The sequence below is a fragment of the Phycodurus eques genome, chromosome 9 (genome assembly GCF_024500275.1).
Source record: "Phycodurus eques isolate BA_2022a chromosome 9, UOR_Pequ_1.1, whole genome shotgun sequence".
Lineage (NCBI taxonomy): Eukaryota > Metazoa > Chordata > Actinopteri > Syngnathiformes > Syngnathidae > Phycodurus > Phycodurus eques.
Genome location: NC_084533.1, coordinates 22,319,523 through 22,463,701, shown reverse-complemented (window position 1 = coordinate 22,463,701; position 144,179 = coordinate 22,319,523). Strand labels below are relative to the sequence as shown.

Below are 144,179 nucleotides of genomic sequence, written 5' to 3'. Positions count from 1 at the left end.
TCTCACAACACACCGGTTGGAAATCGCTGGTTTATTAAGCTTAACGATGGAAGAAAATCATAAATCGTTAGTCAAATAGCATAGTTGCCGAAGTCATATTTGAATGTTTTTGCAAGACAAAAACAAGAAAGACATTTTTTCTCGCATGTATATTGGTATTTTGCATTGATTTGTTAACAGGAACTTAAAAATGACTTGAGCAATTATGCTATTCGACTGACTATTTTTTAACAAGCGAATTTAAGAAATACAAATTTGTTCTCGTAATGTTAAACTTTTCATTCTTAAAAAAAATTACTATATTCTTGAAAATAATGCTTTTTGTTCTCGAAAAAAAACTTTGTCTTTGTCTTTATTCCTGTAATAATACATCTTTTGGTTTGAAAAATGACTTCATTCATTTGGGGATGTCAGATTAATTTGTTTTGACACTTCAAAATCTTATCAGTTTTTAATTGACTCCACCATAAAGTAGGGAGCATGAATTGGGTTATTATGTTTGTTTTTATGATCCCCATACTGTATGTAGTTATATACTTTTTAAAATGATACAACACAATCATTTATTGCAAATGATCTTGCACCCCACCCCAAGCTACAGCTCGCAACCCCTCGGACCGAAGATTGAGAACCACTGTCCAAAGCGACCAGAAGTACGAGTGGGCCAGTGAGAGTGAGTGGCTCCATTTGTGAGATGAGTGTGACTTGTGAGGGTCCACTGAAAGATGACTTTATGACAGAGAGGGGACAGTGTCAGGGCTAAAAAAGGAGGAGGAGGTGCCGGTGGTGGTGGCGGTAGTGGTGCGGGTGAGCTGTCAGCTCTGAGGGGGCTGCGTGGAGGAGCCAGCGGGAGGCCAGCTTGGCCCCTAGGATGCCTCGTCACCACGGCAAAGCCCTGGAATGCGGCGGCACACAATAAGCTCCCGGGGCTCAGAGGGCACTCCGATTTGATAACCACATTAAAGTCGCGGCAACATCTGCTGGGGTGCAGGAGAAAGGCGTAGTGGCAGGCTTTAACCCCCCGAAACTGGGATCATTAACCCTCAGCCCTGTGAGAGAAGGAGGACAACAGCTCTCTTATTTGTCAGCCGACCCGCACAGGCCTGCGGGGGCTAATATTTTACTAAAAACAGCGTGAGAAGAGAAGCCTCCTTTACACTTTACATACACACATTAGCGGCAAAGCACAGTGTTAAATGCATGTTGAAACTCGCAACGTAAACATTAGCATAGCCCAGTAAGCAGACCCGCTCTGTGACTCTGGCCTATGAGTTATAAGATACAATGGTACCTCCACTTAAGAGTGACCCAATTTATGAGTTTTTCAAGATACCAGCTCATCGCTTGGCTGATTTTTTTGCTTTGACTTGCAAGCATAAATTTGAGATACGAGTGCTATATGGTGGCAGCTAACCTCAAAACGGGCAGCAGTTTGGCAGATAGTGAACAGTTCTTCAAAAAAGGAGGCTTCAATCTGTTTATTGCCACTCCCTGGTGAAGGTTACTGTCAAACTAATCATGAAACAAAGACAATTACACATTGTATTTTTAAAACAACCACATTGCCTTTGTAAAGTTTGCCAGCTTCCTGCGAACAACACCACAGACGGGCTAACTGAACAAGCATCGATGTCACGGTTTTATAAGCCTTTAGCAATGAATATTTGATCACAAACAGTGCAGCAACATATGCAGAAACTGTATATCAATACTCACAGGCATATATTTTTTATCCTCTGCAAAAAAATAATATTACTGCAGCTTACTAAACAGTTGTGACCGTCTTCTTTGTGTCTAGCAGTATGTATCTATTATACTCCCCCCTGATGGACAATCTGCAGCACACCAGAGGGAGCCGCACAGTAAAACAAAGGACACCTGACATCAAAAACTAAGTGAAACAAGTGGGTTTTGAGTGTTGCTTGAAAGTGTCCAGGGATGGGGCATATCGGATGCCTGAGGAGGGGAGAGAGTACCAGAAGGTGGGGGTTCCAACGCTGGAGGCAATGACCCCATAGGTCCACAGGCGGGTACAGGGTATGGAGAGGAGACCAGAGTTGGAAGATGGGGTGTATGTGTGAAGGAGGTCTGATAGGTACTGGGGGGCAAGTGCATGGAGGGATTTATATTGTAGGTAAGCAGAAGGATTTTGTTGGTGATACGGGACTTGACTGGGAGCCAGTGGAGATGGATGAGTGTGGGAGTGATGCCAGGGCTTGGTGCGGGTGAGGAACCCTAGCGGCTGAAATCTGGCCATACTGGAGACTGTCTAGGGTCAAGAGTCTGGAGATATTTTTGATTTGGATAAAAGGCAGATTTGGTGATGGATTTGATGTGGGAGGGAAAGGAGAGAGTAGAGTCCATGATGACACTCAGGTTTTGGACTTTGGAGGATTGAGAGAGATGGAACAGCCATCTTTGTGAAGGAGGAGATCTCCAACCTTCCAGAACAGTGCTGTACGAGCCACAGCCATGAGCTCAGTCTAGTTGCTGTTGAATTAAAGAAACTTTGATGACATCCAGGTTTTTATTTCACAGAGGCAGTTGACAAGGGACTCGGGGGGGGGGGGGGGGGGAATGTAGGTAGATGGTTTGTGGTGGCGAGGTATTGCTGAGTGTCAGCAGCATACCAGTTGAAGTTGGGGCCATGGTAGCGGATAAGTCGTCCAGGTGGGAGCATATAAACAGGGAGGAGGAAGGGTCCAAGCACAGAGCCTTGGAGGACACCATGGTGTACTGGGGCAGGAGTGGAGGTGTAGCCATCGATGGAGACAAACTGTTGCCAGTGGGAGAGGTAGGATGTGAACCAGGAGAGAGTCGGGCAGCGGCTTTGTATGTTTTAACATGGTCCTTGAAGGCCTCAAAATGCATAGTGAGGCCGGTTGTTGACCCTTGACGTTGGTGGGACCATGAAAACGTAGCTTAATGTCACAAAACAGCAATAAAGCCTTCCCTAAATTTATGTGGACAGACACTACTTTTGCCCACTTCAACCTCCAAAAATATCAGGTCGATCGGCCCAGGTATTTTGGATATTATGAACGTCAAACATCAAGATTTTTCCCCTCGTATAGCAAAAGCGCAACATTGTTTAATATCACAAAACTGCGAGCAATCGTCACTAATATTTATATAGACATCTCTACCTATGCCCACTACATCCGAAAATTTTATAATTTGGGTTGTATGGAGGTTAAAGCGTTTTCCTCATTAAAGGACTGTTTTGGTGTTCGCGTTACGCCGGCAGAGCATGGAGCACACACACATAATATAAATTATATATTTATTTAAAAAATATATATATCTGTGATTGGCTGGCGACCAGTTCAGGGTGTACCTTCCCGCCCAGAGATAGCTGGGATAGGTTCCAGCACGCCTGCGACGCCAGTGAGTGTAAGCGGTACAGAAAATGGATGGATAAATAGATATATACTGTATATAGGCCTATATCAGTGACCTCCAGGTGAATTGGCTGTCACGTTGTCTGGAGATGTCTCCAGGACATATTGCTGGTGAGAGCGCAAGCAATATTTTGGTCTACCGGGTCTCGGAGTCGCCACGACTGATCAGTCTCGGCATTCTCGGGAGTACTTACATGGTTCTGTTGCATTACGAGTGTTTGACAAGTCTCAAGTTGCCAAATATGGTTCCTGCGTAGAAAGGAGAAATCACCTTTTGCATGCGTGTGTGTTGTATGGTGGTTGTGTTGTCTTCTGACTTGTTAATGCGTGATGAAGGATGGAGAAATAACAGGTGTCCCTTGACAAAGAGACACGTTTCAGGCTTCCAGGATGTTCTGGTGCATCGTGGGTCAGCGCCAAGCCTCATCCACCTCCACTGGTTTCAAAGCGGAGGCCACCTCTCTGTAATGAATAATTAGGGAAACAAAGGCTCAGAGGGAGTGAGTGGCTGAGGGAGGAGGCAGGGATGAAGGAGAGGATGTGGAGGGCCTAATGCGGCTATAACAGATGTGGCGAGGAGATGAGGTTTTTTTGCCCACCCCCCATCTCCCCCCCACCATGCGTCATAGAAAACATCATCCGAAATGTATTCCCTGGAGATGAGGGCCTGCAGGAGGTGCCCCCCAATGCACAAGGTCCTCAAGTGCCTCCACACAAGTAATCCCATTCACTGCAGCTCATTACATGGGCAATTAAGTGCTGGGGTGGAGGTGGGTGGTTTGGCAGGGTGGGGTGGGGGGGCTATGGCTAAGGAGTGTGTGCATGTAAGTATATGGTGGGAGGTATAGCGCAGGCCTATCATTCAGCAGTGATGGAGGTAACCAAGAACAAATACTTCTATACTGTACTTAAGTAGATTTTTAGGTATCTGCACTTTACTTGAGTATTTATTTTTCTGATGACTTTTTACATTTACTCTCTGTATTTGAAAACATAATATGTCTGTACTTTTTACTTATTTCTTGGTACTTTTTTAAAAAACCTTTGCGGATGACAAGGTCAACTGCAATTGAGATTTTGATTGATTGATTGAGATCATGGAGACGGAAAAAAACAGGGACAACAGCGACATGGAGGAACTTGAACCAGGGAGCATAAACGACGATGACGACACAGATTTGCAGACAATTGTTTGACTTTGTTGGCTACAAGAATGATTTTTGGCAAATGTGTTGTCTTTTGCCACCTTAGGAGTAACTGACTGAACTGTCGCACAGAGTGCGGGTTCGGCAACTCGTTTTTATGCATGGCAGACTGTCGGCCACTAGTTTTGCTGCCATTCAAAATTGTAATCACTGGTAAACGATATCGCAACATCGCAGATATACCATGATAGATATACCATTTCCTAGTGTTAAATTATTTTAATGTTTTTTTTTCATCATGCCAAGTTAGCAAAATGGCTATAGTATATAATTGACAGTAAAAATTGATCTTTGCTTTTTACATTTCAGCGTTTCTACTTTTTTACTTTAGTTGTTCCTACGACTTTCGGCTTGTCTCATTTTACTTACGTAAAGGAGTTAAATCAGTATTTATACTTCTACCAGTCTTACTGATTTCTTTTTACATAGGTAATTGTACTTCTATTTGAGCACAAAGTATAAGTACCTTTGCCACCTCTGTCATTGAGTCACATTTTAAGTATAGAAACCCTCACCGATTCCAATTCTGCTTCGGCCGCTCCAGCAGCTCGTCAAGCAGGCAGCCCCCCACCTCGGCTCCTTCACCTGGGCCGGGTCTCTATGGACACCTGCCTCTCCTTAATGAAGATCCATGGCTTCATTTCCATTTCTGGAGTCATATCAGAGACGACCGAGCACAAAACAGGCCTGTTTCGGAGGAGGCCGGGAGAGCCGGATAGAATGACACGGCTAAGTGCTGTGGAAGAGCGGGGCAGCTGCGGAGCCTGAAAAATAGGATTTGGTCGGGGGCTTCTGAAGTGGGGGGCTCGGATGGAGAGGACTTGATGTTTGGATTGGCCACAATGGCGGCCGTGTGCTTCCTCGGTAGCTCCTTGGCACTAATGAGGCTTTCTGCAAGGGCCTGAGGAGAACGTTGGAGGACACCTCACACACACACAGAAGCAAGCAAGCCTCACTCCTGCCCTTATGTGGACAACAACAGCCATGCCATCCCTTAACCATATTATACAGCACAGACAATGTGGCACACTCACACACCAGCGCAGATGTTCAGGCTCACACAGCCTCATCTCGACCAGGGCTTCTCAAACTGTTTCCATCCAGGGGAGACATTTTTCCGATAGCTCATAACGCTAATGTAAATTAAACATAACTACTGTGGTTACCACTAAAGTATTTATTAAGTATTCAATATTTACTCAAAAAATATATATATTTTCAAAAAGACAAGAAGGCAAACACAAAATGATCACAGTCCAAAATTCTAAATTAAAAGCAACAAAGAAATTCAAAGAAACAAAAAAAAACCTCACTACTAAAAGAAACATGACGGGACTACGGAAACATGAAATATGACAACAATGCACCAACAGAGACAAACAAAATAACGAGACATCGAGGCACACCTGGACAAGACACGAGCGGCTGGAGGGAGGTGATTGCTAGACACAAGAGACAGGTTTGATGAGAACAGGTGGAAAATAAAACTTAGAGTGCACGACAAACCATCGACATTGACAAAGGACACTGGGAAAAACATGACAGGACATTAAACAAAAACTAAATCTAATCCAAATAAAGTCAACAAAAACATGGCACATGGCACTTTAATAAGACGCGTTTTATTCAAATTAAACTTAATTACCATTTGCATCCATAAGTGCCATATTAAAAAGTTGTTACGATAAGAGGAAAAAAAGGCCAGAATATTATGAGAAAAAAAGGTTGTAATCTTTACAAGAATAAAGACATATGTCGTCGGTCTAAATTAAGAATTGTAATGTTTCTACAATAGAGTAATATTTTTCCAAGCCTAACCCTGGCTTCAACCCACAATTTGAAACCCTCATCCTGGCTGGGAACTCTATTTTGAAACCCTATTTGTGACTTAAAACCCAACTTTGAAACTCTAACCCTTGTTCGAAACCTAACCCCTAGAAAGTCTCGACAGTCCCGAACTCTAGAAGGGTTAGGATTTCAAGCCTAAAATCTTAACCCTATTTTGAAACCCTGACCGTCTTGAAAGCATAATTTGAAACCCTACCCTTTGTTTGGTAGGTTGGAAACCTAACCCAGGCTTGAAAACCTAACTTGAAACTCAACTCTGTCTTTGAAACCATAACACTGTCCCACAAACCTCCACCCTTCACATCTCTAATTATGAAAATATGTCAACTCCCAGCCCACAAACAAACGTCCAAAATACCCCCGCTCCATCCAGTTAGCCTTGTGTGTGCAGGTGGCGAATGTGCGTGCGTGTCTGTATGCGTGTCTTTCAATACAGTGGTCGAGACTGCGCTTGTTAACACGTTCTAGCTCACCGACTCTTCTCAGCACCACCCTGGGGGAGGTAAGTTTTGTGTGTTTGTGTGTGTGTGTGTGTGTGTGTGTGTGTGTGTGTGTGTGTGTGTGTGTGTGTGTGTGTGTGGAACCAGGTGAGGAGGAGTTGGAGGAGGAGGAAAAACAAACACGGTAACACCTTGGACATATCTTGTGACCAACCTGAAATGAACTCTTTTTTTTTTTTTTACACTTGGAAATATCCATAAATTTAAAAGAAAGATATGTTTGTATACTGAAGTGTTTCCAAGGTCTTGACATGTGTTTGAGGCAGTCATAAATTGTGAAGAAGAGTCCCCAAATTAAACAAATAATAATAATTAAGCCACACTTGTCTAAATCAGTGTTCCCCAGGGTCTTGACATGTGTTCAGCCCTAACTGAGTCAAGGAACAATTGGAAAAAATCTCACGTCACACCACCAAACACAAAAATCTATCTACTGAAATGGCCTCGTCGAAATTGACTCACAAATTTACTTCGTGTAAAATGAGGCCATGTTTATTCAAACACTTTTCTTTTTCTGTTGTTTGAATGGCAACAGGTGGATCTACAGGTTGATTGTACCTTCTGCCATCTGTAGTGGAAGAGCGTTTCCTTATTCTACCTTTCAATATTGCTGGCCTAGATAGATGAAAAAAGGTATACTATTTGTAGTAAATAAATGATCATCTTTGGACTAATTATGTGAATCTGGATGTGATGATATCTCAGAGCACACTACTGTGCAGCACAGTGGTTGGGAATCATTGCTGTTTGGTTGGTTTGGTTCCCAAACGTAGCTCAAACTACTAAACCCCAGTTTGACAACCACTGCTCAAAAAACAAACAAACAAAAAAACGGACCTGCTTGTGCGTAGGGGTGGAGTCTGAGGATGTTAGGTGGTTTGGTGTAAAGGGGAGGCGGGGGGTGTCATCTAGGTGTGCACGGTGTCATTTTGCGGGCCCCTCTGCACTCACCTGGAACTGAGCACTTCCCCTCCCCGAGTCTTATCAGTTCCCAGAGGAAATGCCTGATCCAGGTAAACACGACCCTTTGACCCCCGTCGGCCATCCACCCTCAACACGTCTCCGATCCGGAGCCCATCTCGTTGCAAAGTTGGAGATTAGCTCTGCCTTGCGCCTCTATGTTCCAAATGGAGGCACTGGTTGGGGCACGGTCACCGTCCGGACACTCTGACACAACACCGCGGCCGACGGTCCAACCTACTTCGATTTTGCAAACCTCCTCCTCCTGGTGCTGTCTGCATCTCTCTGTCTCAAATGTAATCTTATCAGGTGTAACCAAATATCTCCCCTTATCCAGCGAGGTGTCTCCGGGCCTGTTTGCATTGTCTCACTGAGTGATTTATTTGCGCCAACGGAGGATAAATGACACCACGACGATCTTCATATTTTTGGGAAATATGATGAGGTTTTCAAAGAGATTGCATTAAGGAATGATTGTTGTTAAAATTGACTTTTAATGACTTTCAGGACGATTAATAATCGACACAGTGTCGGCAATGCTTGATTTATTTTTAATGGCTTGCTCAATGAAAAATGACATCATTCAGGGCCAAATGTCCCCAAGCCCCGTATATTGATACATTTTCATACGGCTTTAAAATGCACACAGGCCTCATTAATGGTTGCCCAGAGTGACTTATGAGAAACATCCCATAATGTCAACAATAAGAATGACGACCCTGGCTTGAAACTCTACTTTGAGACCTTAACCCTAGTTTGGAACTATAACCCAGGCATTAAACACCGTCCAAGGCTTGAAACCCTCATTTGAAATACTAACTCTGGTTTAAATCCTAACCCCAATTTGAAACCTTAACCCAGACCTGAAACCCTGTTTTTAAATCTTAACTGTGTCTTAAAAGCAATGAATCTGTACTGTGCAACCATAACCCAGACTTGAAATCCTAGCTTTAGACCATATTACTATTTAAAACCCTAACCCTTGTTGAAAACCTTTACCCTGTCCCACAACCGTCAGAGCTCTAATTGCTGAAGTGATGTGACTTGCATTCCCGCTGCCAGTGTGACCCCATAAGTGGGTGAAAGTAGGCGGGGATGGCGGTTGGGTGCTCATTCCCGGAAAGAAGAGCGTCACCCAGGGGACATCTGGCCTTGTTAGAAAGAGGCAAAATTCCCACAACCCACACATGTCTGCCGCCAAGAACTGAGGAGCACAGGAGGGATGCAGCAGGCCCTCCCCCACCCCTCGGTACCCCCACAGGGTCCGGGTTACTCTACAACCCTCGTGCGTACATCCAAGCACAAGCCGTCCCCGATTCCCCTCTCCTTCCTCGAACAGTCACCTGAGCCGCTCAGGTTGAAGCAAGGAAACACACAAAAAAAAGATGTAAAATCAAGTTAAAGTAAAACAAATCAGTAGTCAAAATCAGATTAAATGAAAAGATCAAACAGTAAAATGACAAAACATACAAAATCAAAGCAAAATGGTGAGAACAAGAAATACTGTTTTTGATTTCTGAAAAAAAAATACAAGTAAAAAATCTGCATTGAGCAAAAGCAGTTTATAGGCCAGCTTTAAATGTCCTGACAATTTAATTTCAGGTGTTCAGGAAGTGAGAAGCATAGAAACACAATGCTGCTTCACTTTGTTTGCTTCTGGAAACCCTCCATAATCCTTGCGCCCGACAAGCAGCGATATAGAGTTTCCCACCATGACAGTGATCTACGCCAACCCCGAAGCCCCTCCCGGCCGTCTCTGGTGAAGTTTGGCACTAGGAATGGTGATTTCCGACTGATAAGCCGCCCCTCCCCTCGACGGCACTGAGGGGGGAAATCGGAGAGGACAAGACATCCTGTGTGACGCACCTGAAGAAACGCCTCATCGGCCTGAAACAAAGAGCGCACTTTTAAAAAAAAAAAAAAAAAAAAAAAAAGAAAAAAAAAAAAAAAACGCTCTGTCGGGACATCTGCGCGTATCGGAATACGGGATGCCATGCGACTGCCGTACATGGATATGGATGCTGTGCGCTGACAAGCTAACCCTACCTTCAGGTCACAGCTTCACTTAATAGAAAAAGTCTACACATCCCTGTTGAAGGTTTTTGTGTAAAAAAAAAAAAAAAAAAAAAAAAAAAAAAAAAATGAATAAAATTGGGCAAATATAAATCTTTTCTAGAGGGGAAGTAAAAATCAAATGAAAATAATGTGGTTGCAAAAGTGTGCACACCCTCTCAAACTCATATTAAATGTGAGTCAGCACATGCCTGCCACCATCATTTAAAGTGCCTCAGATTAACCCCAAATAAAGTTCAGGTGTTCTAGTAGGCTTTGCTCAACCTTTTTTTTTTTTTTTCTAGCAGAACTATAAATGTTTTGTGCTAACACTGACTGCTATTTTGAACTGTTCATAATTCCCTCCACCTTGACTAAGGCCTCAGTTTGAGCTGAAGAAAAACAGCCCCAAAATATCATGCTGTCACCACCATCTTTCACTCTAGGTATGGTGTTCTTTTGGTGATGAGCAATGCTGTGTTTGCGCCAAACATACCTTTTAAAATTATGGCCAAAACGTCCAACCTTGGTTTCACTGGACCACAATAACATCACCCAAAACGTGGGAAAATGTTTAAACGCAAACAGCTTCAACGGATTCAGACGCAATTAAAGGGGATATTAACTACTCACAAAAACTTCAGGATAAGGGGCTTTTGAGTGAAATTTCAGAATGAACCTAAAATGCACTATAATCTTTATACATGTAGACTTAATTGGACCTTCTGTACACTTTTGAATGCATATCTCCACCTGTTCAGTGTTTCAGTACTTTTTACAAATGTTGTTCAAACAAAAATGGCAGAAAAATATTGTATATTCAGATCAAGAAAAACATTACAAGACCACTCCAAAATGATCAATTTCTCTGATTTTCTTATTTACTGGCATATGTTTGAGTAAAAATAAAATGTTTGTTTTATTCTATAAACTAAAATCTATCAAACTAAACTTTCAAATGTCACAGACGAATATTGACATTTAAAGCATTAGTTCTCAACTATTGTCACCATGGGACCTGTGTTTTCCTATTGCCGCTTAGTTGTGACCCACTTTTACAGAAGTGAAAAACAAAAAAAATAACGCATTGTTCAAGAATAGCCTTTGAAAACATGTATATCATGTTTTGAAACATAACTACACGTTTAGATGTTCCAAGTGCCTTCCAACGCACCTTATTAAGAAACTGAGGATGCACATGACAACTGCATGTACAAAAATGAACATTTTGGCACCTCTTCTTTTTTGGAAAGTGCAACATCAATAGTTTGTCTTCTTTTTAGGAAATGAAGGATGCGGACCAAAGAAGCCGTAACAGTCTTAATTATTATACTATAAAAACACCAACGGCATCAATTATGTGAGAGATTGTTAAAATGACTTTTGGTCTGTTTTAATAATTGCAACAGGTGGATACACGTTACTTGCGGCTTTTATGATCACAATAGTGTGCTTTCATGGAAAACATGAAATTGGCTGGGTGACCCCAGACCTTTGAACGGTAGTCTCATATGAACCAGCGCTATCATCCTCCATAAATGTATTTCTCGGCAACAGCAATTACATTGATGAGCTTATCACGTTCTCTATGTGCCGAAAGCCAAACATTACACTTTTGCTCTCCATCAGTGACGAGACCCCTGCCTGCCTCTCCTCCTCCCCATCATTAGCGGGCAATAGCGCTTCATTAGAGATAAGCGGGACAATGGCTGGGGTGAAGGTCTGGATCACGCTGGCGTCTTATCTCTCGCCTCATCTGCAGCCCGTGGTGTCTCTGTCAGAGGATGTTGTTTAAGACCAAGTCAAACACTCAAACATCCTGTGGCATCACTCTGGCCTACACATGCACACATACACACACACACACACAAACTGACATACACAAACACCTACACACAGCACTTCCTTACAGCACTTCACACTTGGCTGGTGAATGTCCACTGTAGCATGAAGATGTTTGATCTCACGTAACAAAGATGGAAGTAAGTCACATATCGTCGCTGTCTGACGGAATCCTCGCATCTCCAAAACCATTACCTTTTAGGAAGTATAAAAAAGAAAAGAAAAAAAAAACAGCATATGTTTTGAGTTATAGGCTAAAGCACCCCACGACCCTAACAAGGATAAGCGGTGTTGAAAATGAATGGATGGATGGATGCGTTGAGTTATTAAACATTGTCTTGTTCTTTTGTTGGTAGTTGGTATTATGCCTATACATTGCTACTTTAAACTGTTGTCTACCAACATTAACACAACAGTCCTCCAAAATCGTGTTCAGTGACATTTTTATAACTTGAAATTACACTGACATTGATTAGAATAGTACGGACACAGATGTAGCTGCTGCCATTAATGTTCATCAAAGTCTGCAGTCGCATTGAGACTTTTAACACAAGAAAATACTTCAATAGTTAACAAAACCTAACAGCTGTGGTGACATACGTCTTCCTTAACTCCGTTCTCAAGGTTTAAGCGCTCTGAGCGATGAGATTGATACAATGCAAAAATCGAACAGGTGATTAGGATGCCTAAAAGGCGGAAAGGAATCTGCACACTAATGTATCTAACCTAACTATTTTCACTTGCTCTTGTCCATCGAGGATTTCTTCCCTGTTGTGACTTTCAATCTTGAGGAGACACAATGCTGCGAAGGCTCCTGCGGAGTGAAGAAGAGGTCGGCACGAGACTTTTCTGAATCCATATAGTTGAGAGATTTGCTCTATCGCTATTTTTAACAGTTTTGATTGGCTAATAATTTGTAAAAATAACAAACAAGTAGTATCAAGTTTGTACAAAAAAAAAAGATATTGACGGAATGTCCATAAGAAGTTTGCAACACAAGTCATACAACCTTCCTCTGCTTTGTCTGTTTAAGGTTAGTAATACATTTGAAACACTAACCATTGTTTGAAACCCAAACCCTGCCTTGAAACCCAATTTTGACACCCTAACCCTGGTTTGAAACCTTCTTTTGAAACCCTAACTCTTTCTTGAAACACTACTTTGAAACAATAACCCTGGCTAGAAACCCTCATTTGAAACTCTACTTTTAAACTGTAACCCTCATTTGAAGCCCTAAATTCAAACCCTACTGGAACAATAACCCTGGATTAAAACCCTATTTGAAACCCAAAACCAGGCTTGAAACCCTAAGACTGACCTGAAATCCAACTTTGAAACAATAAGAATGCAACAAAAACTAAATAAATAAACTATTTATATTATTATTTATGTATGTATTTATTTATTTAAATTCAGTAAAAACTGCGTTGTGCAAAGTTTTGGGATGTGCTATTCTTCGATCAACTTCCACAAGGATGAGTCGCACGCACGCACACACACACACACACACACACACACACACAACTGCCCTCCACGCTGGGAAGGAAGCCAAAGTGCAGGCAGGTTAATATCGGGCAGCACTCGACAACAATGGCGCGTTATGAGGTGCTGCGGTAGTAATGAGGTCTTTGTTGGGACGTTAGTGCGCGGCCACATCACATCGTTACTCATCCTGGGAGACCGCTGGCCCGTCGGCATGGCAACCGGGCACTTGACTGAGGCCACGAGCAAGACCTGAATCTCAATGCCCTGGCCAACACACACACACGCACGCAAAGAATTTGTGTGGTGAAGAAAAGATTTTACGAGTAAATACTCCATAAGCAGAGGTGGAAAAAGTACTCATACGCTGTACTTCAGAAGTACACATACCTGGGTACAAAAAAAAAAAAAAGACCGGTAATTACTGATTCGACTGAACTCATAATAATACCAACACTAATTCATGCTGTTATTTGATTTTCTTTGTCACCAGTAGTTTGTTATCAGTCCGTTCCTTTGTACTTTGTATATTACTACTACCTCTACTACTTCAACTACTTATTTTGGTACTTAAGTTACTGTAGAAATGTATAGATTCTGCAAGTAAAAATTATTTTAAAACATTCAGTTATGTACGAAGCACATTTTAATAACTTGAAACAAGGGAAATAAATATTTTTGATTTGTTCAAACCACGAGCTAGCTAGCGTTGGCACAAGCGTTATTGCTAACAAAACGATTTGTTCTCATAGTTTCGCTTTACGTAAAAGTAAAAAGTTGTCAGAAAAATAAATAAGTACTGATACATGAAAAATCTACTTGGGTACAGTAACTAAGTATTTGTCATTCCCACCACTGTCCATTAGGTACTCAGCTCCACTATGAAACAGATACTGTATATTCAAATTTCATCTGAATCAACTTCACTTAATCTTCTATTTAAAAAAATACTAATTTTTTAAATGACAAACTTCTTTTCTCAAAATATTTTGAGAAAATATTTATTTTCTCAAAATATAGTTTTAGTTGTATTTTTTGTTCCAATCTTCTTCTTTTTTTTGCTATTTTTCTGTTAAGTTTACTTTTCACATTTTAATTAAATAATTCATTTCAATTTGAAACGCTGTATAAATACTTAATTTTTTTTCTTGGAAAAACAGACAACCTCAAATAAATGACTTTCTCAAAACAAGATCAGACTATACTTTTTTCCCAAAGACTATATTATCAGACTATATTTTTCTCCCAAAATAAAACTCCCAATAATAATCAGACTTTTTTATGAGACTATTTCTCCCCCCAAAAATTAACTTTTTTCTTGGGGAGAAAAAAAGTCAGACAACTTTTCATCACAAAACAAAAACTTTTTTCTTTTTCAAACAAACTTTTTGGAGCGGATTCTCATCAAACAAATGGGACATTAATTTGAATCCCTTCAGTTTTCCAAGTTGGTACGTTCCGTATGGATGTGCGCGCACGCACACACACACACAGATGCACACACAGATGCACACGCATGTCTATCCATATGAGTGGACAGTGTAGGTATGCAGTGGTGTGAGAGTCATCCTGCAGGTTGCTGGGTGTGTTGGGTCAGCGCCGAGCGGTCAGCAGCTGCTGTCTGGCCGAGGTCCCACAGTTCCCAGGCTGGGGTGGGTGGCGGTGGTGGCAGTGGGGTGTAATAGTGGAGCAGGGGTGCTAGCGGTGGTGGGGGCGGTGGTGGCGATCCGGATTGACAAGCCCGTAATAAAATCAGGCGCCCTGGACGGGTTGTGTGCGGACCATTGTTCCCCCGGTAAGGCCCGCGGCTGCTGTTTACTTTCTCCCATATGCATTATTCAACGGCACAGGAGCTCCAGGAGGAAGGGGGTGGGCGAGGGGGGTGCTGGATGCTCAGGGGCCCATTCAGGGATCCTCTTGCCCTTGTTTTGTTTTGCTAATTTTCAATTAAAATAACCCATAGCTGGCCACTGCCTTTGCTGAGCCAGGAAGGGGACAGAGAAAACGAGAGAGAGAGAGAGAGCGAGAGAGAGGCTGAGAGTGAAACTATGAGAGGGGATGTTTAGATAGATAGATAGATAGATAGATAGATAGAACGTAATATATAGTGGAGCCTTGGTTTTCGTGATAATCCGTTGCAGAAAGTCTGACTAAAACCGAATTGTACGAAATACAAAGCCATTATTCACACAGGAAATAATGTACTTTGTAAATCTAATCAATCCGATCCAGACACACTAAAAATATGAACAAACAATATATTTCATACTTGACATACAAAAACAGTGTGAAATGAATGTAAATGACTGTAGACGAATGTGCATCAATTCCAGGAATTGAATGGCTAAGTCACGCATTTTTTGTTATTGTTCTTGTTTTTGTTGTTGTTGTTTGTTTGTTCTTTGTACGACAAGCGTGCTGATGTATAAAAAGCGGGACAAACTTTGAACAAAAAAAAATAAAAATTCTCCAAAACCGAATTTTACGAAGACTAGGGCATAAAATGACAAAAAAGGAAAAAAAGAAGAAAAAAGATAAGTAACAAGAGGCAACTAATGAAGTTGAATAAATAAATAAATACATTGATAAATACATACATACATATTCCTTTTTTTTTTATTATTTAATAGTGGTTGTTCCAATAAAGCGGAACGATTATATGCCCGTGGGTAATGTTGCATCGCAATCATTCTTGTACAGTTTGGTGCTCCATGCGTATTAAAGTACCAGCTGTTTGAAGGTTTATACTGTAATTACCGTAACATCAATGCTTATTTCAGTTAGCCTATAGATGGCGTTTCGCATTGTATGATAGCATTAAGCTAGCAGACTTTTATTATTATATGGTTTGGTTGAATACATAGGCGGTGTTTCAATATACAGTAGTTTCAAAATTCTCTCTTGTTTTATGTCAGTACAGTTAAACTGGGAGTGACAAGTTTAAAGTTTAAATGTGTTTAAAATGTCTGGGAGGGGTAAAACTATATGTATTAAATAAATATATATGTTTGTATTTTATAGAGTCTCTATCACGAGTGAGTCTGGAACGCATCCCCGGCAATAATTTGGGGTTGACTGTACTGCATTTTGAGATTTCATTCCACAAGTGTGCCGTGATTTCTCTTAGCAGCCTTTGAGGTGGCAACAGGAGGATTCCCATATGTCGGGAGAAAGTGCGAACAAATCCCCAAAGACAATGGCTAGCTCCCATAACGACTCCCAGAGGTCATTAAATTGAGGGCCAAACTAATCAATAAGTCCAGTGAGGTCTTTTCTCCTTTGAGGCGCCTCTTTCTCACAGGAGGGGGCCCAGCTAGCGAGGTGCAGGGGACAGATGCGGCCACGGCAATTGTGGCGCAACGGTGTGGGGGGGGTTAAAGATTCACCACACATCTGTCACGCGAGGCCGGGCGGCGAGTCGCGGCCTTCCCCCGCTGACAGTCTGCCGGCCCGTCCGACGCCGTGTCATCTACCTGCGGCTCTGCTATAGGCTTCACCATCTGCCTGCACTTCCCTGTTAAACGTCTCCCTGACGCCAACGGTTACACACTGGACACTTCATTAGGTACACGTGCAAAATCTCATGAGAGATCAGTAGTGGGGGGTATTGAACTACAAATACATCAATAGTGTATTCAAGTCGTTTTTTTTTAAGATATTTGTAGTTTTTGACTACCTTTTTGGTTTTACTTCCTACATTTGGTTGAGGGTTAGGGTTGGCGTTTCAAGCCAGGTTTAGGGGTTCAGATTAAGGGTTTGGATTCGGGTTGCAAATGAAGATTAGCGTTTCAAACAAGAGTTTAAAGTCAACGGTAGTGTTTCAAACAAAGTGTAGCGTTTCAAACTAGCGTTTCAAGTCAAGGTTAGGGTTTCAAACAAGTATTTGCAGATAAGTAGATATATGATGTGCCCAGGAGAGCAGGTGGAAAGGCAGCAAGGCTAGAAGTTTAGGGGCAGAGTTCAAATTATTTTGCCATGGTGTAGATGGGAAGAGAAATGCAGAAGGGGTTATTTTAAAGGAAGAGTTAGTTAAGAATGCCATGGTGGGGAAAAGAGTGTCAGAATGAGTGATGAGGCTGAAACTGAAATAGAGCAGGTTACTTCTCACAGGTAGGATGTGACCTAGAGGTGAAAGAGAAATTCTGGAAGGAGCTTGATGAAGTTGTTCAGAGCATCCCAGGCAGAGAGAGAGTCGTGATTGGTGCTGATTGTAATGGACGTTGCTGAAGGAAAGAGGGATGATGAAGAAGTGATGGGTAAGTTTGGCATCAAGGAAAGGAATTTGGAGGGACGGATGGTGGTGGAGTTTGCAGTAAGGATGGAAATGGCTGCAGCGAACACGTTCTTCCAGAAGAGGCAGGAACATAGGGTGACCTACAAGAGCGGAGGTAGAAGTACGCAGGTGGATTACATTTTGTGCAGATGATGTGATCTGAAGGAAGTTGCTGACTGTAAGGTAGTTAGTTGTAGGGGAGTAGTAGAGTGTAGCTAGGCTGAGGGGACCAACGAGAGGAGACAAGAATACACGGACATCTGACGTAGGGCAAAGGTAGAGGTGGCAAAAGCCAAATGAGGCATATGATGATATGAATGCAAGGTTGGATTGTAAAGAAGGGGAGAAAAATCTATACAACTTGGCCAGAGAGGGATAGAGATGGGAATGATGTGCAGCAGGTTAGGGTGATTAAGGATAGAGATGTAATTGTGTTGAGTGGTGCCAGTAGTGTGCTGGATAGATGAAAATAATATTTTGAGGAGTTGATGAATGAGTAAAAGGAGAGTGAGGGAGGTGGCACGGTGGGCGACGGGTTAGAGCGTCAGCCTCACAGTTCTGAGGCCCCGTGTTCAATCCCTGGCCCCGCCTGTGTGGAGTTTGCATGTTCTCCCCGTGCCTGCGTGGGTTTTCTCCGGGTACTCCGGTTTCCTCCCACACCCCCCCAAAAAAACATGCATTAATTGGAGACTCTAAATTGCCCGTAGGTGTGAATGTGAGTACGGATGGTTGTTTGTTTCTATGTGCCCTGCGATTGGCTGGCAACCAGTTCAGGGTGTACCCCGCCTCCTGCCCGATGACAGCCGGGATAGGCTCCAGCACGCCCGCGACCCTAGTGAGGAGAAGCGGCTCAGAAAATGGATGAATGGATGGAGAGTGAGGGAAGAGTGGAAGTGTGTTGAACCACAAAATAGCAGTGACTCGTAAGGGGGAAGTAAGAAAGGAACTACAAAGGATGAATGTATATATATATATATATATATATATATATATATATATAATTTTTAATATGATGTTTTTAAAGGTAATTTATATATATTGTATGTTCTAATCATGTATTTCTTTAATTTCATAAAAAATAAAAATGTTTCATTCATTGATTTAATTTTGATTTTACTTTTAATTTAAATAATTTTAAGATTTAACTTTCTAATTATTTATTAATTTATATTTTTGTGTTATTTTATGTTTATTTATGTATTCATTTTGCTTTGTGTCCATCACCCAGCTACAGGTGGGATGGGTCAGAGTCTTTTCCATGTCTTTGTTCTATACCTGTATAGTACTGTACTGTTGATGCTCAACAACAACAACAAAAACTAGAAGTGCAGAGTGGTGTAGTGGACGCGCCCCGTTAGCGTTGGTGCCCGCTGAGTGTCGGCGTGAATGCGGTGGAGGGCCTCTTGGCTTGGCTGGACGCGCTCGGCTCCCCCCGCTGGGTGCAGGTGAGCGCTCAATGCGGCTGTCAGCACCTGCTCTCTTTGTTTCCTTCTGGATGCTTTTATAGTGTGAGGCGGGGTGGGCTGCTGGTGGCGGGGATGGGGGTCGGGGGGAGTCCCTCTCAATGTATGTGGCTGTCATGGCCCTCCTAAGGCCCAGTAAAGCTGCTTGGTCGTTTTGCCGAGGACCCCGGTAGTCACACAGACCACTGATGCACATTATGGACGTGCATCCACATACATCCATGGTGCAAGACGTACATACATACTGTGTTGTTACAGGCCAATTAAAAGAAGGCTCATTTTGCATTTCTTTTATTGCAAATAATATGATTAAAAACCCATAAATAAAGTTAAGAAATAAAGTGTAATCAAACCCAAAATACAAAACCACGAGTGACTTTTGCAACGCCCTGTTTTAATGTGAACTTCAACCTATACATCTCAATTGAAAAAAAGCAATCTTTTAGATAGGGAAAGTAAAAACGGGTGAAAATGTGGCTGCACAAGTGTGCACAGCCTCTTATAACTGAGGGCTCACATTCACGCTCATGTTAAACGGGAGTCAGCACACACATGCCACCATTTAAACTGTTTTAATCGTTAAAGTTCAGATGTTCTAGTAGGCTTTTTTTGTCGTCACATCTGACAGCACAAGCCATTGTTAGTACAGTGCTTCCACAGTATCAGCGGGATCTCACTGTTCAAAGATTATAGTCACGGGAAAGGTAGAAAATAATGTTTTAAATTGCATTAATGGTGATTGATTGATTGATTTATTGATTGATTGATTGTTTTAGCCAAACTCATGTGAGGACTAAAATGATACGCCGGGCTGCAGTTCTTGTTCACAAACAACAAGGCGCTAAGAAGACCAAGCAGTTTCACGTCAGTGGGAGGTCAGCGGCGGTCTAGAAATAAACTGCACACATCAATGTTTAATTCATACGATTTTCCTGGATATGAAATCTCGGTGATAAGACTCAAGCAAATTAAGGCGGTGAAAGGAGAAGCACAAGCAGAAAACGGCTCTTTGAGCGGGAGCATCTTAGAAAGCAATTACCGGACAAGAAATAGATCATTATTTTTTTCTTAGAGGGTTAGGTTGTGGATGGAGGGGGAGGAAGTAGAAGAGGGGGGCAAACGTACTTGCTAAAAGGGGGGGAGGCTTTTCTAGATTGAGGAGGGAGGGCACAATAAAGACATAATCATCTCGGCTCAACTTTTTCCTATCCAACTTTCAGATTTTAATTTGCCATCTGTGAAGTGCTACCTAATTTATTTTCGCCTCGTCCCCTCAATGCTCCATTGTTGGCGGCGCTAAGATTCGGAGCTTCCTCTCTTAGCTCACCTCGGCGTGAAATTGGTTTAATGAAGCTGAAAGGTATGGCGCTCTCACAACACTGTGGATTCCAGTGACACTGCTTGATCCACTCACTCACACTCACACACACACACACACACACACACACACACAGCTCCCTGCACAGTCGCACCACCAAGATGAAAATTTATAACACATCCCACAAAAGATCCCTATCGCACACACAATCAAAAGCATCATGCATATTCAGTGGGTGAACCCACACAGATCGGTTTGAGGGACATCAAATTATCCGACATGTTCGCAACCACAATTTAGTGGAATATTATACTGAAAGGCAGAACAGATTCGCTCACTTAAACTTGCATAGGCTCCGCTATATAGGGCAGCAGAACCATGTGACTCCTCACAACCAATCAACATAAAAGGTGACGTTAAATATGAAAAAAAAGAAGAGTGAAGTATATCGGTGTATAATTAACTAGTGTTCAGAATTTGGGGTAATTTTAAAGAAAATAACTTGTTCTTTTTTTCAATGAAGATAACAAACTAATCAGAAATATAGTGTAGATGTTAATGCGGTAAGAAAAAATAAAGTGCAATTAGTATTTCGTACCTTAGCTTTGGGCCCATTTAAAAAAAAATATATTTTTAAAGTTTAAAAAGTGTGTTTTTATAAATTTATCGCACTAAAAGTCACTTTAAACTGCATACATTTCTTGAAGTCTCGGCGCCCTTTGCACAATGGACTATTGTTCTATTAGTCATTTCAAACTGCTCTAATTGCTAAAGGACTCTGCATCTTTTTGCACAATCGTCAACAACAACAACAACAACAACAACAAAAATTGTACCGGCATTACCAGATTACTAGCAACCTTTTATTGCTCAGTGACAGTTTTTTTCAATGTCTCAAAAGTATTCTCTGTCAATTTCTCCAAAATATTGCTCACACATCTGACTCCATCTGTGTTAGCGAGCACCTCTCCTTTGTCTGTCATATTAAGATGCTGATTAGACAGAATGATTGTTACACCTCTCCAAGGTGCCAAATGTCATCTCATTTGAGAATTTGCCTATTCAAGTCAGTTACGACAACAAACTGCCCTCAGGTTGAGAAACTGATGAGTGGCCTTTTATTGTGGGCAGCCTGAGGCACACCTGTGCAATTATCAAGCTGTCTAATTAGCATCTTGATATGCCACACCTGTGATGTGGCTGGTTGGAATTATCTCAGCAAAAGGGAAGCACTCACTAACAGATTTAAACAGAAGTGTCAACGATATTTGAGAGCTATTTTGTTTGTTCTTTTGTGTACATAGAAAGTCTCAGATCTGTCGGTTCAGCTCATGAAAAATGAGGGGAAAATATTTTATTTTTGTGTATTTTTGTTCAGTGTATCGCTTTCCTTCTTCGTTAAACTTTGTCATTAATACATAACATTATAACTTTTTTTAAATTTCTTTTTGTAACATTATGACTTTTTTTCTTGAAAATAGTCACGTTTGTAGTTCCTGTGGTATTTAGGGGTACATGTGGTAATTGTGTTAAATTGGCATGAGAATTCTGAGAGAAAAAAAATCACCAAGCTGTGCCTGGACGTAAAAAGTTTGAGAACCCCTGTCCTAAATGGTTTTAAAGATTTCATTTTTAGGGTCATATTTCTATAGTGGTTTGAAGTGATAATGGGGTTACATTAATCAAAGTTCAACCGTTTGTGGGTGTGTTTTAGCACCTCTTCCAATATGACCCTGTGAAAGGTGTTCTCTTGTTACCTGTCCCGCTGGGTGCGGCTTCTAATTGGAACGGGCAGGAAGTCCTGTGGGATTATTGTGTGTATGCATTCCATTAATATGATCCCACTACAGTCCGCGGTCATATCGCTTACGTCTTCTCGTCCCCCTTTTAGGACAATCGCGTGGAAATGCATCCGCAACCCAATAGCCTGACCTGTTCCAGGCGTTTCTTGTTGGAGGCCCAGTTTGGAACTGGCTTTACTTGAAGAAAAGAGAAGTCACGCTAACAGAATACAGTCAAAACACTTTCTCGGGTATAGTTAAAACTTCACGATCTTGCTTTATTGCTGATTTTTCTGTTCAACATATGATCTTGGGGGTGGTTGAATTCGGTGTACAATGTGTTTAAAAAAAAGTGTTTTTATAAGTTTAAATGTGTCTAAAGCACGTGGGAGGGGTATTTTAAGGCTAAGCAGGTACACAATGGCTTCTTTGCACTGTAATGAAACGCACATTAGCTTCAACTGTGTCTGCTGTTGCTCCAAGAGAACAACGAAAGCACTTTCACCGCTACAGTATCCACCAGAGTGCACCGCTTGTCTGTTTGTCTTTCAAATGCTACTGTGGCTCACGCCTGCCACAACTTTCCACTCAGGAATGTAGAGGTCATCAATAAAAACTTCCACCCTTCTGATCAAAGTCAGTAAAGACCGGAATAACAGATGCCGCTAAAAGATTATCGTGAATGATTATTCTGTCGTAAGAGGTGTCTTAAGAGTGATTCTTCCTCCCTGATTTGATCTGAAAACAGTTGGGTGACGACAACTGTTAAACAGGGTACACACATATCAAGAATTTGGAAAAATGTGAGCATTTTTCACCCCTTCCAATCAAAGTCAACAAGGGCCCGATTATCGGCGGTCTCGAAAAGAATATCCTGAGCAATCATCCTTTGGTGTGGGGTGTGTTAAGAGTATTTTTTTTCCTCCCAGATCTTGAGGACGCAACATACTATATGAGCTGTTTTTTACCTTTGTTTCTCCCTCCCATTTAAAAATCAATTCCAGCAGGATACACACATACTGACAATCGGGCCAAATTTGAGCATTTTCCATCCCTTCTCATTAAAGTCAGCAAAGGCCAGATGATGTTTTAATTGTACTAATTAATTATTGTTCTAATTATTGGATGTCTCTAAAAGATTATCCTGAGTGATTATCCTTGTGGTGTGGGGTGATTTAAGAGTAATCTTTCCTTCCAAATCTCGAGTACACCGTCCACTATGAGATGTTTTTTTTTTTTCTTGTATGGGGTCGCTCGCATTTTATAATCATTTATAGAGTGGTACACACACTGACAATCGGTGCAAATTTTGAGCATTTTCCATGGTTGGTCATTTTGAATATAATACACACAGGCACTAAGCACACATTTGAATTATCTTTTACACACTTCCTGACAATTAAGCCAAAGTTGAGCATTTTCCCACCTACCGATCAAAGTCCTGAAAGGCCCAATTACTGTAGGTCTTTAAAAGATTACCCTGTAGTGTAAAGTGTGCTGAGAGTATTTTTTATTTATTTTCAGAACTCGCACCATAAGATATTTTTTTAATTTTTTTCCTGTGTTGAGTATAACTCATTTTAAAAATAATTGCAGGTGTTAAAAATCAGCATGTGTGTAGAGTACCCTACTTAACGGCAACGACCAAACTGATCAGCCAACGGGAGGAGACGCTGCAGCACTTGCGGGCTCAAACAGGCCGCGGTGCAATGATTCACTTGGACGGCCGAGCCAAAGTGATTCCAAAGTGATTCCACCTGCCTGTCAGCACATTCTAGGCGTGTACACGTCGCGGCACGTGTTTGTTTTGGCTTGTTTCCGCTATTCCTGCAGCACAATCATTACCAGAACTCTGTGTAATTAGATCATCAACACACAGCTAAAATGAATTAGGTCAAAACACATGGGAAAGTGTGAAGAGTCTGTTCGCTTGACTTGAACACAGTACCGCCACTAAGCCACTAGTGGGGGCTAGTAAACAGATGACGCCACTCCCTCCCTTGCAGGCTTGGAATAAAAAATAAAAAATAAAAAAAGAGTTGTTTGCACAGTGCAAGGAACCAACAGTGATTTTTTTTTTTTTTTGAAAGGTTTGTTTAGGGACACAGGTTAAGACACCAAGACCCAGGTAGACAAACAAGCAATGAGGGGCTTGGTGTTAAGTTACACACATGTAGACTGAGATGATGAGTGGTCTGGAAACCTTTTTTTCACTATTATACGTACTGCTTTTTAAACTATAAATATGCTAGTAACATACAATTTTAATAAGACCTAAGGCTTATACAGGAAATAATAAGAACATGTTGTACCTAAGTAGTATTTATAAAGGGATTTTGAAACATTGGCATGTTTAAGATACTGTATATATATGTATATTTTTACATACAATTTTATGTACTTTTGTGTTGTGCTTTTCCACCTTGAGATACAACATGTGACTATCCAAAAGTAAATGGTAACTGTTTTTGTACATTGTACTTCTAAAATTAGAATATACTTATTCATTATTCATAAAAAGTATGTACTGTATACTGTAATCTTTGTGCACTGAAGAGCGTAATTATAGTTGAAACCAGAAGTTTACACACATTACATTATATAATACGTATATCTATGTATATATGTATATATAATATAGATACGTTTTTCCTCACTGTCTGACATGAAATCAGACTAAACCTTTCCTGTTTTAGGTCAATTAGGATTACCGAAATTATTTCTATTCGCTAAATGCCAGAATAATAAGAGAAGGATTTTTGGGGGGCAATTTCAATTACTTTTTTCAGAGTCAGAAGTTTACATACAGTAAGATTACTATGCCTTTAAACTGTGATGAGGATGATGTAATTTCTTTGGGAACTTCTAAAAGGTTTATTGACATTTGAGTTAATTAGAGACACACCTGTGGATGTATTTGAAGGCACACCTGAAACATACTGCTTCTTTGGGTAACATCATGAGAAATTCAAAAGAAATCAGCCAAAATATTAGAATATAATTGTGGACTTGCACAAGTGTGGTTCATCCTTGGGTGCAATTTCCAGATGCCTGAAGTTGCCCTGTTCATCTGGTCGAACAATTATATGCAAGTTTAAACACCATGGGAATGTCCAACCATCATACCACTCAGGAAAAATACAAACTCTGTGTCCAAGAGATGAACGTGCTTTGGTCCAAAATATGTCTATCAACCCAAGAACAAACACAATAGAGCTCGTGAAGAGGCCGGCCGAAGCTGATAAGAGTGTGTCATTATCTACAATGAAACGAGTATTGTACCGACATGGGCTGAAAAGCCCATTTGCCGGGAAGAAACCATTACTCCAAAAGAAAAATCCCAAACATAGATTACAGTTTGTTCAATAACACAGGGGAAATGACCTTAATTTTTGGTGACAGGTCCTGTGGTCCGACGAAACTAGAATTGAACTGTTTGGCCATAATGATCGTTACGTTTGGAAGAAAAACAGGGAACCTTGCAAGCCTGAGAACCAGGGGCGTCGAACAGGGGGAAAAGAGGGACAACAGTCCCAGGACACTGAGCATTTGGGGGCCCCCAGGCTGTCTGGCAGGCCCACCGTTGACAAAATCTTTTGGGAGGCGGTCCTCTATGAAGGTGCTGTATGGGTGCCCAGGATCGGGTGCTACGCCATCCACACCATCCCAACTTTGAAATACGGGTGTGGCAGCATCATGTTGTGGGGTTGTTTTGCTACAGGAGGGACTGGTGCACTTACACAATACAGTAGATGGCATCATGAGGAAAGAACATTATGTGGAAATATGGAAGCACCATCTTAAGACATCAGCATGGAGGTTAAAGTGTAAATAGTGTAAATAGGTCTTCCAAATGGACAATGTTCTGAAGCATCCTAACTCTTAAGTCAGGTCTGTACCTAATACTCGTGCTACACTTTCCAAAATAAAGACATTTCCAAGTGACCCCAAACTTTGAGTGGTAATGTATTTACTACTGTATATACTTTATATTTTTGTGACAATTTAGTTTAGTGGTGTGTTGTAGGATTTTTTGAATGTAAAATATGTGCCCTGATATGAAAAACAAACTTGAGAAACTGTGCTCGATTTATATCATGTCAAGGCTGACCTTTGTCATCTGTGAGTTTGACAGAGAACTTGGCAAGAACATCAGAACGTTACAGAGCACACAGTACTGTACTGTAGTTTTCCTGGTATGCCGCCTATCTACTACTTGATGCTCCACCAAGTATTTGCGCTGACAACAACACTGCAGTAAGCAGCCAGTTGCCAGGTGTGTCTCATGAGGAACTACAGGCAAAAAGTCATGCGTCAACAGTGAAAACGAAAGGTCCACCTCAGCCAATGTCAGCAGCACCATGGATTTCACACGCATTACTGGCAGGCAAAATAAGCAACGTAGTTTACAGTTGAGAGGCAGTCTTTTGTTTTCGGTAGAATATGTCCGACATCCAACCATCTAAGAGTGGTTGCCAGTAAACTAAGTAAACTAACCCCAATAAAGCAGTAGTATTTCCACTTTGGACGGACACTGAGAGCAAATTAGAGCGTGACAATCAGAGGCTAATGTTAGCTGCCTGATCATCGTCAAGCCCCCGCCTCCCTTCCCCAATCCCCATCACCGAATTTTCTTAAAACTTGGGAGGTATGATTAAAACCATGGCATTTCATCAGTTATATTGTGCTTTGACATTTGTACTGAAATAACCTTTTAAAAAAAGAAATTTCCAATCTTTCCCAAACCTGTCTCTCCTGGGAGCAATGTGTACATCACAGGTGTCAAACTCAAGGCCTGGGTGCCAGATCTTCCCTGCCACATCATTTTAAAACACATCAATCAAAACTTTACAGTAACATGACCAATAGCTGAACAAACTATTATCCTTGACTTCTGATTTCAAAACTTATTATCCATCAATTTGTTGTGTATATGAAATAATATGACGAGGCGATGAAACATTTCTATGGTTTCCCCGTCATAACGGCCCTCTGAGGGAAAGTGTAGCATCAGTGTGGCCCGTGACAAAAATAAGTTTGATGCCCCTGTACGTAGTCAGTCCATAGCTACGAATAAATCGGGTGGAACAAAACATTTAGCATTTTTGCAAGGTGGCTTATTCTCAGACAGTATTTATTTAATTAAAGCAACCTTATTAATGAACTTGCACAGTGAAATGTCTTTTATTCTAGATATTTATGATGTCGTTTTTTATAACTGACATGGAAATAAAAGAAAAGCTATTTAAAACTTTACAAAAGCCCCCTTGGGCTTGGGGCCTTGATACACAATTCCAAATTCGATGCCCTCGGGTAGACGTGCACAATCTAATGAGTTCTATGTCAATCACTGCCTTACATTCACCGAGATCAACCTCACTTTTGATTGACACTGTCAGAGAGGAATCACTCAATGTCACAGCGTGCCTATTATTGTGGTTTTTAATAATGATCAAGATTAGACTGTCTATAAATAGTGAGGATTTGTTTCTTTTTCACAGCAGTTGTGTGCACGTCACACACGGCACTGTGTTCGCAGTCCACTACCTAGAGGTGTTGCTGTCTTTCTGGGTGACAGTAACAGCACTTTAAGCCTGGAAATCTTCCCCCTAACCATCTTCCTCTCCTCTAATTCCTCATTATCTCACGGCAGGTCGTCTCATGAGACATTTCCAGGGCCTGCGGGGCTATTTGGGAGGATGAGTGCGAGGCCTGGCTGTGCATGGCGGCCGAGGACTGCGCTAGGTGACTCCAGGCAAGCGCAGCCAGCTAACATCATCATCGTTATATGTTTGCGTGCTGTTTTTATAGAACAAAGTATCGTGGTACCCCGACTTACGAAATACAAACAGTTGTCCGGACGATTTTTTTTTACTTTGACTTGCGTGCAGAAATTTGAGATGCGAGCGCTGCATGGTAGCAGTGAACTCAACTCACAACAAGCAGCAGTTTGGCAGATCGTGAACATCCATAACATCCATCCATTTTCTGAGCCGCTCCTCCTCACTAGGGTCGCGGGCGTGTTGGAGCCTATCCCAGCTATCATTGGGCAGGAGGCGGGGTACACCCTGAACTGGTTGCCAGCCAATCGCAGGGCACATACAAACAAACAACCATTCGCACATTCACATGAACATGCAAACTCCACACAGGCGGGGCCGGGGATTGAACCCCGGTCCTCAGAACTGTGAGGCAGACGCTCTAACCCGTCGTCCACCGTGCCGCACAGCTAGTGAACAATTCCACTCCCAGTTGAAGTTTACTGCACTGTCAAAATAAGCATAAGACAAAGAGAATTACACGTTATGTATTGAAAACAACCACATAGCTTTGTTTTAGAAAATTCTGTTTAGCTTAATGCTAACAAACGAGGATCTTTTTTTTTTTTACTATTTTTGCGTGTCTGGAACGGATTAATTTGGATTTGCATTATTTATCATGGAAATATTGCTTTGGTTTTTGTATTATTATATATTATTATTATTATTATTATTATTATATATTATATATATGTATATATATATATATATATATATATATATATATATATATATATATATATGGATATATATGTGTGGAGTTTGCATGTTCTCCACGTGCCTGCATGGGTTTTCTCCGGGCACTCCGGTTTCCTCCCACATCCCAAAAACATGCATTAATTGGAGACTTTAAATTATATATATATATATATATATATATATATATATATATATATATATATATATATATATATATATATATATATATATATATTAATATATATATATAATAATAATATATATATATATATATATATATATATATATATATATATATATACCACTGTGGGCGCGATGGAGGCGTGGAAGTCGGAGTTGTTGTCGGCAGCCAGAGCAGACTGCACTTCCGTAGCTCCTCAATGAGAGTCGACTTTTAACTCCGTAAAAGTAGTTGTGCCTGTGTCAAGCAGCAACCTACGACTGTATCTGTATCAGATTGGTCCGTGAGCGTTAACTGTTCCGATATATAAGTTGGACTCCTGATATAGTGTTGTTTCGATCAAAAGAACAAATCTTTTCAGTAAACGTAACGAACTGAATTAGTTTATGAAATGATTTTGTTCTTTGAGCTCTGCCGCCGTTAGGCAGCCCGCTCGGACCGGAAACCGAATTGTTTGCGCCGGCTGGGCCCGAAAACGGAAACGTTCTGTGCAGTCTCGACGTGTCAATTGAGACGCGCAGCTGTTGCGGAGGAGACGATCCGGTCAATTTTCAAAATAAAACACATTGGCACGCGAATTGCAAAAAAAATCACACAAGGTGGTTTTGTGGCTAGCTCAAATGGATGAAGAGGATGAAAAACTTAAGAAGGTGCAGATACGATCAGGTGTGACATATCTCTGATGAGGGACGGTGATACATTATAAAACCTTCAAACGACCGAGGAGTGATCTGTGTTGTGAATTCCTGGTGAGAAACACACTGCACACGCTCAGGTGTGACTCACATGAAAACAAGCGCAGCCTCAAGGGCAGCCCAGTCACGCACATTTAACAAACCTTTTTGATTACCAACCTCCCTGACGTTGACAGGCGCCTAGTGACAGTTGGGATTTAAAAATATAACCAAGCAACGAACTGACAAGGGAGGCCCCACATGTTGGTTTACACACTGGACAAGTATGTACCGTGCAATCACCAAACATGCTGGAAGCTTGCAATAATTATTCGGCGCCGTACCTTCGAGTACATAGGCGGTTACGCCTTTAAAGGAGATTTAGTGCTGTGATTCCCAACCACTGATGTCTTGATTCTAGTATCGGCTCCAACTAATATATCATTGTTCCTCTATCTATGCCAGCGACATACAGCGACAGGCAGAAGAATGAAATACTCTTCCACTAGATGGCACAAGTTCCAATGAACTTGTGCATTCACTTGTTGCTATTCGTACAACAGAATAATAGCTTTGTGTTCAACTGAGCAACTACATTTGTGAGTAAATTGCATTGAGATCATCATTATTTCAGTGTATATTGTGTTTACATTACTTCATTTTACTGCTCCATATTTCCTCTTCCTTAGCTGAGCTGTTGTAGCAGGCCGCCAACTCACGGGTGCCTCTCCTATATCCCCAAGAGCTTCCCAAACACTGTGCCAGTGGAAATTATCCAATTTTAATTAAATGGTCGTCCAAATTATTACTTCTACAAATAATGCATCCATCTATGCTGGTGATGTACAGTGACAGGCAGAACATTTAAATAGTCTTCAAATAGAAAGTGAAATGAAATAATAATATTGCTTTGGTGTTGAGTGCTTATCAAATGTTCCACATTTCCTGTTTTAAGCCACGTCTTTACACCATATCACGAGAAGACAGATGTGTAGGTAGAACACTCAAGAGTCCAGTTGGGGAGAAGTGGGAAGGGTTGGGTGCAGCAAACCCTTTTTGACGCAATGAGGAGGCTGGTTGCTGTATTTGTCTTGTTATAATATTACCTTATGACCAAGTACTGTGGTTTTAAAGTATTCTTGGTTGTTGAAAAACAACATTCAGTAGAAAAATCTCTTAGATTTTAGGGGTGATGGGATTCATTACGCCCCCCCACCCCCTCTCCAAAAAAAGGCCTATGGGAATCACTGTACACTAGTCCTGAGATTTCCTTCACCTGACTTCATTTTCCATCCCAGGTGCACGGGCGACGGTGGGTGTGGCCGGGCCTTTGAGAATCCATGCACAGTAGGTGTGCTCCCCAGTCTTTAAAAATAGCACAGGGGGACTTGCATGTCACCGGCAGATAAGTGACAAGTCGTCCGCGTGCGTGCCTGTTTGTTTACAATGTGTTTATGTCAGGGAGGACCGTGTGAACGTCGCCTGATTGTGTCAAACGCTGACGCATGGCAGGAGTGTGTGACAGCTCCGTGATCCGAGACGGAGACACACACAGTCGAGCCATGACAAGAATGTGCGCCGTCGTGGGAGTCGAAAAGCTGCATGCAGGCTCGTACTCTGCATGGAAATAGCCTGATGTTTTTTTTTTAAATTTATTTATAGAAATGTACAGTACAGAATTGCACACCTTCATACCAACCACCTGCATAATGCAGATGTTTATCATCAAATGTTGCAACAATGCTACAGTAACGTCTCTCTGACTCAACTGACTTTGATTTAGAAGATTTCGAAGGCAGGCTTAGTTATGGCCGCGCTTATTGTTTTCCATTTACTATGTAGTAGTAGAGGTATTTTTTTACCCCTCCCACACGCTTTAAACACATTCAAATTTGTTTTTTTGTTTGTTTGTTTTTTTTCAGTTCTGGTTCTCACTGTCAATGAATGGGGCGCAATCATATAATATCACTTTGAGGAAAGGCAAAACAAGCGTTCTTTGTTTTTCAAAATGTTTATTAGTCACTACCAGTTTAAGTTTACTGTAAAATTGACACATAAATCAAGAGAATAAAACGTTGTCTATTTAAACAACAAAATGCTCAACCAAATGATAAAAAAAATGTCCATACATTTTTTAACCTTTCTTTTTTATTGAAACAAAAATCAAATACGTGAATAATGGGGATTAAAATAGATACTTTTCCAGTTAGGATTTCTTTCTAAATTTAGATTTGAAAAGTGGGTATAATTTAACATTCTTAAATTCCGGTGTTAGTTCATTCCATAATTGAGATCCGTTTATTAAAATGCTGTGCAGTTGCTCTGACGTGTTTGTTTTGGTATTGGTTGAGTTGACTGGTAGAATAATTGAAATTTTTATCTGAAAGTGTTGAATATTCAATATTCTCGGGTATTTCATGATATCAGTTGGCAACAAATGAAATGGTTTATTTTTTTGTAGGGCAGGGCTTAATTTCCTAAACTGTGCTTCTGTCCTTTCAGTTTAACGTGTAAATATATATTTAGAAATCTCCCTTCGTTACTTGGTTGAAATAAATATTATTACTTACTTGCTTACAATAAATAATACGGAACGCCATAGACGGGCTAACAGAGATGAGCAGAGGTGTTATTATAAAACTTCAAACAACTGTTACTATTAACACACATTCAAACAGGGCATACAACCTTATTCACACTCACAGACCTCCGCCAAGGCCATCCATCCATCCATCCATCCATTTTCTTTAGCACTTGTCCTTATTGGGGTCCCAGGGGAGCTGGGGCTGAATTTGGGCGTGAGACAGGCTACACCCTGGATTTGGTCACCACTCAGATTCCATTTTTGTTTCATCAAATCCCTCAATTTGCAAGTTTATGATTTAATGGCTTCTTCCATGCCCCTTGTGTCACTTGCCTGTTTGGCAATTGCCTGCCTTCATAGACAAAACGCAATGCAATGTTCAAAACAGTCATCATTCAAATCAATCATCAAACCTCAAGAAGAATTCCCATCCAAAATTGATTAGGTGCTTATTTCTTGATGACAAACAAACATAATTTTTTTTTTTACAGTAGTACCTAACTAGTAACCACAACTGCTGTGGTTTGTGCCTTAACATTTTTACAACAATGTAGGGCTTAGAATGAGCAACTATTTCCTTGTGCTCTAAAATAATAATAAAAAGTGACAAAACTAATAGCGGGTCAAAGAACAAGACTAGCGTTTCAAGAGGTTTGCATAGTTCACGCTCGACAGTGCAGAACATTAAGAAATATATCAAGCAATACGAGGTGTTGCACGGAAAGGCAAGGAAGGTTCTAGAGGTAGAACACAAGTGATCAATACTGACTTATAAATACGCAAACGCATTAGAAATAGAGTATGCTGCATTTATATTGTCTTTAAAGAAAGGCAGGTCATTTTCTTCACTTGGCTGTATATGCTTGCAAATAAAATAGAAAGAAACTCGTGTGTGTGTGTGTGTGCGCGCGCGCACGCGTGTGCTTGCGTGCGTGCGTGTGTGTGTGTCAGCCATGTCTGCAGGGTGAGGTGGCGGCCAATGATTTGGCAGCAGGTCTGGCACGTCTTTCAGGCCCAAACCTGCAGAGAGGGAAAGAAAGGAGGAACAGAGTCATCATATAGTAGGCCTGAGTCTGGCTGCACTCGTGCCATACGTTTCACTTTATTTCACCTCGCCATCCCATAAATACCCCTCAAAAAAAACAAAAAATGAGCAGCAACATCAGTTATTTGTATTTATGTCACAAGACAAACATTCATAGCAGCTGCATTTCACAACAAATTCAAACGCTATCAGAGAACAGAATGTGCAACTTGTTCAGGAAAGGTCAGTTAATATGTTATACTCTAAATTTAGGTGATTAAAATGTATTTTTTTTTTTTTTCTATTTGAAATAATAAAAAAAACATATGCGTTTAAAAAAAACTATAATTTTGAGTGCGGCAACTTACGAGCTTTTATTTTGCCTTGTGTCGTGAGCTAAAGTTTTAAGTGATGTTAAAAAATTTTTTTAAAAAGTGCACGCATCAGTTGCCGATTCGCTTTCAAATGTTTATTGGATAAAAGTTTAAAAGTTTTGTAAAACAAAAGTTATGTAAGGTATTACTGTACATTTCAATATGAAGGAGTGTAGTAAAATAAGCCATAAAAAGCCAATCCGTGTATATACTGAAATAATGATGATCTTAAATATTCTTCCAGTAGATGACAGAAGGTACAAGTATCCGGTGTATACAGAACGGAACAGCTTTGTGTTCAACTAAACAGACCAAGATTTCGCACTAAATAAGTACATTCAAAAGAGATCATCCTTATTTCAGTGTAAGGAATGTTCCAAATTTTGTTGTTGTAACTCAGTCAGACTAGTTTTAAATTTCTTTTTCCAACTTTAAATCCGATAATTCACAAATCAAACTACTCCAAATATGTATGTGTATGTAAAAAAATATACAATTTCTGAAGGATTTAAATGGTAAAATCCAATTTTAGAAAGCAGGGACAGGCAACAAATGCTATTTTCCCAGTGTTCAAGGTAGTTTAAATGAATCTTAAATTGTATTTATTAAATATACTGTACAAGCAGATCAATGTACTGATTTTAGTGCAATACACAGGACTTTGCCTAGTTGCACAAAGTATTTTACAGTTTATTTTATCATGCCTGGGGATGCAAATTGCACCAATTTATCTGAATAGCACGTGTATACTTTTTGTCGCATTCCTTTTTGGGGTTTGTGATGTGAGATTTTTCTCAGCTAAAATATGTGCCTTGTCTCAGTTAAGGTTGGGAAACAGTGTACTTGTACACTGTGCCGCCTGTTAGCAGTAGTTAATAATATTAATAATACTAATCATAATAATAGTTTGTCTTAGATCATCGCAATTGCGTCACTCTCCTCAAGAATGTGTGGGAAGTGTCGCGGTAAACAGTTTTCCCATCACAATTTTCAAGTTGATTAAAAGCTCTTGCCCAGGACAAGTGGTCCACGTCAGCACGGGAACTCCTCATTCATCGAGACGCTTTACTCGTCTCCGTTGCACGCTACATTTTCCAAATTAGCTCAAATCTCAGCCTGCAGATGAAAGGATTTCCTGTATTGCATCCATATATGCCAATAGTATAATACCTCCCACTGATGTTGGTGCACTTTTAAAGGGCGTATGCGTCTCCCCAGGCGTGCAATCACTTCAACTACTGTAACTACGGCACAATGGTGACATTAAGGAGTGTATCAACTGCGTAACCTCAAAGGAAATCTCCATTCAGGCGGCCATAATAGAACGTCTCATGCGGGCCGTGTTGCGCCGATAGAAAGGACGGATTAGCGAGGAGGAACAGGTGAAGTCCTATGGATACGTGCGTTTGCTCAGCTGTGCATTATTCTGTACGCCGCCGCACCCAAGTAACCAAGGCCGGGAGTATATCGCTCCATTCGGCTGTTTGCGCAGGTGAGAGGACCACAGTCCAATAGGTGTGGGACTTGAAAGTCCGGTTTGCCTGGCTGGTGGAAGCTGATCACCTGAGCACTGTAGATGGATGGATGGATGGAGGATTGGGTGGGTGGATGGGGGCCTAAGAGCAGCGGTGGGTGGGTGCATGTTGAGGGGTGGGAGGATTTTTCCAGCCGTCCCTTTTGTCTGGAGAGACAGACAGCAAACACGCTAACATACAGAAACTGAGGCGTCCTGTCAGTGAGCGATGCACTCAAAAGATCATTCATCATAATAGCCTGTTAGCTAAGTGAAAGGGGGGCAGAGTTGTGAGACAACTCTGGATGTAAAGTATCCGCTATGTGCAAGCTTGTGGATAGTATGAATAAGTATATTTACTTATTTCGTCATTAAAATAGAATGACACTCGTTAGAAATCCTATTTTGAACTAGCACGAAATCTGTAGGCCCTGGAAAGTGAATTCAGAGATGTATTTCTAAATACATTATACACGTTTGAAGATAATTGCTGTAAACACGCAAAGACTGAGGACTACCTAACTCACGAACAATCAAAGCGGCTCCTCTCATTCCCTTTAAATGTGGCGCAATGACAGTCTTTATGGAGACATCTCTTTGTAGACGAGGACAATGTGTAATCGCAGCGATCCATGTGTGAATGGAGTATTGTCACTGCTCTTGGCACGGTGTCTTTTAGTACATGGAAGAAAGTGGTGAGTCAGAAAGTCCACATATATTTCAGAGATCATTTTCACACTTTCAGGGACTCCAAAGCTCTCTCCCTGACATGTAATTGATGCCCCCTCACCCCACATAACTTGCTTTTATTCCGGAAGAGTGAGGAGGGCGGAACAGCCAGCGTGTGGACCGGGGCTTGGCACTGGCATGGACGCTTTAGAGTGCCTCGTTGTCAAAGTGGAGACAAGACCCGGTGTGCTATAAGCAGATATATGTTCGCTGGTCAAACATTTGTTATGTGTAGGCATAAGAAAGATGCTAGATGACGTAGCTGTGGTCTCTGTAGTCTCTCTGACGTAGCTGTGGTCTCTCGCATTCAGTGGGCACGCCCACTGCATTTGAGAGCAGAGACGAGGGCTTCATTTTTCACAATTTTGAAGCCTCATTTTACATTTGGCAGGGTTGTTACCAACACTCTTCTCAGTGATGTGTCACATTTATAAGACAGATTTATTTTCACTTTATCAGAATTTTAAATATGCGACAGAGCACTAAAACTAGAACATACGTTTAGGTACTTTAGGTGTGAGGGGGCTTAAGCACGCCACGGATCGCTGAGTGTGAGTAAATGAATTCATAAATTACGAAAATGAGGGGAAAAAGGGAGGACGAAGAAGTATGGTTAAAAAAAAGAAGATTTGTACCTTGATCAGTAATCCAATCAAAACTCAGCGTGTTCTCTTTCGACCTACAAAGTGTCCTGTGGGGAAAGTAGTTTTTGCGTAATCTTATTCATGTACGAGACAACAAACGTCAGATACACAAAGATTTGCTGGGGCAAGACACAAAGCCATCCCATAGAACCCATGGCCAGGTGCGACATAACAGGAAAGTGTCGGGTAATTGTAGGGAGGAAGGTGGAGAAGCACGGGAGTGGTAAAAGTGAGATGAGCTGCGGTTTTCTCCTATCGGGCCAAAAGTTCAAAGTGAGGCATGACAAACAGGTAACCTTAGACGCCATGTGCAACTCCTCTCACGTGTTACGGTCATTGTCTTCAGCTGGGCCGAAGCTCGTATTTCTGGAGCGCGCCGTGCTTCCTGGGATAACCACCCACCCCCGCCCCTTCTTCACCTTGGACCCTCAACCCCTCCCCTGCTTAAAGTAAACACGGCAATACAATAGGTGCGAGCGCACAGACATAAAATGTCAATATGTGAGCATTAGATAAACAACTCAAGCACAAGCCGACCTGAAATCACATGCACGTCTAGTGATTACTGACCTAAAGAATGGACATAAAGCAGTTAAAAACACATTTGTTTATATATATATATATATATATATATATATATATATATATATATATACAGGGTGATTGAAAAGTAACTCCCTATTTTAAAATACTTATAATTTATTCATATGTTCTAATATTTTTCTCAATTTATTTTGTGTATGAGTGGCCAGCCAGACGTCCTGACTTAATTAACACCCTGCAATTTTTTTTCTGTGGGGTTGGTTAAAGGAGGAAGTCTATTCTACCAAACCAACGACTTTGGAAGAACTTGAAGGGCGAATACGAGAAGTTATGTCTTCCATCCCACAAGAGTTCCTTGTGAAATCAATTAATGCGGTTCTCAGGCGGCTTGAGAAACTGTTGGCTAATGCTGGCACCCATATCGAATTTTCAATAAAACTCCATGCAATACACTTTCTTCTCATTTTCATTTCTTGTAAGAATTATAGTTCAGAAATAAATTATTTAAGTATTTAAAAATCGGGAGTTACTTTTCAATCACATATATATATATATATATATATATATATATAGCCGGCGAGGTGGCCGACTGGTTAGAGCGTCAGCTTCACAGTTCTGAGGACCGAACTGTGCCCCGCCTGTGTGGAGTTTGCATGAATTGGAGATTCTAAATTGCCCGTAAGTGCGAATGGTTGTTTGATTGTATGTGCCCTGCGATTGGCTGGCAACCAGTTCAGGGTGTACCCCGCCTCCTGCCCGATGATCGCTGGGATAGGCTCAGCCCGCCCGCGACCCTAGTGAGGAGAAGCGGTTCAGAAAATGGATGGATATATATATATATATATATATATATATATATATATAGATAGATAGATATATAGATAGATATTTTATTTTATTTTATTATTTTTTTACACAACACCCACACTTTTCCAGCTTTTTAAAAATTGAAATCTATGCAGTTCAATTTCTCATTATAGCCTGAAATGAAAGCACAGACGGAATATACTACTCAAGGTAAATAAATAAATAAAAATAAAATTAAAATAAAAAACTGCCACATTGGGCAAATAGAACAGCTGACCACACTTGTGTCATTATCTCTAAAATGGAAATCTCATATTCGTCTGAAAGTTATTCCCAACTCTGTTGTGGACAGTCCCATAACTGTAGCTATTAATTGGACTTGAAGTACTTGACTTTCAATTTAAAGAAAAGAAAGTGAAAAAATTGGCATGTTCTACAACCTTTGACCAGTAACACTACCGGTCAAAAGTTTTAGAATGCGCCAATTTTTTTTTTTTTTTCATTTAGTTTAAGTTTTTTTATTATTAATATAATATGTAGGATTTCAAGCTATTCATGAGACTTGAACTACTTGACTTTCAATTTTAAAAAGAAACACTGGGAAAAAAAACACCTATCCATTGAAAAACCTCCTTGACGAACATATACGGCAGTGGCAGTAAATGGTTGGATTCCAGTTGACGAATATAAACGGCAATGACAGTGAATGAGATAAGAACTAGAATGACAATAAGGAGAATGCAGACCTCCACCAAAGTCGAAAAATGCCTCGTAAAGTTGAGATTTTAGGTCACTGCGTCACCCTTTCCACAAAGTTTCGTAGAAAATGGTTACATAGCTTTAGCGTAATCCTTCAACTGAAGAAGAGACAAGAACGATGAGTGATTGGTGGGTGGTGAGAAAGCATGCATTTGTGAATAAGTCCAATCCCACTAGTGGTAGGTGGCATGGTACTGTATGTAGACTACTCAACGCTTGTCCTGAAATGTGACATAATGCTATAAAACTGGACAGACGAGTTGTCAGCATGATTGTCTCATTACACTCATGTCAAGAGTTACTCAGTCAAGCAAGGACACAAGATTTGACAGATGACATGTACACCGGAGGCAATATACTGCACCTCCCTCTCTACCTGTACATGCCTCGCTCTACATCTCTATCTCTCTAGCACTCTGTTAGCATCACTGTTTGTTTGTATACCTCTTTCAACACGTGTTACTTGTCCCATTACCGCACATCCATCCTTACATTCATTTTCTAGCCCTGGGCCTCATTAGGGTTGCCAGTGAGCTGGAGCCTATCAGGGAACACCCTGAACTGGACGCCAGCCAATTGCAGGTCACATATGGACGAAAGCCATGCAGCCTAGTGCACTGTAATGAAACTAAAAATTGTTCTCAAACTAAACCGGGGAAGCTTTCTTTAATATATATATATATATATATATATATATATATATATATATATATATATATATATATATATATATATATATATATTTATATTTATATAAGCTTTATATATATATAGGCGGCACGGTGGACGACTGGTTAGAGCGTCAGCCTCACAGTTCTGAGGACCGGGTTCAATCCCCAGCCCCGCCTGTGTGGAGTTTGCATGTTCTCCGCGTGCCTGCTTGGGTTTTCTCCGGGCACTCCGGTTTCCTCCCATATCCCAAAAACATGCAGGGTAGGTTAATTGACAACTCTAAATTGCCCGTAGGTGTGAATGTAAGTGCGAATGGTTGTTTGTTTTGTATGTGCCCTGCGATTGCCTGGGAACCAGTTCAGGGTTTACCCCGCCTCTTGCCCGATGATAGCTGGGATAGGCTCCAGTGCGACCGTAGTGTCTCAAATTTACGTGGTTGTTTTAAATACACAATGTGTAATTCTCTGTTTTAGATTTACTTTGATCTTGAACTTCAACTGAGAGTTGGCAATAAACAACCGGAAGCTTCTTTTTTTAAATAATTGCTCACTATCGATACCTTGACCTACGAGTGCCCAAACTTAAGTGTTTTAGTTCCAAGCTGTCAGTTGCTCGATTTTTTTCCTTTGTGTTGCAAGCCAAAATTGCATCTATGAGCAAGCTTCAGATACACCAACACTGAAGTAAAGTGAAAAAAAAGTAGAGCAACAGTCATCGGTGTACTTTTAGCCATTTATGGAACTAGACAAACAGTTAAACACACAAATACAAAGTGAAAACACTCGCAAGGAGCATGGAGTATATGCTAACACTGAACTAACAACTTACAATAAAGTGCTATTTCCCTTTATTAAAATAATTGTAACAAACAAAAAAATGGGGAAAATTGATTTTATATATGAATCAATACAATTAGAAGCTTGGTCACGGAATGAATTAAACTCAAATAACAGATGTAACTTTTCCATAAATGTTCAGCCACTATTTCTTGTCTTTTTTTTTATTATTATTTTGTTTTTTGTTTTTTTTTGTTACTAACACCGCTGCATTACTTTTCCGGTGAAATCCAAAAGAATCCATGATTACTTATTACTCATCATATCAAAGTTCACTTTTGGATCAAGTCAAGTTCTGCTTTGCATCTGTGAGCCCCTCCAGAGCCCCCGGGGTGCCACGCAGATGTGTGAATGCTAACACGGCCCAATCCGTATGCCACAGAGAAAAAACAATCCATGCTAATCTGCAGCCACAGACAGGAGTCCAGTTAGGCCAATCAGCGGAGGAATCATCAGGAACGGCGGGGGCTCACGGAAGCCCAGATCGGGGCGCCTGATTGCAGCATGGGTGATTTGCAGCTACAGAACAATGATGGCTGCCCAGCTTAACGCTGAAGGAGGCTGGACCACAAACTCACCTGGCCTCTTGTGTAAAGTCAATGAAAGTGATACAAGTGTACAAGTAGACTACCAGAAAATAACTTTGATAGAAGTAAAAGTCAGCTTGAGTAAATGTCTTAAAGTATCTGCCAGTTGCTGTACCTACACATAACTACATGTTTGAGCCGTGAAAATATATCCGATTAAAGCCTCTGGCGGGCACGCCCCGCTGCAACATATGTATGACGTTTGTACAAGGAAGTTTGCTATGGTTAGGTTTAGGGTTAGGGGGATTCATATTAACGCTGCCACACTTAAGTCGCATACTTCTTTTCCTGTCTGGAAGCAGTAGGACGCTTTCTACTGGGATACAGCAGTCAGTAATATTGGAGCAGCCTGCCTAGAACACAAATGGGATTCCTAATCACGCATCTTTTCCATGCCGTAACAACAAGGCGGTTATAAGCGGTTACGGCAGCCCGAGGCCTCTGTCCACACACTAGCTAGTAAATCTGACTTTTTTTCCCCTCTCGCTCTTACACCTTCTCTCCATGACGTAATCGTTCTCATGGCCGACAACGAAGCGCTCTAAATCAGTCACGCCAGCGTACTATCAGAAGGGAGGTTTAGGCGTGTAGGCATAGCTAGCGAGCTTACTGCATGTCACAATTGGGCTGGATAACCACTGATGCGAAAAAGGCGCTCAAGTTCTTGTATAGTGGGGGACGGACGACTCATGCCGGACACTCACGTGCGTCGCTAGGCACCGTTTTAGCTATGCCCGAATCTTTTGGCCCGTAAGAGGTCGCCACACCATGTCAATCTTTTCCATGGAAGCCTATCTTCTGCATCCTCCTTTCTAACACCAACTGCCCTCGTGTCTTCCCTCACTACATCATCCTTATACCAATGTACTCTCGCTCTTTCCTCTGGACGTGTCCAAAACGTCGACGTCTGCTCTCTCTAACTTTGTCACCAAAACCATCGGAGCATCTGATGAGCTCATTTCTAATCCTATCCATCCTGCTCACTCCTAGACAGAACTTCGTCTTCATTTCCGCCACCTCCAGCTCTGCTTCCTGTTGTCTCTTCAGTGCCGCTGTCTCAAATCTGTACATCATGGCTGACATCACCACTGTCTTATAAACTTTGTCCTTCATTCTAGCAGACTTTTCTCCCACATAACACGTGATACTTTGCAAGACTGCAGACCAAACGTGCCTAAAAAATTTTGACTTTGTTTCATTCTAAAGGTAACGGGTCTCATTCTCAAAGGTAAGAGGGAAGTGAAGGGGTGTTGGGTCTGAGCCTGCCAGGTTTTCACCTAAACATGCCCTCAAGGCTTGCATTTGACCCTCCGCATCTCAACCAAAACAACACAGCAAGCCACTTCCTATGAACTGGGCCCTAGATAAAACGGGAAGCTACCTTGCGCCCCGCAGCAGGATATGTTAATTCCATGGGAAAGCCTGAGGTTTGCATGCATGGAAGGGGTAGAGGGGGGAAGTTCAGATGTTAAGTGTGCATAGGAGGGGCGAGTGGGAGGGAAGAAGTGGGGTCCACCGTCAGGAGTTTTCTTTAAAGCGTCTCACCTTTGATCTGCAGAGTCATCGTTTGACCAAAGAGATGGAAGCCCAAAGATTGAAAAAGTTCACTTCAAAGTGACCTTCAAAGGTTTCGGAGGAAGTGAGCAAAAGTTGACAAGCACCTGAATCTAAGGCTGGATTTACATTGCAGGTCCAAGTGCTCAATTCCCATTTAAGGCATACAGTATATCAGATATTTTTTTTACTGTCTGTTTGTTATAGTCTGTTTTTTTTTTTTGTACTCTACTCGATGTGGATACAGCGTAATTAAGACGAGAGAAGAAGCAGATAAGGTCCCCTACTAGGCATATACAGTATACATCGGAGTAATTTGGGTGTTTCAATATACAATGTTTAATTATCTTTTATTGTATGTGATGCTGCTCCATAGGCGTTAAAGTAGAAGTTAGTTCTTTAAACATTTATCATTACTGTAATGATGATCCTAATTCCCATTAGCCCATCTATGGCATTTTAAATGATATGTTAGCATTAAACTAGCTTTTGACTTTAGCGTTCCAGACTTTTGCGGTTTGATTGAACGTTTTGTTGTTCAAACATACAATTCTCGTTTTTAATGTGTCAGATTTCAGGTAAACTTCAACTGAGAGTGACAAATAAACAGCTTATTTGGAGAACTGCAAGCCAGAGAGTGAGATCAAAGGAATACAATACATACAGCGCTTTTATCGCAACAACAAAATAACAATGGTGGACCATATTGTTTGAGTGTTTGTGCTTGCAAAGTGTACATTAACATTTAGGAGTCCAGTGGAGCCACATTGTTTACATACATCACATTCCACTCAGGGTTTTAGATAAGATCCTTGAGGAAAAGCCGCTGTTGCACATGTGTGTGAATTTGCCAACTACCTCTGTGGCAAGCACCTTTCAGGATTTGTCATGGTTTCGGGAGGTCTAAGTGATCACGTGACTGTTCACGTGAAACTTTTGAAAATCCAAAGATACCTGTTGTTACAAGGTCAACATTGTCATGAAAATATAACTGTAAAAATAAAAACTGTGAAGTTCTGGATAAACAGCATCCGTTTTCAAAAGGCAGACTAAGTCACGCACTGGTCACCAGTGAATATAGCAAGGCAACTGGAACGAGCGCATCGAAGATTTTGAAAACCCTCCTTTTGATGATGGATGATGGATATTGATACATACTGTATATATAGAAATGGCTCATTGCCTCATCTTCTAAGCCCTATGATGTGCCGATATCATTTCATAAACTAATTACAATGGTTTGGCAAGTATTTTAAAGTGCCAGAGCCCTTCAACGGGAAGGTTGCTCATCCTGCATGCGTGTGGAAAAGTAACGCCATTGAGAAAGCGGGAATTCAGGTGGTGTGTGTGTGTGTGTGTGTTTTGTCAAGAGGCAGCGCCCTGGCCCTGGCTGTGTCTCTCTCGCCGCGGGTCGTGTGTGGGAGTGAAGCGGCGCGCTTTGACGTACGATCCTACATGCTCACAACATTGCTCTCAGCGTACACAACAGGCAGGTGTGTACATGCACATGTGCAACCCCCTCACCTCTACCACTACTTAACTTAGAAGATAGAAGCACCTTTTATTTTTATTTTTTTAACCCACCCAGTTTCATTGATTGTTCAGACAATTAATAATAACACGTTTTGTTTCAGATTTGGGTTTGGCATGTAAGGACTACATTTATACTAGTTGACAGAGTTGAGAGTCCAACATCTTCTTTTCTTTTTGAACTAATAGTTACCTTGTCATTTCATTGTGACATTGACATTTTGCACATATCTGTAGTCTCAATATTACTCTACAGTTAACCGCTGTTTATCGTGGGGAATAATTTCCAGATTCACCTGTGATAAATGAAAATATTTAAATATTTCAAGTATTTCTAAGTGCTTGATCTCAGTCTTTCGATTTCAAGAACTGGAAGACTATCATATAACATCACATTGAAGAAATGAAAAGAAGACTCTCGCGAGAGAGTTCTCCAAATAAGAATCAAAGTGTGCTAGCTTCAAGCTGTTTATTTGTCACTCCCAGTCGAAGTTGGAAAAATTCTGAGAAAAACTACATGCTTGAGTATTGCTGTATGCTCTTTTTGTAAGTGTTGCTGCTCCATGGGTGTTCTAAATAAAGTTGAGTCCAGGTGAGTAAAGTTGCAGTTGTTTGAAGGTTTGTACTTAACATCAATGCTAATTTCCATTAGCCGTCTATAGCACTTTGCGTTATATGTTAGCAATAAGCTAGCTGACTTTATTATTGTTATTACCTGGTTTGGTTTGGCGAGTGTGTATTGTTGTATGCTCTGTTCGTGTGTTTTAAAGTAGCAGCTGTTTGAAGGCTTACAATTACCATAACATCTATGCTAACTTGCTTTAGCCTGTCTATGGAGTTTCACAGTATATGTTAGCGCGTCTTCCTTTTGTTTTCTCAAAGTGATGTTATATTTCTTGACAGGGAAAGAGCGAAACCAGCAGGCACAAAGGAATACTAAAGAAAGTGATTTAAAAAGTTTAAGTGTGTTTTAATAACTCTAAATGTGTTTCAAGCATGTCGGAGGCGTCAAACTATTTTTTATTCATTTATATATTTATATGTGGTTGGGTCTTGAATGTATCCCCAACGATAAACGGGGATTCACTTTATAAACTAAATTTACTTACATATACTCACTATTTGTGTTCATATTAAAACACCACTGGGTTTGAATGTGTGAATGCATTTTGAATATTTTTGACTGAATAATTTTACCCCCAAAATATGAAGGAATTACACTTTGTTGTGTAAACAAGTGAACAAGCTTTGCCATCGGTGGCTACTGATGGGCTTCCTGTCAGACCCCAAGAGTGGAAACTCATAATAGAGAATCTTCATCCTCTTTTTTGGCACCGTCAGGCGAAACGACCTCCATCATCCGACGTACAGTACCCAGAAAGAGGCTGCGGGGGGAAGATGAGGACAAGAAGGCGGCGGGGGGGGATTGATGGAAGGGTTTTAGGGTGCCTCAAGTTTTTGGGGCTGAGTGCGTCTATTTAGCCCCCAGCAGATTGCCCATCTCTCCTTCCCCTTCCCCTCTGCCTACCACCCTTCTCCTCCCACTGGCTTTTGTGTGCCCTGAGTCCACTCCTCCCCCTTTTGTCACCCGGGCATTCCGCTTTGGTTAGCACGCACAATGGGCGCTCAGTGCTTGCTCTCCTGACACTGCATTCTGCATGTGCACCAGGGGAGTGGGCATGGGAGGGGGAGGGATATTGGAAAGAGGGGTGGGTGGCAGGGTGGGGGTGGGCGCCGGGGGGCGGGGGGGTTAAAGGATGACAGCAACTCACCCCATGTGACCAAAATGCCAACCATCAACTCCCGCCTTTGGTCTTTTTTTTTTTTTTTTTTTTTTCAAAGGAGTCGTAACTCGCACCGCAAGGCTCCAGATGGGCACTAAAAAGCAGTGCCCGCTTGGCACAGCTCAGTCCAAACAAGCAAACAGGTGTCTCTCACGCTTCCTTTGCCCAATTGGTGTGACGACGTGTGTGTGTGTGTGTGTGTGTGTGTGTGTGTGTGTGTGTGTGTGTATGTGCGCACGTGCGTGCGTGCGTGCGTGAGTGTGTGCGTGTTCCCTTCATCTCTGCTTGCCACACAGACAGAGCAGAATTTTAAGGCCTGGGCTTCAGAGATATATATATTTTTTTTGATTGGGTTCCCCCCACCCAACATAAAAAAAATTGTGGCAAGTCTTTGACATGTTCATTAAAATCTGGATGCCCTGTTGGCGATGTTATGATAGAGGTGTGACATGTCCAGGCTCATACAGATGATTCCGTTCTCTATGGATTGACACAACAAATACATGTTTTGTTATGTTAGTTATTGCGGTTAGAATTTGCAGTGGCGTAGAACTGCACCACATCAACCTAAATGGAGTGCAGTCCTAGTCCTAAGATTCTGGGTTCCAATCTTTTTTCTTCTTTCTTTTTTTTAAATATATATTTTAAAATATTTTGATATATATATATTTTATAAATGTCTTTTAAATTTGACACACCACAGAGAAGAGTGTTGCTGACAACCCTGCCAAATTTGAATGATTAAAAAAAATCGCCAAGAATATAAAATGAGGCTTAAAAATCATGAAAAATCACGTTATTTTCTCTGCTCTCAAATGCTGAAACCACGCCCCGCTCAACTATAAACTGTCAATCAAATACCTTTACGATGACCTGGAAAAATAGATGCTACTTCATCTAGCATCTTTCTAATGTTTGCACATAATTACATGTTTTAGTCATGAGGATGCATTTCCGGAGTGTAAGCATACCTAGCTTGGTAAATGCAGGTCTCAATTGTGCCAGATAACCACTGATGCGAAAAAAGTCGGGCAAGTTATTACATGAAGAGGGAGGGGCGCTTAATACCACAGCCCAAGTACATCACTGGACCCTGTTTTAGCCACGGCCCACCCTCCACCACCCCGCCAAAAAAAAAAACAAGAAATTGAAATGGTGAAAAACAGCTGACCGCTATCTCCAGAATTGAGTACTATATAGTTGTCAGTCTTCACACATGCTTTCAGCAATTATCTTCAAACACTGTATTTAGAAACAAATATCTGAATTCAGCCTAGAGGGCCTTTAAAACTTACATATTGGGTTTATGGGTATTGTTATATATGTTAATGTTAATTGTCCATAGGTGGTGGTGTTTTTCACCCATTGACAGTGCTCTGATTTTCATGCTGGTTACACCTCTAACTCGTCTTCAGGCAAATCCCAAATCTGCAGCTGACTGTAGACAGTTATTGTCCACATTTATTGTTTATTGTTTGAATGATGGCAGCACATCACATTTTTACAAAATTTAATCATTTTTTGAAAATTTTACAGCTTGAAGCAAGCACGCTTAGCCTCCTATGTGGAGAACTAGGCAAGCAAGAGAGTCTTCGCTTACTCAAAGTGATCCATCCATCCATTTTCTGAGCCGCTTCTCCTCACTAGGGTCGCGGGCGTGCTGGAGCCTATACCAGCTGTCATCGGGCAGGAGGCGGGGTACACCATGAACTGGTTGCCAGCCAATCGCAGGCTTACTCAAAGTGATGTTATATTAAATTTTGTCCCGTTCATTGGATCCATTTCCTAAATTGTATGTAAAGGGTTCAACAGACAGCAAGATGTATTCCACAATGTAAGCTTTTATTAAAATCTCAAGGCAATAACACTCCCGCTGTGCTCGGCAACGCTCAGGCAACATCAACGTAACGCATCCTGCCAGGTCAGATGTTCAAAATAAAAGCATGCAGTATAATAACACAGCTTCCCCAAACTCTCTTTGTCCACATGGTGGCTTATTTTCACAGTCGCACTCAATAAAAAAGCACAAAATAGTTTAAGTGTGACTACTAAACAAGCCTCGGTAAACAGTTCACTGTAAACAGGTCTTGTATAGATTCTCTTTAAATTGTGCACCTGTACCTAAAGTTGGGACTTGAAAGTAACCCCCCCCCCCCCTTCCTCCCCCAGAGAAGCCCATTAGTGACAGCAGACATGTTGTCGTGTCAACTGAGTGACGTTCAGGTGCACAAGGTTGACCGCAGAGGAGCAGAATGTGTAATGCGAAGTGACGTTTAATTCCTACTTTTTGGTTAGCAGATTGCACAAGGATAGGCGGGTCATGCATGGGTGGGGTATAGTGGTGAAGGGAGGGGGGATCGGGGTGGGGGGGTTAGTTTGGGTTTCAAAGCCCCTGCTTGTTCGGCCATATTTCACACTACAGTGACATCTTAAAGCCTATACAGGCCTGGTTGCTTGGCCCTGTCTTTCACCTTCTCAGAAAAAAAGGGGAATTGGGTTGTGAGGGAGGTTGGGGCGGGGGCACTAAAATATATGCAAATGGTCCCCCAGAGGGGATACGAATTTTATGAGTTTAGAATTTAGTTCAGCCAACCTGAATAATCAAATGTGGGAAGAACCCCCCCCCCTCCCCCCCCCGAGTCCATAGCTCACCTCAGACCTCATCTCCAATCCTCACATATGAGGAACCCAGTAGGTCCGTCCAAACTAGGTGGACGAGGAACAGGAGGAGGAGGGGTGTGAAGGAAAGGCAGAAGAAGGCTCTGCGTACCTGATCAGGCCCAAGCGCCGGCTTCCTGATTACGCCGCTATTTTCCCAGCAGGCCGCCCACGCCGTGAATATGGAGTACTGGACGATCCCCAACGGCGCTCGCTCTCATCTAACAGCCGAATTAGGTCGCTTTTAGAGTGATTTCATCTGCCTTCGGTGTCTAGACCCTAAAAAAGCCTGCCAGTGAGTCGTGGCTTTTTTTTTTTTTTTTTTTTTTGGTCCCGTCCTCCGCGACCATTTACAATGTGGGGGGTCTGGCATGCAGCGGCTGAAAGAGAAAAGTTCTACATGACTGAACATAACATTACAACAGGTGGTGAATTAAACACGGACTGTATAGAATATGGCCTTTTTACATCACTGGGTCACGATAGTTTTGATGGGTTTAGTGCTCATGTGTGCGCCGTCTCCATTAGTATATGTCTGTGTGGAATAGTGTCTAAAAAATTTTTACATTTTTATATAGACAGGTCCCTTTCATGTCTATTCAAAAGCAACCAGGCTTGTTGTTTAAATGACTGACAGACTTGATTCAAACACTAAAGAATCGTGTTGGACATTAAAAAATAAAAAAAGTGGAAATAATCCCATTATAGCAATCTGAGTAATCCCACAATATGTGGATATACATTTTTTATTTTGAGATATATTTCTTTAGAAGGCCTCAGTATTGTATCTCTTTTTGCAGATGATGTGGTTCTGTTGGTTTCATCAAGCCGTGACCTCCAACTCTCATTGGAGCAGTTCGCAGCCGAGTGTGAAGCAGCTGGGATGAGAATCAGCACCTCCAAATCTGAGACCATGGTCCTCAGTCGGAAAAGGGTGGCGTGCCCTCTCCAAGTCGGGGATGAGATCCTGCCCCAAGTGAAGGAGTTCAAGTATCTTGGGGTCTTGTTCACGAGTGAGGGAAGAAGTCGAAAGGCGAAGCTCTCGATTTACCGGTCGATCTACGTTCCTACCCTCACCTATGGTCACGAGCTGTGGGTCGTGACCGAAAGAACGAGATCCCGGATACAAGCGGCCGAAATGAGTTTCCTCCGCAGGGTGTCCGGGCTCTCCCTTAGAGATAGGGTGAGAAGCTCGGTTATCCGGGAGGATCTCATAGTAGAGCCGTTGCTCCTTCACATCGAGAGGAGCCAGATGAGCAGGCTGGGGCATCTGATTCGGATGCCTCCCGGACGCCTGCCCGGTGAGGTGTTCCGGGCACGTCCCACCGGGAGGAGACCCCGGGGACGACCCAGGACACGCTGGAGAGACTACGTCTCTCGTCTGGCCTGGGAATGCCTCGGGATCCCCCCGGAAGAGATGGATGAAGTGGCTGGGGAAAGGGAAGTCTGGGCGTCCCTGCTAAAGCTACTGCCCCTGCGACCCGACTTCGGATAAGCGGTAGAAAATGGATGGATGGATGGATGGATTTCTTTAGAAGGCAATGATTGGAATACTTAGAAAGTGAAAACAAAAAACAAAACAAAAAAATAGCCCTGTAATTTTTGTAGCACAGTAAGAATTTTGTTTTTGACTTAATGAATTTTTTAAAATGTTATCCATCATTATTCAATTAATAACAATAAATATAATAAATTATTGGTTGAATAAATACATAAATAAATAATCATAATTATATACAAATAAACAACGTGGAACAAATATTTAATAAACAACAACAATAATACAATAAAAAGAAAATATAATCCACAATAAAAAGTAAAAATAATAAAACAAATTTCATTATATTCATTATATTACAATAATTCAAGCTGTTCTGTTGTTATTGTGTGGATGCTGAAGCGCATGTTTTCTATGAGAAAATTCACATATCAATGGTAGAATTTCTCAACTTGACTTCTCATTCTTCACCTCAAAATGTACAACATTCCAAAAATTCCCTTTTTTTAAACAATTCTTATTTTCCATGAGAAAATTAGCCGATAAACAGAGGAAAAATAGCAATATTCAACGTTTCTCAACCAATTCGAATTAGCATACAGTAATCCCTCGTTTATCGCTGGGGTTAGGTTCGCAATAGGTAAAATCCCCAAATTAGTGACCACCGTTTTTTTTATTATTATTCATAAATATAGCAGAAACTCAATTAAACGGACCCAGATTTAACAGACTTCGGATTTAATGGACAGAAAATAGTGTTCAGCTGGTACTCTAAATTCCCCCTCCCATGCACCACCAAGGTAAATTTGAATAAACATTGAAACATTTTAAAGCTTTTTGATATTCATTTTGAATGCTACTGGGTGTTTTTAAACCACAAAAAAAGTTCTTCAATTTAATGGATTATTAGGCCCATTAGTCCGTTAAATCGAGGTTCCACTGTATTTTAAAGCTGTATTAACCTCCCAAGGCTCTTTTTAATTTTCCCAACACAACTATTAACCTCTACCATACTCTTATAAACACTTTCTATACACTTAAACACCTTTTAAATTCTTAAACATACAGTAACAAATAGTATTACTTTACACTACGTACATTTTATTCCTTGTAATATATGTTTTAATTTTTCTTTTTTTTTAGTTTTAATGTTTTTGGCAAGGAAATGTTTATTTTGCGGGGAAAAATGTACACTCGAAATCCTGCGATAAGCCAAATTATGCATGTTATGAATGTGAAAAAGAACTCTGCAATTCACTGAATCCGTAAGTTGAAGGTGAAGTGTGATGTACAGTACTGAGGGAACACTGTACCTCCAAATTTTCAGTGAGAAGATTTTCAAATGAATTGAGAAAGTTTATTAATTATGTGCCTCAATCCTTTACTCTAGTGTTCTACAGTGGATTTCCTACATTTCAAATTCTTTTTAGGGCATTTCAGCTCCCTTTCTTTAGCAACTACACCTTCTAGTGACCATTAGCATCCTTTGCTAATTGTCTGGAATAACTCACATAGCGCAAAAAAACTGCAGTTGGAGTAACAGGTTCAGCTCATCATAGGGGAAACGCCCCCACGATATGAACGGGATTCATCTCTAAATACAAGTGAAGTAAATGAAGTTTCCCAAAGCTTTTTGATGGGTTTCCAAGACATATTGGCTATGCCTGTGTGACCAGCATGGGAGTAAGTGCAGCAACGACTTCCAATTAGATCATATGTGGGATCAAGTTGATGCACCATGACACCAACCCAAACAAGGTGTAGATCCCCACGCAAATCTGCTTAAAATCGATTACCCCCTGCCCCCCTCCCTCCTCGTGTCAAATGGCGTTAGGTCGCACCCGTCGCGTTGAAACATGGCATAGCGCCATATCCAACACATGGTTTGGACCTGTTGCTTTTGTGTTTCCAGTGCTATTTAATGACCCTGCCTCCCCCTCCCTAACACACACACACACACACACACACACACATACACGTACACACCACCTCCACTCCCCTCTCCCGCTCCCACCTCACTCACACACACTTTTACTCCATCCTCCAGTAGGCAAATCCTTCAGCTTTATTGCCCGGACTCAAGGGCTGCAGGTGCACAGACCACAAAGGGGAGAGAAGGGTTTTGGAGGGGTGTGTGTGTGGGGGGGGTGACTGGGGGGTTGGGGGGTGGGGGGTTGCTGGGAGTAGAGAATGGTTAGTCGGCAGATAAGAGAGGAAGGAACAGAGACCCCCGCCCAACACACGACCACCCTCCCACTCTGATTTAGCTTCTTCACCCACCCATCTCTTCCCGTGCCCTGCATCCCCATCCTCCATGTTGCTATGGAAAGCTGTTGGAGCATTCATTCCATATCTTTACTACTACTATAAAGGTCCATGTACCAGTACGCTCTTTGTACTCACTAGTAGGACAAATATGGCATACTAGTAGGATAACTACATGCTAGTGGTGAGGCAAAACTGTGCATGAGATGACACCTGCATGCTACTAGTACTGATAGTGAAATGATAACATTCTCCTCGTTGAAGTGTAGTGCTTATCTACTAATACGTGTAGTGGGCAGATGTCAACTGGTGCTAGTAACATGAAGTTGTCCTACGTGTATGTCAGAGTTCTACTAAAAAGCGAAGACAAAGATTGTACTAGTACATGAATATGGATATCAAGGATATTGAACACAGTTGGAAGACAAAGTATGCAAACTCTTTGGAATTTCCTAAACTTCTGCATAAATTGGTCATAAAATGTTGTATGATCTTTATCTTAATCACAAGAATAAATAGTCTGATTAAACTAATACAACACAAACGATTATGTTTTCATATTTTAATGGAAAATAATGTAAATATTTACACGACAACAGGGGGAAGTAAGTGAACTTCTAGGCTATAGATTTTCAGAGAGCAGTCAGACGTGAGCCAACCTGGAGTCCAATCAATGAGTCAAGATTGGCAGTGTGGCTAAAGCTGCTCAGACACCATTTTAGAATTGTCTCATGTCAAGAAGCATTGCCCGATGTTCAACATGCCTGCACCTACAGTGAAGGTTTGGTTGAGGTTATTGATTTTATTGAATTGACAATAAGTAATATAAAAACATAGAATTGTTTACGTAGTCTTAACTTAAGCAGACTTGTTTATTCTTGTCATTTAGATGAGGATCAGAGTACATTTTATGACCAATTTATGCAGAAATCTAAGAAACTCCAAAGTGTTCGCATCCTCCAACTGTAAATCTTTGAACATCCTTTCGTTAGTAGTACCAGTAAAGGTTATACTGTCACTAGTAGTACTACTAGTGCACAGTTTGGCCTAACTAATAACATGTTGTCGTCCTACAAGTATGCCAAAGTTGTCTACTATTGAAGACTAAGAGCCTACTCGTGTATGTCAAGCTACCTGTTACATGTCACATGCCAACTAGTTGGGCTTAGAAGTGTTCCTAGTGCCCCATAGTAATTTACTAGCAAGCCTAAAATGCATTGTTGTAGGCCACAAGTGGCACTAATAGTAGTGTAAACATTTTCCTAGTAAGAGACAGTTGATCTGCTAGTGCACTGAAATGTCTTACACGTGAGGACAAAGAGTGTACCAGCACTTGCACCTTCAGCCGGATATCAAAGTTATTGACTAAATGCTCAAATGGGTTCGCACCACTGCGAGAGGTTGCACCTGGCATGACCAGGCCTGTGTGTGTGCGTGTAGCAGAGTGGCCACTCGCTTTTCTTCTGAGCCAGTAGAGGAGCATTAATGTGGGTACAGCTGTGCCCACTGAGGCTAGGACTACCTCACCGGCCCCTCATCAACATCCCACCACCGTTGGCCCCCACCATCCACAAACACTCATGAGCTATACACTGACTGATCGGCGATTCAAACGGTCTTTGAAAACACCAAAAAGTTGGTTACTGACTACCACTAAACACCTTGTTGACAATTGCTCTAAACTATGTACACCGTGCCATTGAGTTGAATTGAGGAAGTCCTGGGGCTTCTAGGCTATATATACGGTCTCACTACTTATCTGATAGTGTCAATCAAAAGTGATGTGCAGATGTACCTAAAGTTACGGTCGGTATTCCTCACTTTCATGTGGTATCGTTTAAAAAAGTGCATACCTACATATGAGGACGACACGCCAGTAAAACAAAGATGAAAAGATTAAAATTATTCCTCCCTACCTTAGCTTTGAGCCAATTAGAAACTTTGATATGATTGTACCTCCCTTGTTAAAATAGAATATAATACAGTATGAGAAAATGCCTTTCCACTCTACATTCCCTTCGACTTTTTGGTAGTCTCACAATAGAATAGAATAGAATAATTCTAATAAAGGGCTGTGAAATATCCAGGGTAAGTTTGCGTCTTCCACTTCCACTTCCAATTTCAAAGCACTTCAAACTTTATTTTTCACTTGCAGGACTGCCCCAAATTCTCCATGGTAAAAAGGATCAAAGGTAAAAAAAATACAAATAAAAAATAGGGCATTCCCCTCCACTTTTCCACCTGTTGCCAACTGCACAACAAATCTTAGTAGATCACACGCAACACGCCCACTTATAGCTCGCACCGTCTTTTAGAGTAACAGAAATTACCGCCCGCTTATTTGGTTGTTGGTAAATCAGGCCCAACGAGGTGTGGACTCTTGAAGTTCACACGGCGTCCGGAAGCCAAGGGAGCAGAGCGAGGAGACACCCAGCTCCTTCTACCCAGACCAAACCACGTGACTGAGACCCAGTATTGCAACGCAGCAGACGGCAGGAGCTCTCACCACCATCACTGGCACATGACATTGAATAAACAGGCCACGCTACCTATGTTACTGGATCTGCGACGTCTAGATCTAGAACACACCCACAGGGACAGGATTAACAGGCTGCTCCAGAACACGAGGACATCCGAAACACTGTGGAACCGTACCTGCACGCTCACTCTACTTATCTTCGGCCCTAATCCTTGCTCTCTTCCACCGTCTGCTCCCGCAAGTCCAGAACAAAAGCACCACTTTGGCATAAAACAGGGTGGCGTGGTGTCAAATTCATTTTAATCACAGACCACATTGTAGTTATGGTTTCGCTCAGAGGGCCTCGTCAATATCATGGAAATGTATAATCATCTAATCATATTATTACGTATAAATAATTGCACAAACGCTAGCTACATCTCCAAATGCAAGTTAAAACTTTAAATTTAAGCTACAGAGGAGACAGAGTTTGGATCGATTATTAAAGATGGACATAAATTTACGTCAAAAATGTTGTTGTTTTTTATGACTGATTCATGCATAACTCACTGACCCCCCCAAACCCCCGACCCACCCCCGCCACTCACCCCTACCACTGCTCTCCCCACTTCTTTCCTCTGCCCGAGCTATTAAATCACCATCTTGACCCCGCAACCCCAGGCCGCAACCATAAAGAGCCCCCCTGTGGTCAGCGAGGCCTGATTGTAACATTTGAATATGAAACAGGGGCCTGGAAACATCACCCCCACCCACCCACCACCACCTCTGCTCCGGGACACACGAGCACCCCCTCTTACGGACCCGACTCGGCGGACCAAGCTTCCATCCGGCATCCTAGGAGTTACTTGGACTTGAGAAGGCGCGAGAGGGCCGAAGCCGATCTGTGAGGGTGTGTGCCGAAGGGGGGTTTTGGGGGTAGGGGGGGTGCCGAGCGGGGTGGTGGTGATGGGGGCGTGCAGAGGAGAAAGAGAGGGCAGACATTTGAATAAGACAAGAAGCAATCGGTGTTTGCATGATAAAGGAGGCCGGCATCTCCCCCTGATTGGTGTCACGGTGCGGCACTAAAGCCACGCAGCCCCCCCTTAATCCCTCCCACCGCCCATCTACCCCCCGGGGAGGACCGATGTGCGGGCCGACGACATGTTTATGCGGCCAAGGTGTGACGTTAGGGAGGGGCCGCGTCGTCGTCGTCGTCGTCAAGTTTCGGGTTAACAACTTTGTGCGCATTATTCTGACGAGACATTTCAAATTTTAAGTTAAGATCAACGCATTCCACTTTGCCGAGTGTCTCCAACAAAGGGGGTGCATCAAGAAACCATTTCAATGTGTTACATGTTATTCTGACATTTTAATCCTACTCGGGTGAATTAAAGGCAAGGTAGGGTATGAATAAAGACTTTAAAAATTATTTAAATCACAATAAGTGGACTGAGTAAAATGTTTTTTTTAAAAAATATTATTATTTTTATTTTGAAAATCAAACATTTTGATTTTTGTGGATTTTCACCAGTGTGGGTTTGTTAATGTGCAACGTTTAGACAACAATTGACCGAGAATTTTCTTTGTATAATGGGTAACTGTTTTTTTTTTTTTTTTTTTTACATTTTGGTGAGAATTGTTGGCATCCTTAAAATTGCAGTCCAAACACCGTGTAAAGTAAATTCCGAGATTTGTTTCTAAATACCCGTTTTAAGATTGTAATAATAATAATTGCTGATTACGTTGCTGTGCAAAGACTGCAAACTATGTAGTACTGAATTGTAGAGATAGCTTTAAACTGTTTTCCACCAATTTAGCGTCCCTGAATTTTTTGGGCAGTAGCTAAAACGAGGACCAGTGACACACTTGGGCGTCCAACATGAGTTGCTCCTCCTTCACTATCTAAAAACTTGAGCGCTCTCATTCACATCAGCAGTTATTCCGTGTAATTGCGGAGTGCAGATAGCTAGCTAGCGATGCCGACACCCTGAGTGATTTTTAAAATATAATTTGGATGATTATAACTTACAGCTCACGAAAACCCAAATTCAGGATCTGAACTATTAAATAAGAAACCATCAATACATAACTTATTGTTATGTTACATGACATCACGTCACGTCAAGTCACGTCACGTCACGCAACTTCATGTTAAGTTCCATTACATTATGTTCTGTTGTTTTGTTTTATATTATCCCCTAATGGGACATTAATATAGAAATTATGTACATCACGCTACGTTACGTTACGTTACGCTACGTTACGTGACGTCACATCACACTATGTCACATTACGTTATGTTGATTTGTTTTATTTCATCCCTTAATGGGGCTTTAACATTAAGATTCTGTCCATCACGCTACGATACGTTACGTCATGTTATGTTACGTCACGTCGCGTCACATAACGTTACATTATGTTACATCATGACGTTAAATCACGTTACATTGTTTTGTTTCATCCCTCAATGGGAAGTTAATTTAGAAATTATGTAGGAATTGGTCTTCTGAAGGTGTCTATTGAATTTCGCTTTTGAAGAATCAAACTACTGAAATGAATGTACTTTTCTACCATATTCTAATTGATTGCGATGCATCTGTATATGGTGACATGAGTATAAAGGAAACAAACTGTGCGGATTACATTGGATCTGAACTTTGATTGCAAATTTCAACGAAACATGGAAAATGCAGTTTAATGTGTTGAGACACTTTTGTCCCTGCCAAGTTTCATCGGAGGTTTTTTTTATTTTTTATTTGATTTTTTTTTTTTTCACGTTGGGGTAATCTAGACCCTAACGTGTCGCCTCGTTCGTCGACTCGTCGTTACAAGCCATCTCATTATTCACCTGAGGCGTGAAGTCCAGCACCCTCTCAGGTGGCCTCCTCCTTACCCGGCCGACCCCCCTGGCACCAACGCGGCCCACGCAGGCCCTCTTCACGGCGCTGGACGAGAACAATGACAGAGCAGAAGATGAGAGGGGATCATGAGTAGGCAAATCCGAGGGGGCTGTGAGGGGGATTTCACAGCTCGATAAATTTGGACAATTTGTTGACAATCCCCTTTATTATGAGTCCCGCGAGAGCTGGCATAAATATTGATGATTTTGCGAAGTAAGCCGAGGCTAAGTCATGCTGCTTAGCCAAAACTTTTTGAGTCCAGGGGAGATATTTTTCCAAGGACCCGCTTATAATCCTAATGCCAATTACACGTAACCATGGGCATAATAATACAATCATAGGAATTAAAAAGTTTCCTATTAAAAAATATATATATATCCAATAATAAAATCATATATTTCTTTTCAAGACAAAAATATTGTAATGTGAGATAAAGTCAGAAAGGAGTAGGGATTTTTTGTATTTTAACCACAGTGGTATAATTTATTCCAGAATAAAATCGTGATATTATGATATTAAAGTAAAACTTCAACGAGGGATGAAAATAATGTTTTACCGTGTGAATTTTGAAAATACAACAAATATGACTCCTATTTTTAAAGGAGAATTTAAGTTGTCACATTATGAGAATAATTTTATTTTTGAAATGTATTTGTCATATTATTACAACTATCTTTGAATAGACACCTTCATTCTCTTAAAAAAATTTCAAGAAAAAATTCATAATTTTATAAGAATAGGGCTGTATTATTCCAAGATGAAGTTGTAATATCATGATATTAAAGTCAAAGTTTAACGAGGGAAGGAAATCATGTTTTAGCAAGTGAATTTTAAAAATATGGCAAAACATATGACTCCTAATTTTTACAGAATAAAGGCATAATATTGTGATCGTTTCAGTTTTGAAATCCATTTGTTATAACATGACTTTCTTCCCTCGTTAAATTTTAATGAGCATAATATTATGAGTATATCTTGGAAAACACACCTATATTCTTTAAAAAAAAATAGGAGTCATATTTTTTTTAAGGAAAAAGTACTAATATTTACAAGAACAAAACAAGAACAATGTAAGGATGAAAATCTTACGAGAAAAAAGTTTTTTTTTACATAGAACATTAAAGTCAAAGTTTAACCACAGAAGAAAGTCATTTTTTTAGCCCGTGAAAAAATCTTTATTCTTTTATTTTGGAAAAGATGCCTTTATTTTTTAAATAAAGGGATTGTATTCTTGAAATAATACGCTTATAAGGATAAGAGTCGTTGGTTTATTATGTTTGCTTTATTGCTGCACTGGTCCCCATGTAAGTATTTTAAAATGATACCACATAATAATTTGTTGCCAATAATTTTGTGGGGACCCCAAGTTACGGCCTGCTGACCACAGAGGAACATGGCACCCAAGTTTGAGACCCATTGTTAGCCCATCTATGGCTTTTTGCATTATATTTTAGTATTCACCTTGTGGACTTTTGTTATTATATTGTTTGGTTAAACATGTTGGTGTTTTAGACAATGTTTAGTTCTCTTTTGTTTTATGGATCAGTTTTATGGTAAATTCAAACTGGGAGTGACAAGTAAACAGCTTGAAGCGAGCAAGCAAGCTTTGCCTCAAATTTGTAACATTGTGCGAAAGTCTTCTTTTCATTTCCTCAAACGTGATTTTATATGATAGTCTGCTATTTGTTGACAGCTCAAGAGTTAAATGAGGCACTGAGGAATACTTTTAGTAAGTTTCGATTTGTTTGACGTGTGTGGGAGGGGCAAAATGATATTTCAAAAAAAATTCTCCTACGATCGCTCTTGATCACAGGTTTTCACATATCGTGAGTGGGTCTGGAATGTATCCCTTCGCTTCGCTTTATTGTATGTGTATATCCGTACATGTTAAGCTGGTGCAGAAGCCTCTGGAGGCTCCTCAGGCTAGCGCTGGCGGCCCTGCGGGACACACCTCCAAGAGAGATGGCCCGACTAACTCTACATGGCAACTAATCAATAAGTGACACAGTCAGTCAGCAGCTGAGTGTGTTCAACACTCCCCAAAAAATCCCCACCTCCACCCCGAAAAAGGTTCCCAGAGTTACACTCGACTACACATTATAAACCTCACGCACTTGCAAACATAAGGACCACTTGCACAATCTAATGCAAGCCAATAAAAAAGATGATGAAGCTCCGTTTTTATGTCAGAGAGCTATTAATTTAACGATATGTGTATTATTGTGGCTGTAATTTGCATCCCACTGAGACCTCCGTCCACTATTTGGATGGATGACATTCAAATTCACAGTACGTACTTACAGTAAATCTTAACACGGGCCAGAAAATTGCATTCCCTTCTTTATTTCGGACTTATTTTGTTGTTGTTCAAAAGACAGTTAACTGCAATTTGAGCTAAATGTATTATTACCACTTTTACGGTACAAGTACAGCATCATAAATAATTGGAGGATAACTAATCAGAATCAGAATCAGAATCATCTTTATTTGCCAAGTATGTCCAAAACACACAAGGAATTTGTCTCCGGTAGTTGGAGCCGCTCTAGTACAACAAACAGTCAATTTACAGAACACTTTGGGGACATCAAGACATTGACAAAAAACAATTGTGCAAAAAGATGCAGAGTCCTCTAGCACTTAGAGCAGTTCGAACGACTAATATTGCAATAGTCCGGTGCAATGACCATTGTGCAAAGGGTGCTGAGACTTCAAGGAGTGTATGCGGTTTAAAGTGACGAGTAGTGCGATCATCTGGGACAATGATGGCTGTGCAAATGTTACAGATACTCCTCAATCAGTGTGCAAATGGAGCAGATGCTACTCTGGCATGAGTGGCCAGTATATGCAAATAGTGCAGCATGGCGAGACAACTACAGTGAGTGCACAAGTAATACATAATTGGCCCCACAGAAATGTGACAACGAACTCAAGTCAAAAAATTGCCAGCTTGTTGTAATGGAATTATAGGTTAGGTGTTTAAGAAGTTGATCGCAAGAGGGAAGAAGCTGTTGGAATGTCTACTAGTTCTAGTTTGCGTTGACCTTTTGGGACCTTTTGTAGTGGATCTTAGCGTAGACAGTACATATATATATATATTTTTTTTTTTCCCACATCATGTATGAATGACAGCCGTCTATCTGTGTTAAAATTCAAATGTGACTTATGCCTGATGTAAACACACTTACTAATGGGCAACAGTAAATTGGGCCTAAACGGACCCCAGCAAAACATACGTGTTTGAGTGAGTGAGTGAGTGAGTGAGTGAGTGCACGCATGTGTGCGTGTGTGCGTGTGCCATGAGAAGGTGCACGACCACTTTCCACCTGACAATAGCCATATGATCAGAGGGCTTCTGCCATTGTGTGTCTGTCAATCCGGATTCCCTCTCACTGTCCTCGACAAACACTAATCAATAGCTGTGGCCTAGATGAAAGGCCTAATCTTCCCTCTCATCCCCCCGGACCCTGGCATTGTCTTGGAGCCGGGCCGCCACTCAGCGCACTGTCCCAAGGCGTACATGCTCGTGTGCGCACATACACACTTGGCCCCATTTCTTGCCGGTTTCCGAGACGGGTCGCAAGTGGGGTCAGAAGAAGTCGGGTTCAAGACGAGGCTGCATGCTCCAGTGTTCCTAGACAAAGTTAATGTGCGACACAGAAAGGGGCCATCTGCGGCAGACGCACTTTTACACACTCAATTCTCCTCAATGTAATGCGAGAATTGCCGTTTGTGCCTAATTGCACTTACGGGTTCATCGGAAAGCGTTCTCTCGGTCCACTTGTGCCGATGTGTTGTGCCTTAACGCTTTAAGGCAATACCCATGCAAATACGCTTATTTTTCAAAACTAAATCGAACTGATTACTGAGCCAGATTTGAGCATTTTCCTCCATTTCTGATCAAAGTGAGCAAAGATCAGTGTGGGGTATGTTGAGAATGACGCCCCCCCCCCAAACTGCTCAGAAAACGATACACACATACCAGTAATTCAGGTGTATTCAAGCATTTTTCTTCCTTTCCAAACAAACTGAGCAAAGGCCTGATTATCGTTTGTCTTTAAATGATTCACTGGGGATCACAATTTTTGTTGAGTTAGGTCTGACAGCTGTTTTTAACAATTTTCTGGGCGCAGAATCCAAAACTAATCTCAGTTTTTTTTCTATCATGTCAAGTTTTTCACCAACGTGAAGTGGAACAAAAGAAATATATACCTATGTAAATAAAACACGAAGATGGAAGAGTTACAAACTTCCATCCATCCATTTTCTGAGCCGCTTCTCCTCACTAGGGTCGCGGGCGTGCTGGAGCCTATCCCAGCTGTCATCGGGCAGGAGGCGGGGTACACCCTGAACTGGTTGCCAGCCAATCGCAGGGCACATACAAACAGACAACCATTCGCACTCACATGCACACCTACGGCCAATTTAGAATCTCCAATTTAATGCATGTTTTTTGGGATGTGGGAGGAAACCGGAGTGCCCGGAGAAAACCCACGCAGGCACGGGGAGAACATGCAAACTCCACACAGGCGGGGCTGGAGATTGAACCCGGCTCCTCAGAACTGTGAGGCTGACGCTCTAACCAGTCGGCCACCGTGCCGCGTTACAAACTTTGAAAAATTAAAAATAAAACGAATTGAACTTACAACGGTGTGCCCATGGTTACAAGGTTAAGAGAAAAGCCAGCAAAATTTCGACTATGCTAGCTTTCTGTGTGCAGATGTTGATAGTACTGACCTATTGGGAGTTGCGCACACCTCTCTCTCAATTGTCACTGCACAAACAAGTTGCCACGTAGCTGTAGATGAGTCCAATCGTAATCAGCTGGCAAGTCTTACTACAGCCAACCAGTGGAAGTTTGCTTATCTGGAAGGTAAGCTGTGGAGAAAAACCTTGACGTGCTAGAAAACGGACTGCAATTTTGAAATGAGCATGCCAATTTCAGTTTTAATCAGCATATAAATCTAACTCGACAGAAATCTTTTTTTTTTCAAATTGTTCCCCAGTGTTATTTCGAGTGAATATCCTGTGTTGTTGGGTGTAAAAAGAGTGTTTTTTCCATTCCTGATCTGCTTGGAAAATAGTTGTGGCCAACATACATTAAGCTTGGTTAACACGTACTAATAATCGGGCCAAATTTCAGCGTTTATCCCCGTTTACAATCAAATTCATTGAAGGCCAGGACATTATTAGACGTCTCTAAAAGATCATCCTGTGCAACGATATTTTAGGTGTCTTCAGAGTGATTTTTTTTTTTGCATACTGATCTGCTCGGAAAACTGTCAAGGCCGACAAACATGAAGCAGGTTACACACATAACGTCAATCGGGCCTAATTTAAGCATTTTTCCTCCATTGTGTTCAAAGTCAGCAGATGCCTAATTATCAGATGAAATATTATTCTGAGCAAATATCCTGTGGTGTGGGGTGTGGTCAGAGAGATTTCTTCTTCATACATGAATTCAAAAGATACATATTTATACAAAGAGCGAATTTGTCCAAGTATTTTTATTTTTTTTTTACCTCTTTTAATGATTATTTCTTAACATTTTGCAGTATTGTTTTATTCAAAGTTTTTTTTTTTTAGGTCACTAACGTTTTGGAAAAGTCGAGCAAAGTTTTGGCTTGTCTCTTTTGTCCCTTGCACTGCATGTGCCGTTATCTCCCTATGTGAGCTTTATATTCTTGTGCGATGTTTAAGTGCAGCTGCATTTCAGTATACACACACACAAACACACACACAAGCACACACATGAGTGGCCTTTTACTTTTACATGAGTGGCCTTTTACTCAGTTCGCAATAAGACATTTACCAGAATTAACTTTCTGGTTTCTGATTGGCTGAAATCCAGAGGTAGCAACTATTGTTTTGCCATGTGTTCTTGCAAAAGTAATTTTTTTCTCAAAATCATTTTATTTACTTTGGAGAGTCGCAAAAAAAATACCTGTATACTGTACGTGTAGTTCTAAAAGGCCTTGGACAAAACATCAAACGTCTGTCCGACGTTGTTCTGCAAAGAACAAGAAAAAAAGCAGAACAAAACGTTACCCGCTTTGCTCTTAGCTGTTTGTGTGATTAGCATGGTCTTTGTTTGCCTAGGGACAAAAGAGGCACCAAGCCTTATTACGTTCATATTAGGCAGTTCTCGTACGCTTCTGGCACAGAGTAAACACAGCTTCACAGGCAGACATGTTAATGGATGACCTAACCACTGAGGTCAGGATCAGACCGAATGTTGACATTGTATTGTACAGAGGCTCTGCCACAGCTAAAGCATACATAGCCATTTTTAACATCTTAATTGATTTTTCAAATGAGAGCAATTCCACACATGATGAAAGGGGGGGAAAATGGGCATAAATGTCCTTACTGCTCCAGATAACCAACGCAGCACACCACACACATATAACGATATCGCCACAGACAATCACTATGTCCACCCCCTGTGCCTGTCTCACGATTGCCAGAGCCAACCGTTTTCTGAGGGGATCAGCGAGCCAAAATCCCTCTGAACACACCCCACATCATAGGATAGTCAGCAGAATCACGAAGGAAAAATTACTCTTTAGATAGCCTCACCACAAGATAATCGCTCTGGATTATCATTTAGTGATAGCAGAAAATCAGCCTTTGCTGACTTTGATCGCAGGGTGAGAACATTTTCAAATTCTGTTCCATTATTATTATGTGTGAACCCCACTAAATGATTGGATCAGGGAGGAACAATACTGTAACTGTTAAAACACCACACACCACAAGAAGATCAGGGAGGAAGAAAATCACTCTTAACAGTTAACACACCCCACACCACAGGATAATCCACCCGGATACATTTTTAGACATCTGAGAATCGGGCCTTTGCTTACTTTGTTATGAAAGGGGGAAAAAAAAAAAGATCAAGTTTTGCTTGATTATTGGTATGCATAGACCCGACTCAATGGTTGTTGGCCATTGTTGGAGTCAAGCAGATCAGGCAGGAAATTTCACATCACAGTATAATCACTCAGAATGATCTCTCAGTGACTGCCGATAATCAGCCCTCGTTTGACTTTGATCGGAATAGGTGACAAATGTTTGGCCCGATTATCGGTATGTGTGGAAGAAACCTTGCTTAACGTTTGTCAGACTTGACTTTTTCCAAGCAGAACTGAAAAAAACTAAATTCTTAACCACCCCACACCGCAGTATAATTGCTCAAGATAATCTTTTAAAGACACCCAATAATCGGGGCTGGGCTGACCTTAATCGCAAGGGGTGAAAAATGCTCCGCCTAATGATTGGTATGGGTGTACTCCGCTTAACTCAGAGAATTTTGGTGTTTCTGAAGCAAGTGCTTATACAGTATACTGTATGTGTATCCAAAGCTACAAAAAAAATGCTCAGTAGGTTTGTTTTAAAAAACTCATTTCAAGTTTCTCATTTCAAACTAGCACGTCCGAGAGCTGGAAGGTTTGGTTTCTGGGAGGTCCTGGGTTGAGCTTGTTTTCTTCCCAGCGACAAACAAGCAAAGAAATTGGCGGCTGGGCGGATGCGTCTTCTCAAGCGGCGGCGCGCTGGCCTTTGAAGCGCTTCCCACTTGGCATTCCTGCCGGTTGTGTCAGGCACGACGATTCGACCACAGCTATCATTAATGAGACGTGGCGCAACAGAGAAAAAGACCATGGGTGTTCACTGTGGCAGTCGAACTTGAGAGAGAACAAAAAAAAAAAACTGGTATGAAGATGGCTCGATGCAATTTGCTTCTTGGGAGCGCCTGTTTGTAGAGGACGCCTCTCAGTGGGTCAGCCCGAATGTCCTGACCCCAGGAGGATTTGATGCCATTTTCCCACGCAGGGAGTCGACCTGAGAGGAGCTTGTTAACAACATCTGCCCCAGTTCAGGGAGATTAACCCCCACCCTAACCCCCGCACGCACACACATACACACACACACACACACACACACACACACTGCTCACTGCTCACTGCTGTCAATCTTAGTACCACGCAAGTACTACTACTCAGGGCCAGGCCAGGGGCTGAGCTGGACAGGCCGCTCCAGGCCCCTCCGGGCTGGACTCCGAGGGCCCTCCTGGAGATCCCAGCCACAGCAGATCGATATCGTGGCTGTGTTCAGACACATTCACTCATTCCCGAATCACTCCACAGTGAACCCCCGTTTATCACGGAGCGTCCGTTCCAGACGATAAAACAGATTTTTATTTTATTTATTTTACAGTTTTACTCCTCCCAAACCCTTTAAACCTATTAAAACACGCTTAAACAAGCAAGGGAAAACGTGGCCGCCGTCTTTGTGGAATGTTCTAAAAAATGGAAATTCGATGAGCACTTCAAACGCCTCTAAAGTCCTCCTTAAGAAATCAATTCAAGAAAAAACAATGGCTGACTGAAGAACATTATTCGTGAGTACTTCTCACGAATAATGTTCCGTTTGCGCTATTGAAATCAAGCATTTTTAGGACGAGTGACGCAGTTGGAAACGTCACAGTAATTTTCAGGGATCAGCTTGGAGAACACTTAACGGTGGATATTTTTGAATGAAACTTGTCAGCTGATCGGGGAAGGGGGTTCCCCAAGTTGTAGATGAAACGGAAGTATCGATTGTAGCTGTAGCCAAGTTTGTCTTCATTAGGCCTTGCTGCATCAACTGATGAAGCCTGAAAGCGAAACGTCTTCTAAGACAACCAGAACAGTTCTGTTAGGATTGATTCAATGCTCTGAGAATGAAATGAGCTGGATGAATGAGATATAATAATCAAAAATGCTGCATCTTATCACATTTGCTTTCACAACAAAAATTACATTTCCGGGTATGACGCGAGATCCAATCAGCCGTATATAAATATATATTTTGTTTTACAAAGATTCTTAACTAAACTTATCATTTCATATGTAACTGTGGCTGAAAGGCGAAGTGTGGAGAGTGCATAAATGGGGCATTCATTGCTTATATTCTCTCAAAAATCGACACTTCGTTATTTCTCGTCTTTGTATGATTATACGTCATGTTGGCGAGGGCAAGCCGTTTCTTGCTTGACAATTGCACTCTGTTGTTTGTGGTTCAATAAAAAATAAAATAAAATAGGACAGTAGTATATGTTGCGCATCAAAACAATGTACTGTATCCCAATTTAAAAAAAAAAAAAAAAATATATATATATATATATATATATATATATATATATATATATATATATATATATATATATATATATATATATATATATATTATATATATATATATATATATATATATATATATATATAGGGGTCGCACTGTTTCTATTGCAGTGAGTTGGTATGTGCGAGGGTCAATCACCTGGTGTGCAGGTGTGAATCGCCGACAGTATTTTATTTTTTTTCGCGATTTTTGGTTTCAGTCACCCGGTGTGCGGCGGGCATTAGGGAGACAAATAAAACAAAAACTTCTTCCTTCTTCTTTTCGCTATAATTACGCTGCATCTACATGTAGTATAGCTCAGTGCTGCCCGACATGTTGAGGCAGAACGTGGTAGTACACTGAAGGCACACAACTCTAAATTCGGACTTGCCTGTATAAAGGCATATAAAACATCCCTTAAAAATGTGCGCTATCGTGGGATTTCACTGGGATAACAACATATTCGAACAGCACTACAAAATGGTAAAGTCGCTCTGTAGTAGATAGGGAGTGATTCCAAACACAGAAAGTCTGATTCCCCAAATGCAATCAGACATTCTTCTGCAGGAGCAGGAGATCCCACGTGAGAGATTACGCAAAGGAGGGCGTACATGTCGCAAAAGGCGTGTCCCTGCGGCGGAGAGCGGCCCGGCCGGTCGAGCAGGCGGGTTTTGTGATGTCATCAGACCAAGTCGTCACTCCGCCAGCCGCCATTCTCTAATGACTTTTTCCACTCGTCACTGTGACACAGATGAGGAAGATGCTCTCCCATGAAGAAGAAGAAGTAGGCGTCGGGGCATGTCGTGACATATTACGAGGAGGAGCTGGAGCGCGGCACAGGCGCACGCATGTAGGCCAGTGGTTCTCAAACCTTGGTCCCACGACATCACGGGGGTCACAGGGATGTAGTTTGGGGCCCATAAAATAAAATAAAAATATCTACATTCAGGCGGCACGGTGGACGACTGGTTAGAGTGTCTGTCTTACCGTTCTGCCGAGTAGGCTACAACAGATTCAATCCCCGGCCCCGCCTGTGTGGAGTTTGCATGTTCTCCCCGTGCCTGCGTGGGTTTTCTCCGGGTACTCCGGTTTCCTCCCACATCCCAAAAACATGCATCGTAGGTTAATTGAAGATTCTAAATTGCCCGTAGGTGTGAATGTGAGTGCGAATGGTTGTTTGTTTATATGTGCCCTGCGATTGGCTGGCAGCCAGTTCAGCGTGTACCCCGCCTCCTGCCCGATGATAGCTGGGATAGGCTCCAACTCTTCCGTGACCCTTGTGAGGATAAGCGGCTCAGAAAATGGATGGATGGATGGATAGCTACATTTATTATTTTAAAATTGGTATCTAAAAAGTGCATACCTACATATGGGGACCGAACATGATAGATGAACAGTGTTGAGGAGTAACTAAATGGTAACTAATTACATGTAACAAGATTACATAATTGAAATACAAAATGTATGTAATTCAAGTTCATTACATTACTGGGAGAAAATGTGTAATTAAATTACAGTTTCTTATGGAAATTTCCATGACGGCAATTTTAGTTACTTTGGAAAAATAGCTGCAAAAGCTCAGATCACTTCCTCCTTCTAAAGCCAACTCTTGTGAATGGCTCTCTCTGGTCATGTGCTATTGTGATATAGTCTCAAACATGACATATTTTTCTAAATATTACCTCAAAGCTAGTGTTATTTATTTACTTAGTAATTTAGTTACTTTAGTCAACTCAAATTACAACTTTATCTTCGAAAAACACGATTTTATTCTGATAAGATAACGTTTGAGCCAAACAAAATACATCGTTGTTCTTGTAAAGATTAGGATTTTTTTTTTTTTTTCAAAAAACAAATATGACTTCTGTTCTTTAGAGAATAAAAGCATCTCTTTCGAATAAAAAGGCATAAAAATTGCGAGACGGAAGCTGTATTTTTGAAAAATCCGCTTTTTTCCCTTCTTGAACTGACTTTGGCTCTGTGTTAGAAAAACACAACTTTATTCTCGTAACGTTACGACTTTTTATTCCAACAAAATACATCTTCGTTCTTCTAGATTCTTCTAGTTCTTCTAGAATGCTTTTTCTGGATGGACTCTTTTTTCCTTGAAATATTAGAACTACTATGATTGACAGAATAAAGTTGGTTTTACAGAATAAAAGGTGCAACATCACAAAAATATAATTGTATTTTTGAAATTCACTTGTTAAAATATGGCTTTTTTTCCCTTGTTAAATTTTGACTTTAATATTATAATATTAGGACTTAATCTTGGAAAATGACAACATTATTCTCGTACTATGACAACTTTTTATCCAGAACAAACACTTCCTTGTTCTCCTAAAGAATATGATTTTTTGCCCTTGAAAAAACATGACTCCTATTTTTCAGAGAATAAAGTTGCTTTTCCAGAGTAAAAGGTGCAATATTACGAGAATAAAATTGCATTTCTGAAATTGACTTGTTAAAATCTGACTTTCTTCCCCTGTTTAAACTTTGTCTTTGTAATTATAATGTTATCGCTTTACCTTGCTAAAATACGATTTTATTCTCATAAGGCTCTTCTTGCAAAGATTATGAATTTAATTTCTTGGAAAATATAGCACTTTTTTCCACACCATTCCGATTTTTTTTTTCAGTAAAAAAACAAATGTTTTATCATAAATTTGCGACTGCTTTCCTCAAAAATAGCAAACTTTTTGAAGCCTGCGGTATTCAAGGGTACACACGATCGTTTTGTTTAATTGCCGTTAGGATCGTGAGGAGATCCTTCAAAAACCTCTCCCGTTTGAGGTCTCCCTGGACCCCCAAAAGTTTGAGAACCCCTTGCATGCAGACGATAGAGTGCAAAAGAGGTAATCTGCTGAACCCATGATGTGCAGGTCTATAATTAGGTTAGTTTTGGGAGAGAGGGGGTTAAAACAACAGGGCCTGTGAGGTCATAGGGAGATGGAAGTGGGATATGCCTGCACTTGCTGAGTGGGCACCCAGAGAGAGCAAGAGATCAAGAGAGAGAGAGCGAGAGGGATGGCGAGGGAAAGAGAGAGAGAGGCCCTCTGGGTACTCACTAGGGTGACGGCAAAAAAAAAGGAGGAGGGGGCGGGGTGGGGGCCCCAACTTGGACGGCCTCATTACCAGAACGTTCCGTCGACAGCTAGGTCCCGTCCCTTCCCATCCGGCCACACTCCCACACGCACGTTTTTTTCACACATTTTATCTCCCAGAAAACACAAATTATAATTACAAATAATGATACAAAATTAGTCATTATTGCCTCCGCCAGGTTAAAAGTTCCCATCGGCCTTCCTTTTCATGAAGTGTTTTTGTTACTGTTTGGAACCTGGCATGACTCAAAAAAATGCTGTTGAGTTGTGGCTCTGGGGTGGACAGGTTTATTGGTTTTGATATGGATACAAGCTGATCAAGATCTTTGACTTCTTTCTTCTTCTTTTTTTTTTTTTTTTTGCAAACGTCGACATATCTCTAAAAGTTGTGAATTGGGATTGGAATAACGTTTAGTGTGTAGCTCGGACCTGACTACAGATAGGAACGCCGTAATCCGACATGAGAATTCTGGAGCGCATCCAAATTGCAGAGGCTTGATGTGTACTGTGGGAGTTTGTTAGTTCACAACTTCCTGTCTACAGTTTTGGGCGTTTTGTAATAAGCAGCCAAGCCTTTAAAGTAAAAGCAGAATCGGATCCATATAATGTCAAACCAGATTTCATTCGAATGCTGTTTAACTGTTTCGAGACCAACAGGTTCGTGATTCTGCAGGACCCTGTGCAAATGTGGTGGAAACATAGATAGTTCTCTCAGCTGCTTCAAAACTACGCCCCTAACGGTCATCAAAGGTTGAATCAAGGCAACTGGACTGCTCTTGTTTGTTGAAGATGTTTAACCTTTAGTCCGAAAGGCTTCTTCAGTTCTAGATTTTAAGTCTAGAGTCCCTCCATTTATGCCTCGGTGGCGGTGTTTAGAAACGGTTTCGAGTTTAACATCGATGTCTTCTATAACACCCATTTCAAATCAGTGGTCCTCCTTGTCCAGAAAAACAATATTAGCCTATTGTTGACCATCCCTTGGGAAAACATCCATTCAGACATAAATAGAGGGACTCCACACCGAAAAATAAGAACTGAAGAAGCCTTTTGGATTAAAGGTGAAACGTCTTCAACAAACAAGAACAGTACACTTGCCTTGATTCAACCTTTGCGGATTATCGTGACCTGGATGACACACGATCTACACAGACGTGTTTCCACTATCCCGTAAAAATACACAACTGCATGACAAAGACTCTTACTGTTTTGACATTCCCTTTTTGAGACTCCCAGTGCATGTTTCTGCGGCAACCAAATGTGGTGGGAACACAGACAGTTCTCCAGACTGTTTCAAGCTCCCTTAAACTTTGTTACCACTACTCAATAAAAATACACACATTTATGGCATGTACAGTTTCAACATTCCCACAGTTTGTCTTGAATTAGCACACTTGTGAATCTAAAGTCCACTTTAGTAGATATGAAGTCGGTGTGCACAAACTTTGTAGCACCTGCACAAAAGAATGAAATCATTTCATTTTTATTTTGAGTCACTTTAGGAAAGGTCATCGAATTTCAGATTGAAAGACATTTGTGACAATGCCAAAACAGGTCGAATTGGACCTGAACAGTTTGCAAGCCAAAATGTGACATTAGGGGCCAAAATGCCCATGTATGAATTTAGGTTCGTTTTGATGATAATTACACATGATTAGATAAAAACCACACCTCAAACATTAACACTCATTACGACGAGGAGCAAAGGAGGAGGCAATCTGCTTAATTACTTACAGGGGGAAAAAATTTAAAACATCATAGTCATAGAGTGTGATTAGGTGACGGGTGGCTGCTGGCACACCGGAGTGACTTAAGACTCCGGCCAGTGAATGCAGGGAGGTCCGGATAATCTTTCCCCTCCACAAAGGTGCGCGGGGGCTAATCCAGGCTGCTGTGCTCAGCTTGTGGATCAAGTCCTCCCATAAAGGAGAGTGTGGGAAGGCCAGCGGGAACGCCACCGCATGCTCCCAAAAACCTCTTTGGTGGCCGCAGCTCATTTCTGCCAAAATACACGGCAACAGCAGGCCGCCTCGTCGGCATTAACGCTACACTACGCTCATGTTTGGGACTGGAGATGCCACAGATTTTCAGCGAACGACCTGAACAGTGCACATACGCAGAAAAGCAGAGCAGTCTACAACAAATTACATATTCAGTCGGTTTGAGAAATGCTACGTTAGATGTGTCAATTGTTGCTTTTAAGAGCAACTTTTAACGGCATCTGCCGTCTTTTACTATAGATGTTCAATCACTAGCAGCATAATTGTGTCATTTTTTTTTTTTTTTACGTTTTGAGGAAAAAAGACAACAAATTCAACAAACAAGAAGCATCCAGTTCTGTTGATTCATCCTTTGCAAATCACCATGAACTGGATGACTAAGAATAATAACAATAATAATTTCTGTAGGATGCTTTTTTTTAAATTATTAATATTGTGAAAATAGGCTAAAAATGACTTGGGCAATCATGCTATCGGGCTAATATGTAAGATATGACTTTTGTATAGAGTTAGAGTAGTTGTGTGCATGGGCCAAATTGCGGTGCTAAGACCTCTAATAACCAACAAGGTTAGATCCTTGTATAATTACCATACACTAATTTCAAATTTAAGAAGCTTGTAAAATGTGCCAGTGTTACTATGTCACATTCAAATGTCTCGTGTCTTTATTGATAAACGTCAATATCGTTCTGAAAGAGTCTATCGTACTAAGGAAAGCGTTTGGCTATTAGTGAAATGAATGATGTAAAGCAATGAAAAGATGTTAGTGACAGGACAATAAAATGTGTCCACCCGGTCAACAAATCAGTATAAAAAGCAAGAGACTGAAAATGTTTTATACAAATTTATTCAGCATTTAAGAATAGCAGAGGCTCTTAAAATATGTAGAAACGTCAGTTTAAATTAAAAAAAAAAAACTTTTTTACTTCAAATGAGTGAAGTTGACACTGCCCAAAAAAAAAAAAAAAAACAACACAAACTAAAAACCATCACAGAAAATTACAAAACAAAAACAAATGTGAACACATTTTTCACTTGACAAAACATTGGGATCACAGGCTAAGAAAAGAGGGAGGGGGTAACTATAAATAAAAACTTGCGCTTGCGACCAGCACAGTCTTAAGATTTCATTCCAACCTAAAAGAAAAAAAAAACAAAACAGGTGATGAGAGGAAAGAAAAGGAAAAGGTCTACAAGTTTGGACAGCTGACATTCTACAAATTAAGTGTAAACTTTTTTTTTCTGAAATAAACCAGCCTCTCCACGAGGCCACTTGCCTTTTCACACACAGGTGAAAATGCGGCATTATTTAATACATAGAAGTCCAATTTTTCTACATCACTTTGATTGCTTATATCGTTGTGATCATAAAAACTGCCTTTTTTTAAAATCTTTTTTTTTCTTTCTGCAATGCAATTTCCTCTGGCGGACTTAATGGTCTCAGTCTCAGTCCAAAACAGCACAACAAGAACATAAAAATATTGCGTGTGTGAAAATCGTTTCTTTTGCAAGGGTGTCAAACTCATTTTTTGTTACAAGCCACATAAATGTATTATTACCTATTTTTTTCCATGAACAAATCAAATTTGAAATGAGAAGTCATAGAAAATAGCTGTGGGCAAATATTTAAGGATTGTTCGATTTATACAAGGTATTTGGGGTGGGGGGGGGTAATAAACGCTTGTCAACTTTTTAAAAAAATGCCATTCATGAATTAGACACTTTATTTGCTTTAGTGGGCCGGATGTGGCCCCCAGGCCTCGAGTTTGACACAGTCGCTTTCCAGCAAGCAAAAAGTTCAAGTATGCAAGTACTTTTTTTTGTTGTTGCTGTTGTTTTTTTTCCTTTTGAATTGTTAAGTCTTCTTTTGTGCGCGCGTTTCGGCGCGTGAGCTCTCGCTCAGATGTGGGTGAGAGGCAGGGTCCCGTTGACACCCGTCCCCGCGCTCTGGTAGTGGGGGTGCACGCTGTGTAACCGGCTGCCCTGCAGGGCCGAGTGCTCCGCGCTGTCCCCGCCGGGCGGCAGGTACATGCTGATCATGTCCCTCAGGTCCCCCAAGCAGGCCCGCTGGGAGTGCGACGTGATGGCCGGGGGCGGCGAGCTGGGCTCGCTCTTGCACATAGAGCCCAGGCCCACCATGGCCGGGTTGGGGTTGGCTCCGGCCCCGCCGGCGCTCACCACGGCGGCCTGCTGCGAGCCGTAAGCCGCCGCCGCTGCCGCCGCCGCCGCCCCCGGGGACATGCTGTAGGTGGAGGCCGCGTTCATGTAGCTCTGCGCCGTGGTCATCATGGGGTACTGGAGCGAGGCCATCTCGTAGCGGTGCATCTGCTGGATCTGCGGGCCGCTCATGCCGTGGTGCTGCGGGTAGGCCAGCTGCTCCTGCATCAGCGAGTAGGCGCTGTTGCTCCAGCCGTTCATGTGCGCCGCGTAGCCGTCCATCCTCTGGCCCACCTGCACCGGGTTGGCTACCGCGGGGCCGCCCGGGGCCAGGAGCCCGCCGGGTAACGAGTACTTGTCTTTCTTCAGCAGGGTCTTGGTCTTCCTGCGCGGCCGGTACTTGTAGTCCGGGTGCTCCTTCATGTGCATGGCCCGCAGCCGCTTGGCCTCGTCGATGAACGGCCGCTTCTCGGCGTCCGTCAGCAGCTTCCAGTCGGCGCCGAGTCGCTTGCTGATCTCCGAGTTGTGCATCTTGGGGTTCTCCTGAGCCATTTTGCGCCGCTGGCCGCGGGACCACACCATGAAGGCGTTCATGGGCCGCTTGACGCGCTCCGGGTCGCCGACGCCGCCGCCGCCGCCACCGCCCTTGGAGCCCGGAGCCGATCCCGAGTTGGGCTGAGGAGGCAGCGGGGACTTGATCTCGGTCTCCATCATGTTATACATAGCTAACCCGGACGGCTGCGCTCTCTTGCCACAAAACAAAAACAAAATAAAAACAAACAAAACAAAAAAGTTCGGTAAAAAGCACCTCGAGTCAAAGACAAACTTTAGACTCCGAAAAGAAGCCGAAACTTGGAGGAAAAAGCTCGGCGCGCAGGTGCTCCTCGGCTCTCGACACAAGTCTGGAAACTTGTTCAACCAAGCCCCGCGCGGGCGTTATTAGGCCCGGCGGGGCCCGTGTGATGGAGTGGAGGGCGACCAATCAGAGCCAGCCTCCCCAACGGCCGACCAGCCAATCGGAGAGCGAGCCGGGTTGCGCCTGTGTTGTCGGCTCCCAAAAAAAAAAAAAGAAAAAGTTGAAAACTATACATATATATATATATATATATATATATATATATATATATATATATATAATTTTGCTACAATTCGTTTAATGAGATTTTTTAAAATTATTATTCTTTAAAATACTGACAACACAAGTCCCAATTTCCAAATATAAATATTGTCATTTATAGCATTTATATGCAAAAAAAAAGAGAGAGAAATACATAGGGGGGTCTCTTAATTTTATTTTCCAGAACTCAATATCACTGCAAAATGGTATATATATATATATATGGGGGTGGGATATATATATATATATATATATATATATATATATATATATCCCACCCCCAAAAATTGCCAGCTGTAATTCAATGTTGTCGTCAAAATATAATATACATCACAATATATTGCAGACTGATTATCACAATACACTTTTCACCATTTATTTTAATTATATTAAAAGTAGTTGTAATAATAGCTAAGTTGTTTCATCAATGCAATGTTGCGATTCGCATTTTGTGCAGCCACATATATCTCAGGGTTCCTTTTACCATTTTGAACCACAAACTAAAATTTACATTATTAATCATAAGAATATTTCTTGAATGATTGAATTCTGTCTGTCTATCTATCTGTTTTTAGATCAGGTGTTGCCTTCAGGGACTGTCTGAAATGACAGCTTTGGTCGCAGAACTGAGCGAAAAACAACTAGTGTAGCCTGTGGTTAAATATGACCTAAATCCAGATTAAAACAGACGGCTTCCTGTGCATCTTGCGAAAATTTGTAGTACATCAACGACCTCTTGTGGAGAGTGGCGGACATCTCATACATACTCCCAGATCATGTGCGCGATATGTGGCCCTCCCCTTTCCAAATATCTCCACTCGGTTCCCGTGTGTGTGTGTGTGTGTGTGTGTGTGTGTGTGTTAATGGTTATTAAAATGACGAGACGACATTAACATGTGTCTGCTTTCCCCCAAAAAACGAGCTGAAACCCCAAAGCATTCACACCTGCTAATGGGCCCCTGGGAATCGACCATCGAGAGAGAGAGAGAGAGAGATAGAGAGAGCGAGAGAGAGAGAGTGAGAGAGCCATTAACACCTGAGGAGTCATGGGAAAGATTCTGATTCAGATTCGTTTCCCCCAAAAAATATTGGAATATTTGAGTTAAACAGTCAGAGTTTGCACGACTGGAACTATATTCACAATACTGTTTTGTACGTTGTATATTTACTTATATTTAAGTGCAACATGGAGTATGTGCATGACAATGCAATTGCTGAACACACCCAAAAAAAAAAAGTTGTATTTAGTTGCAAAAAAAAAAAAGCTCTCTATTGTAAAATACATGTACTATTTCTTCAATTAAAACACTATTTGTTCACAAAACGTTACAATGTTCTATGTAAATGTAAAACACATGCAATAAAACATTACAATAGTGTGCCATAAAAATTGCATTTTGAACCCAGAACTGGAATATTTATGTATTGATGACAAAAAAAAATGTCACGAAAGAAATTGGCCAACAAGTGGTAGTTTCTCACAGAAATGCAATTTTGTTTTTTAAATTTAAAACAATGTGTTCACAAAACGCTATAGGATATCGAAATAAAACCACTTGGTCTTGAAATGTTAGTTTTCCATGAGGCGTGGACACAAAAGTGCGATTGTGCACGCAAATGTATTTGGTTGATGACAACAAGTTGTGTTTTGGCACACAAATGGATACTTTGCCCAACCACATATTGTCACCAACGGGGTAGCTTCCCACACAATTTTCAATTCACACACTATATTGGTTAAAAAATTAAAAAAGAAAAGTTACAATAGGCGATAAAAATGGGGTTTCCCGTTAAAACACACTCAAAGATTTTATTATGCCATAAAAACATATTTGGACCTAAAAATTATAGTCCGTCATAAAACATTTTTTTCGATTCAAACACTATTTGTTAAAGGTTCTTCTTGTGGGGAATCTGACCACAACTCGATACACCTCAATATCACCAACAGGCCACTGGTGGAACAGCAGGCAGCCATTAAAGTAAATTTGGTCTGAAGATGCAGTAGAGATTACAGTCAAATAAAAAATTAAGATTTTTTTATGTCTATTTATCGTTTTTCTTATTGTGTCTTATGTTGGATTTTCATCTGCGTTTTTTTTTTTCGAGTTGATTCGAGCGATTCTGGGTGTTTAAAACTTCAATAAAACCAAATGAAAATGAAACATTATTTTGACCATGTGATTTAGTATTGAAACTTCATTCATAAATAAATAGATATTGCGAAATATTACAGCATTTCCTGACCATAACAACGGAACGTTACCTCCTCGTTTATTTAAGGCAGTTCTTTAGAAAGTGTGGTATCCGTAGTTGTACGCAGGCTCCCTCTAGTGGTATGCAAAAGAACCACTCCAGTTCAATTGTATTTAACTTTTATTGCAGACGGCCGCATTACTGATGAACTTTTGCACTTTCATCTTTGAAACGGTTTGTTTTTAAACATCTATTTAGGTAACATTATTTTTGTGAAATTCTTTTAATTAAAGTATTTTATTTAAGTACCTTTTTTTTTTTTTAGTTTTTTCCTGTGGCTTACAATAATAATAATAATAGTAATAAAATATATTTTGGGGGAATAAAAAAAAAAGCACTTGATTTGTAAAGGGTGAAATCATGCTTATGGGTTGTAAAACCGGAGAAATATCACAAAAATGACCCCTCGGTGGGGATAAAGCAACAAGTTTAATTTCCCTGGTCAATGGCGCTTGACAAATACGACGAGGGCAATCAAAGTGTATAAGCGGCAATTAGCGGCCATTGCACGTCATTCTCACGCCGCCGGTTATTTGTTGATCTCAATACTGATCCGCTTGTAATCTTCTTATGGAAATTGCATAAAGACGAGCGGAGAGAGCCAAGAGAGAGAAAAAGAGAGAGAGAGAGAGAGAGAGAGAGAGAGAGAGAAAACACCCAGGAGTAACCCGGGGTTTGGGTAATGAGGGGCCTCTGAGCGGCTAATTTCCTAATTAAGGGATGCAGGACCACCAGCACAGTGGGGCTCGGTCTCACGCGCACGCGCACCCGGAGGGCACCGCAGTTACGCTCGGGGGTCCTGCATGGTGGCAGCAGTCGAATTTCGGCCGAAATGGACGAAAAACGTGCACAACTGTGTGTGTGTGTGGGGGGGGGTGGATACGCACATTAAAACATTTTTTAAAAAAAGATGTAACTGTTGAATGTGGTCTAAATATGGATCAAAACGTTAGCTGAGTTCGTTTTTAGAGGCAAATAAACGCCATTGAAACGGAGGACGAAAGGGCTCCGTAATCCCACAATTGAGGAAGCGTTCAGTTTGGCTCAAAAGAGTCCTTTCACCCACGCATGAATGCACGCAGCAAACTCAACTGCTCAATTAACATTACATATGTCACATATTTGTCTGTTATTTATTTTATTTTATTTTTAAATCTCAAGTTCGCTTGCTAAAATAAAAGAACAATTTAAATATGGTCATTGTGTTTACATGCTCTTCTGGTGATGCAAAGTGCTTATATCTTGTTCTCATTTTAGTTGTAGTTTTAATAGGAAAAATATATAGATTTTTAAAACACCTCTAACTTTTATTTATTTAGGGCAGATTTTCATCACACTTTCAGCTGAAGAAAACAAAAAACATCAAATAATAAATAATAATGATGCTGATTCTATCTTTTTGATTATAGGTAGGTGGTATTAGGCATGTTAAAATGATGCTTATAATCTCATTTTCTCTTGTGTCATTGCAACTCGTTTTATTTTTTTAACAGAAATATAATTTCATTGTAAAACAATTCTATTGTTTTATGATGATTATTATGTTTTAATTGGTGCTATACATTGCTTTCATTTTATTTACCTTGTCATAGTTATGTACGTTTTTTGTAGATTTTTATGTATTTGTTTTACGTATGTCTTTTATTTATTTATTTAGATTTTTGGGAGGGGAGACAGCTTTATTCTCAATTACACCTCGTTTAATAAATAAAACATTTACATAATCGTAATAATTATGTTGGTCATTATCTTTTAATCAGGGGCTGAATCTTACATTGCTGTCATTTTATTTAAAATGTGATTTTCATGTACAGTATCGTTTTAAACATCCTGAATTTTCTTTGTCGATTTATTTTAGGCCATACATATTACAATTTCTCTTGGTTTAATAAAGGAAACATTTAAATAATCCTAATAATTATGTTTATCTTTTTTATCAGGCGCTGAGGCTTACATTACTCTCATTTGAGTTTTTTTGTTTTTTTGTTTTTTTGTTTATATCAGTGCGGTGAGGGCATGTGGACCTTTTGCAAGAAAACGTAATTAAGCAATAACGACATTTCAATGACAGCGGAACAGTGGGCCAACAATGAAATCTGTCTCATTAAGATTTGCATGATTTTTTTTCTCTCCCCCTTTTCGGGAAGGAGCAAGAGATGCAAATGAAGTTGCAGTTTAGGCACGCTCTGCTGTTCCCTTTGTGCGCTTGTGAATGCTCGGGGAGAAAAGTGGTCGCAGTTCAAGGCTGCAGGTAAAATTATATTTACGGCTCATTTCGTGCAAGAAAAGCGACGCCATTATCACCTCTTTATTTCACTAAGCGGCTGTGCGGTGTCGCTCGTGTTAATTTGATTTATTCATTTATTACATGAAGCCACAAACGTTGCTATACAGACCCCCCCCCCCCCCCTCCTCCTCAGGCCCCCCAAAAATAAAATACGTGAGAAAAATGGGTGAATAACGTGTGTGTCTCCCATACACGTACGTAATCGATCCATGTTATTATTGACTGCTGCACTAAAATGATGACGTAGATAACAGAAAACACATTTGAATTTAGAGTTAAGCTTAGTATCTATTTTAGATGCACAAGTAAAATCCTGTTTGCCACCAAAATAATGCAAAATCCAAAATGAATAATCATTCGTACAAATCCAAATGTGTGTTTTTTAACATAGGAGTAGTGTTAAATTAATTTAGTGATTTTTCTTATTTTGCCAAAAAAAAAAAAAAACTATAGTATTGGTGAACCTAATTAGGAAATATCCCATAAATGTACAGTGAAATCTACAATAGTTTTCCAGCAACAACACTGCAAAATCTATATTATTATAAATTTACATTAATCCAAGTGTCTTTCAATATAGGTGCTGTAAGTAATAAATCAGTTTCTCAATTATAATTTTTATTTTGCAAAAAAAAACACAAAAAAAAACTAAACAACAACACTATACTAGTGCACACCCATTGGCCACTTCATTAGGAACGCTTGCACATTTAATGATATAACATTTAAATGACATCATGTGTATTATTGCGATTGCAGTCTGTCTACAGTGTACAACAGCACTGCATCATATCGAAAGATGTTTCTAATATTTTGGTGGTCTTTTTTCAAGCTGCACGAGAGGGGCAAAATATCACAAGCAGTACTGTGCGCAGGAGTTGTACCTAATGTTGTGGCCAGTGTTCGTCAAAGTCAATTGTGAAGGTAGAGGTGAAGATTCACTCTTGGTGGAGTTTGAGTGGAGTGTTTCTACCGATTACAGGGCAGCGACACTCGTAGTAGCAGTCGAGCATCAAACCCGAGCCTCTCTTTCCTCCCCTGAAGTCGTTTGACTATTTATCCGATATCCCACTAGTGCGCTGAATTGTGAATGAAAAGTAGAGTGCTGCGAATAAATGCTGGAACGGTTTTCCGTAAAGCCGTTGGAGTATTCGGTGGATATCCTTCATGTTCAGCTACTAGTGTGCTTTTTGTCCTCACTAAGGGGAGAACTTTGGCATACTAGCAGGACAACTACATGCTACTAGCGAGGCACAACTGCGCACTAGTTGACAACTGCATGAGTCAGTCAATATCGAACTAGTTCACTTTGGGCAGGCAATGAAACATTCCTAGTAAACTATTTTGTTGCAGTGTGCAGAAATGTCATAAAATGTAGTAGTGGAAGGCAGTCAATGAAAAATGTTACTAGTAAGACACAGTCATTGTATTAGTGTGCTAAATTGTTTGACTATTGAGGACAAAGAGCTTACAAGTACATCGATTTTTAGATGGAAATTAAGGATCTCAAATAAATGCTTAAAGAGCTTTAAGGAAGGCTGCTTAAGCATATATTCGATCCCTCTGATAAGGAGGCCACTAGTGCGTGACACATGCCTCGTACTTGGGCTTAGGAGTGTTACTCCTGTAGGACAGTGGTTTAACCAGTGAGGTTTGTAGTAGTTACTAGTAAGCTTAAAAAATGTGCTAGGAGGCCAAATGTGACTCTAGTAGTGGGAAAAAAAGATTACTACAAGAGACAGTCGTTCTACTAGCGCGCTAAATTGTCTTACTAGTACAGTATATGAAATAAATGCTTAATCTCATAACTAGGGCTGGGGGAAAAAATTGGAGTAAATCGACTAAGTGGACTTCAAAAATAGATAGATGCAGAATTTCTGACTCGGCCCCCCAAAAACAAAGAAGAAGAAGAAGAAAAAAAAGTTTCAGCCGGAACCATGTTCACGGCAACGGAATCAGTGTTTCACAAGAGCATTTATCGTAGACGTACACAGTAATGGAACACTGATAAACTTTGCCATAAATGACAGACGAGAGTCTGTAAGTGATTTTTAAGACGATATTAGATTTGTAATGTGCATATAACATGATGTATGAGTGAGCTGAATAATGGTAATCGCTAACGCGCTAATGCTAATCGCAAATGCTAACCACAAATGCAAACCGTTTTTATTTTTTTCTGTCTCAAATTCTGTACCCAGTTTATACCATACACTCAGTACCAACATATGCAGTTCAAGGATGGAAGTCCAGCCCTCTTAAATGTGAATAAAATGCATGTTATTAGTGAAAAAAAATTAAGAAATAAAGAGTTTATTTGGGCGTGGGCACCGATTACTTGACCCGGGGATCATCTGTAGGATAATCAATTCTAAAAAGACTCGATCATGACAGCCCTACTCATAACACCCCGATCATCAACAGAAATACCTAACAAGAGGAGTAGTAAGACCTCAACCGATAATAAACGACTTATTTGTGCACTGCGCTCATTGTCTAATGAGGCTAAAAAGCACACGAAAGGACATCAGCGCGGCATTTCTTCATGATTATTTTTGCTCCTCGAGGTCCTTTCCGAGACAATTCACTGGGGCCAGATTAGGCGAAAGGCTCCCATTCAAACATTTGCTATATGACGCGTTAAATGGACAAATAAAATACTGAAATTGCACGAACCACTGTGGATTCGGTGGCGATTAAGCAGAAATTGTCTCGGGATGTGCCTTTGCTTCTGAGTCACTGAGTAGTATTCTTGTTTATCACAGGGACATTTGTCTTTGTGCAAGGAGGTGGGACGATTCCCAATTCCACTGTAAGCGGGGGGGCTTCTAAAGTCAAACGCAAGACTTCCGTAAATATTTGACAAGCCCTGGCGTCAAGGATTAACTCGTGTTTTGCTTTTTCTTTGGATTTTTATTCAAAAAGAAGATGCGGCTTCAAGTAAGAGAAGACATACACTAGCTGTAACAGTGGGAATCTTGAAACTGTTACTGCTCATGGTGGGGGGGGGGGGGGGTCGAAACAGTGTCAGGAACTGTCTGGGGTTCCACCACATTTGCACAGGATATGTGTGATCGGGTAAAGCCTAATGATAAGATTCAGAGAACGTGGAGAAATCTCTCAGCAAGGCTGAAAACCAACAATGAATACCCATGACGTTCGATCTCTCAGGCGGCACTGCATTAAAAACTGGCACCATTGTGTAGATGATATTGCCACGTGGGTTCAGGAACACTTCAGAAAACCATTGTCAGTTAATACAGTTCGTCACTACATCTACAAATGCAAGCTAATTAAAACTCTACCATGCACAGCGAAAGCTATATTTTAACGACACCCAGAAATGCGGCCGGCTGCCTTCTCTGGGCCCCGAGCTCATCTGGGATGGAAATTGGAATAAAAAAATTGAAATAAAGATGGTCTAAAGCCACCACAGAAAGGGAGAGAAAATGATGGTAATAGTAACTCTATTACGTCATATGAGAAAAATAACCTAAACAAAAAAACAAATGGGAGGTTGGCAATCATGTTTAAACTCTACAAGCTAATCTCACATTTTGAGTTAACTTCTGAGCTTCTTTTCATTTTGACGAATGCATCCTGATAGGTGCCATTTGTTTTCCACAAGCACAACTAGCACCAGATGGAATCTGAATTTTAAAAAAAAGAAAAAACAAAAAGGCGAGCATCCACAGGATTAAAAGTGAATGCATGCAAGCAGCTCCCAGTGAATGACACTATCAAGCACCTCTTGACGACAATCAGTTTAAAAACCATTACGGGCTAATTATGCCGCTCATTATTTCCTGTGTATCTTTTGAATCGTTGCCATGTTCACTTTCTCCCTAAAAACAAAAGGAACTTTCTGAGGTTTTTTTTTTTCCTTCTTGTTTGGAAGAAAGTGCCGAGTTGTCACTTTCTGCTGTGGCCACAAGCAAAGCAGCCCTTCTTTTGTTTTAACCCATAATTGAGATCCTACTAATCTAGCCTCGTTTATTAAAAAAAAAAAAAAAAAAAAAGCAGACTCTTTGTCAAATTCATTAGTTTAAGATAATATTGTCAAAATGCACAATTAATGTCCAGTGCAACTTTAATTCATTAATTACCAATTTTTTTGGGAGCATGATTAATGCCACTTGGTCATTATCTGCACTCTCTTCTAAAATGATGATGTGATGTTTTCCACTCGGATTGCCTTGGCTTTTTGGGGAACTCCAAACGGACTTAGCTTGTTAATTAGAAGGGGTAATTTATTAAAACCATCAAATAAGGAAACAAACAAGCTTAATAAATCACATTGCGCCATGATGTGGAATAGAGCTGTGATTTAAGGGGGAAATGACAAACGTCTGTTGCATGCCAGCTTGGCTCTTGATAAAGCAGATAGCGCTCATCCATTTGGTTCCCAGTCAAGGTCTCATTAAAAGGGAGGCCTAATTTAATTAAGAGTTAGCCATCGCCCTCTAAATATATTAATTACCTTGAGCGTGGTGAGATGAGCGGGCCGATTATGGCACATTTCATTAGAGCTTAGAGACTTGTGGGAGGGAGAGGCAGGAGGTGGGCTGTGTTGACAGCATAATGGATGGCCCCGGAGGAAATTGGTCACCTTGCGCCGGGTTAAGCCGCGAGAGGTGAGCTGGAGGACAACACAGGTGGGTGAGGAGCTCCCGGACGTTAGACTAGGACTTCAAGCTTTACAGTAGAGTGACACACACTAACCCCCCCCCCCTCCCCCCTCCCACACGCACACACACTATAATGCAGATTCTTAAGTGATCCATTAATTTTTTTTAGGGATGTCCAGATCACATTTTTAAGCACCTGAGTCCAAGACGCTTGTTTCTGACGATACCGAGTCGGGATGCGATACAACGGCAATGCATTAAAGGTCCCGTATTTTGCCAAACCAACGTGCTCTAGTATTTGAGATGTACAACCCCAATTCCAATGAAGTTGGGACGTTGTGTTAAACATAAATAAAAACAGAATACAATGATTTGTAAATCATGTTCAACCTATATTTAATTGAATACATTACAAACACAAGATATTTAATGGTCAAACTGATAAACTTTATTGTTTTTAGCAAATAATCATTAACTTAGAATTTTATGGTTGCAACATGTTACAAAAAAGCTGGGACAGATGGCAAAAAAAGACTGAGCAAGTTGAGGAATGCTCATCAAACACCTGTTTGGAACATCCCCCAGGTGAACAGGCTAATTGGGAACAAGTGGTTGCCATGATTGGGTATAAAAGGAGCTTCCCTGAATTGCTCAGTCATTCACAAGCAAAAATGGGGCGAGGTTCACCTCTTTGTGAACAAGTGCGTGACAAAATAGTCGAACGGTTTAAGGACAATGTTCCTCAACATACAATTGAAAGGAATTTAGGAATTTCATCATCTACGGTCCATAATATCATCAAAAGGTTCAGAAAATCTGGAGAAATCACTGCATGTAAGAGGCAAGGCCGAAAACCAACATTGAACGCCCGTGACCTTCGATCCCTCAGGCGGCACAGCATCAAAAACCGACGTCAATGTGTAAAGGATATCACCACATGGGCTCAGGAACACTTCAGAAAACCAATGTCAGTAAATACAGTTCGGCGCTACATCCGTAAGTGCACCTTGAAACTCTACTATGCAAAGCAAAAGCCATTTATCAACAACACCCAGAAACGCCGCCTGGGTCTCTGGGCCAGAGCTCATCTAAGATGGACTGATGCAAAGTGGAAAAGTGGTCTGTGGTCCGACGAGTCCACATTTCAAATTGTTTTTGGAAATTGTGGACGTCGTGTCCTCCAGGCCAAAGAGTAAAAGAACCATCCGGACTGTTATGGATGCAAAGTTCAAAAGCCAGCATCTGTGATGGTATGGGGCTGTGTTAGTGCCAATGGTATGGGAAACCTACACCATTGTGAAGGCACCATTAATGCTGAAAGGTAAATACAGGTTTTGGAGAAACATATGCTGCCATCCAAGCAACGCCTTTTTCATGGACGCCCCCGTCTTATTTCAGCAAGACAATGCTAAACCACATTCTGCACGTGTTACAACAGCATGGCTTCGTAGTACAAGAGTGCGGGTACTAGACTGGCCTGCCTGCAGTCCAGACATGTCGCCCATTGAAAATGTGTGGCGCATTATGAAGCGACAACGGAGACCCCGGACTGTTGAAGAGCTGAAACTGTACATCAAGCAAGAATGGGAAAGAAGTCCACCTACAAAGCTTCAACAATTAGCGTCCTCAGTTCCCAAACGTTTATTGAATGTTGTTACACAGTGGTAAACATGACCGTGTCCCAGCTTTTTTGGAACGTGTTGCAGCCATAAAATTCTAAGTTAATGATTATTTGCTAAAAAACAATCAAACATGAACATGATTTGCAAATCATTGGATTCTGTTTTTATTTATGTTTAACACAACGTCCCAACTGGGGTTATAACATTGTCTCTGTGGTACCTCACATGTGAAATATGAATTAAAATTGTCCACTCATTCCTGAGTTCCAGACGTTTCTCTGCCCTGACGCCTATCTACGTCACTAGCGAAGATCTCCGTCTTCCCTTTTATATTCCCGAGCCAGCGCTATCAACATAACAAACACGTGTGCTCTCACAAGTGGGTCTTGGATACGGAGGCAACCAATAGGAGGAAGGGGGCGGTCTTAGCCAAATATGGACAAAGCGGATACAAAACTGTGTCAAACAGAAGTAACTGTCAGAGGGGCCTTTTCTCGACACTTGTATTACAAAACCACGGTGTTTCTTTAAAATGAAATTGACACTTTTAGACTAAGTCCATGTTAGAGAGTCACTCTATGGAGGGCTAAATAGGCAAAAGATGGGACCTTTAAGAATAAAATGAGAGGACATCTAAATTTTCTCAACTGTTTATTTGAATAAAGGTATCCCAACATACCTTTTCATGTGGCTATAAGTCTTGTGCAGCATTACTTCAAACCAGGTAAACAAATAAAATAATTTCAAAGCATAGCAGTGGTGCAGGCGGCACAGGTGGCCGACTGGTTAGAGCGTCAGCCTCACAGTTCTGAGGACCCGGGTTCAATCCCCGGCCCCGACTATGTGGAGTTTGCATGTTCTCCCCGTGCCTGCGTGGGTTTTCTCCGGGCACTCCGGTTTCCTCCCACATCCCAAAAACATGCATTAATTGGAGAATCTAAATTGCCCGTAGGTGTGACTGTGAGTGCGAATGTTTGTTTGTATGTGCCCTGCGATTGGCTGGCAACCAGTTCAGGGTGTACCCCGCCTCCTGCCCGATGACAGCTGGGATAGGCTCCAGCACGCCCGCGACCCTAGTGAGGAGAAGCGGCTCAGAAAATGGATGGATGGATGGAACAGTGGTGCAGCCAGTGTGGTAGCACCAAATTATGGGCCCCCATACATAAGCTTCCAAAAACCGATGGATAACTGTTCAACATCCATACTTTCAGAGCCAAAGGCAGAACTACGGCATCCATCACGTAGCTGCAGCATGCTGATGATAACATCCCGGTGGCCAATTAAGAGACCTCAAGTGCAATCTTGAGACCCTTGCCAAGGCATATAAGCAGCCTTGGTCGGCCCCACAAAATAGAAAAAGACCCAGATCCTCTACCAGCCACCGCCCAACATAAGCACCACTGCTTCATCCCCAACTACCTGAATTGACAACACCAGACTGGAAAATATGGACCACTTCACATACCTTGGCAGCCTCTTCCAAAGCCACCATCGATGAGGAAATACACCAATGTCTCATCTGCACTAAAGATTCAAGATTCAGAAGAAGGATTGTTTTAAAACTGCGACCTCCAGACCAGAACAAAAATTCTGGTCTTCAAAGCGGTGGTGCTACCCATCCGACTAGTCCTGGACCACGTGCACCAGGCAGCTGAAAGTACTAGAAACATACCATCAGTGGTGCCTCATGAAAATCTTCAAACTCACAAACATCAGCATCTTGGAGGAGGCCAACAGTTTCCACCATCACTGCGATCACGCAAATCCAGCTCAAATGGCGGCTTGTCTTTCGCCTACCAAAACAGGTCCTGTATGCTCAGCTCCATGCAGGACAGCATGCCCAAGGAGGCCGAAAGAAACAGTACAAGGACAACGTCCAAGTAAATTTTAAACTGCCACGTAGACCCTGAAACCTGAGAGGCCAGAGCAGCCAACAGAGCGACATAGAAATAGCTTGTCCGAGAGGGGGCTGCACAATTTCATATCAAACACAGCTGCAGAATAAAGCGCATTTCCCCAGAAAAGGTCAAATCCACGACCCCTACCAAAGTATGCGGCTCCTAGATCAGCTTTTACGCCTGCCTGAAGACCCACAAGGACCAAGAAGGAGGACAGTCATACCTGTCTCCGAATGACCGACGATGATGACGGTGCGTGTGCGAGACAAAGGAGAAAAATTGTTTTTGTATGTAAAAATGTTCCTGCTTTGCATTAACTGACATTCAGCATCAAGTCATAGCAGCATGTAACAATAACATTTCGTAGAAATATCAATCTATACTGTATATAATAATATTGACATAAATAAATAAAAACATTAATAATATTCTTTACAATTATTTAAGGATGACCTACCGTATGGCGTTCTCATGTGGTCGAACACATTTGAGCACTGTATAGATTATTATAAATTAACATGAAGAATCTCAATTATCATCATATTCAGTGCAAACCACAACAAACATTCATTCATTATCTACATCTGTGTTACTGTAAAAGCTTTTATAAACTATTTGATTTGTGTTGATCGATATGCTCCAACCAGTGCTTTAAATTGGCTTCTTTATCTTATTTGTGTACATTTTGATAGTGACTCTTTAGACCGGAAGTGTATCATTAAAATCTTTTGTTTTCGTATATAGTTCAACTGATTTTTCCACGAACTAACAATTGTCATCAATAGTGTTTCCTCCCATGTAACCCAGCAATGCAAAAAAGACAGAGCTCCTCCGCACTGACTCCCCTAAATGCTCCCTCCCTCTTTTCTTCTCCTCCCCCTCTGGCTAGAAAAGTAAGAGCACTCACCAAGCAGCGACTGGTTGCACGATGGCTGCCTTTCCTATTGTTAGGACACACTTTCCAGGACAGGAAGAAAAAGTGGCGACATCCACAATCTGTGAGGCCAGGCCAGGCCAGGCCCGACCGGGCGAACGACCGGGCAGACGGCCGGGCCTGCGGGTAGAAAAAGAGACGAGTCGGCCGGTCCCGCACTACCGTGCAGCTGAGCCCTCGCCGCAGCTCTGTGAGCCATTTCATTCAGTCAAGATTGCTTCATACAAAAGTTGACAATGCACCAGTCAAGGCCATTGTTGATATTCAACATTTTTTAAATAGCTGAGCAGAATAGACAACATGGCAGCCTGCAAAACTTGGCCGGGGAAAGTGACCCGGAGCTTCCCAGAGGCTTTGCCACGGCGTGTGTGAGCAAGAGCCCTATTGTGTTACCCCCCCCCCCCAAAAAAAAAAACCAATTTAATAAATAAATAATGCATGAAAGCATTTAAAAAACAAAGCAATCTGCATATGTGTATGGCAAGCCGATTGAGCATTTATTCAATATCCTTGATATTCAGCTTAAGGTCCATGTACTAGTATGCTCTTTGTCTTCACAAGTAAGAAAATTCAGCGCACCAGTAGAATAATTGTCTTAAAGGTGACTACTACTACTTCCCACTACTGGTGCCACTTTTGGGGTACTAGTATGTAATTAAACCTTATTAGTAAACCTACTGTGCTACACTCCACTGCAAAATAAAGTACTTAAAGGACTGATGGCATCGAGATGGCCTATATTTCACTAACAAGTTCTCTTTATGTATTTTTTGCTCAAGAAAATGAAGCGGCAGTCATTTTCAGCAAATAACGCAGACATCGCCGGACGCTAGCCGTGCCCATCAAAGGCCGACGCCACCACTGTACAAAAAGCCTTTAGCGTCACAAAATCAAACGCCCGTGTCACATCACCTTCCCAAACTCTTTTTCAAAGATGAACGATGTAATCAATACAACAGTGAGCTGAAAAAACATGTGAATATGGATGCAATTGAATCTTATCGCACTTACCTCATGTGCTGCCTTCCTTGTGCAACAAAGCATTACAGCGATCAAGTTTAATAAACAAGACTGCTCAACTGTATATAACTTCACTATTTTCACTCATTACTGTTTTGTCTAAAGAAAACATTCAGACTTTCAATCGAGGTGACAATTACGTCACAGAACAAGTACTAATAAGGAAATGAGCTCGTCTTCTGCTGCTGACGTCAACAGGCTCACTATGAACAAACTATACAAACTATACAAACGTTTGTACATAAATGGGTGTATTCAGTCGATAGATTATTCAACATAAACAAACCACGGTCACGTGAGGCTCATCAATCGTATTCGTTTGCACACAAAACTAAATAATATGCGAGCATAAACTGGCGTGGCATCATTCACGGGCAAAACAAAGCGCAGTAGCACTTTACACAAACAGTATAAGTTATTAAATGCATATGTCTATAGTGGCATATTGCGACTTCCAGAGTATATTCTTCTTTTCATACGTTGCTACAAAAACCCAAATAAAAAGCAACAATCCTTTGATGCTTGATGAAGCAACCGCTCGCATGATGTCATACAAAGGCCGTTCAAGCGCTCATGTTTTGTGTGACTTTCGTATAAAACTTTGGGTCAAATTCCAGATCTTTGAAAAATTGTCTATTCACGACAGGAATGTAATCTTCACACAAAGTCTACTAAATTCTCCCTTGGGCTTATTAGAATGACCAACCTAACAAACCTCACAAAATTACAGACTATGTCTATGCGTGCCCGAAAAGGGCCACGAACAAGCTGAAAGGGTCGTAAAATCAAACATGGTCTGTGGGAATGAAAGAATTTTATGAATGAGTGGTGTGCGCTAGCCACAGGAATGCGTGTCGGCCAGCCGTCTGGCCATCTGTTTTGCTCACATTGCACGTGAAGATGATCCCGCTAATGGGGTTGTCTTTCTGTCATTATGCAGCTGACAACCAGTGCAGATTGATATGGACATTTAAGAACATTGTGAGATGAATACTTACTAAGATTTATATACTTTTGATTTTCAAGACGATCTGAATGGATATTTAAGGAGATTTATATGGACAGCGCGACGTTCGTGCCTATATGTGCATATGTGCATGTGTGTGTGTGGGTGTGAGTGAGAGAGAGAAAGAGAGAGAGAGAGAGAGAGAGAGAAAGAGAAAGAGAGCGAGAGAGAGACAGACATTATGTGTGTGCGTGTGTTGTGTACGTGTGTCTGTGTTTTTTGTGTGTGTGAGAGAGAGAGAATATGTGTAGGAAAGAGAGTAGGTGTGAGAGCGCGAGTGTGTGTGTACTGTCTACGTGTGTGTCTGCATGTGAGAGAGAGAGAATATGTGTGAATGTGTGTGTGTGAGAGAGAGCAAGATACATTAGGTGTGAGTGTGTAAGTGTGAGAGAGATTATGTGTGAGAGCAAGAGGGTGTGAGTTTGTGTGCGTGTGTGTGAGAAAGAGATTGTGTGTGTGTGTGTGTGTGTGTGTGTTTGTGTGCATGCATGTGTGTAAGAGAGCATTTCAGTTGTGTATGAGAGTGAAAAAAAATATTGATGAATGTGAGAATGTTTTAGTAGTGTAAATGGAGGAAAAAATATTTAGCATTTCAGAAGATTGTCTCATAAGTAGTATGAGAGTGTTTCAGGAGTGTGCATGAGACCAAGGGACTACTTGTGAGTTGAACACTCGCAGGTTTGGGCACTCGTAAGTCAAGGTACCACTTATCATCTGGATGACTGTAAAATTACTAGTGCGTCATGTCGGCGCAATTTTTAATAAAGCCCCAGCCTGCTGGTTAACGTTGAAACACGAAGCAAACAAAGTGCATATTCCTCGACTGGCCGGCTTGTCGCAACAGGAGACAACGAGGCAGGCCTGAAGTCGGAGATGTGTAATTATGCGGATCGGGCAGAAATTACAGCTGTGGGAAGGAAGGCCGGCCCGGCATAATCTTATAGGTGTGTCAGCACTTGGCTGAGAGACAGGAGAGGGGACTGAGGGGTGCGGGTGGGGGACCTGTGGCGTTCTTCCTGGAAACCCAACATCGGTGCCACCCATCGCACACTATTAGCTGCCATCAAAGCTCTAATTTTACTCTAGCATTACACACCGCCGCCTGCACCCCCCACGCACGCCCCCTCCCTCCCACCTTGTACTTCCATCCCTCCTTCCTGGTGTAGCCTAGTGGGAAAATGACATTCAATCCAGCGTATTCAGGCCAAATTGGCAAACGACAGCTCTTTGCCTCTCGGATTTCAGGAAGGAAAAAGGTGCTTTCGCCCTTCTTGAACATCACTCACTGCGAGCATTTACATGATCAAGAGTCCTGTAATTTAGACCGGGGTCACCAACCTTTTGGAAAGTCAGACCTACTTCTTGGGTACCGATTAATGCGAAGGGCTACCGATTTGATCAAAACTTTTTAAAATAACATATTTGCTCAAGGTCTCTTCAAATATGTAAATAAATAATAAATAAATAAGAAGTAAATAATAAATACCTAAATAATTAATTACATAACAATTTCCAATGATGTCCCCTTATAAACTTTTCTGTGACTCTACTAGTCTCTGTCGCAACCAAAAGGTTAACGTTATTTTGACTGTGTACTCTACTTTCAACAGGAATGTAGAATGTTTATACATATTTATTTGTATTTACTGTCTTTATATTTGCTTTAATTTTGCTTTGTTTTACTCTGCTTTCCTCAGCCAAGTCAGTGTTGCAAATGAGAATCTACTGTATTCCCAATTTCCTTACCTGGATAAATAAAGGTTAAAAAAATTTTTTTTGCCACACACCGCCGATCGGGAAGAGACCGGGCGCAGTTAACCAGTTTTTGTTAACCAGCCGCCCAATTTGAATGCTACTCTTACCCCTAGAGTATTTAGGGGTAACACACCACATTTTTCAGATTTATACTGGCTTTAAACTGTAAATTATTTTCATGCCCCTTCACAATTATGTGTTACTTTGGGGTTTGTAAGGTCAAAAAATATGAAAAAAGGGATATGATTTATCTTTCAAGGTAGTGTAATTCAGTGCAAATAGCAATATGACCCCCCCCCCCCCACACACACACACACACACACGCACACACACACAATCCCCAGCTCCTTACAAAAATGTTAATTAATGTTACATTCTTCTGGGGGAGCTGAGCGCCTACTCCACGCCGGCCTAATGAGTGGGAGACAGGTACGTCTTCTCCCAGGGTTGGTTAATAAGCGCCACGCAGTGGGCACATCTTTTTTAAAAAAAAAAAAAAAAAAAAAGTGTGGGGGTGGGCTTGAGGGGGTGCTTCCTGTGGCCTAATCTGAAGAGACCCCCCTCAGAACACTCACAATGGGCCGGAGAGCTCATGAAAAGGTTTGTGCCTGAAACGTGCTCATTTAAAAGAACAGAAAAACGGCTTAGTTGTATGCCTGCATGGCCACCAAGGAGGCTTGCTGCTCAGGTTTTCATTAACAACCTTGAGATGTAAACTTGGGGGCTGAATAGGCCTACTGCACCCACAAGAATATATCTCATCAAAAGTTGTTCTTTTAAATAGGTGGAAAGTGCAATTTCTGTGGAAATTGCGTGTGGATGTTAAAGAGCTGAGGCTGGACTGAAAATGCTGGGGTCAAAGTCCGCGCTTACACCGATGCTTCCTACCAGACAAAAAGCCTTTCATACTTCACAACTGTGCTTACATCATCTCTGTTAAACTCACTGTAATAGGTAAACGCAGTGTAATAGGCCAAAATAAATCTGGACCAACTTACCTTGCCTAACCCTTCTGCACCAGAGCACAGTGATCCGTTTTTAGCAAAACAGGCACAATTAAATGGATCTAACCACAATATTTGTAATCGTTATTGTCTAAAACAAATCCAGGCTTTTTTTTATCTTAGGCAACATAATGCCACGCGGCTCCAGTGTGCGGAAGAGGCAGAGTTTTTTAACACGGGGCTTTAAATGTGTTAATAATGCATAAAAATAACAGATATTGTGGGGACAGCCCAATGATTTGCCCAACAGCGACAATATGCAGCAAAGCTCAGTTTTGAGCTTTGTGACAAAGGCTATGAATATTTAAAGCAATTTCATAGTTTATTATTCTTAATAGATATGCAAAAGTTAAAAAAAAAAAAAAAAAAAACTTTTCATGTTGTCATTACTGAGTGTGTACTGTGTGTAGAATTTCAAGGGGGGGATGGAATGCATTTATTCCATTTTCAAGTCTATAACACAACAAAATGTGGAAAAACGTCCTGATGCACTGTAGTATTCTCACCAGATAAAAGGTTAATGGGGACAGAATTCCGCTTCCACATCGAGTGTGTCCCCACCTGGAAAAATGCTGACGTCGTTCATTGACAACTTTTTTCATACATAATTTCCAGCGCTGTGTGGTCCCCCCGGTTCTGAAAAGTAAATAAGCACATTAGCTGTTTGAATGCAGAGAGGCCCCGAGAATCAGATTCAAAGATGCTGAAGAATGAATGCCCCGTGTGAGCATGCGGCGGCATAAACACAGATTGAGGCGCCTATTGGAATTACCTGGGTGAGATAATGCCGCTGCAATAGATTAACTTTCAGCTCTTAAATGCAACAAATTTAGGCAATCTTGTCCCCCTCCCCCTCCCCGCCTAAAAAACATGTCGCCGTGTGAAAAGGCCTCCCTCTCGCTATCAGGAGGCGGCGGCCCCCCCACGCGCAGATGCAGCTGGCGAGGCGCGTGGACTGTCAAGATCTAGTTATAAAATAATTGAATTTTCATATCAGAGGAGAGCAGAGTCCCAGCAGACAATAGGAGTGCTGAGTCCTCTGTGATATTGGCTCAGGCCCTTTGCCACGCGCATCAAATCACTATGTTAATGTTCCCGCCTTTTCTTTCTTTCTTTTTTTTCTGAAGGCCACTTGTGCCCCGCTAATGTTCAAAAAAAAAAAAAATGCAACTATTGATAAGTAGGCGGCACCTCCTCCCACTCCTCTTCCCACCAAGGCTCTCGATGTTCTCTAACTCCCCCCCCCCCCCCCACCCGCATCCCATCCTCTCTCTCTCCTTCCCATTATTAAAATAGTAATTTATTTTTTTTTCCAAATCAGAATGGCAGCATGCTTTCCGTTCTCCGTCGCTTTAATTACTTTCCTAACTTGGCTGACCCTGTGAGCGTCCTGCAAAAAATAAAAAAATAAATAAATAGATCCTCCAACAAAGGCCCATCCCCGCGTCGTATTCAGGGTGTGAAAATCTATCAAACTGTGGATTTTATTGTAACATTTTTGTGAACATTTCTGTTTCCTTTCTCATTCACGCTTGTGCCAACCAGCTGCGCTCGCAGACGCTGCACTAAAAGTCTTCCTTGCGTTTGCTCCTGTTGGCTCAACAAGGTCGGAGATGCTGACGTCGCACCGACGTCGGCCTTAGGAAGTCAAATCGGCCGGCAGTTGCTAACGTCTGACGAGGATCGGCCGAAAAGCGTGTATTTTCCCAGCTTCATGCAACGTCTCGGCGAGGTCGGTTTTGCGTCGGCTCGGCTGCTTAGCGGTCTTCGAGCACAGCTACAGTGAGTGCAGCACCAGCGCACGTCTATAAATCAAGTTTCTTAACCTGAATTCTGGGTCTTCATTACAAACGAACAAAATTAGGTTGTTGTTTTTAAAAGTCACTATTGCGTTTCACAACGGATAGTCAAATGTACCGACGTGGCCTGTGTTGATCCTGTTCCGTGGGGTGATGTTACAGTGGTAGGATTTGCAACGCACCTGGGACAAGTGAATGCGGCACTGAAGCTGATCAGTGGAGTGAATGGCGGATGATGAGAGGCGAGAGACGCGCCATCAGCAGATGTTACGGTACAAGCGAAAAGGTCCAACAGGAATGAATCAACGACACATAATTAAAACCATACAAAGAGGCTACTGTGCTGGAATTGTCTTACTGGTAAGTACAAAGAGCGTAATAGTGCATGGACCTTAGGCTGTATATCAAGGCTATGGAATAAATGCTTAAACCGCTTTCCGTACGGAAAGCGTGACGAAGGTTACCCATCTTCGGAAGGGTTTCTCGTGGTGTCAATCCTTTCGCATGCTTCCTGATGCCTGACTGACTTAGTGACTCACTCACTGACTGGCTAATATGTTGTAATCCGCCTCTATCGCGCTCACCTCCTCGCTCGCAGCACTTTTAGGGGGGCGCGCCGTACGGCACGGTGCCGAAAAACACGGCCGGTGTTGGTCTTTTGCTGACTGCCTGATAATTGAATGAGCGATTATCCCTCCCATTAATAGACAATGATACACAGCAGAACCATATGTCGGGAATATTAATGAGAGGCTGCGGCGGCCTTGATAAGAGGAGTGCTGCGTGGTTCCTGTAATAGGGGTTAAAACAATTTGCCCCCCCACCCCACCGCCACACATACAGTTTCCACCGTACTAATCCACAGCGCTCTCCGTCTGACACTAAATTACCCCCCTACTACACAACCCACCCACCCGCGTTTCTACACCGACGCTGAAATGCCAAGGCCGAGGCGCCTTTGTATCCATTCACGGCAGAGTGACATGCTAATGATGTGGAACATTGCTGTTTTGTGTAGAATACTGTATCCACAGTGAACCCACCACTAGAGAGAATACTATATGCCTGTGAGTAGTGTGGTATGCTCTGTTGGTATGTGTTGCTGCGCCGTGTGTGGAAAAGTAGTAATTTATATTTAAAAAAATTCCTGTTCAATTTGGTAAAATGTCAAGTGAAAGAGTCTGCATTAAAGCACTTTACAGTTTCTGGATGCTCTCTTTCTCCTTTTTATGACACTTGGTCTAATGCATTTACTGTATTAAGGACTGTAACAAATTACAACCTGATTTAATGCGATTTGAAATGGATGGTATCCAAACATGTTAAATAGGGTTCTCCATATTAAATGCAGTTCAGATTCGGACAAAAAGATGACACTCTCTCCCGCTCGTACAGTATTTGTCACTCACAGTGGAATTTTACTATAAAACTGAAATAAAACAAAAGAGAATTAAACATTTGATTGTGCATTTCAAGACCAAAATGCCCAAACAAACCATATTATTTAATCTAATCAAAGGCTGCGAGCTTAATGCTAACATATAATGCGAAATGCCATAGGTGGGTTTACAGAAATAAAAATGATTTTAAAAATTGCATGAATATGTTAGTAAATTAAAGTTTTTTTCGACATCAATGTCACTGTTCTTATTAAGTAAAAATCGGCTCGTCAAAATATATTTATTTATTTATTTATCTGATGAAATAATGTTTTTATGGAGTATTATAATCAAATGACATTTTAGTTAAAAATGATTTCAAGTAACTGTTGAATGACTTGAAATGTAATTATCAATATAATTTGAAAATGAGCATGAATTATTGAACTGTTTTAAAAATGCAATGTGGCAACTGAGCGCAAAAGTTTGTCCACTCCTGATATTTACTGTTTAAAAAAATAATAATTAAATAGCTGTAATATAACGTGGGTGTGGTTAGCGGGGGTTCACTGCACAATGAAGTGCTTCATAAGAGAATACCAATATCTTAGAACTTGAACTGTTTTTAATAAGCTTATTTTGTTTTACATAGAACGTGCGTAACAAATACATTGGTGCCTTGAGATACGAGTTTGACCCATTCCGTGAACGCACTTGTTTTTCCAAATCTGGTTGATATGAATGGAAATGCAATTAATCTGTTCCCACTCCGAACCAAACACACCCGCATTTTTTTAATGTTTTTTTTCAAAAGAGAAATTGTACTCAACAGTATTGTACTGTATAAAAAAACTAAATTTTTTTGCTTGTATCTCAAGACCAAAAATATCAGCTACGTGACAGTTTGTGTCTCGAAAAACTCTTGAGTCACGGGATCTCAAGTCATCACTGTGAAATGTATTATTACACTGGTCAACAACAAATTTATTGTCAAAGATTTATTTAGCTGATTTAGAACAATTTTGATGTGTTGGATCCAAATATCACATTGGTTTTGCTCAATCAGGTAAACTTTTTGAACCAAAAAAAAAAAAAAAGACAAAAAAATGGTAACCAAGTGTTATTAGTAGTAGTGGTGGTAGAAGTATACTGTACTCCTTGGCTCCAATGTAAAATGTGGATGTTATTCAAACATTGAGTTACAAAGACACTAGACTTTAGTTGTTCACACTTTGGTGGCAGTTTGAACACTCTCTTTTCGACCGCCCTGACTGCTTCTTTGCTTTGGAGGCTTTCTCTCCGAGCTGTACAGCTTTATCACTCTCCGGCTCCCACAAGTAGTTTGAAGCCAAAGCAAAGATACAGGAGTAGCAGAGGCAGCCGCGAGGCTCATGCACGCCTCTGCAACAACAGTCCCTCCAAAGCTCATCACATTTCCTCAAAGGTTACAGAGAGTCATGGGGGGGGGGGGGTGAAACAGTTTCTTAAGAACAGGCCACGCCAATCAATCCCTAACATCTGTTCTCTATGAGAAGCAATATTCCCCCTTTTACCTCTCAATAATTGCGCTTAATAACGTGAAGTACCTTATCTTGCGGCCGACAGCAAAAGACAGGCCCGTTGCTGTGGTGACGGCGAAAGCCATTGGTTTCCTTTTCAGCCGAATAATGAACTTCCCTCCTCGCTGTGTCACTCCTTGCACTCCGCTCTCAACCGCTGCCGCCGCTACATTCGGTCTCGCTCGTGGCGTCCTTGAGAGGCCTCGTCTCGCCCGCCTCAACTCTACAGAGTGGAGGACAAATAAATAAAAAGAGAACAATGCTCAAGGCCCAATAAATGCACCGTTTAACGTGTGGGCATTTCTCTATCATTAGTGTCTTCGAACAAACTGACTAACTTCTCAGGGCATTGAATCGATCGCAACTGGACTCTTCTGGTTTTCTTAGAACATGTTTCGCCTCTCATCAGAGCAGGCTTCATCCAGCCATGAAGCCTGCCATGAAGCCTGCTCTGATGAGAGGCAAAAAAAATCTTCTAAAACAACTAATGATTAATGAGAATATTCACAGGCTGTTAACTCCAGTTAACAGCAGCATGTTCTCTCAACTGGAGAGACATTTAAGGGAGGACTGGCTGACTCCAAAATAAAGTGCATTATAATAATCCAGCCAAGATGTAATAAAGGCATGGGTTACTGTTTCTCATGTTCTCTTGTGTTGCTCTTGTGCAAGAAAGGGCCTTTGCCAGCTGCCCAAGGTAAAACAAGATGGGTTTGACAACCGCACCCATTTTTCGATACAATTTAAAATCATTGTCCATGTAAAAACAACAGGAATGAATAACAAGTTTGATACTGATGCCTTTGCATACTGTCAAGGGGTCCAAGTCAACAAGTGTGGATTTACAAGACCCACTTGAACCAAACACAGTTACTTCAGTGTTCTTTTCATTAAAATTTTGAAATTTCAAGGCCATGCACTGCATACAGGTTTTAATGTCTTCGAGACACAATGAAAGTGGTTTAATTGAGAAAGCATCTTACTTCTTTAATGGGACACAAATATGACTGTCATCAGCATAACAGTGAAAGACGAAACCCATGCATGCTTTCTCAGGATAGAACCTAGGGGACAAGCAAACATAAGAAGAAAAGGAGCAGCCCCAAAATTGAACCCTGTGGAACGCCGTAGGGCAGCCAAAGCTCACACACATAGTTCAGCCCCCCAGATAGGACCTAAACCACTCCAGAGCGCAACCGCTAATGCTCACAAGGTGCTGTAACTGGGCCACTGGGATACTGTGGTCGATCATATCAAATGCTACGGTTTAGGTCCAGCAGGAAACGACACACATTGTCTCCAGAATCGCTTGCAAGGAGAATATCATTTACTACTCTGAACAAAGGTGACTCCGTGCTATGCATCGTTTTAAAGCCGGATTGAAAAAACCTCCCAAGACATCACGCTCATCGAGAAACAACTAGTTGAGGGTGCACAAGTTTTTTTGGTTTTTTTTGTGCCTCTCTCTTTAATGCCATGCATGGTTATATTTCATTATTTTGTGATGTGACCGTGGTGGTATTAACAAGTGGATTTGGACACTTATGCCCCAACTGAAGGCCCAGGTCCGAAATGCACGGCACACCACTCGTAAATATAATGTAGCGAATATTTGCATTCACTCACATCTCATTTACCTGCACAATCTAATGAGATACAATGCAAGAGCTATAAAAAAAAAATCTCACCAATAATAACCTGCTCATGTAATTCTGACTGTGTCAACTATCCATCCATCCATTCATCCATCCATTTTCTTTCCCGCTTTTCCTCACTCGGGTCGCGGGCTGCTGGAGCCTATCCCAGCTATCTTCGGGCGGGCGGCGGGGTACACCCTGAACCGGTCGCCGGCCAATCGCAGGGCACATAGAAACAAACAACCATTCGCACGCACATTCACACCCACGGGCAATCTAGAGTCTTCAATCAACCTACTACGCATGTTTTTAGGATGTGGGAGGACACCAGAGTGCACGGAGAAAACCCACCCAGGCACGGGGAGGAGAACATGCAAACTCCACACAGGCGGGGCCTGGATTTGAACCCTGGTCCCCAGAACTGTGAGGCAGATGTGCTCACCAGTCGTCCACCGTGCCGGCCTGTGCCAACTAAATTTCAAAATTATTATCCATTAGATTTAGATTAGAATGGTTGACAGTGGCAATTTGATTCTTTCTTTTTGCATGAACTCTGGACAATTGCATCCAATTCTGATTTGAAAAAAAAAGTCTATAATAAAGAAAATTTAAATAAATACATCTCCGGTGCTGGAGTTCACAACTAAATTTACATTTATTGGAATTTATGGAGCATAAGTAACGTGAAAATACACGTGCATCTGAAGGTCCTCTGACTAAATGGACTAAAAGCTGATAGAAATGTATTTTGCGGTGAATACAGTGTGGTGCAGCGAGGTATTTTTGCTCTGAATAGACATGTGACACGTGTTCCCGACAGCCAATTTATTTTCTCATACTTGTGCAAGGATACAAAAACGAAACATGTTTTTTTTCTCCTGTAAATGTCACGAATCAAGTTCTGGATGATAATAGTTCTTCATGTCCTTGAGTACAGAAATCTGAGAATATCACACACATCCTTTTCGCTTTGCTGGCTCCAGAATAATAATAATAACAAAAATACGAATAAAAGAGACCAATGTGAATCAAAACGGCCTGGAAGGAAAACCCTAATTAAAGAGCTTTTATCTTTATTTATTTTGTGTTAATCAGTTCATGAGAATTTTAGGACAGCTGTGATTGGTCCTTGCAATGTAGAGCAAATGACCCAAAAAACATTTTAATGTTTGTCGTACATTAATTAAAGGCAGCACACAGCCAATAAATACATCTCATCATGCGTACACACTGTAACGAATTATAGATGTGTAATTACAGATCTATAGTCTAAAATCATTAAAAGCCTTCGAGTTTCATCAGTGTGTCAGTGCTTTATTAAAATATACTTATTAGTTATATGCTGTCGATAATTAAATATGACAGTGTAATAATACATTCAGACAAAGTATTAGATGTGGTATAATTTAAAACATGTTTTAATAACAACTGCATCTTGGATTGTCCTCGCAACAAATAATTCATTCATTCAGAATTACAATAATAAAAAATAAAAATAATTGGGACCAACGTGAATGCCAAAAAGGAGCCTTGAAAGGAAATGTTAATTCAAGACAAATAATTTAACTCCTCAAGCTAGCGTTAATCAATTGCAGAACATGTAGAATTTTAGGAGTGCTGTTATTGTTCCCTGCAACATCAACTGACCGATAACCTACTTTTATTACATTTGCAGGTACATTGTTCAGTTACAGGCCGGATATAACCAATAACTACATCTCATAATGTGAAAACACGCTCTAATGAAATATTGATGTGCAATTACACTCTAGTCAAAATGAACTTTGTGACAGTGTAATAATGTGTAATTACACATTCTGGGTCACGTTATTGTGAGCAATTCTGTCAATTTCACACACTCAAAGATAATAATGTCTCACTTGGGATTGATAATGTTTGTTACTAATTAAAATAAATAAAAATTGTGGTTATAGTGGTACAGTGCTCCACTACTCCTCTCCATGTTTCTACGAGTAACTTATTTGGCTGCATAAGAGTGAGTAGAATATTACAAACACATAAAAAGTATGGACTACTGACTTACAACCAAATGATATACTGATATACTTCCATATTATGGCACGCAGTTCCATATTATGGAAGTATATCAGTGCCATATTAAGTTTGTCTTTCAATTTGTAACATAGAATTTTCGTAAAGCATGAAATGTCCAAAACTGACTCTTTTTTTTTTTTTGTACCATTATAAGATTCTGAGGTCAATATAAATTGAATGTCTTCAATTCAAATTCAAACTCTGAGGGCACAAAAATACCAGGGCCACATGCATTTTTCATTCAGACGGCATAAAAATAGCACATGATCTGTTTTTTTCTTTTTCTTGCCATTAAAAACATCTTCGAAATTCAAACGTTGAAGGCACAGATGTACTTCCATATCACACCACCATGAGGTGCAACTGAGCTGATACTGCAGGAGAGCATTTCAAAGAGTCAGGAAAATGACCTTTTAGCTGGTGCTGGTGGAAACGCAATTAATGCAGACAATGGATGCGAAAAGCTTTTAGATCTTCACCTTTGGAGAGGAATCATTAATTCATAGGGAAGGGTGTTTTATTTTTTATTTTTAAGATGAGCAGGATAAATACTACATACAGTAGTTAATGATGAGTATAGTTGTTTCGTTGATCTTTGTTGTCTGAGTTCATGACATACTTTCAGTCTGGGTGCACAAATCTTTACCTAGTATTGACTCACGTTAAAGGTTTGTAATTTGCAGTAGCTCCTCTTCAATGCAATAGGTAGGTAGGTAATTATAGTTCATTGGTTGCACACATCACGTAATTACAACGCACCCAAGACCACGACAACAGTACACATTTTCGACTTTAATGGCACCAAAATAAGACGGGAGTGGGAACAGTAGGTGGGTTTTCTCATTGTAGGTATTGACCCAATACTGACAAATGTTGCATCACTGCTTTCCTGACCAATTCCAAGTCCCAAAGCTATTAAAGGAATCCTGTGTAGGAGGTTTGGAGGAGGCAGTTCCAGATACTCCATGATGTGCCCCCCCCCCCCCCCCCCCCCCCTGCCCTCCCCACCTCATTGAGAGCAAATGAACAGATGTCAAAAGTGAAAGGACAAAAACAGCTGGCAGCTGTGCGTGTTTGAGAGCATGTTGAGGAAGCGGCAAGCGCTCTATGCAGTTCACTTGTTCACATCATTAGGTACAGCTGCAACACGAGTTCCATTGCAAAGATTGCAGTATGTCTGTCCAAAGACATTCACGTTTTGACATTGTCAGAGAGGTGTTAGTTTAACAATATGGATGCATATGTACGTATGTACGTATGGATGGATGGCTAATTCAATTGTATAAAAAACAGCAAGGCCAAGTTAAAACAAATTTAAATCCACTCAAGTAGCTTGCAGTAAGTATAAAATAAATTAACCAAGAGGAAAACGAAGGACATTTTTGCTAGAATTATAATCTGTTTTAATTTGTTTTGTGAACAGACATTGTAATTTCAGTTGTTGTTTTTTAGCTCTCGTTTTTAATTTTATTTCATGTAACAGAAATGTTTCAGCAAATATAATTTTTGCTAGTTTTTGTTGAAGTCCCTGTAAAGTGAAAATAAGCATGTCTTGTAAATTTGACACACGACAGAGAAGAGTGTTGTTAACATCCCAGCCAAATTTGAATGATTAAAAAAGAAAAAAAGGAACTGAAAAATCAACCCGTTGTCTCCGCTCACAAACGCTGCGGGTGTGTCTGTTGAACACGCTGAAATCACGTCGCACTCAACTGACAATCAAATACCACTACAACGACCTGGAAAAATGTATGTTAATTCATCAAGCCTCTTTCTGAAGCCTACACATTTTTTTGAGCCTCGAATATATATCTGCTTAAAGCCTCCGGTGGCTGGAATATATCCCACCGAGTCGTTATATATATCCCCCTCACTCTTCTGCCTTTCTCTCTGTGACATGCGTGTACTCATGGCCAACAACGTGGCGAGCTAAAGCAGCCACACCAGCAGACTATGCGAAGGGAAGACAAGGTGTAGGCACAGCTAGCTAGCAAATTGCGCTGGATAACCACTGGTACGAACAAAGGCAGTCAACTTTTTATATATTGGGGGAGGGGCAACTCATGTCAGGGTCAAAGAGCGTCAATGGGCCCTGTTTTAGCCACGCCCCCCAGAAATCTGGAAAACCGAAATGATGAAAAACAGTTTAATACTATATCTCCACACCTGAGTAGTACATAGCTCTCAGTCTTTGCACATGCACAAATCTATCAACTCATTTTACAGGGTCTATAACGATAATAACTTTGAACTCCATACATGTTACCATTTTGCCCTTCCATCCATCCATTTACTATAGTGCTTATCTTCATTAGGGCCACAGGTGAGCTGGAGCTTATCCCAGCTGACTTTTGGGAGAGGCTAGACCCTGGATTGGTCACCAGCCAATCACACAAATTAGCCATCAGTGCAAAAAAAGACTAAAAAAGACAATTTCACTCTCTACAACTTTTGCGCTTCACTGTTGGTTTTAGCATCCAAGCTCTTGTAGACCAGAGCGATGGTTGGGCTCCTGTGGGCCGGAGACTGAGTGTGCGCTTGGCTCCTGGTCAACCGCCTTCTTCCAGTCAGAGCGGAGAGCAGCTTGGCGCGGTAGTGGTCACCGGCCAGGAAGTACAAAACGGGGTCAATACAGCTGTTGACGCTGGCGAGCGGCCTGGTGATCTTGTAGGTGAAGTTGACGATGTTGAGGGTGCGGCAATCCAGATCCAGGACGCGGGCGGTGTAGTAGATGGTACGCGTGATGTGGAAGGGCACGAAGCTGACAGCGAACACGATCAGTACCACCACGATGAGCTTGATGGATTTATGCCGTGAAGCCGGGTTGGCGGACAAGCCCCGCCTGCGTCGGCACAAGGTCCGCGCCATCAGGCAGTAGCACACCACGATGACCAGGAAGGGCACGCCGAACAGAAGCACCATGACCGCCGAGCTGTAGTCCACATACTCCTCGAAGGAATCCTGGCGAGTGGTGTCGTGGCACAGCGTGTCGTTGTCCCGCCTCGATGTGGTGACGAACATCAGGTTGGGCACGAGGCAAATGGCCACCGCCGCCCACACGGAAGCGCAGACCAGGTGGGCGTGGCGGGATTTTACCAGGGTGAGCGCCTTGATGGGGTGGCAGATGCCCATGTAACGGTGCACGCTGATGCAGGTCAACAACAGGATGCTGCAGTAGAGGTTGGCGTAGAACAGAAAGCGAACAATTTTACATGCCGCCACGCCGAAGGGCCAGTGGCTGCGGTTGGCGTAGTAGTAGATGAGCGTGGGCAGAGACAGCACGTACAGGAGGTCCGAGAGGGCCAGATGGAACATGAAGACGGCGCTGGGGTTCCACGGACGCATCTTGACGAAGGTCCACAGGGCGACGGCGTTGAGCGTCAAACCCACCACGAACACCAGAGTATAGGAGACGGGCAACAGGACGTACTTGAACTCCTCGTCAAAGCGACAACTGGCGTTGAAGACGGAGGTGAATGTCACGGACTGGTTGGACGCCGTCGGGATGTCCGTCTCCATGGCGACCTCTTGTCTCCTGCATCCGAGCCAGGAGGTGATGAGGCAACCATCCGAGGAAGAGGAGGCTCTGAGGTGTGCGCACAGAGAAAATATTGGAGAGGATTGGATTGGATAGATCAGTTCACAAAAAAATTCCACTTTTTTTTTTATTCTCTTGCAGTCTCTCCATTGCAAGCCGCTGATGGAAGTTCAATGGCACTTCGGTCTGAGAAGATCCTAGTTGAAGCGGAGGCTCCAACCAGGATGTTCTCAGATCAAAGTGGCCCTTGAGCTTTGAGTGTCATAAGCAGGTTGCAACAGAGAGATTGGAAAAGTCACAGAAAGTTATACAAGTGGACGTCTGTGGGAATTTTTCCTGAATCAATCTAGTATTGTGAATTTTGACTTTTTGTTAGAGAACAGTAAGTTGTGCAAAAAGTACCATTAAAAAGATGGAGATGTGCATTCAAACATTTAGACAAGATTAAATTATTTTAATCCCTGTGTCTGGATAGTCCACACTCGATGTAAAAAAATCTTAAACTTGCTTAATACCACAAAATTGTGACCAATCATCACCAAAATGTATGTGGACACATTTATTATCCCCCCCTTCCCCATCTGAAAATAACGATAAATTACAGAATGAGTTATAATGAATGTTTTCTTTTTTTACAGGTTTAATGTTTTGGGCCAGGAAGTGTTTATTTTACCCAAAGATATTACAGTATATACTCAAAATCCCGCTAAATGGAAAAATGTGCGCGATATATGAAAAAAAGAATCTGCAATGTAATGTATCCACAATAGATGAATCGCGATGTAGCGAGGGAATACTGTAAATAACTCATCAAATCAATGAACATTAAACATCACTTTTACCTTTTATTGAACACAATATCGACATTTAAGGCAATGCAAGTCATGGTCCTAAGACCATGTTTTGCTTTGTTAGCACCTTCAATTGGTAAAAGGTTTATACTGTAGCTAAGCAGTGAATTACGTACAGTAGTTCAGTCAGGAAGAGATCGGACACTCAGGGAAGTACTGCACCCCGTAACACAGCAAAATCTGACTATACTTAAATTTGACTGACAAAATCTGAATTTAGCAGAAATACAGACAGCGGAAACACGGAAAAATGGCCGATGCGTACACGATGCAATGTGGCATGACGACACTCCACAACTGAGTAGCGCTACAAAAAAACACTCAACAATGTTGCGCATACGCATGGAATGCTTTGTGTGGCTGCTCGATTCCAGGAAATGAGTGGCCCCACTACGATGACCTATCCGCGGTCAGGCGGATGAGTTTGGTCATCAGGAGGCGCCATCACTAATCAAGGAGGACTGCTGCAGTGTGTCACTATGCTAGCAGAAAACGCATGCACTTTTTATTAAAAAAAAAAAAATTTTTAAAAAAAGAGAGAGATCTCATTTCACTTATTTTTAGACATCAGACTGACAGCAGTTTGTAACATTTTGGTTGCATTCGTTAACTACTTAACTTCATGAGGCTGGCAAAAAACATTAGAGACAACTTCAACCTAACAGTTATGTAGCTGGTTTACATACGAGTGCAATGCTCTTAGTTTTATGTTTCGCTTGACAGCAAACTTAAACTGGGATGGGCAATAAACATAAATAAACATACTTCCTGTGCATCCCCTGGGGGCTAAGCCCCCCATGTCCATAAAACCTAGTGACACCCCTGTTGTGGAGTTGACTCCCACCGTCCATTGCTCGTATCTCAAATAGTTGCTCGCAAGTCAAAGACAAAAAGAAAATCAGCTGAATAACAACTCGCACATCTCGAAAACCTCACCAGTCGGGTCGCTCATATATCGCAAGGTACCGCTGTATTTGTTAAAGAGAGAATTAATGCTGCAGCTCTTGTATTGTCACTTCATGAAACACATGCAGGTGTACCTAATGAACTGGCCCACGAGTATGCTGTCAAACAAGGAACTGGGCGTAAAAGCAAATCGAAGTACTGTAACTCTTAATAATTAGTCCAACATGCCCATGCATGTTCTAGAAACGACTCAGATTGTTCAATGCATTCCACGTGCATTCCACGTGTATGCACACTAGGAGTGTGACAAATTAAAACCAAAATAAGTTGTCCTAAAGACGCCCTTGAAGCGGTTTGGGTTTGTTCAGCGTGTGTTGGTGAAGAGTTGTACCTGCAGAATTCAGCGTTGTTCTTGCTCTTCACGAAGTATTCTCCACTTGGGATGATGGCGGGGACTCCTAAAGGCGCCGTGGGGTGCTCCTCGGCACAGTGCTGCCGGTTTGGTTTATGTTTTAGTTTTTTTTAATCCCAGTCTCTTGTCTTCTGTGCAAAGTCAGTAGCTGATGTTCCGAAGCCTGCCTGGAGTGTATTAGACACGCTGCAAAGTTATTTGGGGGGGTGGGTGGGATGGGCGGGATGGGAGGGGACGGGAACGGGAACGGTTCTGGCTGGCTGCTGGCTGGGTGGGTGGGTGGATGCGTGTTCACGCAGGAACTGTGGGGGAGCTGAGTGAACACAGAGACCACGCAATATATTAAACTCACTTTTTTAAGCAAACATGCAAGTGTTCATTTAATTACGTGCACAACTTATAAAGCTATATTTTCAAACTCGCGCTATACTTATGTTGAAGTGGAAATAAATAAAAGCAGTGCTGGGAAGTAACGAAGTGCAAATACTTAATGTACTTAAGTAGCTTTTTCAGGTAATGAGTATTTTTCTGACGACTTTACTTTTACTCCCTACATTTGAAAACAGACATCCATAGTTCCGACTCCTTACATCGTTGAAATCGGGATTAGGTACTTTTTTTTTCAACCTCTCTAAAAAAAATGTAATTAAATAAAATTTTTAAAAAGTATTTCGCTTTCAAAACACATTTTGATAGCGTAAAAGCCTGAGCCAAAACTAGCAATCTAATATATATACACATATATATATGCTAGTATATATATATATATATAACAAGAAAAAAAATTAAATGAAATATTACACTGTCAGAAAACTAAATTTGGAGTGATAGTTAGGTGCAAGTGTAATCATATTACTCTGAAATGCATGAAAAAACAGTGTTAAATAGCTTTCCACGATTTCATTGTTATTTTAACAAAGACTGAGATAAAAATAACTGAAAATTGGACACTGGCCACAGAGTAAATTATACTCAATTTTTAAGTGGGACCAAATTCAGTTTAATGAATCTCTCCAAGAGCGAAATTAATGTGTATTTTTTAAATTACTGTGTACTTAAGTACAGAGGGAGTACTTTTCCGCCTCTGAATAATACTGCTGGTAGAAACAGTTCTCAGTAGGATTCAGTGCACTTGTAGACCACTGTAAACTATACACCACACAAATGTTATGCAATCTTTGATAGAAAAGCATTAAAGTACAATCAGTCATATCAAAGCTGAATAATTTTGCACAGAATAAGCCTTTAACGTCCCAGGACCAAAATCAAAAAATAAGACTGGGTATCTTTTCAAAATCAGTATCATGGTCATAACGCAGCCACATATGGGATCATGTTCCGAGGTCAATTACTTAAACAGAAACTTGAATGTAACAAGGTAAATGCATGACTTACATTCTCGCAGTCTTCCTCGTCGTCTTTCCAAGGACCTCCAAGAAAGATCCCCAAAGGTGTTGAGTAATATATTTACCCAGCTGCACCATTTCCGTCTTTAGTCTATTGTAAAATGTTTTTAGGGGGCCAGCTCATTTTATTTCACGTGCATTGTTCTCACCACGAGCCATGAAACCGTAATGTATGATCATAAAGACATAAATGTAGGACTATGATAGGAGGAATCCTCTTAATAAGTTACCACAAACTTACTTGAAGTGTCTCACACGAGTCAACAAGATGACAAGCATAAACGTCAACCATAACTGAGCATTATTATCAATGTAAAGCGAGATTGTAGGTTGTGCAGGTGTACCTAATAAAATGTCCGTTATGTATATACAGTATGCAGCATTTCACTGGTTAACAAAAACAAAGATTAGAGGAAATATTTTGTGATTTCCCCCCCCCCCCCAAAAAAAAAATTCCCAGCATGCATCCAGGTGATGACATCATTGGATGAGTATGCTAGAGGTCAATAAACAGACAGGATTTGTTTGGATGTGCCTTAATCAGTAACTACAGCAGCAAAATGCACACAGTCAATGTCACACTAGGAATATGTCAAGAGGTATTGTGGGAAAACAGTAGTGAGGTCTTGTCTTTGCAGGGAGACTGAAAAATAATTACAATAACATTACAATAAAGACAAGAAAATCCATCATATTGAGTTGTGCAGTGTTGCCCGGTGCTGTGCGATTGTTTGCTTTGCTCACTCAAATAGAAGAAACATTATCTTATGCCCCTACTGGTAAACTGTAAAACAGACAAATGGGATTGCTTGGTAAAGGTCATCTAATGCACTTTACTTGAAACATGAAGAGACAGTGGACACAAGCGCTGATTAAGTGACATGATAGAAAGAGTACGAGACGGTAAACAGACTTTACTACATATGTACTGCATGGATTTAATACCACTATATAATTTTACTTGTGGGCTTTTACAAGCTCAGATCCAGGCTCAAATGGCGCAGAAGGTACACTCAGTAAAAAAAAAAAAAAAAAAAAGAAAAAGAAAAAAAGAGACACACTTGCCTGCAGATAATGTGAACAAAATGAATGAGACCTGAACACAAGAATCAATATTATTTGAACATCGAGCGCGTTCACATTTCTTTTACTGTATTGAATGAGTACAGTGATTCCTTGGAACTCCAACAGTTCATTCAACTTTCTTTCATTCAACAATTCACTAGGAATTCAAATCCAATTTTCCTCATGGGAAATAATCGAAATACAATTACAGTGTTCCCCGCATATTCACAATTCGACTCACGGGACTTACCCGTTTAATAGTTCATAAAAGTAATGCAATACAAGTACTGGTTTGGTGCTATCTTATGGCATCTTCATGCCAAGGAACTGCGTGGAAGTGAGTTGAGGAGCATTATTTAGACAAAAGTAGTGAGTTTTTGCCATCTTGTGGGATCTTGGTACCACGGAACTACATTGAATTAAGCTAAACTGTCACGTCATTTGGATTAAAGTCGTGATTTACTGTCATATTCTGGCATATATAGGCAATTATAAACCCTTTGGGGGGTGTCAATTGTGGATATTTGCCAGTCATGGCAGGGCTCAGCCCCTACCCCCCGCAAATAGCAGGGGAACACTGTAATCCAGTAAAGGGGTTGAACTTTCACCATTACAAAACTTTTACGAGGTAATGCTTTAAGTAACATTTAAGCATTGCTAATTGTCATAAGTGCAAAAAGAAGTGATGCAACTAATTGTTAAACACAACAATACGTGTAGCTAACCTTATCTTTGAGTTTGCGTTTTGGTGACAAGTTCCCATTCTAGTTCTCTTGTGACCGTGAGCATTTTCCTCTGTCTCATTCTCACTAGACACCCTTGTAAGTATTCACGCACTGTCCAAGCTAAAGAAAAACATCCATCCATCCATCCGTTTTCTGAGCCGCTTATCCTCACAAGGGTCGCGGGACTAAAGAAAAACATTCTGGGGAAAAAACAATCGGAGGACAAGTAAGATAGGACTTTTTTTTTTTTTTTAAATTTCCATCTGATCATGTTTAAATTCTTCTTTGATTCTTGAACGATATTTTTACCCAACCGATTGAGATACAAGGGGTCCACTGTTAATAATAAAAAATTAAAAAAAACGGTAGGTTTAATATATTTTGATCCGGTAACTAAAAAATAAAAGAAAACTAGTAGAGTGATGTAAGAAAAGTATATTGGAAGCAGATGCCTTTTGCTTGGCTTCTTGCTTTGATATAGCGCAGCAGTTTCTGAAAGATAATGAATTTAATCCAGAAATTGCACATGGCAGAGTGCAATTAAAAATTGCAGTGAAAATGTACTGACTGTACCTCAAACACTCTCATTGGATGGAGGCATTGACATCAAGCCAAATCCCTGGAAAGTTGAAGATCACTCGAGAATTGCTGGAAAGAAAACTATGCACTGATGCCATCTTCTGTCAAAACGATGTGGTTTCCTACTGTTCGTTTTTTTAATTGAGTTATATCAGTTCCAGTTCCTGGGTAGGTTCTCCAAGATCCTGCGTCGGTGGGAAGAGTTTGTCACACCCGCAGCACGCAGATCGTCTTCTGTGATGCCACTGTGGAATGCAAAAATGGTAACATGGCAGTTTATAAACAACAACATGCAAAGGAGCCCTGTTCTATGAGGCGCCATATTGGCCAAAAATAACATTTACGTCTCACATACACCAAAAAATAAATACAAATAAAAAGAAACACACTCATCAAAAGAAAACCAAACTCACAAAAAATCTTACTCAAACAAAAAAAAAAACATGCACTAAAAAAACTATTAGATTACTAAATTTGATTTTTTTTCCCCCCTCAGAATTGAGCAATTCCATATTTGTTTCCTCTACTTGATCTAAAAAATATTGTAACTGACCACAATTTTCTTGCTTGCTTTTTTTTCTTTTTCTTCGTGTTTCTTAAAGCCAGAAGGTTGGCATTTTGAATAATTGTTTTCTGGAACATCCGCGATTAGTTTTTTTTTCTCCAAAATTAAACATTTAAGTGATCATCCTCCAGGAGCAGCGATTCCATAATTATTGTCAGGAGTTCTATAAATTGTATATGTGTGAGTCCCTCCCTCCTCTGCTGCAGGAACATTGAACATCTGATGATTTATGAACTGTCTCGCTTTGTGGTAAACTGTACCGTATATTGTAATCATACACTGCATTTGTGCAGAGAAACGCCACTGTTACCTGAAGTAATCCAGATCATCCCAGCCATTGAGGCTCAGTCCCAGATTGTATTTCTGAAGGCCCAAAGCACTGAGGAGCTCACAGACCGTCTCTGGAGCACCTTGGAGCACAGATACCTGCGTTGATAAGACACAGACAGACCCCAAATAACTCATGTCCCTTTCTTAAGCCTTACACTTCAGACAGGCTATTAATACATTTGAAAAAGATCTGTTGTTCATAGTTTGATATATTGGCGTAGGTCAAAATTGAAGAAATACAAAAATAAGTTGCCACCAGAGTCATACCTCATTCTCCCAGCTGTGGCGCCTCTCCGTGTGCAAGACAGGACCATTCCTGTAGCCTGGCCTCTGGCTCGGATAGGATGGAGCTCCCTGCTTTGAGGGGAAGAAGTCAACCTCACTGAGTGACTTGGCAATCTGCAGAGCGGTGAGGGAGTTGTCTCCTGTGGGTCCGGGGAGCTGCTGCTGCTGCTGCATGTCCACCACCCAAGGAGCAGGCCGACAGTGTCCCAGAGGAGCGGGAACGGTGGTAAATTGGAAAACTGGTGGGGCTTTTGTTTTCCTGATGGTATCGGTTCTTTCCGGGAGATCCCTCCTGGCTTTTTGCCACATGATTGTGGATTGATTAATGTACAGGTTCCTCAGGTTCTTCTCTGGTAATATGGAGTCCTGGCAAATGTTTTTCGCATGGTATTTAGACTTTGACAAGTGTTCCTGACACTGGGAAATACTTTTACTCAAGGGTGGAGATATGGGAGAGGGCTTTTTGGCTGGGAAAAGCTCATAGGAGGAGTTGGGTTGATGCGTCTGAAGTTGACTGGACGCAGTGTACTGGGGAAGGATGGCAGGAATTTCAATCTCGGTAAAGTCTGATCGGCGACAGGGTTTCGTGTTGAAGACGTGCCTTCCTGAGATTTTGGGTAGTTGCAGAGCCTCATTTCCGGCCCAGATCACCTGCGGGTCCCTTGGCTGGGGGAGAGCCTCCTCAATGCCCCGGACCACTGACACGCCCTCGAAGATGAAGTAGGCTGGATTGGTGTAGCTGCTTGGGGTTGGTTTTGGAGTAGCTGCCAAAGACCTGCAACACACGAGTACTGAAGCCAAGCTACTTTCTGTTTAAGGGGAGTTATTATTTGCTTAATGGGTCAGGTGTATCTTCTTTTAACTGAATACAAATTATCCCGTTGAGTACTGGTATCGATTCCCATGTACCAGGAATCGATACCATACCACTTCAAATGCGAAAGGTACCCAACCCTAGTTCTCGCCACGATAAAGCACCACCATTTTTTTGCTACACCCTTTTAATAAAGACAAACAGCATTGTTCTGTAGAATATAAATACAAGAACATCATGAAAAGAAATAAAGAAAGAGAATGTAAAGAAATAACTGGTTTTATAACACGTAATTAAGCCAAAAGTCACACACAAACACTGCAGTGCAGAGGTCACTAACTAGAACATCCTTTCAGGGACGCTCCTTTTATACCCAATCATGACCTGTTTGCAATTAACCTGTTCACCTGTGGAATCTTCTAAACAGGTGTTTTTTGAGCTTTCCTCAACTTTCCGAGTCTTTTGTTGCCCCTGGCCCGGTTTTCTTGGAACATGTTGCAGGCGTCAAATTCAAAATGAAATAATATTTGAAAAAACACAATAAAGTTCACTGGTTTGAAGGTTAAATATCTTGCCTTTGTAGTGTATTCGATTGAATATAGGTTAAAAATGATTTGTAAATGATTGTATTCTATTTTTATTTAAATGTTAGTAAACAATGTCCCACCTTCACTGGAATTGCTGTTTGTAGGTTGGGGCACTCGCAAGTCACCACTATACAAGGAATCACAACGTAAATCCTCACCTGTTTATTTGGAATCGTGTGGATGCAGGAGACATGTGCCCCTGCCTGTCGTCTTTCTCAAAACGGAAACACTCTGAAAAAGCCAAATGCCATAAAGTGACAAAATCAGTCAATGCGTTTCGAAATCAGCTTCCTCAATGTGTGTGCGAGACAGTTTCGATGTGACCATGCAGGCATTACAGCACAGAGAGTCAAAGTGTGCTGACCTGGAGGCATGATACCCATGTGTCCTGTTTCACTGTCTCAGGATGCATCTGGTCAGGGTCAGTCAATCAGGAGCCAAAAGAGGAAGCGGAAGTGCAAAGACAAGCTGGGGAGGGGGGAGGGGGGTCATTGAGGAACCGAATAGAGGAAGCAATGCAAGACTGACAGGAGAGACCAGGAAAGCAGCACCAATGGAGATGAAAGCTGAGAAGGAAGAGAGAGTGCAAGGAGGCCAGAGGGTGCAGGGTGCACAGTCCTGTCGAACGCACCGTAGGTCTTTTCACAGGTTCCTCGTCTATCCTTGGGTACGTGAATGCGGACCCGTCCTCTGATGGAGCCGATTTCCTCACCCCGGTGGCTCAGGAACGTCTCAAACTGCTCTGATGCACCGACAAGGGAGCAGAGAGCCACGCAGCATTCACCTGGAGGAAGGAAATGTCTGGTCACATTGGCAAATTTTAAGGTCCACTTATCATCATCTATCACAATATCATCTGTGAATGGGCGTAATCACCAAATATTGGATAATTTGACTGAGTATCTGGATTTGCTTATTGATTCATTACATCTTGAAGCAATGGAGCTAAAATGGAGTGAACTAACAGAAGGCCAACTTGATGTCAGCTGTGGGAAATTGAACTACTTGCACAAAGACCTGCACAGTGGCCCAACTCTGCTCATTGCGACACATTTTTCCCTCTCTCCTGGGGCTTCCGCCTGTCTTGTGACGTGCGCACAATCAGGGCCGAGAACATAGTGCAGCTCAAAGCCCCGGTCCACACGCTGGCTGTCAAGTCGGACTTGACAAAAAAAATAAAATAAAAAATATCCCCTTTTGGCGCTTCTGCCTTTCTCACCGTGAAATGCACGCACTCACAACCAACAACAAGGCTTGGCTCAAAAAAGGTTGGGAAACACAGTTTCACAATATCACATTCAAGTTATGAAGGAAAACTGTGACTTTACCGTACGACTCGAAACCATCACATGACTTGACGGACAACAGCAGGTGCTGATCCTGGAGGTAGGCCATGTCAGACCTGTGCGGAAGCAGCTAACACAAACAGACAAGAGTCAAAAGGTGAGTTAGCGGCAGCATCGTGGTCACAAACGTGCATGCCGCTGTCTGTGAGCCGCTGACCTTTGGCAGCTGTTTGAAGGACCAGGCCAGTTTGAGAAAGCCAGGGACATCACAGCCTTGCGAGTCATTCTCACTTGAACGCCGTGTCTCTGGAAAGGGATATAGCATGTTAATAAATACTTGTCCACTGAGCCGCCTCCCCGAACCCTTCCAGTAAGATTAAGACTTTTTATCATGACAGATTTTTTTTTTTTTTTGGTAAAGATTTGTTGTTTTCTATTTGCTGGTTTTGTGGTCAGGCCAAAGCAATTAAAGTGTTACTTTAGTGCCATTGGTGGATGCTTGGTGTTGTTGTTTGGGTTAATTCATTGAAAGCGTTTTTTGGCCTGTGTTTGAGATGTCCTGTTTTGAATGCACCGTTAGTGCAGTCAAAAGTGAAACTCCTTTCCTCCCAGTGTAGCTACTTATAGGCCGTATACTCTACTTTTTCTTTACAATTTGCCTGTATTCCCTAACATTTATTATCAAAAGTATGAATAAATAACACCTGTGACCCTTGTGAGGATATGCAGTACAGAAAATGGATGGATGGATGATTAAATAAATAAATGAACAAATAAATATAAAACATCATTAAAAAGGTTAAATCATCATTCTGTTATCTTTTCATTAGTAGTAGTAATCTTTTTGCAGAATGTGCAACACGACGGACTAAAACTGTACCTCCTGTATGCTACAGTGTATGCCAATATCAAAGGCGCGCTTGTATATTTTAATTATAATTTTTTTTTGTTTTAGTTATTTATGATTGAATTATTATTATTTTCTTGACACACATTGGCTTGGTTAGCCATCAGTGCGCCTGCAATCAACGTGAACAGCCCCCTGCATAAGATCTTCGGTCAGAAAGTTGAGTTGAGTTTTAACTAAATTATCACATTAGGTGGGGCATCGCCTTAGCGCCCTCTTTTGAGCCGTCACCAGTGCTTATGAGGGGTTACTTGGAAAAAAATTCCAAAAAGTCAGAGAGAGTCCTTGCTTTATACAGGACACTTTTATCACAACGTACCTTCGAGGCAAGGCGAAGAAAAGTCAATTAAGAACTTTTCTTTGCTCGCCGTTTTCACGATGGCCTCTATGCCTTCCAGCTCAACCCAGGCCTTCTCAACGCCCGAACTTGGATCTGTTTGACATGAAAGACAAAACTGTTCACATGATGAGGAGAGCTGGTGGTATTCCAACCGGATGCAAAAAGTCCTTAACAGCACACCTGCTTTGGAGCTGAAATGTGACGTCACGCCCACTTGGAAGGTGGCGAAAACGGGTGAGTGGTCACTTGTGAAAATGTCGTCTGTGCATCCTGGTGAGAGACAATAGAAAACATTTCAATATGTGCAATTTCCTCCCTTATTGTAATCTCACAGACTTGTGATCACTCCCACGAAACACTGCCTCTAATCTTATTCAAAGCCTTTTATTCTCACCGTATGCTGTGCACATTACGTGTGTCTCAGGGTACGACTTCCACAAAATTCTGTCACACCATGACGGAACATTGACTCGCACCTAGAGGAAAAGAATTAGTGAGCAGGTCCAGGAAGAAAAAAGTGTGCATGTTGGTTGTGTTTGTTTAGCAGTAAGGCTGTGAAAGATATTTTCAACTATGCCAAGCATTCCTACTATTTTTAGAGGTTTTGGCAACAGTTGTTAAAGTCAAACCGAGTCAGCGGTATGCTTGTAATGTGTGTTGTTTTTGCAAGGACATCTCAAACACAGGTGAACAAACACTTTCAATGAATTAACCCAAACAACAACACCAAGCTTCCACCATAGCTGTGCCTCCGAATTAAGTTGGATATTAATAGCCAAACCTCGCTTACTCACCCCTGAAGTCTTGTACTTTTGCCACAGGTAGCAGTCTCTTGAGCCTCTTTCATACCGATAGGTGGGTGGAAATGCAATCTTCTCTTCCTCTTAAAAAAGTAATGATATGTGTAGAAAAGGTGCAGAACGAAATACACATGGTAAATATTTCATTTTGGTAGTCATAGTATGTATGTAATGTAACCCAGGTTCGACTTGGAATATATCATTACTTTGAAAGGTATGCATGAGAAATATTATAACTTTGGATATTACATATGGATATTACATATTTACATATTGTATGTTTTCATCGGCTATTTTTGATGAATGCATTTTTTAGTTCTATAAAAGTGGGTCACGACTTGGCAACAGTAGAAAAAATGCAGATCCCAGGGTGACACCAGTTGGGAACCACCGTTCTATAATAATGCACTTGTCCTCATTCATCAATCATCTTCATGATTGTTAGGGAGGCAACGAGTTGTGATGACTGGCACATCTACAAAGCACAGTTTGCACAATTTACTAAAAGTGCAACTCACTAAAATAGAGAAAGCCTTTCCTCTTGTGCCTCTCTCGAGTCAGCTGGTCCGCACACATGAGCTCCTCAAACTGCCTCTTAGATACATGTTTCAGAATGTCCTGCAGGCAAGGGGAAAAAGTGAAGACGTGTCAATGCGTCCAATTTTTATTCAGTTTGGGACCATTACAGCAGAGACAAACCAGTCACAACTGAGCATTGCAAGATAAGCAGAATTTGTTTGTGTTTAGTGTGTGTGGGCAGATTTCAGTGGCACCTGTACATCCAGGTCCAGTCGGTAGTTGAGGTCTCCGCACCAGAAGAGGTGAGTAAAACGCAGGCTGATGTCAAATGCACCGAGGTGTTTGTCACCTAGTGAAAGCAGCCTGAGGATGTCGACAAAGTTTTGATTCCTCCTGAATGACACGTACAGACATAAAGTTAAATATACTACCGCCCTCACAAAAGGTTTGGGATATTAGGCTTTTGGGTGAAATTTCAGGATGAACATAAAATGCACTATAACCTTTATAGGTGAACCTGGATCGTGGCTCAAAATTTTTTTTGTGAATTTTGCCATTCAGCTCCTTGTTGTAGAACAGCAAGTTATGTAAAAAGTACAGAAACATTGAACAGTTGGCTACGTGCATTCAAAACGTCAAATTAAGTTCACCTGTAAAGGTTCGTTCCGTGACAATGTTCGGAACTCATAACATTCGTATATCAAATCATCTTTCCCACAGAAATGAATGAAAATACCATTAATCCGTTCCAGCTTACCCCAAAAGTTTTTATTGTTTTTTCACAAGAAAAAATGCACTCAACAATATTGTATTTTATTAAAAACATACAGGAATGACATATTTAAATCAAATGTAAAAAAAAATAAATAAATAAAATAAAATAAAGAGTTTTGCCACATTTTCACTTCAATTCAATGGACATTGTGCTGGGGGAAGTATAATACAGACATACTATATACAAATATATATATATATAATATACTATATATACTACATGGAGACGTCTCAGCGCTTCAGTAAGCCGCAGTAATATTGGTCGTTCTTCGTCAACGATAAAGAACAAAAGCCTGTGAGTATTTTTATACTATTTGTCTATATGTGTTGCTCCGCCGTTAGCCTGTCAATGGCGTTTCACATTATATGTTAGCATTACGGTCGTGAACTTTAAGGGAAAGTTATGTGTTGAAAACATTTTTTTTTTCCCAATACACAACGTATTTCTCTGTTTTGTTTAGTTTGACAGTAAATTCCAACTGTGCGCGGTACCGAACAGATTAAAGCAACTTTTTTTGACGAATGATTCACAATCTGCCAAACGGCTGCGAGTTACGAAGTGAGTTGAGTCGAGTTCATTGCCACCATGCAGTGTCCCAATGTTTTTGTTGCAAGTCAAATAAAACCGTCTGAACAATGGCTTATATGTCAGGTCAGTCGTATTTCGGTTCATCCTTCAATTTTCACAAGAAAGCCCCCTAGCCTTTTTTTTTTTTTTTTTTTTTAAATCAGTTTATTTGAAAGGGGACAATTTTTGTGAGTATTGTGTGTGTGTTATTGTGAAATAATAGGTATACACACGCACACACACACACACTTATATACAGTACCTCAGAACTTTCTCCCTTCCTGAGGTCAGGTGGCAATTGACAAATCCAAAAGATGTTCCACTGAAGTTGAACGACACACCGACCGCTCCCTTGTTCCCTGTCACAAATCAAAAGCGTCCATTCAAACCTCCACTTTCATATTATTGGCATGAAATATTGTGTAAATTTCAGCTCGTGGCGACGGGAAGCTTACCCAAAGTGTTACCCAGGCCAGTCTTCACGCTGGCAGTGCTCACATGGCTGATGCGGCTCTCATGCTCCGGCTTCACAAACACAGCCAGCCGCATGTTCCAGAGGGACTGCACTGCCACCTACAGGACAAAGCACTGCCTTACAACCAGCAGCGATTTTGAAGTAGATATGTGTGTTCAAAGTAGCCACTGGGAGTGACATTGATTGAACCACGTTAAAATTACACTTTAGGAGAATTAAATGAAATTAAAACTACATACAGTTGAAAGCAAAAGGTTTTTTTTTAGTTCCCCCCCCCCCCCAGTACAGTACAGATGCGTACCAAGTTCCCACACAGAACATAGTGGGAAAGTGACAATAAATGTTACTCCCTTACGCTCTAGCCACTTATAAAAATAAAATAAAGTGCAGCTCAGCCTTTGGTTGGTGGACATCATGACAAGCAATATGCCTTTGGCGGTAGAGCAAACTCATTTAAAACGGTATTTTAAAATACAATATACTGTAAATGTGTTTTCAAAGGCTATTTTTAAACCCAAGACAAAATCCTTATTGTTGTTAACTTCTCTGAAAGTGGGTCACGATTTTTCAACAACAGAAAAATTGGGGTCCCAGGGCGACGACAGTTGAGAAGCACTGCTGTATAGCATTAGGCTGTGCGCTCATTACGCACAAACAGAAATAACAGCATGTGCATGTTAATGGCAAGTGTTGAAGTGCGACATTGGGTTGCAAAGAAAGAAGAAATAGAAGACATACTTGTTTGAAATCAATCTGGGTGTGGCTCCGAAGGGTTGCTTTAATATGTTCCGCCCACTCCCTCTCCCCCTGAGGGTTTTCCTGCGTCCCCAAAGCATAGATGTCGTGAGGCAGACATGCCGTGGACTCGTCGGGGGTGTGCCCCAAACCGCAGCAGGTTACCCACGACTGCACGCTGCGAGGCGGAGGGGAACTGCCTGCAGATGTCAGCACAATAAACAACCCCGATGACAACGCCTCTTAAATGGAGCCTGTATTCAGTGAGAAGATGTCGGGGATTACCCATATTCCAGGTGCCGACAAAAACAGAGATGACGTCAGGTTCATTCAGCTTCGAGTGCCTTGTTTTCATCAGCTGGAGGAGTTGGCAGAAGGCATTGCCCTTCTGAATGAGAAGAAGGAATCGGGGGTTTAAAAACAACAACAACAACAACAACAACAACCGAGGATAATGAAATAGAGAATTCCATGAGCTGCATTTCTACCAAAATTCCCAAGACAGTTAGGGATTCAAATTGGGGTTTGAAGACAGGGTTAGGGTTTAATAAAATAGAAGTTTCCAAGCTAAGGAAAATGTTTCAAGTCAGAATTTCAAGTTGGAGTATGAAGATAGTGTTAGGATTTCAAAGTATAAGTTCAAGCCTGAGTAAGTGTTTCAAGTTAGAGGTTGAAATTGGGGTTTTAAGACATGGTTAGGGTTTCAAAGTATGGTTTCAAGCCAAGTTAAGTGTTTCACATTTGGGTTTGAAGACAGTGTTAGGGTTTCAAGTTCGGGTTTCAAATTGGAGTTTGAAGACAGGGGTAGCGTTTCAAAAGTATGGTGTGATGCCAGAGTAAGTGTTTCAACTTTGAGTTTTAAAATAATGTTTGAAGACAGGGTTAGTGGTTAAAATAGGGTTTAAACCTGTGCTTTGAATACAGGGTTAGGATTTCCAGTTAGAGATTCAAATTGTGGTTTGAAGACAAGGTTAAGGTTTCAAGGTTTGGATTCAAGCCAGGCAAGTGTTTCAAGTTAGGGTTTCAAATAGGGGGTTTGAAGACACGGTTTGTGGTTCAATTTGGGTGTGAAATAAGGGTTAGGGTTTTTAAAGTATGGTTTCAAACCAGGGTAAGTGTTTCAAGATAAGGTAGGCAGGTAGGTAGTTATACAGGAACAACCAACAAAGTACCAAAAAAAACTATGTTGCTATGTGGTAAGTAATAAATATACTAATATATAGTCTAGTAATGTTTACCCGTGTACTCTCAAATATCATCTCCCGTGGTGCATTGTTGTGGCTGTCAATCACCACTCGTACCTTCGTGGGACTACTCTGGTACTTTAAAACCTGAAGAACTGATGCACAAGAGGATGTAAGCCGTTAGATAAAACATATAAGGTCCCTAATTACACATGAGCGCAGTATTAGAGTACCTCTGTCATGTGAGACCCGCTCTACATCGAACGAGTTGGCCTTCCTGTCAAAGAGTAGCACGCCTGCATCCACATCCACAGAGACGGTCTGCCTGCCGTAGCGCAGCATCTTTACCTGCAAATGCAAAAACATTCCTAATAATAATAATTTCCTTTGTGTAACCAGGTAAGGTAATTGAGAACAGTCTCTCGTTTACAATGGCGACCTGATACAGAGAATCGGCTCAGTATTTGTGAATTCTCACAATCGCAGGTTTATTTTTAGGAACCTATCCTCTGTTAGTCACTGAAAATCTCGTCTATGCACCGTTTTTGTGCTCAGGCCAAAGGGATAAAAGTATAAGGTTGGCGCCATCTGATGGATTCATCGTGTCATTATTAGGTTTAATTCATTGATGGTGTTTCTTTCTTCTGAATTTTAGTCAGTCAAAAGTGAAACTAAAAGTATGTTTCTGCTTCTCACTCAATGTAGCTACTTATAGCCCGCGTCGTCGACTTGGCTGTAACAAGTCCCCTAACATTTATTATTGTGTGTGAATGCCATAAGGTGAGTCGAATGATTGTGTCATGCGCTAGCGTGCACATTTGTTCAGCCATGTGATGTTTGCGCTAGCATGTTATTTAAGCTAGTATGCAAACTAATACAATTGATGAGCCTAATGAGAAGGTGGTTTGTTTGTGTTGAATGATTTAAATACTGAATAGTTGTTTGATGAACATGGGTTCATGATTGTGTACATGTTAGATTGCATGGCGTTGGTACTTTATGATCATCTGTGTTTTAAGTGTTTTTTGTATCTGTACACAAATACAAAATCCTTTTAGAAAAGGGGGTTGGGGGTCACTGTGGCTATGAAAAGCTGTTCGAGCATTTTTTATATCCTTGATATGCAGCTTACACTACTAGTGCCTCTTTTGGTCTACAAGTATGCAGTTAAACCTTACTAGTAAACTGCTGCGCTGCACTGCACAAGTCACACTAGTAGGCCCAACAAGTGAGCATGTATCACGCACTAGTAGCCTCCTTATCAAGGATATCAAATATGGAAAGTCGTTTCAGCATATATTCGATATCCAGCTTTAGGTCCACATACAGTACACTCTTTGTCATCACTAATAGGACAACTTCGCCATACTAGTAGAAACACTACATATTACTACTGAGGCAAAATTGTGCCCGAGTTGACATCTGTGTGCTACTTAAGTGAAGCACTAGATGTTAACTTGTAGGATTTCATGACACTAGTAGTACTCGTTGCACAGAGTTGTCATCTAGTGCACAGTTTTGTCTTACTAATCACATCTAGTTGTCCTACTAGTATGCCAAAGTTGTTCTACGAGTGAAGACAAAGTACGTACTACTACATGGACCTTAACATGGCTATCACGGATATTGAATAAATGCTCAAACAGCTTAATGCGAATGGATTTATTTGATATCCTTGATAAGTAAGCTACAAGTGGGTAAACACATGCCTACTAGTTGGGCCAAGTGGTGTAACTAGTGCACCACAGTAGTTTGGTAGTAAGGTTTAATTGCATACTAGTAGGCTAAAAGTGGCACAAGTAGTGGAAAAATTGTTACAAGTAAGATACAGTCACTCTACTAAGGTGTTGTCTTGCCAGTGAGGACAAAGAGTGTACTAGTACCTTAAGATGGATAGCAAGGATAATATTATAATGTACAAATTGCCTTCCATATGAGGCTCAGGTTGGTACTTTATACATCATGAATGTAGATGCTTGTGTGGTTTACCTGGAAGGAGTGGACTGGCTGGTGACGACGTCCGTGGCTCTTGGCAGAATTCGTAACAGCGGGCGTTGGTTCCGGGGGAGGCGGGTTCGGCTGCGCTGCCAGATTGTGATTGGTTACTGCGTCTTGGAGAGCCTCGAGTACCTTCACACACACACACAAGAGGTCGATGTTTTGATTTGAAAGTTGTTAGCAAGAATAAATTTGGATTATCCATCAGTGGAAGAACATCACAAGTGCATACCTTTTTCTCCAGAGAAGAAAGGAGGCTGACCAATGCAGAAATCTTACACAGCAAGGTGTCCATCTCCATCTCTGGACCCTTGTTTCAAGCAGATGTCACAGTTAGTTAGTTAGATAGAAATGTCCCAAAATGGTACAAATTTACATTCAGGGTGATCATACCTGGGAATTTGTGCTAGACAAAGAGCAGCTGGGGTGGTCAAAAACCTTGGCCAGCGTTTCCAGACTCGAGAGAGTTAGGTCGATCTCACTGTGGATCAGAACAACTTCAACACTTTACATTCGTTTTCAGTCTATTCAGTGTACAGTGGTGCCTTGTGAGCGTTTAATTCCACGGTCGTATCTCAAAACACTCGTATCTCAAATCATCGTTGCCCTTTGAAATGAATGCAAATGTCACTACTCCGTTCTAGCTTTGCATGTGACTGCCTTTAGTTTGACATTAAACTTCAACTGGGAGTGACAATCAACACCTTTTAGGCCTCTTTTGTGAGGAATTGTTCGCTATCTGCCAAACTGCTGCTTGTTGTGAAGTGAGTTAGCTTCACTGCTACCATACAGTGCTCGTATCTCAAATTTTTGTTTGCAAGTCACAGCAAAACAAAAATAAATAAATAATGTTTTTTTTTTTTTAAATCGGCCGGACAACGGCTTGCTTCTCGAAAAACTCGTTAGATTACTCGTATCTCGACGCACCATTGTATAGTTCTAATCCAATACAAGAGTTGTATTAATGTAATCTAATGGAGCAACCGATTAGAAACACCTGTGTGTACCAGTATAGCTATAGTTATCGTGTAGATCTACGAGCTACTACAATAATTAACAAAATGTGACTTCACTTTTTCCACATTTTCTTGTGATTCAGCCGTATTCGGAAATGGAATAAATTCATTTTCCTCCCTCTAAATTATGCATAAAACACTCCTCTGGAAAAACGTATCTCTTATGTTTTGTTTTGTTTTTTGTTTTTAATTCCAAATATATAATAACAAAAAAAAAGAAAGAAAGAAATCGTGTGTGCAGAATTTTGAGGAAAAAAGTTGACCCCATTTTAGAAAAAGGTTGCAACATAACAACATGCTGAAAAAATAAACTTTCCAGTATTGTTAAATTAGTGCCAATCAAAACTGAGCATCAATGTCTTTGCAAAAGCGTAGGTTCTGGTACAGCTCTGATATTGGATCTCAGTTTTGCAGGTTTTCCTGTTGCTGCTGGTAAATGTGTTGTCATATAATACATTTAAGAAAAAACGCGTATGGGGCATTTCCAGTTCAAGTGTGTTTTCCTGCCGTCACTTCTTTATTTACAACAAACGCTGACCTGTTCAGGCCCTGGCAGGCAACACCCAGAGTACGCTTGAGGTGGCAGAGGGTCGTCGCCCCTTTATGAACATTCTCAATGTCCAGCGGCAGCTCCCTGAAGAGATAGTCGTTGAGTAGTCCGATCACATCACTTGCAGTACTGGAAAACATGGCGAGAGATATACTCTATGTGCATTCACTATTCTCTTCTATGGGGTGCTGTTTAGGCCAAAAAATATCATTTACCTCTCACACCCAGATTGTTTTTTTTCTCGCTGTGTGACGGTCTTTTGTTTCAGTAAGCGATAACGTTTTGGCGGTGTGCAAGAGGTTTTCTGGTGTGAGTGAGAGGTTTGTTTTGTGTGTGTGTTAGAGTGTTTTTGGGTGTGTGTGAGAGTTTTTTTTTTTTTTTTTTGGTGAAGTGAGAGTTTTTTGGTGTCAATTAAGTTTTTTGTTTGAAGTTCTTTGTGTAGTGAGTTTTTTTGGCGTATAAGCATTTTTTGGGGGTTGTGTGCATGAGATGTTTTTTTCGTGCGCTTGAGAGTTGATTTGGTGCATGTGAGTTTTTTGGGTGCTCATGAGAGGTTTTTTTTTTTTGGTGCAAATGGGAGTTTTTTTGGAATGTGTGATTTTTTTTGTTGTGTGTGAAAGGTTTTTGTGTGAGTGAGGGTTTTTGGTTTAAGTCAAAGTTATTTTGGTTATGTGTGAGTTTTTTATTGTGTTTGACAGGTTCTTGGCTGTGTGTGTGTGTTTTTTGGTGTGTAAGAGAAGTTTTTGTTCGGCGGTGAGAGTTTTTTTAGTGAATGTGAGAGTTTTTTTGGGTTATGTGTGAGTTGTTTTACTGTGTGTGTGTGAGTGTGTTTGTGCGAGAAGGTTTTTTTAGTTTTAATGAGAGGTTTTTGGCTTTGTGTGAGAAGCTGTTGGTGTGAGTGTGAGAGTTTTTGGGTGTGTGCGTGAGTTCTTTTGGTGTGTAAGATGTTTTTGTTGTGTGTTGAGTTTTTGTGTTTGTGAGAGTTGTTTGCGTGTGTGGTGTGTGTGTGTGTGTGAGAGATAATTTTTTGTGAGAAGTAACTGATATTATTGGCCTACATAGCATCGCGAACAGTTTAATTTCACCTCATACATGCTCAAGAAAAACGTAACATGGGAAAAACAGATCATACGTGGATGTGTTCAGTTCCTGCAACTTATCCAGGAATAAGCCGTGCGGTTCCGGTTTTGCCAGCGGTGTTGTGAAGGTGACCGTGTTGGCAGGGGCGTGTTGACTTTGGGGTGTCCTCTCATCATCTGCACACACATACAAACACAGCAATTCGAATCCTTATTTATTGCTGGAATGAGTTTTAGATCATCTTTTACAGTATATCATTCACTATTAATTCATACAACAACTCTCCACTGTGTGTGTGTGATCAATCTTGACACTGCAATGATGTTTTACATATTACATACAATCCGTGTCATGCATATTAACACGTATGCTATACACTGTTTATAGTTATCAACATTTATACATTTATATTTAATTATTGGAAAAATCTGAAAGTATCTATGTAGCAGTATGTATCTCTGTCTTGATGTACTGCTAATTGCAGCTGAGGTGTTGCGCACAAATCTCGACGGCCCACCTGAGCTCTCATCCCCGGTGTCAGCGTCACGGGGCACCGGGTAAAGCAAAGGGGCGACCAAGCCTTTGTGTGGGTGCTGGTATCCCATAACAAGGTCCTCCAGTGTCCGGAAACAGTTGACCTGGACTCCCTGTGTGGTCTGCTGACACATAAACGTAATCCCTAATGTTTATCATGATATTTATTTTTTTAAGTCGCACTGTACTTATGCTCATATAACAATAAAAAGTAATACTATACATCCATTTTCTATAGCCTGTCCTCATTACAGTTGCAGGCGAGCTGGAGCCTATCCCAGCTGACTTTGGACTGGTCGCTAGCCAATCACAGCGCATGTACTATATAGACAAACAACTATTCACACTTACATTCACATCTATGGACAATTTAGTCTTAAATGAAGCTAACATGCATGTTTATGGAATGTGGGAGGAAGTCGGCGTACCCGTAGGAATAATAATAATGAATGTAACTTTTAATTCTGATGATTACGGAATTCTATTAATAATTCAGATGAATAAACCATAACAGCAGACCAATTTTTCTTCTGGTCCCTTTTAAGTTGGTAAAAAAAAAAATTGATCTTTGGTCTGAGTGGTCTGGCTGCAAAAATTATTTAAAACCACAAAGATCTCTTGAAACACAATTAAATAGATTTGAAATGTAATAAGAGACTGGGCCCAAAATATCTCAGTCGTTGAATCGGAAAAATGAAGGGGGAAAAAAGGAAAGCATGCGACTTGTGAGAAAGGAGCAAAATCAGGGAGGGAAAAAATGTGTCTGGCAGTTTTATATCAATAGCAATGGAAAAACTGAAAGAGCAAGAGAGTTTTCGGTCGTCACAGAAATGACTGCCAGGGATTTTCTTTAAATGTCCATTTGTAAAAACAATGGCCTTGAAGGTTACTTTGGGACACAATCCTCCAAATTCACCAATAGACTCATTATATGGAGTGCGCACACAGTGCTGGATAACAATAACAATACATAAGCACACACACCCACCAGTCATTGACCTCATGCGGGGGTAGAATCTCTGACACACATGAAAACAAGTCTTCATTGAGTTGCTGAGCTAATCCTACAAGCATGCGGCCACATGGTGGAGATGCCGTTGAAACAACAGAGCTACTGCGACGCCGCACAGAGAGGAAACACAAACGTGTTCCTGTTCTCCTTACAACATGCAGAACAAACCATTGTTTTCTGAAATACAGTACATTTGTTTTCTAACCCGGGACAGTTTTGACAATTAGGGTCAATGCTTTAATTTGGTCTAGTTCGCTGGGGTTGGAGAAATCATGAGGGTGAGGTAATGGTGTCACTCACCTGGACTGCAAGGAGACCATCTGCATCAGGAAGGATGCGATATGTATGGACATGGCATTGAAACCTAGTGAAGAACAAAAGTAATTGAATTAGCTAAACAAACAATAAGGACCAGATGAAGGTGTTGAAAAAAATATCAGAAAGAGTTCCCTGTTCAACTCATGTTAAGGAGAATAATCTAAAAAATGATGACAAATATGCTCCCTTTGTATGTGTTGCTGCTCCGTGTGTGTTAAAGTTGCAGTTGTTTAAAGGTTTAGAATTACAGTCACATGTATGCTAATTTCCATTAGCCCGTGGAGTGGACGCATTATAGTACGAGTTGTTGGAGTTCAGTATGGAGTTTCACATTATATGCTTCCATTAAAAAGAGTATGTATATACTGTATATAAAAGTGAACATTTTGGCGTTTAAAGATACAATGATTAATTCTCTTTTGTTTTATGTGTCAGTTTTACAGTAAACTTCAACTGGGGGTGCCAGCTAAACAGCCTGAAACAAACACACTTTGCGTCTCATTCTGAGAACTGTGCAAGGCAGAGAGTGAGAATAGATGCTAAGGAATACTTTAGAGAGTGAGTTTTAATAAGTTTGTGTGTTTTACATTTTTTTATTTAAACCATGTGGGAGAGGTAAAACTACCATGATTGAACAAGTCATTTTTGAACTTTTTCTGAAAAACACAACAAGAAGACTCCAGACCACCCCAACCACCCCCAAAAAAACAAATAATAATAAAATAAATTTTAGCAAGCAAATAGGTGTTTTGCTATTGATATTGTGACAGTAATTTAAAAAATTACTTGGGTAAGTATGCTATTATGTTAACAATATGGTCTCTCTATATATCTACCTGCTATAAGTGGGTCTCGAACATATCCTCTGCGATAAATAGAAATTAAATGTAGTACATCAAAAATCCTTTCTTTACAAATAATGTTCACTTTTGATTGATACTGTCAGAGAGTTAATTAGTTAATGTTTATTATTGTGGTTGTAGTTTGCAGTGGGCAAAACTATTTTACTTGAATGTCAGACCACAAAAGTATCGCTATGATATGGGTTTATCAATACTGTTTCATGAAAGATATCTCTCAAATGTATTGGTTGACTTTCATAAGACGGGTAAAGAGTACAATCGCCATTCATTATGATGTAATGCAGTTCTACACCACTGCAAACGACCAATATAGTCACAAATATTTTTATATGATAATCTCCCAGACAGATCTGCACTATTTAGTTGTTGTTTTTTTAGATCATACGCCCAAAATAAACTAGATGAGAGAATACAGGGGAAAGAGGGGGGGAAAGGGAGCGGTGCGGGTGGACCGGCTCAGTCTTCAGGAATGCGGCTGGCGCAGGCTGAAGACCAGTCAGCATAGTGTGGTCACTGGAGCTCCCGCCCTCCTCCATGGGGCCCGAGGGAAGAAAGAATCAGTATGATGGGAAAAGGGGATTTTTTTTTTTTTTTGCCAGCATTTACAAGTGGCTGACGTTGAAAGTGATAATCTTATAGTTGTCTTGGAAGTGAAGCCTCTGAATTATTTTGTAATTGGGGACAGAAATGATTGAGCATGTTTCAAATCTTTAGGTTCACTTGAGCTCTTGGAACTATTTTAGCGAAGTGCATCCTCTTTTAAACTAGCTCAGTTTTATGTGGGCCATGTCAGTTATTCAAAAATATGTTTCAGACAGGTTCAGCAGAATAATAAAACAGTTAACCATAATGAAGAAATAATTTGGGGTATGGCTATTTACAGTATGCCTCACCTAAAAAAAAAAAAAAAATTTAAATCAGGAAAGAACTAATAGATTACGACACCATTCAAAGGTTTGGAGTCACTTTTTTTTAAGAAAATCAGATATTTTTGTTTCTAAATAACATCACATTAAATTAATCAGATAAATAGTTTACAATGTGGTTAAAAAAAATAATACAAAATGGCAGTGTTTTCTTTCAAAAATGAAAGGACATTTACAGGTGACGCCCAAACCTTTGACAGATAGTAATATAAAAAACAAAACATCTAGGCCATATTTCCAACTTAAACACCTGAACACTAGACCTATATTGTATTTGGCAACTGCCCAAATGTATTGTATTGGGCAATTTTAAAGTTAGTATGTACATATCAATGGCTACAAATTTGATTTCCCCAAAATTGCAACACTTAATATAAGTCTCCTGTATCCTGAAAATCTTTGGGGGTCGCTGAAGCAAAAACTCGGGCATGGGAGGAGTTCGGTGAGGCCAAGAAAAAAGACTTTCAGACGGCTTCCAGGAAATTCTGGTCCGGCATCTCAGGAGGGAAAAGCAGTTCATCACTAACACTGTGTATAGTGCGGATGGGGCGCTGCTGACCTCGACTCGGGACGTTGTGAGTCGGTGGGGAGAATACTTCGAAGACCTCCTCAACTCCACCGACACGCCTTCCCATGAGGAAGCAGACTCTGGGCTCTCTGAGACGGGCTCTCCTGTCTCTGGGGTTGAGGTCACCGAGGTGGTTAAAAAGCTCCTCGGTGTCAAGTCCCCAGGGGTGGATGAGATTCGGCCGGAGTTCCTAAAGGCTCTGGATGTTGTGCGGCTGTCCTGGTTGACACGCCTCTGCAACATTGCGTGGACATCGGGAACAGTGCCTCTGGATTGGCAGACTGGGGTGGTGGTCCCCCTTTTTAAGAAAGGGGACCGGAGGGTGTTTTCCAACTACAGGGGGATCACACTCCTCATCCTCCCTGATAAGGTCTATTCAGGGATGTCCAGCACCCCTGAATAGAGGGTCCGTCGGGAAGTCGAATCTCAGATTTAGGAGGAGCAGTGTGGTTTTCGTCCTGGCCGTGGAACAGTGGACCAGACAGTGGACCAGCTCTACACCCTCGGTAGGGTCCTCGAGGGTGCGTGGGGGTTTGCCCAAGCAGTCTACATGTGTTTTGTGGTCTTGGAGAAGGCGTTCAACCGTGTCCCTCTGGGAGTCCTGCGGGGAGTGCTTCGGGAGAATGGGGTACTGAACCCCCTGAGACGGGCTGTTCGGTCCCTGTACGATCGGTGTCAGAGCTTGGTCCGCATCGCCGGCAGTAAGTCGGACTCGTTTCCGGTGAGGGTTGGACCCCGCCAAGGCTGCCCTTTGTCACCGATTCTCTTCATATCTTTTATGGACAGAATTTCTAGGTGCAGCCGCGGCGTAGAGGGGGCCCGGTTTGGTGGCCTCAGAATTTCATCTCTGCTTTTTGCAGATGATGTGGTTCTGTTCGCTTCATCAAGCCGGGATCTCCAACTCTCACTGGAGCGGTTTGCAGCCGAGTGTGAAGCGGCTGGGATGAGAATCAGCACCTCCAAATCTGAGACCATGGTCCTCAGTCGGAAAAGGGCGGCGTACCCTCTCCGGGTCGGGGATGAGATCCTGCCCCAAGTGGAGGAGTTCAAGTATCTTGGGGTCTTGTTCACGAGTGAGGGAAGAATGGAACGGGAGATCAACAGGCGGATCGGTGCAGCGTCTGCAGTGATGCAGACTTTCTATCGGTCCGTTGTGGTAAAGAAGGAGCTAAGCCAAAAGGCGAAGCTCTTGATTTACCAGTCGATCTACGTTCCTACCCTCACCTATGGTCACGAGCTGTGGGTCATGACCGAAAGAACAAGATCCCAGATATAAGCGGCCAAAATGAGTTTCCACCGCAGGGTGTCCAGGCTCTCCCTTAGATATAGGTTAAGAAGCTCGGTCATCCGGGAGGATCTCAGAGTAGAGCCGCTGCTCCTCCACATCGAGAGGAGCCAGATGAGGTGGCTGGGGCATCTGATTCGGATGCCTCCCGGACGCCTCCCTGGTGAGGCGTTCCAGGCACGTCCCACCGGGGGAAGAACCCGGGGACGACCCAGGACACGCTGGAGAGACTACGTCTCTCGGCTGGCCTGGGAACGCCTCGGGATTACCCTCGGAAGAGCTGGAGTAAGTGGCTGGGGAGAGGGAAGTCTGGGCGTCCCTGCTAAAGCTACTGCCTCCGCGACCCGACCTCAGATAAGCAGTAGAAAATGGATGGATGGATGGACCCACCTAAGCCTGTATTATTGTCACTCTTTGACACGTGACCTTGAGTTTGTAAACACAGGTGAGTGTTTGAATTGGAATTTCCATGCTCTGGTCATGCTGAGGATGTCAAATCTAACAAATATAGTGAACCCATGCTATTCGTGGAGGCTATTGACCCGAGCCCTGCAGCAAAAAAGTGAAACAAAAGTGAGTAATTCACTGTTTATGAAATATTCTTAAAAGGTTTATGATTGCTTATATTCATAGTTTAAATCCTAAATATATCACAAACTACGATCCCGTTAGCTTGAGCTTTTTAATAGCCGCTGAACACAAGAAAAACTCACAACAACCCAGGTGAAACTTAAGCTCCTCCATACAAAGATCTTAAACAGTCAAGATTCACTTCGATACGACTTCAACATAATGCCTTGACAACAATTATTACTTTTCTAATAGCCAGGACTTTGGAGGCATCTTGTGGCATAAGGTCACTACAGAAAGAGCACAAAAATACACCCAAAAGCTGAGAATACACCTGATGCTTATTGCACTCTGTTTATGCTTACTGTACATTGCTTATTTGCTTCCTTCTTCGTCCATTTATACTTTTATATACATATATATTTTTTGTTACGATCCATGTTTCATGTTGCACCACTGAACCGAGAAAAAAATCCTATCGTAGTTGTGAATGTACCGTTCACTGACAAGAACAATAAATCCGATTTTGTGGATAGGTTCCACAGAAAAATGCGAATTGATAAATTTGTGAACAGGTGGGGGTTCACTGTAGAAGCACTTCTATGTGATATGCCGATTTGGTGAGCGAAATGAGTTCAGCAGCAATCTGTTGGGTAATTTGTTTCCAGGACAAGGCAAATAGTTTTAAGAAACATTATCCCACCATTTAAAATGCTATTTTTTTCTGATGGTGAGATTAAATGATAGTTAGTAGTTGGTGTAATGTAGTAGTGTGTATAATGTACTCACAGTAGGCACAGAGCGTAAGCTTCTGGCACAGATTCACTGTCTCTGACTAGGAAGCTTCCATCCCTCCCGGCCCGTGCCAACAAGTCCTCTGCGTGCACACGGCTGATGTCACGGTGATACCATGCTGCTGTCGCCATGGCAACCGATGCTGGGAGACAGTCTAATGTAGGTAATCCACATGAGGAGAGAATCAGCGGCAATGCATCTTTCAAAGGCTATCACCTGGATATCATGTGTCTTTTCCTGTGATCCACGTCAATCCAATTTATATTAACAAGTTATTCCTGGGTCCCTGTTTGTGCTCACATTGGCTGTATGGGAATGGGTAAAAAAAAGGAAACATCCAAACAATGATGGATGTTCAGATGGAGCTCCAGTCGTCTTTGTATAGAGAGCCTGTTCCGCTTCTTGGCTGCCAGGTGTGTGTGTTTGCCTATTCCAGCCGCAAGGAAGAGGAAAAACAGCAGGAGCAGCCAACTTTCTAGCCCAACCACAAACACAAGTCCTCTTCTTGTCGTCCCAAAACAAAAAGTCCACATGCAAACAGGGAAAGAAATGGCAAAACAAACCAACCAGGCGTCTCACACACACAGAGAGACAGACATACAGACAGACAGTGCCCACACACTCCCAAGTAAAGAGCAGTAGCAGAACCGTACCAGATGCAACTCAGTCAGCACTAAAAGCAGACATCCAGGCATGCAACCAGAATCCAGATTAATTCAAATGATTTCCCAGCTCCGATGCCATATAAGGGAATAGGAGCAAGCGCCAAAATGTTCATCTGATGACTGTACTCTTCTTTTCTGGAGCCTGATTCCTTTTAGAGGGAGTCTGGTCAGATGTGGCTTCCTCCTGGGATCTCACTTTCCTGCCGGTGTGTGTCAAAAGCGTCCTGTCCACACTGGCGTGGCATCCAGTGGTTGCTCAAGCGTGTTGTCAGAGCAGATGGGTGGTGAGGGGGGCGGTTGAAGACAGGAAGAGACGACCCCTTTGGAACGCAGCGTAGACAGAGGAGGTGACTTCACATTCCAAATGACCGAGACCATAGTCGGGAGAATTCTTACTAGGAGCTGAACTTCACCAGCAGTGTGTGAAATAGCAGATCACTTCCTCTGCCTTAGGCCCTGCCCAGTCTCTTTCCTGACATTCAAAGAGAAAAATGTGTTAACAGATGTGCCTGGCAAACCAGCACTTTTATTTACTGCTTATTCAGTGATTTCATTTATGGATTTGTACTTACTTTGTTTTTGTTTTCCCCCGAAATGCTCCTGTCCCATATTGCTTTTTAGTTTAGGGGAAAATAGCAGCCAGCATATGGTTATGATCAACCATGACGTTCTTATTTTTGCCCGCCTAGAACATCAGCCCTCCTACTTCCCTCCTTCTCTGCTTGCCGGAGCGCAGAACTCAGTGGGACGCTGCTTGGCTTCATATTTGCTCTGCAAACTCGTGCTGTACTCAGCAGAAATGCAATGAGTGCTGACACAAGCCCCCGTAAAAAAAAAAAAAAATACACATGGACTCACAGCATTAGAATGTATTGAGCCCTGTATAACTATAAATGCATGATTGTCTACCATGAAAATTCCACCTACCTGGCACCCTCCTATTCTTTATAATACTTATCAAGGACTTTCAAACTGTGTGGCACACCTCCATTGTCATTCCTCCTGAAAACCCCATTTATGGCTGCAATTCCTTCATTCTAGCAGTGTTTCCCAACTTTTGTTGAACAAAGGCACAGATTTTACATGAGAAAAATCTCACACCACCGGACAATACTGTCACAAATTTCGTATGTACAGAAATAATGATGATCTTGTCTCAATTTACTCACAAATTTGCTTAGTGTGAAATCTGTGCCTGTTAAACAGGAAGCAATTATTCAGTTATATGAATGGCAACAGGTGGAAGCACAGGTTTATTGTACCTTTGGCGATCTAATGGAAGAGGATTTAATTGTTCAGCCTGTCACTTACATTGCTGGCATAGATAGATGAACTAAGATACATTATTTTGACTACCGGTAAATAAATAATCATTTTCCTACGATGTATTCTTAGACCGCTGGGTAAACTACATCATTAAGTAGCATTCGCTACCTCGAAACCTCGTATTAGGATCCTCATAACTTGAGTAACCCCACTATAAATAAATACATACAGTGTCGAGAAAAAGTATGTACCCCTTTCAAAAGTTTTATTTTCGCAGTTTCCCCACTTTAATGTTTAAGATCATCAAACAAATGTAAATAGACAAAGAAATAAACAAAATGCAGTTTTGAAATGGTGAGTTTATTTATTAAGGGAAAACAAAAATATTCAAAGCTACCTAGCCCTGTGCAAAAAAAACAAAAGTACAGTAATTGCCCCCTAAACCTAATAACTGGTTAAGCCACCCTGAGCAGCAACAACTGAAATCAAGCTTTTTCTATAATTAGTCTTTCACATTTCTACAGAGCTATTTTGGCCCACTAATCATTGCAGACTGTTTTAATTCAGCAACACTGGAGGGGTTTTGAGCATGAACAGCCGTTTTAAGGTCGTGCCAAAGCATTTCAATCTCATTCAAGTCCGGACTTCGAGAAGGCCACTCGGAAACCTTTTTTTGTTTTTTGTTATTTTTTTGTTTTTTGAGTTGCTGGTGCTTTAGATTCTTGTCCTACTGCAGAACCCAAGTGCGCTTCCGCTTGAGGTCACAAACTGATGGCCGAACATTCGCCTTCAGTATTTTCTGGTAAAGACCAGAATTCATGGTGGCATCAATCACAGCAAGTCATCCAGGTCCTGAAGTTGCAAAATAGCCCCAGACAATCATACTACCACCACCGTGTTTGACTGTTGGAATATTTTGTTTTTTCTCTGAAATGCTGTGTTACATTTAAGCCAGATGTAACGAGACACACACTTCCAAAAGGTTCAACATTTGTCTCGTCAGTTAATAGAATATTCTTCCAAAAGTCTTCTAATTCAGATGTTTTGTTTTGGGGGTTTTTTTTGCAAAAAAAATAAGACAAACCGTAATGTTATTTTTGGTCAGCAGCAGTTTTCGCCTTGTAAGTCGGGCATGGATGACATTTTTACCCAGTCCCTTTTTATTGCTGAGTCATGAACACAGACCTTAACTGAGACAAGGGAGGCCTGCAGTTCTTTAGATGTTGCTCTGGGTTCCTTTGTGACCTCTTGGATGAGTTATCGCTGAGCTTTTGCTCCTGAGGATACTTTTTGTAGACTGTCCATTCCTTGGAAGGTTCATCTCACTGTTCCATGTTTTCTCAATTTTTGGATAATGGATTTCACCATAGTTCACCGGTGTCCTAAATCTTTAGAAATGGCTTTGTAACCCCTCCCAGACTGACAGATGTCAATTACTTTATTTCTCATCTGTTCCTGAATTTATTTTGATCGTGGCATTTTGTTGCAACTTTTGGGTCTTTTGGCTGACTTTATTTCGTTAGAAAGGTTCTATTTAAGTTGTTTCTTGATCTAGCAGGTTCGGAGGTAATCAGGCTTGGGTTTGGTCAGTGGAAATTAACTCAGCTTTCTAAAACATGTGATTAGCCACAGTTAATTCATGATTTAACAAGGGGGGCAATTACTTTTTCACACAGGGCTGGGTAGTTTTTACTAGTTTTTTCCCTTAATAAATAAAATCAACATTTAAAACAGCATTTTATGTTGACTTGGGTTATCTTTGTTTGATATTCACATTTGTTTAATGATCTTAAACATTAAAGTGGGGAAACTATGCAAAAATATATATACGAATTTGAGAAGGAGGCAAATTCTTTTTCAAGGCACAGTATGAAATGTTTTATTGATTGTTTCTCTGACTTCAGGTTCAGACACCAACAGTACTTCTGTTAAAAATAGCAAATTTTTACATGCGTCGCCAAATGTCAGAGATTCATGTTTACTGGAATGACTTAATGTCACAGTCTGCCATGTTGTTTATCAGTCTATATGTCGATGTTGTGGCAATAGACGATGTATTTTACTTGTGGTTTCGCTCCCGTGGAGGAAGCAAATTTCTAATTTGGGTCTGGAACTGAGAAAGCGTGGGAAAGACTGGTCGAGAGGAACCGACATTTCTGTGGTTTAAATGAGGCATTGTTTTAACTGAACCAAGCTCATTGTGTTACATGACACAAACTGATCCTTAGTCTAGACTAACTAACTATCTTGACCAGATGCTCAAAATCCAGAATACATAATTTATTATTGTTGCGAGACATACTGTATGAGAAAGTGAGTCTCTTATGGAGTGGTGTGTGCTGGTCTCAGCAAACAGCGCAAGCGCAGACTAATCAAAGCAGAAGAGTATGAAGCCCTTGTGAAGAGACGAGAACGAGTAACAGTACCTCATAGTCTTTAGACAACAGTCAGGCCTTCATGAAGCAAGTTCCTTAAAGGCAAACCAGTCTCAACAATTGTGAAAAGAAGACTGCAGGACAAATATGGGCAAAGTCATGGCAAAACTGTACAGTGTCTGATTTCAAAATATTTGCTGCGGATAATATGAAAGTATTGCTTAGTTTAATTTAGCAAAAGAACTTGTTCCTGTTATGGCAACAAAAGCTACATGACCGCCTAAGTTTAACACCCTGAAGATCATGCTTACTAAGACGAGGTCATTGCAAGGGGCTGTAATCTGTTGGGACAAACAAAATTGCCCGTCTAAATTAAGTGTGAGCCTAAAAAAGCTCCATCTTAACCATAAGGGGATTAAGGGACTACTGTATATTTGACCTCGTGCAGGCACAACTAGGGAAAGCTAATTCAAGCAAAACACCAGGAAGGATCCTATTAAAAGATATACTTTACACAACACCCATCCATCCACCTTAACACCTTCCTTTATTTGGGGAAAAAAAACAGCTTTTTCATGAGATGTGAAATGACTGACTGACAGTTTTAAGTTTAGGTAACCGTCTGTGTGCTGTTTTTCTGGCAAACTGAACGTGACTTTAGTCTGGTAATGCCTCATGAGGTAAAAATGAAAAAAATGCATTCAATGTTGGTTTTCGGCCTTGCCGCATACATGCAGTGATTTCTCTAGATTCTCTGAACCTTTTGATGATATTATGAACCGTAGATGACGAAATGCCTAAATTCCTTGCAATTGTACATTGAGGAACATCGTTCTTAAACTGTTCGAGTATTTTCTCACGCACTTGTTCACAAAGAGGTGAACCTCGCCCCATCTTTGCTTGTGAATGACTGAGCAATTCAGGGAAGCTCCTTTTATACCCAATCATGGCACCCACCTGTTCCCAATTAGCCTGTTCACCTGTGGGATGTTGCAAACAGGTGTTTGATGAGCATTCCTCAACTTTCTCAGTCTTTTTTGCCACCTGTCCCATCTTTTTTGGAACGTGTTGCAGCCATAAAATTCTAAGTTAATGATTATTTGCTAAAAACAAGGACGTTTATCAGTTAGAACATTATACATAAATATTTTGTCTTTGTAGTGTATTTCATTAAATATAGGTTGAACATGGTTAGGTTGAACATGATTTGCAAATCATCGAATTCTGTTTTTATTTAGGTTTAACACAATCTCCCAACTTCATTGGGATTGGGGTTGTACATCAGCTGAATGGAGGCCAACATTGTCATTATCCTTGACTGTAAAGGTGTCAAAATCTTCCACAAAATCCATCTCATTCATGAATTAATCCATTACACTTGGCTGAAGAAGTGTGAAAATCCAGCAACGATCTACCCACAGATTTTCCAAAGAGGCCTTGTGCCAAATAAGTAAGTGATGCACGGGAAGATAACAGTAGGTATGGGTCCTGACCCAAAGGCCAAGTTAATAACCACCATGAAACTGGCATCACTAAACACTCCATTAGGTACACACTCTAATGAAATCCAAAGCCATAACTGTCGATTCTGCTCATACAAAGATCATATTTTGCACCATTGATTTAATAATACTATTATTATTATTGCAGTTGGACTGGATCATACTGAGAGATGGATCAAGTTTGTTGGTTACCATATAGCCTTTTTGGGGTTAAGGTAGGTTCCCATAATATATACCAGTCTGACAATTTCCACAAAATGAAGTGTCCATGAGTTTTGATAATTAATAACCAGCAACATTTTAAGGATGAACATTCCAATATTTTGCTCATATCTATTATGAATATATTTAACACCAACTTATAACCTATGATAATAGAGCCAAACTAAAAAGGAAAGTGTAAAATTACAAACAAAAAGTCATAATTATACCACAATAAAGTCATATATTTCTTAAGATAAAAGTCCTAATTTTACGAGGAGAAATTCGTGACTTGATGCCAAAATATTATACAAGCCCAATCCCAATGAAGTTGGGACGCTGTGCTAAACATAAATAAAAACAGAATACAATGATGTGTGAATCATGTTCAACCTATATTTAATTGAATACACTACAAAGACAAGATATTTAATGTTTAAATTGATAAACTTGATTTTTTTTTTAGCAAATAATCATTAACTTTGAATTTTATAGGTGCAACAAAAGCTGGGACACGGTCATTTTCCACTGTGTTACATCACCTTTTCTTTTAACAACATTCAATAAACGTTTGGGAACTGAGGACACTGATTGTTGAAGCTTTGAAGGTGGAATTCTTTCCCATTCTTGCGTGATGTACAGCTTCAGCTGTTCAACAGTGTGGAGTCTCCGTTGTCGTATTTTACGCTTCATAATGCACCACACGTTTTCAATGGGAGACCGGTCTGGACTGCAGGAAGGCCAGTCTAGTATCCACACTCTTTTACTACGAAGCAACGCTGTTGTAACGCGCAGAATGTGGTTTGGTATTGTCTTGCTGAAATAAGCACGGGCGTCCATGAAAAAGACGTTGCTTGGATGGCAGCATATGTTTCTCCAAAACCTGTATGCACCTTTCAGCATTAATGGTGTCGTCACAGATGTGTCAGTTAACCATGCCATTGGCACTAACACAGCCCCATACCATTACATATGATGGCTTTTGAACTTTGCGTAAATAACAGTCCGGGTGCTTCTTTGCCTCTTTGGCCCAGAGGACACAACGTCCACAATTTCCAAAAACAATTTGAAATGTGGACTCGTCGGACCACAGAACACTTTTCCACTTTTCATCAGTCCATCTTAGATGAGCTTGGGCCCAGAGAAGCCAACGGCGTTTCTGGGTGTTGTTGATAAATGGCTTTTGCTTTGCATAGTAGAGTTTCCAGTTGCACTTACGGATGTAGCGCCGAACTGTATTTACTGACATTGGTTTTCTGAAGTGTTCCTGAGCCCATGTGGTGATATCCTTTACACATTGATGTCGATTTTTGATGCAGTGCCGCCTGAGGGATTGAAGGTCACGGGCATTCAATGTTGGTTTTTGGCATTGCCGCTTACATGCAGTGATTTCTCCAGATTCTCTGAACCTCTTGATGATATTATGGACCGTAGATGATGAAATGCCTAAATTCCTCCCAATTGTACGTTGAGGAACATTGTGTTCGACTATTTTCTTACACACTTGTTCACAAAGAGGTTAATCTTTTCTTGTGAATGACTGAGCAATTCAGGGAAGCTCCTTTTATACACAATCATGGCACCCACCTGTTCCCAATTAGTATGTTCACCTGTGGGATGTTCCAAACAGGTGTTTGATGAGCATTCCTCAACTTTCTCAGTCTTTTTTGCCACCTGTCCCATCTTTTTTGGAACGTGTTGCAGCCATAAAATTCTAAGGTAATGATTATTTGCTAAAAACAATCAAGTTTATCAGTTTGAACATTAAATATCATGTCTTTGTAGTGTATTCAATTAAATATAGGTTTGAAAATCATTGTATTCTGTTTCTATTTGTTTAACACAACATTCCAACTTCATTGGAATTGGGGTTGTGTGTATATATATATATATATATATATATATACACACACAAATTAAATGTAAAAGTCAGACCACCATCCACTGTCTCTCGCTTAAAACCTATCGTATACTGATATTGTAATATCATGAAAGACACCGTGAAGTTGATTCAGAGATTTGTTTACATTGTATATTATAAATGTTTGAAGATTGGAGCTGAAAACGTGAAAATACTTTTTTTTCACCATTTTAGTTTTCATGATCCTGGGGGGCGTTGCTAAAAAGGTGCCTCGTGACTCACTTTGGAGTCCAGCATGAGTCACCCTTGCTCGACTATAGAAGAACTCTTGTGCCTTCTTTTGCATCAGTGGTTATCTGGCACACTTGTAACGTGCAGTAACTAGCTAGCTATGCCTACAACCTGAAATGCATCTTCCTTTTATAGACAACTGGTGTGGCCGCTTTAGAGCGCCTCGTTGTCGGACATGTGTGTGCACGTGTCACAGAGAAAAAGGCGAAAGAGCGAAGCGGGGGCGGGAGTCAGATGTGACAGCCAGTTTGCGCAGCTGCACTCAAGCCTCATTGTCGGCCATGAGTGCATACAGTTTTTTGAGGTTGTAGTAGGTGTATTTGATTGACAGTTGACATTTGAGTGGGGCGGGTAATCCGCACATTCAGCGGGCACGCCCACAGTGTCTGTGAGCGGAAACAAGAGCTTGATTTTACTTTTACAATTTTGAAGCCTCATTTGGAGATTTCTTTAGAAATTCAAATTTTGCAAGGTTGTTTCCAACAAAGTCTCATTACTTTAACAGCAATGAATCCCAGCGTTATTTTTTATTTATTTGTTTTTAAAATACCTGCACTGATTGTATGCGGCTTGGTAATTGACCATCTGTCGCCTCGGTTGCCATAACAACCAAATCCAACTAATACCACTCTTAAAAGTCCCTTAACATTCACGCATTACCTAGTCACAAGGCTATTTTAGAAGATTGGTCGGATTCTCGTAGCACTTCAAAACCCATCATTAAATATGATTATTAGAATTACACCGAGACATGATTGGCGACTGGGTTTTTTTTGTTTCATCATCAAAACTGTTTCTCAATAGGGAAATACTAATAGTATTATTTACGCTATGTGGCATAGAATTCGGCAGCACAGTTAAGAAAGGGACATGGCTGTTCATCAAAAAGGAGGGCCCAGGGCTTTTTCTTTCAAAGTCACATAACTCGTAAATTATTTTTACACACTGCGAGCACCAAAACCACAATGTTGTAATCAATTAATCAGATTTAGTCTAAAAGAACCTTCTTTGAAACGCGGTTTAAGCCGAAGAGATGGCTGTGGAGGTCAAGGCTCAAACTATAAAGGTGACAGGGAGGGAGTGACCGACACACACTGCACACTGCCAACGGACACATACAGTACATTACACAGGAGAAGACTGACAGAGGTGAGTGAGTTTATTCTCTTAATGAGGCAATCTTAATTAAATGTCATGATGTAGGAGATACTTATATTTGACTTAAATTTGTTTATTTTCCTCACATATGCAGACAGCCTTCACCTTCAATATGTCAAAGTAAGTGTTTGGATAATGGATATTTATGGATGGTCACTAATACTGTGTATTGTATTTTTAATATATAATTATGTTGTTCAAGACATTGTAACCATCCACTCATTCATCTTAATGATGGATACCATTTAATTAAAGGAACCAGACATGGTAAATTATGTGGGTGCTGGAAATGAAAACTTCTTGTCTGATAAGACTGTTAAACACAAACAAAGTACAAATCATTCAAGATCAGTTTTTGAATATCAAATCAAGGTGTTGACTCATGGCAGTTACTGGAATTATGCAGGAATTAAATCAGTAATTCCTTCATTAAAAAAAGAAAAAAAATCTGATTTGTTCATGATTTGAACACCGTGTCTGTGTGGCATCGCTAACACCTTGTTGCTCTCGTATGTGGATAAATCCTGATTATGTCGGATTGTGTTAATTCGATAGATGTCACCAAGCATGTTTACGAAACAGCAGGGAAGGTTTTCACAATGTTAATTGGCGCACAACATACGAGAAGACCACCGAGGATTAAATGTTTTCTGCAGGCTTTACATGAGCACAAGATTACCTTGTAAGGTTATGTCATACTTGTAATAGTGTGGGGATGGTGATGAATAATTTAACACAATTGCCAGTAAAATAGGACAACTCTGCATAACAATACAGATTTGGAACATACAGTGGGTACGGAAAGTATTCAGACCCCCTTAAATTTTTCACTCTTTTCTATATTGCAGCCATTTGCTAAAATCCTTTAAGTTAATTTCTTTCCACACAGCACTCCATATTGACAGAAAAAAACAGAATTGTTGACATTTTTGCAGATTTAATAAAAAAGAAAAACTGAATCATACAGCCATAAGTATTCAGACCCTTTGCTCAGTATTTCGTAGAAGCACCCTTTTGAGCTAATACAGCCATGAGTCTTTTTGGGAATGATGCAAGTTTTTCACACCTGGATTTGGGGATCATCTGCCATTCGTCCTTGCAGATCCTCTCCAGTTCTGTCAGGTTGGATGGTGAACGTTGGTGGGCAGCCATTTTCAGTTCTTTCCAGAGATGCTCAATTGGGTTTAAGTCGGGGCTGTAGCTGGGCCATTCAAGAACAGTCATGAAGTTGTTCTGAAGCCATTCCTTCGGTATTTTAGCAGAGTGCTTCGGGTCATTGTCTTGTTTGAAGGTGCACCTTCGGCCCAGGCTGAGGTCCTGAACACTCTGCAGAATTTTTTCGTCCAGGATATCCCTGTACTTGGCCGCATTCATCTTTCCTTCGATTGCAACAAGTCGTCCTGTCCCTGCAGTTGAAAAACACCCCCACAGCATGATCCTGCCACCACCATACTTTACTGTTGGGTCTGTATTGGACAAGTAATGCGCAGTGCCTGGTTTTCTCCACACATGCCACTTATAATTAAGGCCAACAATTTATATCTTGGTCTCATCAGACCAGATAATCTTATTTCTCAACATCTTGGAGTCCTTCAGGTGTTTTTTTTAGCAAATTCCATGCGGGCTTTCATGTGTCTTGCACTGAGGAGAGGCTTCCGTCGAGCTACTCTGCCATAAAGCCCTGACTGGTGGAAGGCTGCAGTGATGGTTGACTTTCTAGAACTTTTGCCCATCTCCCGACTGCATCTCTGGAGCTCAGCCACAACATCTTTGGGCTCTTCTTTATCTCTCTCACCAAGACTCTTCTCCCCCAATTGCTCTTTTGGCCGGACGGCCAGCTCTAGGAAGGGTTCCGGTCGTCCCAAACGTCTTCCATTTCACGTTTATGGAGGCCACTGTGCTCTTAGGAACGTAAAGTGCAGCAGAATTTTTTTTGTAATATTGGCCAGATCTGAGCTTTGCCACAATTCTCTTTCTGAGCTCTTCAGGCAGTTCCTTTGATCTCATTTGCTCTGACATGCACTGTGAGCTCTAAGGTCTTATATAGACAAGGGTGTTACTTTCCTAATCAAGTCCAATCAGTATAATCAAACACAGCTGGACTCCA

At 41.2% G+C, this 144,179-nt stretch overlaps 4 protein-coding genes and 1 long non-coding RNA gene across 5 annotated transcripts in view; 1 reads left to right on the top strand and 4 right to left on the bottom strand.

Annotated features, from left to right (window-relative positions):
- Positions 1-31,522: 31,522 nt before the first annotated feature.
- Positions 31,523-88,612, bottom strand: LOC133407840 (uncharacterized). Its single transcript, XR_009769219.1, has 3 exons — positions 88,347-88,612; positions 57,166-57,262; positions 31,523-33,102 (listed from the first exon to the last, which is right to left on the bottom strand). It is a non-coding gene; the product is annotated as an uncharacterized LOC133407840 (long non-coding RNA).
- On the bottom strand, positions 72,429-74,531 carry sox3 (SRY-box transcription factor 3). The gene is made up of 2 exons (XM_061686255.1): positions 73,289-74,531; positions 72,429-72,611 (listed from the first exon to the last, which is right to left on the bottom strand). Exon 1 carries the CDS (start codon positions 74,352-74,354, stop codon positions 73,374-73,376), a length of 981 nt encoding a protein of 326 aa, XP_061542239.1. The 5' UTR covers positions 74,355-74,531; the 3' UTR covers positions 72,429-72,611; positions 73,289-73,373.
- A 14,004-nt stretch (positions 88,613-102,616) lies between the features above and the next one.
- Positions 102,617-107,466, bottom strand: p2ry4 (pyrimidinergic receptor P2Y4). The gene is made up of 2 exons (XM_061685874.1): positions 107,274-107,466; positions 102,617-105,173 (listed from the first exon to the last, which is right to left on the bottom strand). Exon 2 carries the CDS (start codon positions 105,104-105,106, stop codon positions 104,030-104,032), a length of 1,077 nt encoding a protein of 358 aa, XP_061541858.1. The 5' UTR covers positions 105,107-105,173; positions 107,274-107,466; the 3' UTR covers positions 102,617-104,029.
- A 2,294-nt stretch (positions 107,467-109,760) lies between these two features.
- On the bottom strand, positions 109,761-133,792 carry inppl1b (inositol polyphosphate phosphatase-like 1b). Its single transcript, XM_061686448.1, has 27 exons — positions 132,748-133,792; positions 127,729-127,792; positions 126,400-126,538; positions 125,935-126,058; positions 124,791-124,931; positions 123,630-123,717; positions 123,469-123,546; positions 123,228-123,368; positions 121,472-121,586; positions 121,293-121,393; positions 120,340-120,442; positions 120,058-120,254; positions 119,300-119,417; positions 119,107-119,203; positions 117,757-117,895; positions 117,502-117,601; positions 116,978-117,066; positions 116,578-116,659; positions 116,364-116,453; positions 116,163-116,276; positions 115,154-115,242; positions 114,979-115,066; positions 114,282-114,434; positions 113,809-113,881; positions 112,232-113,024; positions 111,945-112,060; positions 109,761-111,314 (listed from the first exon to the last, which is right to left on the bottom strand). The coding sequence occupies exons 1-27, from the start codon at positions 132,882-132,884 to the stop codon at positions 111,221-111,223; spliced, it is 3,663 nt and encodes a 1,220-aa protein (XP_061542432.1). The 5' UTR covers positions 132,885-133,792; the 3' UTR covers positions 109,761-111,220.
- Positions 133,793-141,980: 8,188 nt separating this feature from the next.
- The window catches only part of arr3b (arrestin 3b, retinal (X-arrestin)), a 6,957-nt gene continuing 4,758 nt past the window's right edge, over positions 141,981-144,179 (top strand). The window contains exons 1-2 of the mRNA XM_061686342.1: positions 141,981-142,063; positions 142,167-142,192. Coding sequence (XP_061542326.1) covers positions 142,185-142,192 — 8 coding nt within the window. The 5' untranslated portion in view covers positions 141,981-142,063; positions 142,167-142,184. The remainder of the gene's footprint in view (positions 142,064-142,166; positions 142,193-144,179) is intronic.

Excerpts from the sequence above, each read along its gene's own strand:
- sox3 (XM_061686255.1), bottom strand. The coding sequence starts at position 74,354 with ATGTATAACATGATGGAGACCGAGATCAAGTCCCCGCTGCCTCCTCAG.
- p2ry4 (XM_061685874.1), bottom strand. The coding sequence starts at position 105,106 with ATGGAGACGGACATCCCGACGGCGTCCAACCAGTCCGTGACATTCACC.
- inppl1b (XM_061686448.1), bottom strand. The coding sequence starts at position 132,884 with ATGGCGACAGCAGCATGGTATCACCGTGACATCAGCCGTGTGCACGCA. Across the intron at positions 127,793-132,747 it reads GCTTACGCTCTGTGCCTACT|GTTTCAATGCCATGTCCATA; the intron begins GTGAGTACATTA and ends GTTCTTCACTAG. Across the intron at positions 115,067-115,153 it reads CCTTCAAACAGCTGCCAAAG|CTGCTTCCGCACAGGTCTGA; the intron begins GTCAGCGGCTCA and ends TGTTTGTGTTAG.